General features: G+C 42.7%; 2 protein-coding genes across 3 annotated transcripts; one reads left to right on the top strand and one right to left on the bottom strand.

Annotated features, from left to right (window-relative positions):
• Positions 1-35,440: 35,440 nt before the first annotated feature.
• On the bottom strand, positions 35,441-83,931 carry TTI1 (TELO2 interacting protein 1). The gene is made up of 8 exons (XM_003253562.2): positions 83,867-83,931; positions 62,734-65,076; positions 57,402-57,602; positions 53,812-53,960; positions 50,321-50,461; positions 47,886-48,090; positions 47,495-47,582; positions 35,441-36,068 (listed from the first exon to the last, which is right to left on the bottom strand). Exons 2-8 carry the CDS (start codon positions 65,033-65,035, stop codon positions 35,885-35,887), a joined length of 3,270 nt encoding a protein of 1,089 aa, XP_003253610.2. The 5' UTR covers positions 65,036-65,076; positions 83,867-83,931; the 3' UTR covers positions 35,441-35,884.
• Positions 83,932-84,059: 128 nt separating this feature from the next.
• RPRD1B (regulation of nuclear pre-mRNA domain containing 1B) lies at positions 84,060-143,333 on the top strand. Of its 2 annotated transcripts, XM_003253564.3 has the most exons (7): positions 84,060-84,560; positions 90,852-90,981; positions 98,781-98,914; positions 107,944-108,056; positions 109,802-109,928; positions 116,491-116,666; positions 140,707-143,333. In XM_003253564.3, exons 1-7 carry the CDS (start codon positions 84,410-84,412, stop codon positions 140,854-140,856), a joined length of 981 nt encoding a protein of 326 aa, XP_003253612.1. In that variant the 5' UTR covers positions 84,060-84,409; the 3' UTR covers positions 140,857-143,333. The 2 variants fall into 2 exon arrangements, with proteins under 2 accessions (XP_003253612.1, XP_030681389.1); XM_030825529.1 differs by lacking the exons at positions 90,852-90,981; positions 98,781-98,914.
• The last annotated feature ends 846 nt before the right edge of the window (positions 143,334-144,179 follow it).

Raw genomic sequence — 144,179 nt, 5'->3', positions numbered from 1 at the left:
GGTTAGTCATAGAGTTACCAAATGACTGAGCAATTCCACTCCTAGGTATAAGCCCAGGAGGACTGAAAACACATGACCACATAAAAACCCGTGCCTGACTGTTTATAGCAGCATTATCCATAATAGCCAAGAAATGGAAACAAACCCCATGTCCATCAAATAATGGATGGCTAAATAAAATGTGATATATCAGCCTGGGTGCGGTAGCTTACGCCTGTAATCCCAGCACTTTAGGAGGCCGAGGCGGGTGGATCATGAGGTCAGGAGATTGAGACTATCCTGGCCAACATGGTGAAACCCTGTCTCTACTAAAAATACAAAAATTAGCCGGATGTGGTGTAATCCCAGCTACTCAGAAGGAGAAGAATCGCTGAGGCTGAGGCAGGAGAGGGAGGCTGAACCAGGGAGTTGGAGGTTGCGGTGAGTCAAGATTGCCCCACTGCACTCCAGCCTGGAGACAGAGAGAGACTCCGTCTCAAAAAGAAAAAAAAAAAAAGTGGTATATCCAGACAATGGAATATTATCTGGCAATAAAAAGGAGTGATGTTCTGACACTACATGCTACACTGTGTCTGAGCCTTGAAAACACTGTGCTAAGCAAAAGCAGCCAGACACAAAAGGCTACATATTGTGTGATTCCATTTATATGAAATGCCCAGAATAGGCAAATCCACAGAGACAGAAATCAGATTGGTAATTGCCTGGGACTAAGGGAGAGGAGAGTGGGAAGTGACTGCTAATGGGTATGAGTTTCTTTTGGGGGTGATGGAAATGTTCTAAAATTGATTGTGGTGATGGTTGCACAACTGTGTGAATATACAAAAAGCCATTGAATGCACACTCTAAATGGGTGAACTATGTGGGACGTGAATGATATCCAAATAAAGCTGTTAAATGAAACAAGATGCTCCTGACCACAGTGCCCACATCAGGCATGGGGAGACGCTTAGGAAATTCTGGCTTCCATTAATATTGCTGTGAGTTTTATGTGAAGCCAGAGCACAGTTTTCCTGTCCTCAAGGCATAGCTGGTGGGGGGTGGAGATGGGAGCAGGAGAGAAACGTGAGGCTGGGGGAGGGAATTTCTTTTTTTGTTTGTTTGTTTTTGAGATGGAGTCTTGCTGCGACACCCAGGCTGGAGTGGAATGGTGCGATCTTGGCTCACAGCAACCTCCACTTCCTGGGTTCAAGCGATTCTCCTGCCTCAGCCTCCTGAGTAGCTGGGATTACAGGCATGCACCACTACAACTGGCTAATTTTTGTATTTTTAGTAGAGACAGGGTTTCACTATATTGGCCAGGGTGATCTCGAACTCCTGACCTCAAGTAATCCACCCACCTTGGCTTCCCAAGTGCTGGGATTACAGGTGTGAGCCACCGCACCCGGCTTGGGGAGGGAATTTCTTAAAGGGAGTCCCCAGGCCCTATTCAGAAGGCTCAGAAAAACCTCAGTGCACCTCCAGAGTAGCTGTGGGCCGCTTTCCCCTTTGTGCCCAGCATAAGAATAGCATGGGGCAGGGGGTGCTTGTTTTAAGTTCAGATGTCCAGACCCCTTCTTGGCCTTCAGACTCCCACCTGCCAGCACCTATAGTCAACTAGTGACCCTCAAGATGACAATACATCTTGGTGATGGTTCCAAGTGGATTTTTTAATTGCTATAGAATATTCCATTTTATTAGGCTGTTCTTGCATTGCCATAAAGAAATACTCGAGACTGGATGATTTATAAAAGGAATAGAGGTTTAATTGGCTCACGGTTTTGCAGGGCTTATAAGCATAGCACCAACATCGTCTTGGTTTCTGGTGAGAGGCTCAGGAAGCTTCCAATCATGGCAGAAGGTGAAACAGAAGCAGGCACATCACGTGGCAAAAGCAGGAGCGAGAGAGCGAGTGGGGAGGTGCCACACATTTTTAAACACCCAGATTTCACAGGAACTCACCATTGCAAGGACAGCACCAAGCCATTCATAAGGGATCTGCCCCCATGACCCAAACACCTCCCACCTGGCCCCACCTCCCACACTGAGGACGATATTTCAACATGAGATTTGGAGGGGCCAAATATCCAAACTAATATCACCCATTATATAGATGAATGATGATCCATTTAGCCAGTCCCCAAATAATGAACATTCAGCTTGTTTCCAATCTTGCCCTATTATAAACAATGTTACAGTGAATTTCCTAGATGATAAATCTGTTCATACATATGCAAATATGTTTATAGGATAAATATCTAGAAGTTATATTGCTGGGTCAAAAAGTCCTGCATTTCATTTTTAACGTTTAAGTTTTTGGGGGGAAAGGGTCTTGCTCCGTCACCCAGGCTAGAGTGCAGTGGTGTAATCACAGCTCACTGCAACCTCAACCTCCTGGGCTCAAGCAGTCCTCCCACCTCAGCCTCCTGAGTAGCTGGGACCATAGGCATGTGTCACCATCCCCAGCTAATTTTTTGATTTTTTGTAGAGAAGGGGTCTTACTATGTTGCCCAGACTGGTCTTTGGCAGTTTGGCAATATCGACCAAGAATAATTGGACAATATTACTCTTGTTATGAGAATAACTTGTTATGAGCTTGAACCACTGCAGCCGGCCAACTTGTGCATTTTAAATCTTGGTCAATATTGCCAAATAACTCTGTATAGATGCAGGGCCAATTTACACTCCTACAAGATATATGTGAGAATGTGCACCTAATCCCTGACTCCCCCAGTCTCTTCAACCCCAGAATCAAACATGTTGGTGCAGTTCTCTATTGGTTAAAATGTAATTTTTTTTTTTTTTTTTTGAGATGGAGTTTCACTCTTGTTGCCCAGGCTGGAGTGCAATGGCACAATCTCGGCTCACCTCAACCTCCACCTCCCTGGTTCAAGCCATTCTCCTGCCTCAACCTCTGAAGTAGCTAGGACTACAGGCATGCGCCACCATACCTGGCTAATTTTGTATTTTTAGTAGAAATGAGGTTTCTCCCTGTTGGTTAGGCTGGTCTCGAACTCCCGCCCTCTGGTGATCCGCCCACCTCGGCCTCCCAAAGTGCTGGGATTACAGGCGTGAGCCACTGCACCGGGCCTAAAATGGAATCTTACAGTGGTTTCAATTTACATTTCTCCTATGAGTGAGATTGGCCATCTTTTCGCTTGTTTAAGAACCAAACCACATGTGCTCCATTTTCTGTGAACTGACACCTCACAGTCTTTTTTACTGGCTTGTTGATTGCCATCTTATTGATTTGTAGGAGTTCCTTCTGAGATGAATTGCAAACTTTTTTTTTTTTTGTCTTTTGGCTTTGTTTTTTGTATTTGTCAAGTAAATGTGTTTAATCGTTAAGTAGTTTGTACATATTAATCTTCCATTTTATCATTTCTGTGTTTCCTTTCATTTATATAAATGTAAATTTGATCCTTCAGGAATTGAAATTGCTTTAAGGTATGAGGGGGGACCCAATTTTATTGTTTTCTAGATTTTAAACTTTTTCTATCTCATCTTGGCATGATTTATCTTTTTCCCCAGTGATTTGAAATGCTACCATTATTATATTCCAAGCTCCCACATATATATGGACTACTTCTCAACTTTCTTTCCTACTCCTTTGATCTCATTCATAGGTCAGTACCACACTGTTTAAATTATTATAGTTTTATAACTTATTTTAATACATTTTAAGGCTGTTTTTGACTCCATTTTCTGTTTAATTTTTATTTCCACAGCTTGACTGGATTCATCTTTGCTTTTCCATGTGAACTGGAATAATCTTATCCACTTAAAAAAATTGTCATTTTAGTTGGGATCATGTTAAATTCATAAATTAACACAGGAAAAACTTACCTATTTATGATAATGTCTTTTTTTTTTTTTGAGATAGAGTCTCACCCTGTCACCTAGGCTGGAGTGCAGTGGCATGATCTTGGCTCACTGCAACTTCCATCTCCCAGATTCAAGCCATTTTCCTGCCTCAGCCTCCTGAGTAGCTGGGATTACAGGCACCTGCCACCACACCCAGCATTTCACCTGTTGGCCAGGTTGGTCTCAAACTCCTGAGCTCAAGGGATCTGCCTGCCTCAGCCTCCCAAAGTGCTGGGATTATAAGTGTTAGTCATCATGCCTGGCCTATAACAATGTCTTTCTATGTTGTCTCAACATTCTCCTCTTTGATACTCCCTCTTATTTTAAGACTTCTTGGCTGGGTGTGGTGGCTCATGCCTGTAATTCCAGCACTTTGGGAGGCCAAGGCAGGTGGATCACCTGAGGTCAGGAGTTCAAGACCAGCCTGGCCAACATAGTGAAAACCGGTCTATATAAAAATACAAAAATTAGCCGGGCATGATGGCAGGTACCTGTAATCCCAGCTACTCGGGAGGCTGAGGTGGAAGAATCTTTTGAATGTGGGAGGTGGAGGTTGCAGTGAGCCGAGATCATGCCATTGCATTCTGGGCGACACAGCGAGACCCCCTCTCAAAAAAAAAAAAAAAAAAAAAAAAAAAAAAAAAAAAAAGACTTCTTTTTTGTGCTTCTCCAAAGAGTATTTTAAAAATAAGATAAATTTTTGCATGACTAGAGGGCAGTAGATATGCATAGATATGTGATAGAGGTATGGATTGATAATAGATAGTATGTGTGGAATATAGAAAATGTTAATTTTAGAATCAAAATGGTGAGTATAAGAACGTTCTCTCTACCAAATTATTTCAACTTTAATGTATGTTTAAAATTATTTATAAGATGATGCAGAGGAGAGAGCATTTAGAAGTTTTCTTCCTATCGCCCTTTGTGATGCACCCCTTCATCAACTAAGATGCACCCAAAGGTTAAGGAAACAGTTACTTATGGGTTGAGGGTTAGGGGCTGGCTGGCCTGGCAAATTTTAAAATTCCTATGGCTAAACTCCCTAACTGATGGAGCTATCAGTTCTGATTTACAACCCAGACCACTGCAACTCTGACTGGACAGAGGATCTGCTTTACAATCACTTTTTTTTTTTTTTTTTTTTTTTTTTGAGACAGGATCTCGCTCTGTCACCCAGGCTGGAGTGCAGTGGCACAATCTCGGCTTACTGCAACTTCCACCTCCCGGGTTCAAGAGATTCTCCTGCCTCAGCCTCCCGAGTTAGCTGGGATTACAGGCCCGTGCCACCAAGCCTGGCTAATTTTTGTGTTTTTCGTAGAGATGGGGTTTTGCCATGTTGGCCAGACTGGTCTCAAACTCCTGAGCTCAAGTGATCGGCCTGTCTTGGCCTCCCAAAGTGCTGGGATTACAGGGGTAAGCCATAGCACCCAGCCTACAATCATTATCTTCTGATAAGCAACTGCAGACCTTAAGCCAGTTTCAGCAGTTTATAGAGGCTGCAGATACCATGTACCTGGTGGGGGAAGGAGGAATCAGGTGAAAAACCAGTACAAGCAATACAAATTCAATACAGTGGCTGGACACATAAGTTAAAATACAGAAACAGGCAGGGCGTGGTGGCTCACGCCTGTAATCCCAGCACTTTGGGAGGCCGAGGTGGGTGGATCACGAGGTCAGGAGATCGAGACCATCCTGGCCAACATGGTAAAACCCCATCTCTATTAAAAATACAAAAATTAGCTAAGCATGGTGGTGGGCGCCTGTAGTCCCAGCTACTTGGGAGGCTGAGGCAGGAGAATTGCTTGAACCCGGGAGGCGGAGGTAGCAGTGAGCGGAGATAGTGCCGCTGCACTACAGCCTGGTGACAGAGAAAGACTCTGTGTCAAAAACAAACAAACAAACAAACACAGAAACATACTGTCTTTGTGTCCTATACTTCATCTTTTGATAAAGAGAGCCACATTCCACTTCCTTTTCATGCTAAAACCCACCTTAGCCGGGTGCGATGGCTCACACCTGTAATCCCAGCACTTTGAGAGGCTAAGGTGGTCAGATCCCTTGAGGTCAGGAGTTCAAGACCAGCCTGGCCAACATGGTGAAACCCTGTCCTACTAAAAATACAAAAATTACCCAGCGTCGTGGCGGGCACCTGAAATCCCAGCTACTCGGGAGGCTGAGGCAGGAGAATTGCCTGAACCTGGAAGGCGGAGGTTGCAGTGAGCTAAGATCACACCACTACACTCCAGCCTGGGTGACAGAGTGAGACTCCATCTCAAACAACCCACCCTAAAGTGAACATGGGATGTATGTTATATGTATGCTTACCCATTATGCATGAACTCGGCTCCCCTCATAAATACGTACAGCTTTTCCCCTAAACCTGCTGAATATGTACGATACCAGCACCGTGAGTCGTAAAACCCAACCCGTACTTCTCCTCTTTGAAGAGAGGGCACCTTTGGCCTGTGCTAGAGACTTTCTCTTTCTGGTATGCAAACTGATATCACCAATAAAGCTTTCCTTTCTGTTTAGCCATCCTGGTGGTCTTGTGGGTGACACCTTGCATATTTTTGTTGAATTAATTCCTAAATACTTTTTGTTGTTACTATTATAATTAACTGTTTTCTTCTATTATGTCTTCTAACTCAGCAGTCCCCAACCTTTTTGGCACCAGTGACCGGTATTGTGGAAAATAATCTTTCCGTGGACCGGATGGTGGGGCACGGGGTGGGATATGGTTTGGGGATAAAACTCTTCCAGCTCAGATCATCAGGCATTCAGTTCTTATAAGGAGCACGAACCCAGATCTCTTACATGCGCAGTTCACAATAGGGTTCACGCTCCTATGAGAATCTAATGCCCCTGCTGATCTGACAGGAGGCGGACCTCAGGGGATAATACTCACTTGCCTGCTGCTCACCTCCTGCTGTATGGCCCGGTTCCTAACAGGTCACAACTGGTACCGGTCCGTGGTCTAACTAGTTGTTCTTTGTATAACTGTGAAGGCTATTGGCTTCTGTATTTTAGCTTATGTATCGGCCACTTTATTGACTCAGTATTGCTTGCACTGGTTTTCACTTGATTCCTCCCTCCCCCACCAGGTACCTGATATCTGCAAGCAAGATGATCTCCCTCATTTCTTTCCAAATCTATGCACTTTTTATTTCTTTCTTTGGACTAATTGAATTGGCCAGTATCTCCAAGACAATGTTAAATGATAGAACTGCTTTAGAACATCTTTGTCTTGCTTTTAACTTTAATGAGAATGCTTCTTTTGTTTGTAATGCTGACTTTGAATATACTTCTGGAGTCTCTTGTGAATGTTTTAGGAGACTCAAACTCGATTGATAAGGCACACAAACACTTCAGTATGAATGTTAATTTCAAGCTGGCACCATTTAAGCCAGGTTCTAGGAATACGTCTGTACTCGCCACCTCAACCCCACCCCACCACCACCTTCCAGATAAAAGGAAAACATTTTTGGAATGACACTCAGTACTTTGCCTTAGTCACCTTCAGGTGTAGCCCTGGAAGCCAACAGGTATAACATTTAGAGCAGGGGCTTTGGTGTCTAATAGACATGGGTTCGAATCTCAGCTCTGCCACCTTTGAGGTATATGGCATTTGATCCACTTCCTCCCATTTGAACCTCGGTTTCCTTGGAGAATTTGAGGGGACATTGAGCTCAGCATCTAGCACAGTGAGGCTGCTCTCATTTACCAGCATGGGGAGTGGGACGAGCAGGGCCTGGGGGATCTGCATTAATGGTAAGTTTCTTTTTTTAAGTTAATTAATTTATTTATTTTGAGATGGAGTCCCACTCTTGTTGCCCAGGCTGGAGTGCAATGTTGCAATCCCAGCTCACTGCAACCTCTGCTTCCCAGTTTCAAGCGATTCTCCTGCCTCAGCTCCCAAGTAGCTGGGATTACAGGTGCACAACACCATGCCTGGCTAATTATTGTATTTGTAGTAGAGATGGGGTTTCACCATGTTGGCCAGGCTGGTCTCAAATTCCTGACCTCATGTGATCCCCCCACCTCAGCCTCCCAAAGTGCTGGGATTACAGGCGTGAGCCACCATGCCTGGCCATTAATGATAAATTTCCTTCATGCTAAAATTTGTGAGGTATTGGAAATCACTTGTGCATAACAAGTGATTGGAAAAGACAGACTCCACACTGAGCACTGTGGTCATTTCTGAGAAGTGGGATAGAAGAGATACATACATCCTAGGAGGCTGATTATTTGTAAAGGGCAAGGATTACATCTGTAACTTGAAACATCTATAAATATTTAAAGCGAACCAATCGGGACACAAAAGTAAATAAAATGGGGGAAGTGAAAGAATGCCAAGGTTGGCAGGAATCCTAGTATGTGCACCATCTGGTGTCTGAGTCCCTTTGACAATGTCTCTCCCCCCAGGGATGAGATGCATTTTCCTTCTGAAAACAGCCCTTGCTGACCCAACCTAGAGCAGACCCTGGAGCTATGTCCTACTTTGCCTCCAGCCTCTCCCACCCTCTCTCCCCCTCTCCCCAGTCCTACTTCTTTTTTTTCCTTCTCCTCCTCTCCTCCTCCTTTTTTTTTTCTTCTTGATTTAGTCCCATTAGTTTAGGTTTTTTTCACTCTTTTCAGACCACTTGTCTCAGAAAAGACTGGCCTAGTCTCAGCGTGTGTATCTTGATTGGTCTAAGCCAGGGGCTCTTAACATGCAGTCCACAGACTACCTCAACCAAGGAGTCTGTGGATGGAATGCATGGGATTCACAAACTTGGATGGGGGAAAAGGAAAAGAAGCTACACCTTTATTTTCACTAACATTTAACTGAAATTTAGCATTTGCTTCTCTTATGAATGTAAGGAACAAATCATAGTTGCATTAGCAGTACTTGTGACTTTGTCACCAAAAGAGGTGAAATATTTTTTCATATCACAAAACATTTGTTGCAGGTATCTCACAATATTGTTTACACTTATTGCTGCTTCAAAATTATAGTTATTAGATCAGCTGCTAGATTTTATTTAACATGCTAATAAAGAAGCATATTTGTTCCTGTAACATACTTTTAAAAATATATTTGGAAAACTGTATTCAATATAATTGGCTTTCTTTGCAATTCTATCATTTTATTTATTTATTTTTCATTTTATTTTATGTAGTTAAAACAGTATTATGAGAAGGCATCTGTCCGTAGGCTTCACCAGACTGCCGAACGGGTCCACTAACAGAAGAGGTTGATAAGCCTTGGTCTAAGCCAATCCCACAATTTCATTTTTCTTGCTTTTTTCATCTTTCTTTCATTTTTCTAAGGACTGGCTTAGAAGTGTTACATGACCTGAGATACAATTGGAGGGCACATGTGCTGGAAGGAAAAGGGAGTCCCTCTTGGAAAAGGTTTCTTGTGATCTGAGGGGACATCTGCTGAAGGGAAGGGGGAGTCCCTCCTGGAAAAGGTTTCTTAACTTTTAAAAGGAGACACAAGGAAGACATGCTTTCCTCCTCTGCTTCTTGGTGTCTGACCATGTTAGGCTGGGGGTTTCCTCCACCACTAGGCACCCATGAGGAGAGCTGCTGACCTACTGAAGACGGCAGAAATGATTGATGGTAGAAGCCTGGGTCTTTGAGGACACAGTTGAGTTGGTGGCTTAGCCAGACACAGAACTACTCTACCTTCAGACTCCTGTTATCAATGGATACATCCCTTACAATGAAGGACAATTTGGGTCAGTTGTCTGTTACTTGCAGCCTAGAGCACCTTCTCTAATCCACCATGCTATTTTTGTTGCCCAGTGTTTTCCACTCTTGGTCCTAACTATCTTTGGGTTGACACAGAGAACAAAGCTGGCATCTTCTTTTATCTGATCCTTACTTGGATTGGTCAGATCTTTTTTTCTTGAGGTTGAACATCTTCAGGTCCTTCAACTAGACTCAAGAGGCATGGTTTTGAGACCTTTATCCACCCCTACTACGTGTGTCTATCCAGGTCAGTGGTTTTCAAACTTCAGCATGCATCAGAATCATGCTGTTTGTTAAAATTAGCTTGTTAAAATGCAAACTTCTGGGCCCCACTGCAGAGTTTCTAATTCAGTAGAACTGGAATGGTGTCCAATAATTTGCATTTCTAACAAATTCCCATATAATGCTGATGCTGCTGGTCTTGGGGACAACAGTTTGAAAACCACTGGTCGGCCGGGCACGGTGGCTCATGCCCGTAATCCCAGCACTTTGGGAGGCCGAGGCGGGCAGATCACAAGGTCAGCAGATCAAGACCATCCTGGCTAACACGGTGAAACCTCGTCTCTACTAAAAAATACAAAAAATTAGCCGGGTGTCATGGCGGGCGTCTGTAGTCCCAGCTACTCAGGAGGCTGAGGCAGGAGAATGGCGTGAACCTGGGAGGCGGAGCTTGCAGTGAACCGAGATCACGCCACTGCACTCCATCCTGGGCAACAGAGCGAGACTCCGTCTAAAAAAAAAAAAAAGAAAACCACTGGTCTAGGTCCCTAGGCCCCTATGAAAACATAGTTCCTCAAGATAAAACCACTAATCAAGTTCAGCAGAGCAGAGCTATCACCTCCTTCAATAGCGATAGCATGCTCCTATTATTGCAGCCCAAGTTACAAGCTACTTTCTTATACTGCTGAAATCTATGTCAACCAAAACTCTGAAACCTATTTCATACATGTGGCTTCTAAACCCTCTATCTGTTCTTTAAATACGGGGCTATCACTTGTCAGTGCTTATGGTGTGCTAAGTGTTTTATGCGTTATATCATTTGATTCTCACAATAACCTTTGACACAGGCAATGATCCCTTTCTGGAGAGACTGGTAACTATAAAAATAAAGAAAAAAGACTTACCAAAGTCATCCAGCTGGTAAATATGTGACAGGACCAGGATTTGAGTCTGGGTTATAGAACTCTACAATTGAGAACATTCCTCCTGCTTAACAGCATCTATTAATCAGCTGCCCTGCGGGGCTCAAGACAAATTTACCTAATTGTGCCTCATCCAGCTCCTTTCTCTTTCTTGTTCACAAGGTCATTGCTTGTGATTTTTGTCAAATGCCCCAGGTTTCTTGAGCCTCCATTATCTCCTTCATCTGCAAGTCATCCCTTTCGCTGCCCCCCACCCCTGCTCCCAAACAGAAGAAGGTGAGGCTTGCTGAGTTGCCTTTGGAGCCACATGAATTTGGTATCTGAAAGTGTTAACTGTGGGCACATTTTAATAAAGGCCAATTTCTAGGCTACATCTATATAAATGTTCCAATTTAATATGCAAATGTACCATAAGTGATTTAGGGTGTGCTGGGCCTTTACTGTTCTAGTTGCAGTTACATTGATTTAGCCCATAGCTCTATGGTTAATAATTTAGTAAGCAACCTTATTTTTAAATCTCCCTTTGTCCTCATACCTCATCCTTTTCCACATTAAGAGACTTAGGCTTGCATTAAAATTCAGTTTAATGAACAATCAATCCTTGAAGAAGTGGTAGCTACACAAGAACTCCATCCAAATGCTAGGGAATGCTGTAAGTTTCTGGTTTTTTTACCTTCTTTGTGGAATTCTTGCTTTTATCATAAATATAATGACCCACTTTATCCCTCCTAGTGCTTTTTGCATTATGTTCTAGTTTGCCTGACATTAATATTGTTAGTCTAGTTTTCTTTGGTTAGTATTTTCCTGGGATATCTTTTTCTATTTTCAGTATTTCTCTATGATTATCTTAAGTATATCTCTTACAGACTGCTTATAGCTGGATTTTGATTTTTAAAAATCTCACGGATAGTTTCTGTCTTTAAGAGGTAAGTTTAATCCATTTACATTTATTGTGATTACTGATTTGTTTGAACTTATTTCTAACATCTTTCTGTGTGTGTGTGTATGTTTTCTATTACAATGATATTTTGGGGGGTGGAGGGTGGAGGGCATATGTGGCTACTTTAATTTTTTTCTTCCTTCTTTACTTTTGATGGATAGAGCTCCTTATTACCCCATCCCTTTTCCTCCCTACTGATTTGAATGCTATATATCAGGGGCCTCCATCCCCCGGTACTGGTCCACGGCTTGTTAGGAAATGAGCCAGACAGCAGGAAGTGAGTGGCAGGCAAGGGAGCATCACTGCCTGAGCTCTGCCTCCTGTCAGATCAGCAGTGGCATTAGATTCTCATAGGAGCACAAACCCTATTGTAAACTGTGCATGCAAGGGATCTACGTTGTGTGTTCCTTATTAGAATCTAATGATAAATGTAATGCACTTGAGTCATCCCAAAACCATCCCCCCCACACACACACCCACCCCACCAGTCCACAGAAAAATTGTCTTCCATGAATCCAGTCCCTGGTGCCAAAAAAACTGGGGACTGCTGTTATTATATCACATTTCTTTTAGTGGTTTTGTTTTAATTTTTAACATAGTTACTTGGCTATACATTTTCCCAACAGTGTAAAATTATTCAGTATCTCTATTTTCCTCCTGACAAGACAATCCCTTGAACATAACGCCACTACCAATTGAAGGCCCCTCACTCTGTCTTCCTTGTTATTTATTTATTTGAGACAGAGTTTTGTTCATGTTGCCCAGGTTGGAGTGCAATGGCACAATCTTGGCTCACTGCAACCTCTGCCTCCCAGGTTCAAGCAATTCTCCTGCCTCAGCCTCCCAAGTAGCTGGGATTATAGGCATGTGCCACCACGCCCAGCTAATTTTTTGTATTTATTAGAGATGGGGTTTCACCATGTTGGTCAGGCTGGTCTTGAACTCTTGACCTCAGGTAATCCACCCACCTTGGCATCCCAAAGTGCTGGGATTACAGGTATGAGCCACCATGCCCAGCCATCTTCCTTGTTATTGTCTAGAATTCTGGTTCCACTGTTTATCGCAAAATTGAATATGTATGTAATCAGAAATTAGATTTACCAATATTTGAACACTTTCTGTACTTAATGTTTTCCTTCTTTCACTTTTCCTTCTGACAAAGTATATGCTTTAGCAATCCTTTCATGATGGTATGGGTAACTTGATTTAAGAAAGTTTGAAAATGTCTGTAATTTTTCTTCTTCAGTGTTCATTTAGCTTTGTATTGAAGTAGGTTGATAGTATTTTTCCCTCTGCATGTTCATGATATTACTTCTCTGTGTATGCCATCCCTTGTTGCTAATGAAAAATCTGTTCAGTTCAACTGGCATTCCTTTGTAGGCAATTGGTCTTTAATTTCTTGTAACTCTTGAGATTTATCTCTTTATCTTTGATTTCATCATTGCAATGTTAGCACATGGTATGTGTTTTCCATCTTAGGACTTTCTTTTTTATTTGAAATAGTCTCAGCCATTATCTCATACATATTACATCTCCATTTCATTCTTTATTCTATCTTTCTGGTATTTCTGTTATGTATATAATGAAACATTTTAATATGTTCACTGTGTCTTAGCTGCACTTTCATGTTTTTCATTTCTTTTTCTCTATGTTGCTTCGGGTGAATTTCTCAGAAATATGTTTTAATTCACTAATTGTCCCTTTAACTGTGTCTTATCCCATTTGAATTTACTTCAATGATAATCTTTTTTTTATTTTTAGGATTTCTTTTTCTTTTTTTTTTCTTTTCTTTTTTTTTTTCTGAGACAGAGTCTCACTCTTGTTGCCCAGGCTAGAGTGCAGTGGCACGATCTTGGCTCACTACAACCTCCGCCTCCCGGGTTCAAGTGATTCTCCTGCCTCAGCCTCCCAATTAGCTGGGACTACAGGCACCTGCCACCACACCTGGCTAATATTTTGTATTTTTATTAGAGATGGGGTTTCACTGTGTTAGCCAGGATGGTCTCGATCTCCTGACCTCATGATCTGCCCTCCTCAGCCTCCCAAAGTGCTGGGATTACAAGCATGAGCCACCGCGCCCAGCCATAGGATTTCTTTTTGTTTTTTGAGATGAAGTCTTGCTCTGTTGCCCAGGCTGGGAGTGCAGTGGCATGATCTCGGTGTGATCTGAGCCACTGTACCCAGCCCATTTTTAGGATTTCAAATTGTTTCTTTTTCACTGTTTCAAAAACAGTTAATTTTGCTGGGTGTGGTGGCTCACGTCTGTAATCCCAGCACTTTGGGAGGCCAAGGCAGGTGGATCACCTGAGCTCAGGAGTTCGAGATTAGCCTGGCCAACATGGCAATACCCCATCTGTACTAAAAATACAAAAATTAGCGGGGCATGGTGGCAGATGCCTGTAATCCCAGCACTTTGGGAGGCTGAGGTGGGTGGATCACCTGAGGTCAGGAGTTCGAGACCAGCCTGCTCAACATGGTGAAACCCTGTCTCTACTAAACATACAAAAAATTAGCTGGGCATGGTGGCAGGCACCTGTAATCCCAGCCACTCGGAAGCCCAAGGCAGGAGAATCGCTTGAACCCGGGAGGCGGAGTTTACAGTAAGCTGAGATCACGCCGCTGCCCTTGAGCCTGGGTGACAAGAGTGAAACTCTGTCTCAAAAAAAAAAAAAAAAAGAGAGAAAAGAAAAAGAAAAAAATAAATGTCCATGAATTAATGGGGGAAAATAATATTTGCTCATACACTGTAATAACAGATAATTTTTATGTTTTAAATAAATAAAACTCACACTCCTAAACAAGACAATCTTCTCTGGAACAGAAAAGGAAGAGAAACATGAAGATAAATAGAGATTGAAACCTCAAGGCCTACAGGCTGTGGATCTGGAAACAGGCAGAAGTGACAGGAATTCAAGTCCTACATAGTAAATAGGGAGCAAAAGAGTTCTTTAGAGCTGGGAGTCTAGCATCAAATTCACAGCTTGAAACCATATCTTAGGTAACAGGAGAGTGCAGACCCAGGTCTGGCAGTTGGGACCTGAGCCAAGCCACCCTGGCTCATTAACTGTATCTGTGATATCTTCAATATCACAAAGACGGGAAATTCCGAGCTGCCAGTAGGAAGCCTGGTTTGGGACTGGGGTCCTGAGGGTCTTGGTTTAGACAAGTGCAGAGAAAGAAAAAGGACAGAAATAGTCCTCTTCAAAATAAGCCTACAAACCAAAATTCTAAAGCATGGGAAGAAAACTGACACTAAGAAAGCCAACAAATTCAACTCTGAACAGATGGATTCATTAGTGATAAGTGATTTCATAAATTCAGTTCCAGATTGCTCCAGATAAATAATCTGGAACTGACTTTAAAATACATTTAAGATCCTAGCAAAGGTAAACGAAGGAATGACTTGTAAAAAGAGAAAAGTTATGAAACAAAAACAGACAAAATTAACTGGTTTTTTTTGGTGGTTTTTTTTTTTTTTTTTGAGACTGAGTCTCGCTCTGGGAAAGATACTATCAACCTACTTCAATACAAAGCTAAATGAACACTGAAGAAGAAAAATTACAGACATTTTCAAACTTTCATAAATCAAGTTACCCATACCATCACGAAAGGATTACTAAAGCATATACTTTGCCAGAAGGAAAAGTGAAAGAAGGAAAACATTAAGTACAGAAAGTGTTCAAATATTGGTAAATCTAATTTCTGATTAGATGCATATTCAATTTTGTGATAAATAGTGGAACCAGAATTCTAGACAAACAAGGAAGTGCCCAGCAGGACACTTATTTTCTTTAACATCAGTTTTGTTAAAGTATAATTTACATGCAACATAATCAACAATTTAAGTGTATTATTCAATGAGTTTTGGTTAATACATACAATCATGTAACCACCACTAAAATCAGAAAAATAATATTTTCATCACCCAAAAACTTCCCTTGTGCCCTTTGCAGCTAATAATCCCCTTCTCCAGCCCCAGGTAACCATCGATCTGCTTTCTATACATTAGTTTGCCTTTCCTAGAATTTCATATAAATGAAATCATATAGTATGTATTCTTTTGTGTCTGGCTTCTTTTTCTAAATGTAGTGATTTTTATTTTTTATATTTTTTTATTTCAATAGGTTATTGGGGAACAGGTGGTGTTTGGTTACATGAATAAGTTATTTAGTGGTGATTTCTGAGATTGTGGTGCCCCCATCACCCGAGCAGTGTACACTGTACTGAATGTGTAGTGTTTTATCCCTCGCCACCCCCAATCCTTTCTCTGGAGTCTCCAAAGTCCAGTGTATCATTCTTACACCTTTGTAGCCTCATAGCTTAACTCTCACATATAAGTGAGAACCTATGACGTTTGGTTTTCCATTCCTGAGTTGCTTCACTTAGAATAATACTCTCCAATTCCATCCAGGTTGCTGTGAATGCCATTATTTCATTCCTTTTTATGGTATTCCATGGTATATCTATATACCACATTTTCTTTATCCACTCATTGATTGATGGGCATTTGGGCTGGTTCCATGTTTTTGCAATTGCAAATTATGTTGCTATAAGCGTGTGTGTGTATCTTTTTTGCATGATAACTTCTTTTCCTCTGGGTAGATACTTAAGTAGTGGGATTGCTGGATCAAATGGTAGATCTATTTTTAGTTCTTTAAGGAATCTCCACACTGTTTTCCATAGTGGTTGTCCTAGTTTACATTCCCACCAACAGTGCAAATGTTCCCTTTTTACCACATCCATGCCAACATCTATTTTACTTTATTTTATTATGGCCATTCTTGCAGGAGTGAGGTGGTATCGCATTGTGGTTTCAGTCTGCATTTCCCTGATCATTAGTGATGTTGAGCATTTTTCCATATGCTTGTTGGCCATTTGTATATCTTCTTTTGAGAACTGTCTATTCATGTCCTTAGCCCACCTTTTCATGGGATTGGTTGTTTTTTTCTTGCTGATTTGTTTGAGTTCTTTGTACATTCGGGATATTAGTCCTTCATCAGATGTATAGATTGTGAAGATTTTCTCCCACTCTGTGGGTTGTCTGTGAACTCTGCTGATTATTTCTTTTGAAGATGGTATAGTATAGTTTGAAGAGGGGTAATGTGATGCCTCCAGATTTGTTCTTTTTGCTTAGTCTTGCTTTGACTATGCGGGCTCTTTTTTGGTTCCATATGAATTTTAGGATTGTTTTTTCTAGTTCTGTGAAGAATGATGGTAGTATTTTGATGGGAATTGCATTAAATTTGTAGATTGCTTTTGGAAGTATGGTCATTTTCACAATATTGATTCTATCCATCCATGAGCATGCAGTGTGTTTCCATTGTTTGTGTTCTCTGTGATTTCTTTCAGCAATATTTTGTAGTTTTCTTTGTAGAGGTCTTTCACGCCCTTGGTTAGGTATTAATATATTCCTAAGTATTTTATTTTATTTTATTTTGCAGCTATTGTGAAAGGGGTTGAGTTCTTGATTTGATTCTCAGCTTGGTCGCTGTTGGTGTATTGCAGAGCTACTGATTTATGTACATTAATTTTGTATCCTGAAACTGATGAATTCATTTACCAGTTCTAGGAGCTTTTTGGATGAGTCTTTAGGGCTCTCTAGGTGTACAAATCATATCACCAGCAAACAGTGACAGTTTGATTTTCTCTTTACCACTTTGGATGCCTTTGATTTCTTTCTCTTGTCTAATTTCTCTGGCTAGGACTTTCAGTACTGTGTTGAATAAAAGTGGTGAAAATGGGCATCCTTGTCTTGTTCCAGTTCTCAGGGGAAATGCTTTCAACTTTTCCCCATTCAGTATAATGTTGGCTATAGGTTGGTTGTAGATGACTTGTATTATCTTATGTCCCTTCTATGCCAATTTTGCTGAGGGTTTTAATTATAAAGCGATGCTGGATTTTGTCAAATGCTTTTTCTGTGTCTATTGAGATGATCATGTGATTTTTGTTTTTCTGTTTATGTGGTTTATCACATTTATTGACTTATGTATGTTAAACCATCCCTGTATTCCTGGTAAGAAGCCCACTTGATAATGGTGGATTATCTCTTTGATATGCTGTTGGATTCAGTTTGCTAGTATTTCGTTGAGGTTTTTTGCATCTATGTTCATCAGGGTTATTGGTCTGTAGTTTTCTTTTCTTGTTTTGTCCTTCCCTAGTTTTGGTATCAGGGTGATACTGGCTTCATAGAATGATTTACGGAGGATTCCCTCTTTCTCTATCTTTTGGAATAGTGTCAATACAATTGGTACCAATTCTTGAGTGTCTGATAGAATTCACTATGAATACATTTGGTCCTGAACTTCTTTTGTTGGCAATTTTTAAATTACCATTTCAATCTCCCTGGTTGTTATTGATCTGTTTAGAGATTCTTTATCTTCCTGATTTAATCAGGAAGGATTGTATATTTCCAAGAATTTGTCCATCTCCTCTAGGTTTTCTTCTTTTCTTTTTTTTTTTTTGGAGATGGAGTTTAGCTCTTGTTGCCCAGGCTGGGGTGCAATGGCACAGTCTCAGCTCACTGCAACCTCCGCCTCCCAGGTTCAAGCGATTCTTCTGCCTCAGTCTCCCAAGTAGCTGGGATTACAGGCCCCCACCACTACGCCTGGCTAATTTTTGTATTTTTAGTAGAGGCAGGGTTTCACCATGTTGGCCAGGCTGGTCTCGAACACATCAGGCGATCTGTCCATTTCAGCCTCCCAAATCTTGGCCTCGGCTGGGATTACAGGCATGAGCCACTGCGCCTGGCCTCCTCTAGGTTTTTTTTTTTTTTTGAGATGGAGTCTAGCTCTGTCGCCCAGGCTGGAGTGCAGTGGTGCAATCTCAGCTCACTGCAAGCTCCGCCTCCTGGGTTCACGCCATTTTCCTGCCTCAGCCTCCTGAGTAGCTGGGACTGCAGGTGCCTGCCACTACACCTGGCTAATTTTTTTTTGTATTTTTAGTAGAGACGGGGTTTCACCATTTTAGCCAGGATGGTCTCGATCTCCTGACCTCATGATCCACCTGCCTCGGCCTCCCAAAATGCTGGGATTACAGGCGTGAGCCACCGCGCCTGGCTCCTCTAGGTTTTCTAGTTTATGTGCGTAAAGATGTTTATAGTAGCTTTGAATAATCTTTTGTATTTCTGTAGTATCAGTTGTAATATCTTCCATTTCATTTCTAATTAAGTTTATTTGGATCTTCTCTCTTCTTTTCTTGGTTAGTCTCACTAATGGGCTATCAATTTTATTTATCATTTCAAAGAACCAGCTTTTTGTTTCATTTATCTTTTGTGTTTTTTTGTTTGTTTGAATTTCATTTAGTTCTGCTCTGATCTTCGTTATTTCTTTTCTTCTGCTGAGTTTGGGTTTGGATTGTTCTTGTTTCTCCTTAGATTATCTAGGAGACTTTATAATCTAAGTTGTGACCTTAGATTATCTATGTGTGCTTTTTCAGACTTCTTGATGTCAGCATTTAATGCTATGAACTTTCCTTTTAGCACTGCTTTTGCCGTATCCCAGAGGTTTTGATAGGTTGTGTCACTATTATCCTTTAGGTCAAAGAATTTTTTAAATTTCCATCTTGATTTCATTGTTGACCCAGTGATTATTCAGGAGCAGGTTATTTAATTTCCATGTATTTGCATGGTTTTGACGGTTCCTTTTGGAGTTGACTTCCAATTTTATTCCACTGTGGTCTGAAAGAGCACTTGATATAACTTCGATTTTCTTGGATACAAAATTGTTTTGTGGTCTATCATATGATCTATCTTGGAGAATGTTCCATATGCTGAAGAATAGAATGTATATTCTGTAGTTGTTGGGTAGAATGTTCTGTAAATATCAATATCTGTTAAGTCCATTTGTTGTAGTGTATAGTTTAAGTCCATTGTTTCTTTGTCGGCTTTCTGTCTTGATGGCCTGTCTAGTGCTGTCAGTGGAATATTAAAGCCCCCACTATTATTGTATTGCCATCTATCTCATTTCTTAGGTCCAGTAGTAATTGTTTTATAAATTTGGGAGTTCCAGTGCTAGGTACATATGTATTTAGAACTGTGATATTTTCCTGTTGGACTAGTCCTTTTATCTATGTAATGTCTCTCTTTGTCTTTTTAAACTGCTGTTGCTTTACAGTTTGTTTTGTCTGATATAAGAATAGCTACTCCTGCTTGTTTTTGGCGTCCATTTGCATGGAATATCTTTTTCCATCCCTTTACCTTAAGTTTATGTGAGACCTAATGTGTCAGATGAGTGTCTTGAAGACAGCAGAAACTTGGTTGGTGAATTCTTACTCATTATGCCATTCTGTATCTTGGAAGTGGAGCATTTAGGCCATTTACATTCAATGTTAGTATTGAGATGTGAGGTACTATTCTATTCATCCTGTTATTTGTTGTCTAAATACCTTTTTCTTCATTGTGTTATTGTTATATAGGTCCTGTGAGATTTATGCTTTAAGGAGGTTCTATTTTGGTGTATTTTGAGGATTTGTTTCAAGATTTAGAGTTCCTTTAACAGTTCTTGTAGGCTGGGTTGGTAGTGGTGAATTCTCTCAGCATTCGTTTGTCTGAAAAAGACTGTATCTTTCCTTCATTTATGAAGTTTAGCCTTGCTGGATACAAAATTCTTGGCTGATAATTGTTTTGTTTAAGCCGGCTAAAAATAGGACCCAAATCCCTTTTAGCTTGTAGGGTTTCTGCTGAGAAATCTGCTGTTAATCTGACAGGTTTTCCTTTATAGGTTACCTGATGCTTTTGTCTCACAGCTCTTAAGATCCTTTTCTTCATCTTGACTTTAGATAACCCAATGACTATGTGCCTAGATGATGATCCTTTTGCGATAAATTTCCCAGGTGTTCTTCGAGCTTCTTGTATTTGGATGTCTAGATCTCCAGCAAGGCCGGGGAAGTTTTCCTCAATTATTCCCTAAAATATGTTTTCCAAACCTTAAGATTTCTCTTCTTCCTCGGGAACACTAATTATTCTTATGTTTGGACGTTTAACATAGTCCCGAACTTCTTGGAGGCTTTATTTTTTAAAATTCTTTTTCTTTGCTTTCGACAGATTGGGTTAATTTGAAAGCCTGGTCTTTGAGCTCTGTAGTTTTTTCTTCTGATTGTTCAATTCTATTGCTAAGACTTTCCAGTGCATTTTGCATTTCTCTAGGTGTGTCTTTGATTTCGAGAAGTTGTGATTGTTTTTTATTTATGCTATTTCACTGAAGAATTTTTCTTTCATTTCCTGTATCATGTTTTTTATTTCTTTAAGTTGAACTTCACATTTCTCTGGTGTCTCCTTGATTAGCTCAATAATTGACCTGAATTTTTTGAGGGGAAGTCGGAGATTTCATCTTGGTTTGGATCCATTGCTGGTGAGCTGGTATAATCTTTTGGGGGTGTGAAAGAAACTTGTTTTGTCACATTACCAGAATTGTTTTTCTGGTTCCTTCTCATTTGGGTAGACTATGTCAGAGGGATGATCAGGGATTCAGGGGCTGCTGTTCAGACTCTTTGGCCCCACGGGGTGCTCCCTTGATGTGGTGCTCTTCCCCTTCCCCTAGGGATGGGGCTTCCTGAGAGCCAAACTGTAGTGATTGCTTTTGCTCTTTTGGGTCTAGCCACCCAGTGGAGCTACTGGGCTCTAGGGTGGTATTGGGAAGCATCTGCAGAGTCCTGTAACGTGATCCATCTTCAGGTGTTGCAGCTGTGGATACCAGCACCTGCTCCTGTGGAGCTAGCAGGGGAGTGAAGTGGGCTCTGTGAGGGTCCTTGGTTGTGTTTTTGTTTAGAGTGCTGGTTTTGAGTTGGTTGGCCTCCAGCCAGGAGGTGGTGCTTTCAAGAGTGCATCAGCTGTGGTCCTATAGGGAGGAAGCAAACCTGCCTTGGAGACAACTGGTTAAGCATTCAGGATTCTCAGGCAGTGGGCAGGGCCACAGAGCTCCCAAGAGACTATGACTTTTGTCTTCAGTTACCAGGGCAGGTACAGAAAGACCACCAGGAGGGGGCAGGGATAGGCATGTCTGAGTTCAGCTTCTCCTTGGGCAGGGCTTACTGCAGCTGCTGTGGGGGATAGGGGACTGTTTCCCAGTCCAGTGGAGTTATATTCCCAGGGGGATTATGGCTGCCTCTGCTGAGTCATACAGGTCACCAGGGAAATGGGGGAAAGCCGGCAGTCATGGGCTTCACCCACTCCTATGCAGCCTGCAGTCCTAAAGGCTGGTCTCACTCCTACCATGCCCCTCCAACAGCACTGAGTCTATTTCCAGGCAGCTGGTGACCAGGGCTGAGAACCTGCCCCAGACCACGAGCCTCCCTGTTGAGAAAGCAAGTGGACTCACAGGTTTTTGGCATCTCAGGGAGCCTGCAGCAGTGATCCAGTTCCTTTAAAGGGTCTGTGGATTCTCTCGGCTTTCCTGGTATGTTCCTGTGGTAGTTCTTGGAGCAAAAGTTCACGATGTGAGTCTCCACTGGCTGCTCTGTCCATCCGAGTGGGAGCTGCAAGCCAGTCTGGCCTCCTATCTGCCATCTTAATCTCATCAAATGTAGTGATTTTTAGATTAATCCATATTACTGTGTATATCCATAGTTCATTCCTTTTTGGGTAGTATTCTGTTTTATGGTTATGTCACAATTTTTTAATCCATTCTTCTATTGATAAACATTTGAATTGTTTCCAGTTTGGGCTGTTATGTATAAATCTGCTATGAACATTCATATACAAGTCTTTGGGTGGACACATTTTCATTTGTCCTGGGCAAACACCTAAGAGTGAGGTTGCTTTAACTTTATAAGAAACTCCCAAACTGTTTTTCTAAGCAGCCATACCATTTTGCATTCCCATCCGCAATGTATGAGTTCCAGTTGGGGAGCAGAGGTTATTTCTAAAGCATGAACCCAATGCCGTCTTGACTGGAGGTGATGGCAGAAACACTTTAGAATAAAATGCTAGGAATGGTAATGAAGGCTCCAGGAGAGCACAGACTCCAAGTGTCCTGTTTCCTGCTGCATCCCCAATGCCTAGCACAGGCCTTGGCTCCTGGCACCCGCTCAATAAATGAATCAGTGAATAAAAGATTTGCCTCTGACAGACATTAACAGCTTATAAGGGTTGAGTCAAAGTTTGGATCTATTGCATCTTATTTAATCAAAGGAAGTTTTAGGAGCCCTGATTTCTCCTTCCCCAAGTTGCACAAGACACTTAATTTTCAACTAGTTGGCATTTCTACCTGGTTACTACAATATCTGCTGACTCTAGCCTGGCTTCCCTTCACAGCCCGAGATGGCCACTCTGCCTCCCATCACTGAGTATGCACTTCAGCCAGCAGAAAGGAGGGCATGGGAAGAGAATACACCCTCTCTTTAGAGACTTGGCTGAAGTTGCAGATCATTTCTGCTTATCTGTTGTGGGCCAGAACTTGGTCACATGGCCACATCCAGCTGCAGGGAGAACTGAAAAATATGGCCTTTATTTGGATCAGCTCTATGCCTAAATACCAGGACCCTGTTGCTAAGAAGAAGGGAGGACAGACAATGGATCACTTCTGTTGAATGCATGATAATAATGGCAGGCCCTAACCTGAGCCTGGCTTTGTCCAGAACTGCTGTAGGGACTTTGAGGTCAATATGCCATATTATTCAGAAAACATGTTTATTTCTCAACTCCAGGGAGAATCCTTTCAATTCATACACAAAAGAAAGCAAGGCTGGTGAGTACGGAAGGTGTCTCACTCAGCACTTCTTGTCCCTGCCCCTGGCCACACAGGCCAGCCACTTGGATTCCTCCTCAAGGTGGTCTGCTCCAGCTACAAGGGGCAGGGAGCATTTGAAGGATGGTGCATTAAAAGAAGGGGTGGCTAATGATGGGATGGGGACATGGACATATACCACTGGCCTCTCTGGGAACCAAATGGCTCCCTCTGAGTGACCTACCTTAAGAAGCTCTGGTGTGCTAAGCAAACCCCAGCTGGGCCACCATGGTCTACAGATAGACTCAGTAAGGGAAGCAAGTGAGAGAGAGGAGGGGATCCAGGCAAGGATAACTAGGATGTGGAAGGGGCTTGAAATGTATCTGTGTTTTGTTTCCAGGATATCTTATCATGAGTTCTTCCAGAAGCAGGTACTGAGACAAAGATTTGAGGGCAGGTAATTCATTTGGACCTAATCCCAGGAAACACCAGCAGGGGCATGGGGAAGTGAGACAGGGAAAGAGTGCAGGGTCAAGGAAGTTATACCACTGTGCCCAAGTGGGCCTCAGTCCTACTAGGGAACTGTGGGAGCCAGTGTAGAACACACACCTTGAAGTTACCCCTCCCAAGGGGTTGGGTTTAAGAGTTTAAGAAAGAGGAAAGAAAGATGAAATGCGGCTCAACATTAAATCGGCCAGAAGCCCCTTTCAGGTTTATTTCTCTAAGATAAACCTGTCTTTGACTGTTGAGCCTCATTTCCTGTTTCTTTCCTCTTTCTTTAACTCTTACATTGTGAAGCTGTGATTTTTACACATCAGTTATTGGCTGAGGGTTGCTCCCAAGACCTGCTTAATTCACCAGGACTTCTGGCCTACCAAGGGTGGAGACAGAAGGCCTTCCTTACCTGCAGAAAATCCTTAGTCAAAGAAATCAAACGCAGGGCAGCTGGAAGTTGGCTGGAGCACATTGAGGTGGTAAGCCCTGAGGGATTTGGAGTGGGCACTGGGTACTTACTGTCTGCTACAAAGGATGAAGCCAACATCAATTACACATGCTCTCATTCTGTGACACACACACATGCCCCTTGCACACCTCTTACACTGGCTTCATTTTTCCTGACTCACACTGCTCCCTCTCAACACAGGACCTTTGCATATGCCATTCTGGATGTCTGAGCCACTCTTCTACTCTTTCTGTTCCCTCTTCCATGAGTTAAGTTCCACTTATTCTTCAGCTCTTGGCTCAAATGCCCCTTCCTCTTGCTCCCTCCCACCCCAGGGCAAGATCAGGTCCTCCTGTTGCACATTGTCCCAGCTCCCTGGCCTGTAGGTGTGTCATTATAGGTCTTCAAGTTTAGGTGATTAATGCTGTCTCCTCCATCAGACTGTGAGGAAGGGATCCTCCCTGTCTTGTTTACAGTGACACACAGTAGGGACTCAAAAAATGTATGTTGAATGAATGAATGAATCAATGCCAGTCTGATTGATTAAGGCCCCCTGTAGCTAGAGAGGGAATTTACCAGCTAAAGATCCCAGGAAGAGGAGGTGGCTAATTAGCAATTCATTAGGATCCATTTTCACATCTATAGTCAATGCTAATCACTTGTTTGTTTAAAACAGGAAGTTCTGCACTCATTAAATCCATTACTAAATGAAAATGTTTCTCATGGAAGTCTGGCCTCCTACACTGCAGTGTAAACTTAAGGACTGCACCCCCTCTTTTGTGTAGACTTTCCAGAAATCAGCAAAGCAGGTGCTCACAAGCTGGAAATACCCTGGGTTAGGACCCTAGTGTTTGCTGCCAGTGGGACCTTAGGAACCTGGCCCTTCAGCTCTGGCTGGGAATGGCCTGGCAAGGGTGAGTTCTGCCCATCATTCCTCATCCACCCTATTCCATCCTGCAGAAAAGCCCCAGAGAACAACTTCCCTATGGCAATGCTACCCACCCATTACTCATGCACCTATTGGGTGCCTGCCAGAGGTACAGCCCAGGCCCACCTCTTGGGTATTGAACAGACTGGCCTCCTTTCCTGAAGTTTCACCTTTTTCTTTATCTTCATTGCCCACTGCTCCCACCTTACATCAACACGAGCAACACCTTAAATGTGTTGTTTGAGCCTTTGTACCTGCTGTTCCCTCTGTCCAGAGGGGGCCTTGCCTTTGTGTACTTGATGGGCAAATGCTGCAATGCCAGCTTGGTGGTGTCTCCTCCATGAAGCCTCCCAATTGTCTTTTGGTTCAACCTCTGTGCTGCCATTTATACTTTTGAATATCATCATCTTCATGGTGGTGACCAACTCTGATAGAGCACTTCCCAGGGGCCAGCCAGTCCCTGAGTCTATCACTCTACCACTCTGGTGTCCCATGCTCCCAGGGAGGTACTGTTTTTATTTTCATTTTGTCAAGGCTAAGAGTCCTGAAGAGACTTTCCCAAGGCCACATGGCAGGCCTTCTTGTCTCCAGAGCCCATGAGCTTAACTGCCGCTCCCTACCTCCTCCCAATGCAGACTTTTATTGCTGTCTTCTCACACTAACTTGCCTTGTTTAGCTCTCCTGTAAGCCTAGCTCCTAAGAGGCAGCATACATGTCTTTTTATCTCTGGGGCTGGCACATAGCAAGCCTCGAAAAATACTTGTTGAAGTTTCCAACCAGCAGATTTCAGATCCTGTTCCATAAACCCTGTTGTAACTGATCATGCAACTGATCAGTAGCCTCCTGTTAGAATCCTGTCTTTGCTCTTAATGTCTTTGGAGCAGTCACTGGATATGTCAGTCATCACGACCATGAGATGAAGCGGCAAGTCATGACCCTGTCGTGTGTCTGTCAGGTGCTGAAGATGCAGAAAGGAATATGACTCCTACATGAGAAAAAGGCTGCAAGCCCCAGGCAGAGCTGTGGCGAGGACTGCGGCAGAGGGCAGCATTGCAATGCCCTGATTTCAGCATGGGTAGTCAGGAAAACCTCCGAGGCCTGACCTGCCTCTCTTGGGGTCCTGAGGGGGCTCAGATGAGCTAGGGCATGGGGGGGAGATCATCTTCCTGCATGCCCACAGGGATACAACCCATCCCCTGAGAGGCATCCTCTCCAAGATTCCTTAGCTTTTTTTTTTGCTTATTATTATTATTATTTTTTAGACGGAGTCTCACTCTGTCACCCAGGCTGGAGTGCAATGGTGCAATCTCAAGCAATTCTCTGCCTTACTCCTGAGTAGCTGGGATTACAGGTACCCGCCACCATGCCCAGCTAATTTTTTTTTTTTTGTATGTTTAGTAGAGATGGGGGTTTCACCATCTTGGCCAGGCTGGTCTTGAACTCCTCACCTCGTGATCCACCCGCCTTGGCCTCCCAAAGTGCTGGGATTACAGGCGTGAGCCACCGCGCCCAGCTGCTTATTTGGATTAAGCATTGCTTCCCCTTCTCCCAGCCCTGGTTCCCCTCGAGAAGCGCAAAGCACAAGCGAGGGGCCCGAGATGATGTTAGGCCCCTAATACCAAATGTGAGTTTGCCGTAGGATTATAGACACATAAACGCCTTCTATTTTGATAACTTTTTTGTGTGTGAGTGGATAAGCTATACATGAATAGGGTTTAAAAAAATGTCAAGGGTATATGGGGTACTTGTGAGAAGACTTCTCATCACTGATCCTGTGACCCTTCCTAGAAGCTGAATGCTGCCACTTGGGTGTCCTCTAAGAGAGAATCCACACATCAAGTATCCCCCTTCCCCATATGTAGCAGCATTGTTCTGCTTTTTTCTTTTTTTCTTTTGAGACAGAGTCTCTCTCTGTTGCCTACGCTGGAGTGCGATGGCGCTATCTTGGCTCACTGCAACCTCCGCCTCCTGGGTTCTAGCAATTCTCCTGCCTCAGCCTCCCAAGTAGCTGGGATTACAGGCGCCTGCCACCATGCTCAGATAATTTTTGTATTTTTAGTACAGATGGGGTTTCGCCATGTTGGTCAGGCTGATCTCAAACTCCTGACCTCAGGTGATCCACCCACCTCGGCCTCCCAAAGTGCTGGGATTACAGGTATGAGCCACAGAGCCCGGCCGCTGCTTGTCTTTCTCTTTAATAATGTATCTTGAAGCTATACAGGGAACTACCTCATTATTTTGAAAGGCTACGTGGTATACTACCCATGTTTATGAGGCATTTATTTAGCCAGTACTCTCTTGATGGACTTTTAGGTTGTTTCCAATCTTTCATTAATGCAAACAATGCATCAACAAACACTTTATTCGTCATCTTTGATCATGGCAAGTAAATTCCTAAAAGCAGGATTGCTGAGTCAAAGGGTATGTGCATTTAAAACTCTGATAGCTATTGCTGTTTTATTTTTTATTCTTTTAAAGGCAGACTACCACAGGTAGCACCTCATTTGAATATGTCCGGAGCCTTGGAAGCTTGACTACCCTATGTTCCGCTACAAATGGACCTTGAGAGCTTGTTTGGAGGTTCTAGCAGGGGGGCTCAGCTACTTATATACCCTTGACTGAAGACCAGTCTTCCTCTATTGGGGATGGTCATCCTCTTCGACAGAGTGTGCAGCTTCAGGAGGGACACACATGGAGCAGAGAGGGAGGAAGAGGACACCTGCCTAGCCAGCCAGATCAGCCGAATCAACCCTGGCAATCAATGGGGTGATGGATGTTGCAGCCAGATCGCCCTCACATCCTGTTTTATTCTTTTAAAATGTTGCATAGTATTTTGTTGCATAAATGTACCAGAGATCATTTAACTAGTCCATCCCTCCCTCCCTCCTCTGTTCTTTGTAATTTTATTTTCTTCCTCTCTTTTTTTTTTTTTTTTTTTGAGACGGAATTTCACTCTTGTTGCCCAGGCGGGAGTGCAATGGCGTGATCTTGGCTCACCACAACGTCCACCTCCCGGGTTCAAGCGATTCTCCTGCCTCAGGCTCCCAAGTAGCTGGGATTACAGGCATGTGCCACCATGCCCAGCTAATTTTGTGTTTTTAGTAGAGACAGGGTTTCTCCATGTTAGTCAGGCTAGTCTCGAACTCCCGACCTCAGGTGAACCGCCTGCCTCGGCCTCCCAAAGTGCTGGGATTACAGGTGTGAGCCACTGCGCCTGGCCTCTTTCTAATTTTCTATTTACTTTGAGGAATAGTTAACAGTAACATTTCATGACATTGGAGTGCAGTGGCACAATCATAGCTCACCGCAGCCTCAATCTGCTGTGCTCCAGTAATCCTCCTGCCTCAGCCTCCCAACATGTCGCGATTACGGGCGTGACCCACCATGCCTGGCCTCATGACATTTGAGGTATCACTCTTCAGTATAGCTCAGTAGAATTTGTGTTGTGGGGGGCATTTCAGTCTCTTCTGGATGAAGAGCTCAGCACTATGATTAGGTTATTTCCTATCTTTTGCTTCCATTCTTTAGATATTAAGGAAGAGTATCAAGCATAAAGCCTGGCACACACTAGGCATTCAGTATTTGTGACTTTTTAAAAATTCGGAACAATATCACGGTGAACTGCCTAGGCGTGTACATCTTTGTGCACATGTGTGAGTACGAAATACTTAAGAGGCAGAATTACTGATCAAAAGGTGTGTGCATTCAAATTTGGTCGATACTGCCCAACTGACCTCCAAAGACCTTAGGCCAATGTACATGCCTGTCTCCCCATACACTTGCCAACATTATATTATCAAATTATAGATGTTGAGGAGGTGGAACGATGCTTGGGGATTGATTGGTTCAAACCCTTTACCTAGTAGATGGGGAGGCTGAGGCACAGGCAGGGGAAGAGAGTGCCCAAGGTCACCTGTGAGCTGTGGCACAGTTTGATTCCCTCCAGGGAACTGGGGCAGGGTTTGGGGTGAAACACTTGGGTGCAGCTGGTGGGGTCCATGGGACAACGAGAAGGTGGGCTAACAAGAGGTGGGGTGCGCCGAGGCCTATCCCTCCCCCACACCTACGCCCGGGTAACGCAACACGTTTTATTTCATGAAGGAACTTCTGACTCTTCTCCACTACTTCTTCTCCCCACCTCCCCCCACCAATCTTTTCCCTTGGAAACAGCCTCAGAGATTCTGAAAGGTGCTTTCCTTACTTCTGAGCCCGCCTGTGTGGGAGGAAGCTGAGGACGTGAGGGTACTGATTGAGAGAGCAGGTTGAGACCCAGGAGCTGTTGTGCAAAAAGAATGGCAAATTATATAAAGAGGGGAAACGGAAGCGGGTAGTGGAGGCAGCCATTCATCAGTGTTTTTTAACCCTTTCCTGCTGCAAAAGCAGGCAGCCCCAGATGCCGGGATACGGCCGCAGTGAGAGAGACATTTTCATACATGGTTAGTGCTGAAAGCTTTGAAGCGAGGAGGGCACTGCTCCCTCCTCGTCCTTTGCAGACTGGCTTTGTACTCTGGGTAAAACTGTCAGAAAAGGTAGAACAGCTCCTAATCTAGGAGATGATTCCTGTGGGAAATCAGGCTGCTTTTCAAGCATAATTTGAAAAGCCGCTGCCTCCAAACTTCAGTTGTGGAGTGGGGGAGACGGGGGTGGGGGGCGCAGAGAGGAGAATGCCATTTATAAAGCAATCAACACTTCCACAGAGTCCACCATCACTCAGAATTATTTTCTGAAATTTGGCCTCTATTCCTTACTCTGGAGGAAAGGCAATACGGGCACCTGGCTTCCAATCAAGCCCGACGCAGAGGACTGGGTAAGCCACACAAAAGGAGAGGGACCCTGCATTGCTCATCACAGCTGGAGCTGCAGAAAATCATTTCTAGGGCTCTTCAACTCTCCAGAACAAGCTGGAGGAAGCCTCATCAGAGGTTCCATTCATCTGACTTCTTACTTTTAAACTTTAAAGCACATATTTATGTGCCTCAAGTTGCCCATGAACCACGGCATGTCAAACAGTTTGGGGTTGATGGAAGAGGTACATTTTCTCGTCCTGGGACTTTCAGAAATACAATTTCATTGCCAGTCTCTCTCCCTTCCAATTTCTCCTGTATGCTGCCACGAGATGAATATTCCTAACATCCTGCTTTCGATACATTATTCACCTGTTCAAGGACCTTCCAAGGCCACTTCTTGATCCCTTAAGGCTGGGATGCTCAGATTGGCATTCAAGGCCTTCCATAAATGTGGCCTCAGCACCCACAATCTCCTCACATTCACTCTCCCAGACTGCCACACCACACGTGTCACAGGCCACAAATACAGGGTGATGAGTGCCTGTCATATATCCCCTCCCCGATCCCGGCATCTCTCTTCCTGGTAACCAAACACAGTGCTTTCTTTTAGGGAAACCACTCCACCTCAACTCTTTCTCCATATGGTGTGGGTGTCTCCAGACTTGTCCCTGAGATTGCTGCAGTTCAGGGGTTGGCAAACTAAGGTCCGAGGGCAAAGCAAAAACAAAAAACCACCAATGAACAAAAAAACAAAGGCCCCTGGCTTATTTTTTGTGAGGCCCTTGAGCTAATAACTTTTCCGTTTTTTTTTTTTGGCCAGGCGTAGTGGCTCACGTCTGTAATCCCAGCACTATGGGAGGCCGAGGCAGGTGGATCACGAGGTCAGGAGATCAAGACCATCCTGGCTAACACGGTGAAACCCCATCTCTATTGAAAATACAAAAAAATTAGCCGGGCGTGGTGGCAAGTGCCTGTAGTCCCAGCTACTCGGGAGGCTGAGGCAGGAGAATGGCATGAACCCGGGAGGCGGAGCTTGCAGTGAGCTGAGATCGCACTACTGCACTCTAGCCTGGGCGACACAGCAAGATTCTGTTTCAAAAAAACAAACAAACAAAAAAAGATTTTTTCTGTTTTTTAAAAGATTGTGGCCCGGCACGGTGGTTCACACCTGTAATCCCAGCACTCTGGGAGGCTGAGGCGGGCTGATTGATTGAGTCCAGGAGTTTGAGACCAGCCTGGTTCGCAATACAGCAAAACCCTATCTTTACTAAAAATACAAAAAATTAGCCAGGCACGGGGGTGTGCACCTGTAATCCCAGATTACTTGGGAGGCTGAGGTGGGAGAATCATCTGAGCCAGAGGGGTTGAGGCTGCAGGGAGCTGAGATCATACCACTGCACTCCAGCCTGGGCTACCAGAGTAAGACCCTGTTTCAACAACAACAACAAAAGATTGTTAAGAAAAAAAAAGTCAAAGAAGATGCCACAGAGACCTTTATGTATGGCCTGTAAACCCTAATAGATTCACTCTGGCCCTTTACAGAGAAAGTTGCTGACACCCATTGTAGATGGACCAAGTTTGGTTTGGGGCTGAGCAAAGCACTGGCTGAGCCAATGAGAGCAAATCCTAGGATTTAGGCTGAGGTGGGAGGATCTCTTGAGCTCAGGAGTTCCAGGTCAGCCTGGGCAACAGTGCAAGACCCCATCTCTAAAAATCCAACCCAATCCTAGGCCTTTGGCTGGAGCTGTTAGGAGGTGCACATTCACTTGGGTGTGTGACGCTGAAGGAACAGGAGCCTGGAGTCAGAGTGAAGTCACCACTGGGGAAAGCAGCATCAGAAGACAGGCTGGGGGAGCTGTGCCTGCAGAGCCTCTTCGTTCTGTGTGCCAAGATATTTTTTTTTGCTCGAGCCAATTTTGAATTGGGTCTCCTGTCATTCCCAACCAAGTTATGATGTGTACAGATACTGGCAGGTATGCCCGCAGCTCTTTGGGCATGTTATTTTTCCTGTCTGGAATGCCCATTATTCTGTCTGCTGAAATCTACTTGTTCACTAGGACGTCACCTCCTCCTAGAAGCCTTCTTTGATTCTCTCCCCCTACTGCGGTTCTATTTTAGTTTCTGGGTGGTACATGCTGAGACCTAACCATCTACTTCCTCAGCTGTAACCATCAAGAGGAGTGTGTATTGCAGCCATAACAAAGCCACGGGCAGCGGGGGAAAGATGTTGCTGGAGCCCCAGGCACAGTGCCAGATGCTTTAGAAACACTACCTCATTCATCCCCTCTGACGCAGCTGCCTGAGGCAGAGGCAACAGCTCTATTTCAGAGATGGGAAAATGCAGCTCGGAAGTAAAATGACTTGCCCAAGGTCACACGGTTACAGAGAGGCAGAGTCAGAAATGAAGCCCAGCTCTGAGGAACTCCAAATCATCCATGCTCCTTCCACAATACAGTGCCTTCTCAAGACCACAGCCACCCCCCTCCAGCCATCTCCAAGGATCCCCTGGGTCCAGGTCTACACTTTCCTGCATCCTCCAGGAGCCTTCTACTGCCTGCAGATCATGGCTCAAACATCTCAAGCTGAAATTCAAGGCCTTGCAGTATCTACTTATCCATTCTGTACCAACCCCTAACCCCGGTCCAAACAATACTTGAAGTGCTGGTGCGCCCTGAATGAAATAAGAAACCCCTATTACTCCACAAGTTTTAACAGGGGGAACGGAGTATTTTGCAAAGCTTATGTTAACAAGGACTAGACTGAGTCAGCTGGACAGGTTCAAAATTAAAGTTGCCTGAATATAATCATAACTGGAGACACACTCTAATGAGATCTTTTTTTTTTTTTTTTAAATCAAGTGCAACAATCTGCCTGCAAGAATCTGAAAGCAACTCAAGATAGCTTAACTCTTTGAGGAAGAAGTGGGTTTTCGGAGAGCCATGGTGTATCCTCTTATGCTGATTATCTCCTGGAGAGCTTTCGCAGAGTCCAGATTTTTATCAGGATTTGTGTGCACATCTTCCTGGCCTCTCAGGACAGCATCGCGGCTTGCCACACCCATATGCTCTGCGAAGGCAGGCTACTTTAATCTCACCGGGAGAGCTAAGTAGTGCTCGGCAAGTCACGCCACCTCCCTGACCTGTTTTCTCATTTGTCAGAATCTGGAGACTGAATTAGCCTATCACTTTCGGTCCCCAGTGGAATTAGGAACAATGCTGTGAATGCTTTTACCATCTCCGTAATTAGAGGCATTTCCCTCCCTTTTTCCAAAGGAAATCATCCCAGAATTTTAAAGCTCAAAGAGAGTTAAGTGATTATCTTGCTCTTTGAGGGGGTTCTTAACTTGCGGTCCCTGCAGGGTCACAGGTGAAGCCTCTGGAATTGTACATGGAATCTTGTGAGGTCAGTGAAGCATCTTCAGCAAATGCGATAGTGCCCACTGCAGTCTTGGAGGATGCAGTGCCCTCCTGGGGGTACCAAGGGAGGAGCGGGAGCAAGCTTCCAATCCCAACAGATAAAGAGCTCCCCCTCTGGCCCAATCCCTCCACTTTACAGGCTGCAGAACTGAAAAAAGCCCCAAGAGAAGGGTTCCCTGAGGGCTCAGGAGCCAGACCAGAGCCAGGCTGCTGCCACCGAGACTGGAGCTGGACATAACTCTGCCCTTGCAGGGCACAGTGGAGAAGGAAGTGAGTGGGGCCTCTCCAGAGCTGGCTGGGGACCCTCACACCAATATGTCCCCATGCCAGGCACCCTCTGGGCTTAAGAGTTTGGGGATCATCTATGTCACCGGAATTGTGATCTAGCCAGTGCCTCACCATGCACCTGTGAGGAAGCATTCATCATCCCTGGGATCCTTCAGCATACGTGGGAGCCCTGGGGTGGGATGTGCACCTCAGTTTACATAATCTGTGTGTTTTAAATTTCTCAGCTAGAAAAAAATCAAGTATTTATCTTGCCTTTTCTTTCTTTTTTTTTTTTTCTTTTTGAGACGAAGTCTTGCTCTGTCGTCCAGGCTGGAGTGCAATGGCGCGATCTCTGATCACCGCAACCTCCGCCTTCCCGGGTTCATGCCATTCTCCTGCCTCAGCCTCCCAAGTAGCCGGGATTACAGGCAGGTGCCATCTTGCCTTTTCTATACAAACTGTACCAGTAGGTTACCAGATGGTTGATGAAGGGAAGGTTCCCCTTACACAAGGACTCTGGCTAACAGCAAGCCAGCATGGCAGAATTAGAACAGCATTACTCTGCAATCCCTAATGAGTGTGTGGATTCCAGTGAGATCACCATGGTTGCTAATAACACAGTAAGATCAGACTTACATACCTCCTGATGGAAGTACATAACACCACCTATGGAGGAGAAATGCCAAAAACAAAGCTAAAAGACTCAACCCTGATCACGACTCTTACTCTGCCTCCAGCCAGGAAACACAGGTGAGAGGAGGGGCCCATGAAATGACCTCCATAGGGATGCAATCAATAAATCCAGATGGTGAGAAATGCTGTAGGAGAAATGACCGTGTTTCTCCACCAAAAAACTTACAAGGAAAATGAGAGAGAGGTGGAGGGGGAATCTACACATTAAAAGAGATTTATTTTTTATTTTAGAGACGGAGTTTCGCTCTTGTTGTCCAGGCTGGAGTGCAATGGCGGGATCCTGGCTCACCACAACCTCTGCCTCCTGGGTTCAAGTGATTCTCCTGCCTCAGCCTCCTGAGTAGCTGGGATTACAGGCATACACCACCACGCCTGTTTAATTTTATATTTTTAGTAGAGAAGGGGTTTCTCCACATTGGTCAGGCTGGTCTCGAACTCCTGACCTCAGGTGATCTGCCCACCTCGGCCTCCCAAAGTGCTGGGATTACAGGCGTGAGCCACCGCACCCGGCCTAAAAGAGATTTATTAGGGAATATACTGATACCAGCAATGTACATCACTTATTTGGATCCTGATCCAAACACACTGGGGAAATTTAGACACTGACAATATCTGACAATATTAAAGGGTCATTGTTAATTTGGTTAGGTGTGATAATGGTATTGTGGTTGTACATTCAAAAAAAGTTTCAATGTAACATCTGGGATTTGCTTCAAAAAAATCCGGGGCATGGAGAGGGAGGTACATGGGCAGGGCACATAGGAAGCAAGCCTGGCCACATGCTGACTGCCAGGGAAGCCGGGTTCATGGGGACATGGGAATTTACACTATTACCCATAGTAAAAAGTTAAAAAAAAATTAACCTCCTGCTTAAAAAGTATCCAAAACATTGTTACGAGTGGTTGCCTTTGGAGAGAGAAACCAGACGGCTGGGAAATGGGGAGGGGGAGATTTACTCTTCACTGTTTTCTGTTTTGTACTGCTTGGATTTGGATTTTATACCATGGTTCTATATTAACCATTCAAGAATATAAACTCATTTTAAAAAAAACCATCCAGTTTAAATAAAAAAACTTCAAAGTGAGCTCTTGATCATACTTTTCATCCAAGAACTGTCTTTATTTCTGTTTGTTTCCCAAAGATCAGGCTAGGTAAAACAAATTAATTCCATCTCATTATTTGAAGAGAGGGAGGTGTATGCAGATGGAGGGGAACTGACCTCTTGTGTGTGTGTGTGTGTGTGACCTGTGAGGGAGCTGGGGCTATAGAGATGGTAGGCTAAGGAGTTAAACCCTTAGAGCCACCAGACAATGTCACTTGAAAACACAAGGTATGAAATATAAATAACAGTCAGCTACTTTCCTTCAATCCATTTCTAAGCAGTTGTGTGATCGATCAATTTATAAATCGATTGGCTGACTAATTCACCTTCTCTGCTGCCGCTGCCACCGCCTATGGCCGGGGTGGGGTCAGCCCAACTTCTGGCTGGCAGTAGGGGAGGGATTGGTGGCCTCTGTGGTGGGGGAGCAGGGTCACTGCAGCTCCTTGAGCAGCTGGAGCACGTTGGTCGTGTAGGGGTTCTGCTGCCCACTGGCCCCGTGCAGCTGCACGGGGTGGAGGCTGGGGTGGGGAGGTGTGAGCTGCACAGGGCAGTAAAGCTCGTTCAGGAGGAACCAGGTGGAGTCTGGGTCCACCTTCATCAAGTGGAGGAAGACGCTGTGGAGAGATGGAAAGGAGTGAGTAGAGGGTACAGGGAGGGAAGGTGGGGAATGCTACAGCCCCAACCAGGAGGCTGTTTACCGGGCTATTTGAGAAGAAACTGATAACAATATCAAGTCACTTCAAATAGTAGAAAAAACCCACTTGAGTTCCTAAGACAGGACTGGTAGGATGGTCCCAAAGCCCGACAGAAATACAGGTTAACAGTTTCATATCCACTGACATACAGAAACCAGTAATTAGTCTGAGCAGAACAATATCGACAGCGAACAAGCTCTTGGCAAAGAAAGAGGTTGAGTTCCAGAGTAGAAAGCTCAGGAGTTTTCACAAAGAAGAAAAATGACAGAGTGTACCCTTTCTTAAAGGCTTTGCTCAGCTCACAGGCCCAGCCCAGGGTTGGGGGCAGGCCCAGGGCGGGGCTCCCTGTCCTGCTCGGGGGCCCTGAGCAAGCCTTAATATTATGGTTCTCCAGCACGGTGCTGAACTCAGCAGTTGAACCCTTCCTGGCTGAGAGCCATGGATACTTGGTGGTATGAACAGACACTTAAGGCTCCCGTGTGAGGAGCCCGTTTCCCCACGGGGATCAGATCCACAGAATATGCCACCTTTGGCAGGCTGTCAAAGGGTTCCTTTATTCTCCTGGGGCAGGACTGGCTGCTTGAACCCAGAAGGTGAAGGTTGTAGTGAGCCGAGATCGCGCCATTGCACTCCAGCCTGGGCAACAGGGTTTTACCATGTTGGCCAGGCTGGTCTTGAACTCCTGACCTCAGGTGATCAACCCTCCTCGGCCTCCCAAAGTATAGGATTACAGGCGTGAGCACCGGGCCCGGCCTACTGAATTTTTTCCTGGCCTGTTCTGTGCCCAAACAATTTAGTTTTCTTTGCTTAGGATAATCTTGTGTTTATAACCTCCACAGCGGTTGTTGGAGAAGTGATTAGAATATTCTAATTCATCGTTTCCACTTCACCGCAGAAAGGAGATGAGGCCTGCGTGGGAGACAATTTTTGTTTAAAAATAAAAATATCTTTGATAATTAGAGTGGCAAGGGAAATTATGAAAAAATGCACCAAAAGCGGGGAGCAGATTTCTATTTACACGTGACACAGTTGACAGTTTTCCCTGGTGCCAAAGACTGTTAGAATGCAAATGGTTTCATTTGATTTTTTTTTTTCCCCTTTCAAGAGCTGGAACAATTTCTCAAGCTACAGCATGGTGCTCTCCCAGCTTCAAGAAATATTTTTATCTGGGCAACACCCAGCAAAGCGGTGCCACAGCCCAGTTCAATCATAGCTGCGCTCTGACTTACACAGCATGAAAATGCTGCAATGTTCATTTTCTGAGCTCTTTTTAACATGCTAAATATGAATGTTGTACTCATTGGCAGGAAAGGAAAAGAAAATAAGCCACTCTTTTTGCCCTGCAAGATATCCACATAAAATATTAACAGAAAAGCAAAGGAAAAACATGTGCAAAGTTCACCTTCTTTTATTAGGCAAGAGCCAAACTCTTGGAAGGGCTGTTTTGGGTCTCATTTCTTTGCTCTTAAAGGGGCAGATGCCCCAGAACAGCAGGAATGCATGTTCCTTCTCCCACTTCTGTGGCTTGGAGCAAGTTATTTTGCCTCATGAACCTGTTTCCTCTTTCTCCAAAGATGATCACACCTGGCCCACTCTCCTCACAGCTTTGTTCTGAGGCTCTGAGGAGAGGAGGTGCAGGACAACACTTTGAAGTATATGATGAAAACAGTATTCCTTCTTTTCTTCCAGAAAGAGAGAGAGAGAGACAGACAGTCTGAGGCATAATTATCACTACCAATCTTAGCAGCACTGCCATGCCATGGATAATTTTCAGATACCCTGAAAAGGGCAAAACATTTGTCTTTTGTTTCACTCATAATTTTCTCCATACTGACTTGGTGGGGGTGTCCCAGTTCTCAGCCAATGGTGTTCTAATTTCGCCCATTATTTTCAGGACGAAACAAATGCAATATACTTGGTCCTCTGCATGCCTGAGGTGGGGAGCAAATGCCGTGCCATGCAACCAGATGGCTGGCAGGCGTAGCTGTGCTCTCACTCCCTGAGAGGCACACGGCCTGCTGAACTCTAAACGCGACAAGTTCCGAATGGCACCCTTGTTGGCTTTAAGCCCCTGGGAGCTGAGCCTGAGGCCCAGGAGGTCTGATCTGAGTGCTTAGCGCCAGGCTTTGTTCCAAACTCTGGTGTCACTTTGTCCTGGGGCCAGTTCCTGCCCAGCCTTAGCTGGGAAGAGGGACCCCCAGAGAGTGAACAGCTGAAAGCCAAAGTTGTTGAAAACTCCTTTTGCATAAGCCAATGCCAGAAGACAAAGACAGGACCTCTGCTTTGAAGTGACTGGGGTAACTGCCTGGAAAATGTTCCCAATACATCTTGCGATGCACAGGGATGGCTGTTGAACACGCCAAATGGCCAGTTCCATCTTTTTTCAAACCCAAAGAGAAACACTTTTTAAAAAATATATGTACACCATTTAACTCCTGAACAAAAATTTCTTTCTCCTCCCCCCAGGCCCAAATCAGTGGCTCCAGAGAGCACAGTTATCAAGAGATTATCTGGTCCCCAGAGTATTGGGAGGCACTCAGCTGTGCCACATGCCTCCGAGTGTCCTGAGGCGAGTGATTATCTCTCAATAACCTGTAGGGCCGTGTAGCTTAAATGATAACTTGACTTTAAAAAATTTAGAACTCGCTGTTAGACAGTTTCTAAGCAACCTGTTTCCATGGCAAAGAAGCCTGGTGTTTATACTGATTTTTCACTTAAAATGCGGTTTTATTGAATTTCACTCCATGCAGGCAGCCATTTGCCTGCACTTCAGCCCTATCTACAACTGACGGCTATCAGTAAGTACCTAATAAACTCCAGATGCCAAACCAGAAGCGGCTCCTTCCTTCGTGATCAATATGGGGGTGCTTCTAGTGAGCAAGCTGGGGGTGAGGAGGTGGGAATGAGGAGGGAGGAAACATGCTCCCGGAATCTGGTCAGCTGGGTTTAAGTCTTATCTCTTCGTGGTTCATCAAACATTTACTAGAGCCTGGTCCAGCCCAGGCACTAATTGAGGTGCTTGAGGCACAAAGAGAGAGGGACAAAAAGGGCTCTGCCCTCAGGGCTCCCTGTCTGCTGGGGTAGACTAAGGGATCACAGAGGCCCATGGCACACCGTGGCAAGGGCCATCCTAGACGTGATGTGCAGGTGGCACCAGGCATGGCTTCCTGAGGAGAGGCACGGCAAGTTGCTTCTCTGTAAAGAGCAAGTGGACCAGACCAGTTCTAAGATCCCTGGTAGCTCCAACAGACCACGAGTTTTCAATCATGGGCACTGGATCATTACCCACCCTCAGCCTCCCAATATGGCAAAACCAAAAAGAACCCCCTCTGCTCTGCTGCAGGAGCGAATATTACAGAGTATGTTCTCACCATCTCTGTCTAGACAACATCTGCTCAAAGGGAGATCTAGAAAACCGCCAGCCAATGAAGGCCCAGTAAAGCTAAATAAACTGTAACTGAAATGCGGGGCTTCCAGCTCTCCTGGGTGACAGGCTATTCTTCCTCTGTCAATTACTTGCTTGAGGGATCTGCTGTTCTCCGTCTCTTTCTGGATTTATAAAATGCTCTCATGAGCCATCAGGGTAAATGCCAGTGGTAAAGAACATGTGGCTTTGTGATCTGTTTGTTTGCTTACTTATTTGGAGCTTCTAAAGAAGTTACTCAGAAATGTCTCCTTAGGAATACGATACAGGCTCTCTCTATGTGGGCATGGTTAAATGCAGTGGGAAAGTAAGCTCACTTGTGGGAAAGCAGGCATACCCACTAAGTTATTTTGGTGTTCCCGTTGTTCCCTCTCTGGCAGCACAGCCTCCACACTCTCCTCCACTCTGTCCATCTCTTCTCCCACCACTCTGTGCATGCTGATGCTGCAAAGGAGGCTGTGTGTTTCCTTTTAAACAAATGGATGCTCAGGGTGTCGATGCGTCCTAGCCAGCAAGCAGTGGGGTTATGTTTCTATACTTGGTAATTTACTCTAATGGGTCTTGGTTCATTGGCTAACCAGTATTTCAAGCCTGTCCTTTCTTGCTATTCAATTTAGCTATCTTCCCCTGCACGGAGGTCATTTTTTGTTTCTAAATGTTGGAAATGGAGGATTATGACTTGAAGCAACGATTTACTCTCCAGATAAATACTACCAATTACCTTTGCAGCTATACATGCTCGTTAGACTTAACTATGTTTACCTGTTCAAAACCATTCATCTATCGATCTAACGCCAACATGCATACTCACACAGAGACCCATATCAAAAATATTTAAATGCAACAAGAGCAGGACTTAAAACCATAAACACCAGTAGAAGCAAATGCTGCTGACCATACCCCTGAAGTGCCACAGGATAAAGTATCATAAATGCAGAGAAATAATTCCACTGCTTTGTGCATATTTAAAAGGATATGGCGCTGAGAGGTCCAATCTGTTATAGACAATTCAAAAATAAGCCAGAATCTAGGAGGGTTTAAATCCCACTGGGGCGAGATTTAAAAGCAGCCCTTTCCATCTGGCCAGTTCTCCTGCCTCCAGGAACCCTGCAAGCCTAGATCCCACGACAGTGTGTTGGGCACAGATTTCAAAGTGGCATTCTGTGCGGAGCACTATGAGGGCTGACTCGGACCTTTCCCCCAGCTGGCTGCACTCTCGGGCCACATTGTTTCCTGCCCCTCCCTGGAAGGTATGTACCCTTGAAGATAAAGACATCTTCATAGCAGCCTAGGTAGGCTTGCCCACCTCCTGCCTGAACTGTTTTCCTGTAACCTGTGCTTTGGCACTAAGCCAGCAGCCTCCACTCACGGATGCCTTCAGAAACAGCTCTAGGAAATGTACTTCTGTATTTACTGCAAGGACATTGAGGATATTAGTCACAACAGTACCCAGTGTTCTTTTAAGATGACCCACAGAGAAATTTTCCTCAAGCCTCAGTAATAAGGAAAGCCATGCTTCTTTCTGAAAAGCTTTCTTTCCTTTTCTTTTTAAAAACTCTTATTCAGGTACTTCCTGTACCATTTTCCTCTTTGCTGTCTGTCAGGAAGCACAGAGCCAGTCTGAAAGCTCCTCTCTAGCAAGGGTGCAGGGCTCTAACTGTATTGCCTATATCAACCTCAACTTGGTCTCATCTTGTTTTTGCTGTTATTTTTCCGTTTAAAAAATTTCTTCACTTCCTTCCTTTTTCCTTTGTTACAAACAATTTATAAGATGCTCCAAGTCATTTTTGGAATAAGAAGAAATTTAAATAATGATTAACAACTACTATTTAGTGACTTGTACTCTGTGGCAGTATTTTTTGCTACCTGACTTTGTCGTCATTGTAGTAGGTGAAATAAGCAAAGTAACATATATGCTTTTTTCGGTCTTACAGATGAGAAAAAAGAGACTTTGAGAAGTGAATTAATTTGCCCAAGTTATCTTGCTATTGAACAACAATGTGAGGTCTTGATAGTTATCTTTGAAAATCTTCAACTCTCAACACAGCACTTGGCTCATCATAAGAGACCCAATAAAAATCTTTTAAAATACATATATACAATAAGACAAATAGAGATCATCTCCTTGGCTACTTTACTCAGTACTGAGACAACATTTACTTCCACGCCTCTGAGGTGTTCAAGAGGGATGACAGAGCCTGCAGAGTGAGGAAATGACTACCCTGTGGTTGACCACAGCCTCTGACGACCAAAACCCACTTTGTGCAGGCGGTGCTGCGACCAGGCTCGATCTGTCATCGAGAGCGTTCTGCTCCCAACCTGGCACGGCATGCACTGCGCACACACACCCAACGCTTGGCTTTCCTACCGGGTAGTAAGATGGTTGACCCTGGCAGGTTATCAGTGACATGACAACACCAAGGAAGTAGGGACAGAATTGGCAGCATTGAATTTAAGTAGATTTAAGTAGCCCAGAGGTCCCTGCCTTCAGTTCTGAAACCCAGCAACCCACTTGGTTTGTAATCTGCCTGCCAGATGTCTCTTATCTTTGACACCATGAAATCAGGCCTATATATGCACAGTGAATAGCTTCAGATCTGCGTGTATTTTTAGAACAATGGGACTCAAAAAGAAAAGCAGCAATGCCTGTCAAAAGATGGATAATAGGAAAGCTAACTACTTGGGTTTGGATTTGTCAACTATTAATCAAGTGTCAAAAGAAAAAAATATTAGGTGTGTCCTCATTTCCATGCTGGGTGCAATCCAAGGGGGAACAGCTTTGCAGTCCAAGCTCAGCCAAACTGCCCACACCATTTAAGGGGATGAGCTACTAATTTCAAGCTCAGCTGTACTAATGGATCACCTCTGTGGCTCCTCATCCGTTCAAATACAATAGGCTCATGTGTGGGTAAAGAGAGGAGTTGGGGCTCTGACAGGGATGAAATGAATGAGCCTGTGCCAGTCGGTGTTCGTCCAGGGTTTGAAGGCACCAGCTGGTTCTTTGATGGGATGGGATCCTACTGCTAGAAAGAGAGCAGGGAAGTCAGTCAGTAAATGAACCTTCAAACCTGGTCCTGACTTCTGCAAACGGTGGTGGCACAATTAACATGAAAAAGATCCTTTCGAGGTGAAATCCCCAGTTCAGATTTTAGTAAAGATGAAGCAGGCTTACAACTAGAAATTCTGTGGCCAGTGTCTGTGTGTATGTGTAACATACACATCATGTATAACATATTTGGGAAATTTACATACAATGTACCCCACATAGGTGTGTACACAGATGTAAATATACCTTCAGAACACAAGCAGAGGGTAGAGGCCCCTATCTTGTTCCCTCTAATTCCAGTCCCTAGAACAGTACCTGGAGACTCCTTGAACATACTAATGTGATTCATCCACAAGGACTCTATGAGAATGGGGTTTTCATCACCCCCAGTTTACAGAGGAAGAAAATGAAATGAAGCTAAATCATTTGCTCAAGGTCACATGGCCAGTAAGATCTGAACCTCGGTTTGTCCAAAGCAAGACTGCTGCTTTTTCTCTCACACACAATGGCAAGGCAGAGGGAGCTGGAATGGCAACCTCCCCAGCGCCCCATCAGGGGTTACAGCAATAACAGCATCCAGGACTTGTGTGGCCAGAAGGTACACCAGCTGGTCACCACCTGCTGGCACCCTGCATCCCTATCTGGGCTCTGGGGTTAGCAGGTGGGGGTAGGACTGGGGGTGGAGGCCAAGCATCCTAAAAGCTTTTTCTATCATGAGACTTGTTGGGCACTGACTTCATCTTTTTCTTTTTCTTTTTCTTTTTTTTTTTTTTTTTGAAACAGGGTCTCACTCTGTTGCCCAGGCTGGAGTGCAGTGGTGTGATCGCGGCTCACTATGGCCTTAACCTTCCAAGGCTCAGGTGATCCTCCTGCCTCAGCTTCCCAAGTAGCTGGGACAACAGGTGCACACCACCATGCTTGGCTAATTTTTATATGTTCAGTAGAGACAGGGTTTCGCCATGTTGCCCAGGCTGGCCTGGAGCTCCTGAGCCCAAGTGATTCTCCCACCTCAGCTTCCCAAAGCGCTGGGATTACAAGCGTGAGCCACAGCACACGGCCTGACTTCATCTTTTCAAAAATAGGTATTGTCTAGTTTTGTTTCCTTTTAGCCCAGGGTAAAAGGCTCATTGGATGATATAAAACCTCAATGCAAAAGCCAGGGAGTCTCAGAGTCTGCTAAGAGATTGGCCCAAGGAGTATGGTTTTAATGGAGTTCAACTAGGCTAAGTACATGTATGGACTTGAAGGACAAACAGAAATTTGGGGTGTATGCTCTTTTTTCAAATTCCTTTCATGTACAGTAGGGAAAAGCTACATGGACAGAAAGACACAGAACTGTGAAGGCCCAGGGCATGCCAGGAGACATCTTGGAGACTGAGAATTTCAATCAGCAAAGTTTGCCATTGCAGTCGGCTGAGATGGGTGTGATCTGACCTGTTGTCTGTAATCCAATGCCTACCCTCAGGGACACTGTCTTATTTTTAGCTCCTGGTATGTTAAGCCCTCCTCCCACACCACAAATATGATTTGCACATTTGTTATCCATTGAAGTTACTTAACTAGAGGGACTTTGGGGGAGCTGGCTTTTTTTTTTTTTCATTGCCAGTTAACAGTGACACCTGGTGGTAACACACAGCAAGGTCACACCCTGCCCCCACCTTCCCCTGCCCCTCCCCCATGCCTCCACCAGTTGGAAGATTTATGCCCCCTCCATACAAGGCACATTTGCTAGATAAAAGCATTAAACTGGAATGGCATCTCCGTTCTTAGCATTTACAACCTTGGTTATATCAACCACCCCCTGATCAATTTCCATTTCTAGAGTTTACAGCCTGGATGTAAAAGGCTGCCACAAAGGCTATATTTAATATGACAAATTAAAAAAGCAAACACTGGTTTGGTCATTCTTTGGAGCCAGGAAAAGCAAATGGGAGCAAGGAAAAACCCAAGCATGATGCACATAAAGATGAACTCTCATGGGGCTGCTAAGTTCGCCTCCACCCCAACTCGATGAAGGCGCCCCTTGGAGGTCCTAAGCCCGCCTGCCAGAGGGGCCCACAGACATGGCTGCTCTACAGGGTTGGTGCACATCCCTCTCCTTCCAGAAGGCAGGAGGCCTCGGAGCAGCCTCCTGCCCTGAGAGGTTCCCTCACCAGCCCTCTGGCAGACAGGAGAGCCACTTCCAAAGCAAGCTGGTCACCTGCCTAGGATTGGAAACTAAGTATCTCTGGCTTTTCTGAATACTAAGCCAAGGTTCCCATTTGGGCCCTTGCAAAGAACATAGCTTTCTCTTCTCCCATGAGGGTAAGCGTGCGTAAGTGTGTCACTCCGACTGCAGTATGGAGAATATCTAGAGGGGCAGGAGTGGAAGTGGGACCGGTGGTGAGGTCTGTCATTCTGGTGGGAGATGATGGCGGCCTGGCCTGGCCTAGTGGCTTGGAGGTGTCGTTCTGAGAGAAGTCGTTTTGAGAGCAATTTTCCAAGTGAGGTAGGCGGGCTTTACTTTTGGTCATGGATGTAGGGTGTGAAGGAAAGAGAAGAATTAAGAACAAACAACGGGATGCACGGCAGAGCCATGTGCTGAGATGGAGACTCCACCTCATGCAGGGGACTTGGTTCCTCAGTACTAGTAGGTATGACTTTTCTTTTTAGACGGAGTCTCACTCTGTCACCTAGGCTGGAGTGCAGTGGTGTGGTCTTGGCTCACTGCAACATCCGCCTCCCAGGTTCAGGTGATGCTCCTGCCTCAGCTTCCCGAGTAGCTGGAATTACAGGTTCCTGCCACCATGCCTAGCTAACTTTTTGTATTTTTAGTAGGGACAGGGTTTCACCATGTTGGCCAGGCTGGTCTTGAACTCCTGACCTTGTGATCTGCCTGCCTCAGACTCCCAAAGCTCTGGGATAACAGGCATGAGCCATCCACCGCACCCAGCCGCCAGGTATGACTTTTCAATACTAAGTGGCCCACCCACCCACCCCTCTCTCCATGTGGTAATGAGGCTCACAGAGAGACCAGGTTTCCTATTGTTTCAGGCTTCTTCTCCCACTTAGAGAGCTTATTAATTTCAGAATCAAGATGCCAAATCAGCTCTTGATCAAGGACAAGACTGATTTTTTTCCCCAACTTCAAGATAAGTTTGCAAGTGACATGTGTGAAGCAATCCACCTAGCTCTTCCTCCCCCTCCCTGCCCGTCAGGAGGGAGGCCATCTGACTCAACCGCTGAACGGAATGTGCTGGAGCAAACAAAGGGAGCTGCGGTCAAGTGGTGGGGCTGCGTATTCCTCCACCTGAGGCTCCCTGAACACCAGCTCAAGATTCAGCAAGGTCCAATTCCGGGTTTAATTGCTTTCAGCAGCAAAAAAGAGAATTAGAAATGAAAAGATAATGAATTGAGAACATTAGCTTATTTGATGGTTCTAAACTTGAAGGATGGGATGGGGTGGATGTAGGAAAAGTAGAATGGAATGGGGAATGTGAAAATCAGACCTTTAACTCTTGGTTGTAATAGGCATCTAAAAGGATTTACTTCAAGATAAACTCATTATGTTCTTGAGTTGCACTTTAAATCACAGCACAATGAGCTCCAGGGGCACCGCCCAGGGAGGACTATTTTCGTCCTAAATTGATTCTGTATGGAATAAAAATGCCTGGGGACAGAAGCTGGTTAGGATGCGCCCCTGTGCTCATGAAACTATGACTGATTCTGGGACTAAGGGATGTGACGGGAAAGGGACAGGAAGAAAAAAGGAAACGGGAAATCAAGAGCAAAAAACAGCGAAGGACAATAAATCAATTCAAGAAGATATTACCATCACTCCCAGGGAGTGAAAGGTTTCTAAGGAGCAAGCTGGCTCTCCTCACTGCACAGTCAGAGCAGCCTTTCCGCCCCTCAGGGAATGAGTTGACTCCTAACTCCTACCCCACTGAAGAGGATCAGAGATGTGCCTCTAGAAGCTAGGAAGAAGCAGGGATTCTGCTGCAGGCGTGAAGCTGGTGAGGCTGAAGGAGCTGCAGGGCTCAGAGAGGCACAGAGTGCCAGGCCCAGCTTTCGCCCCAGCAGCAGACCTATCCTGGGATGGCAGTTCCAGGATGCAGGCTGCTCCCACCTGGAAGGAAAGCTTGGAGAAGAGGGGCAGAGTAGATTTTGGGTCTCATGTCTGGGGAATGCTGTTGTGCTCAGAGTTTCAGCTCTTAGTTCTAAAGTAACCAGCAACAGCTTCTTCTCCTAGAGGTGATACAGCTTTTCTCAAATAAGCATGGTCAAACTCTTAGAAATTGGAATCATCTAGTTTCAGAATCAGAAAAGGCCCTTTAAACCATTAGTCTGGCAGCTCTTAATGTTCTTTGGGTCACAGATTCCTATTAGAACCTATGAATGGTTCCTATTAGAAAAAGGCACATGTGCACCTGCCTACACACAAACAATTCTGCATGGCACTTGTGAGGGTTCACGGCACCGAAACCCATCTAAGACCTGCCGTGGAGTCGACGTATGCCGTATCAGGAACCCAGCACTTTCACTTTGCTGTTGAAGAAGCCAAAGCATGAAGAAGTGCCAGGCACCTGGTCTCCAGGCCTAGAAGCCGATTCCCCTCCAACCAGGAGGGTGCTGAGTCCTCTCTAGCACACCGTCTTTCTGCTTCTTGACCCTCTGGAATTGTTGCTGACTTTGCAGCAGAGGAAAAGGTTACTGGCAAAGAGAAACAGATCTAGTAAAAATACCATCTCTAGTGCTGGCACAGTTAAAGAAATCATCTTAACCCGGCAGGGAGAGAGAGAAAAGAGCAGAGATGCCTCAACTCTGCTTGCCATTAGCAAATCATCTGTAATTTAGAACAAACGTAAAGGGATGCGGGTGATCAGGCAGACGTACCTCCTGGCAGCCTCTTGTAATTTCACGGGCTGTTTGGCGCTGAGGTAAATCAAGCAGGCATCAGCCACTTTATTCAGGTCACCCTCACCTGCAGAAAATAAAAACAAAACAAGCATCAGCCCTCACACTTCATTTGGGACAAGCAGTGACCAACTGTGTCTGGAGAAACTGCAACAGCTAGGCAAGATGCCCTGGGCTCTCTACTCCATCCCGCCAAAGAACACATCAAGATAAATGGACAAATGAGGCCAAAATAAGACGGAAGGAGGTACACAGAGGGGAGGGGAGGGGGGCACAACTAAGCAGACGGCATGATGGCAGGGGTGGGGCATGATGGCAGGGGTGAGACAGATGCTGTGTGTGTGTTCAGGTGGAACTGCCTGGTACCCACCTAGGTCCAGTCTCTCACAGAGGGGGCCCAGGCCCTGTAAGACAGCCAGTTGCAACTTGAAGGCCAGCGTGTGCGAGTAAACTGGTCCAGCCCTGGCACTGATGGGGGCCTGGGTGACTAGGGAGCCAGCCAGCTTTGGCAGGACATCTTTGCAGAACCGGCTGCGTAGAAAGTCACCACACTTGCTTCCCAGGGTACGTAAAACCTGCAGAAACAGCCCCCAACCTGGTGAGTGAACATCGCCAAGGCAGCAAGAGAGCTAAAGAATGCTTGGTAATTCGATTTCATCTAGGTCTCTGCTTGGAAAAAAAAAAAAAAAACAACTAGAATTACTGCTGTTAATTCCTTGCCCATGGTTTGTGATTCTGACAGTTATGAATTTGAAGGTCTCTGCTCCCAAGGCATGGCTGCTTCTACCCATAAATACAGATTACATGGGGAATAATTCAAAGGAATATTGGGTTGGATGAATAATATGATTAATATCTTGATTTCCCTCCCATTTTTGTTTAAAAAAAGAGAAGAGCTTAAAGCAGTTCACATAGATCATTTCTTGAATCTTCCTAACATCCCTTGAGAAAATACGTATGCTTTTAACTCTAGCTAGCTAAGCAAACACAAACACCATGGCCCAGCTGCTGCCACTTGCAGGCATCAGGAGGTTAGTGACTGGGCCAAGGTCCCTGGGCTGAACCAAGGTCCCTGAAGTTGCAGCCGACTTGGTGTTCCTTCTGTTCAGCTGTACAATCTCTTATGCACATCACCCTCATTTTATCTTTCAGAACAGATAGTTTCTTTGCATGTCTTGTTTTAAACTTTCTCTAGCAGAACATATTGAAACGTTTTGCTCCGCTGCACAAGACTGAGTATACAGGATAATAGGAATTTCTTTAAAAACTGGTAAGCAAGGCATAACCAGCACAGTGTTTGCTGATTTTGCAGAGAACAAGGCTCTCATTTGAGGTCCCTCAGCTGAATGGCACACCTTCTATAGACCTCAGTGTCATTATCGTGTCTGCACGTGGGGAAAGCAGCCTCAGTTATTGCGTACACATCTTTATTTTTTTTCATTTTTCTATGCTTGCTGGTATTTCAGACAACCTATTAATTCTCACCAAACCCCACCCCACGGTACATCTGGATAAGATTTAGCAATACCACCTCCCTCTCCCTTAATCTCTTTTTTTCTTTTTTTGAGATGGAGTCTCACTGTCGCCCAGGCTGGAGCACAGTGGCACGATCTTGGCTCACTGCAACCTCTGAAGCCCAAGTTCAAGCAATTCTCCTGCCTCAGCCTTCTGAGTAGCTGGGATTACAGGCGCCTGCCACTGCGCCCAGCTAATTTTTGTATTTTTAGTAGAGACAGGGTTTCACCATCTTGGCCAGGCTGCTTTTGAACTCCTGACCTTGTGATCCACCTGCCTCCGCCTCCCAAAGTGCTGGGATTACAGGCGTGAGCCACCACGACCAGCCTAATCTCCCTCTTTCTTTGGCACACATACATACACACGCACATGTATCATTTTGTGCATTTTGTTTTGGGAAAAAAAATTAACAATTTTTAATATTTTAATTTGGTCTAGTATATGCTGAAGAATTTACAGAAGATCAAACTACTTTGGCCAACTGTATCTGGTGCATTACCAGCTTCATTTTGTGTCTCTACACATCTTTTCCCTCTGCCTCATCTTGCGCACCTTCTTCTAATTTATGGCAGCTTGCTGTGGTATGTATCTCTGCAGGTTGCCTTAAGGGCTTTTTAGAACAATAAAGGATATAAATAAGCTAAAATATCCATGCTAATGTAATCCAAACTAAGCCAGGGAGAATAATACCTTACATATATATAGGACTGTTAGCTTTTCAAAGCATTTCACCAAACAGTCCCATTTCATCCCTGACAACACTATGAGAAAGGTGGGCTAGGTGTTCCTAAGCCCAACACGAAAATGGGTGGTCCTGGGTTTTGGCAGCATCACTCAGCTGGGCAGAGGATGCCCACTGCTAGGACCTCAGCCCCTTCACCTTGACTCCTGTGCAGTGCAAAGAATATGGTGTGAACTCACTGCTCTGGGTTCGTATCACTTACTAGCTGTTCGATTGTGAGAAAATTCCTTAACTTCTCTGAGCTTCTTTCTTCCTCTGCCAAAAGTAAAGACAATATACCTACCTTGCAAAGTGGTTGTAAGGAGACGAACTCCTGTGTGGAGGAGTGCTGAGCTTCCTGCCTGGCCTTTTCATCTACTAGTTCATTTGCTTCAAATTCAAAAGGAGACTGTTACTTTCTTCTTTGTGCTTTTCTTATGTTTCTATACTTTCTTCACAGTATGTGACATTGCAATTGGGTGAAGAGAACCAATCCAAAAGGCCCCGGTGAGCTCTGTGCCTACTAACTCTACCCTCACAACAGACCATGGGGGATGCTGGTGCAGTACCTTGAAGGCTCTAAGCACTGCCAGGGGGGCGTCCCGTGTGAGTCGGTGCACGAGCGAGGGCCAGGCCCGATGAGCCAAGGGAAGCAGCTGGTTTTTGTGGGACTGAAGAACAACCACACACAGATCCAGCACATCCAAGACCTGAAAGAGACAAGATTTCAGCAGATGGTATAGGCTTGAAAACAGATACCTGGGATCAAGTCACCATTTCCAAAGAATAACGTTTAGAAACGTATTAATTGGATACTTGTTTTCTGAGTGCTGACTACACGCCAAGCACCAGCTAGGTACTGAGGGGACACACAGGGACAAAATACACGTTTCCTTGCCTTCGCGGGGGTTCATGGTCAGCTGGGGAAAGACCTTAATTAGATAACGCCTAAATGAAGAGATGATTAGCAATTGGGACAAGAAGGGAAGTCAAAGGTGAAATGCAAAGAAACGAGGGGAAGGATCTAAACCACAGACTGTTGGGAAGGCTTCGCTGGGGAAGGAGCTTCTAAAAGAAGACACAAAGGATGAGTAGGAGTTAGTTCTGTGAAGAGTCATGCAACTGGAAACCATGGTGAGGAAGACTCAGAGGTGGAACAGAGCTTTCATAAGAAGTGAAAGAAGGGCAGCGTGGAGCGTTACAGAGAAGAGGTAAAACGGGGCCCAACTACAAAGGGGTTTGTTAGGAATTTCTTTTATTTTGTACTAAGCGCAGTGGGGCGCCATCAAAGTATTTTAAGCAGGAAAGTGACATGATACAATTCATGTTTTAGAAAGGTCATTCTGGCTGCTGAGTGGAGAAGAGACTTGAAGGGTGACAGAGAAACAAAGAGGCCCTTTAGGATCCACATGAGGAGCAAAGTGATGTGGCCACGTGATGGCGGCAGAGGAGAGAAGTGAAAGGACTGGATATCTGTTTTGGAGATGACATAGCTTAAATTGCTGAAGGACTGGATACTGGGGAGGGGAAGTGAGGGTTTGAAAAGAGCTGCTTTGGTTCGGGGTAGCAGCTGAAGAGATGCAGATGCCACTGAATGAGATGGGGAGCACGCGGGAGGAGAAAGTTGAGCGGCTAGGGGAGACCGAGTTCTGTTACCACTACATGGAGAGGCCCAGCAGGCAGTTGAGGTACAGGCTAATCTCACCAGAAAGGGTTAGGCTACCCAACATGTAAACTGGTATTTTACCTTCCTTGTTTCCTGATCTCTTACATCTCAAACTCACTGAAAAGAGACTGCCTGCATCAGTGTCACAGGCAGCGGTCAGTACGACGGCCAGCGCAGGCTTCCCTCCCGCGTGGACGGCCAGCGCAGGCTTCCCTCCCGCGTGGACGGCCAGCGCAGGCTTCCCTCCCACGTGGACAGCCAGCGCAGGCTTTCCTCCCGCATGGACGGCCAACCTTCACAGGGTGAGGCACTCGTTAGCAAGACAGAGAGAAGCCGGCCAACACAAAGCAGTAAATCCTACTGGGTGCCTACTATGTGCTGGTCCACACTGAGACTGGAACAGAAGAGACCCTGCCGTTGAGGGGTGAATAATTAGGCAAGGGAGTAAGAGAAAGCTCAGCTGCACAGTGGGGAGCAGGGGATCAGGGGAGCAGAGTGGAAATGGCTTTGGTATCACTGACAGGCTTGGAATTTGAGCTCTGTCATTAATGGGACAAGTTACATTATATTTCATTGACTCAAAGATGCATATTTCCCCTCTGCCTGGAATGTTCTCCTTGCCCGTTTGCAGGGCTGCCTCCTTCTCAGCCTTGAGAAATGTTACCACCTCAGAGAGGCCTTCCCCGATGACGTAGGCTAAATCAGAAGGTAAGCTCTGTCTTAGTCAGCAGGGTTTTGCACCGAGTAGGTTCCCAACACGTATCTGCTGCATGGGTGAATTACTATTTTCTATCAAACAGAACCTGCTATTACCTTGACAGCCTTTCTCCAATATGTATGAGTCTGTGTATTGCCTCTCTCCCCACAAAAGACAGGGAGTTCTGTGAAGACGGGGATCGTGTCTGCATTATCCCCCTCTACACACCCTCTGCCTGACCTGCACTAGTCCTCAATAAGCATTTAGCACATGAATGAGTGTACGTGTATTATTTCAGGCTGTTTTATAATCAACAACCCTGTGAGGTAGGTACCATCATCTTCATTTTATTGATGAAGATGCTAAGGCTCAAAATGATGAATTAACTTACTCAAGGTCACATGGCTAATAAGAGGCAGAAACAGGATTTGGACTGATTCAGGTATGTAGGTCTGACTCCAACACTGATGTTCTTAATAACTATGGTATGTATACAGCTGCTACAAATCCTCTACAAAAAGGAAGGTCTTGAAGGATATACAGCAGTACGTTGAATGTCTCAGCTAGGCACCTACATTAAAGCCGTGCAGGTAAAAGGTAAGTGCTTGCTGAATGGAACAACAGATGAATGCTAAGAGCTGTCTTGGGAAGACTAAACAAACTCCACACAACACAGACCCTGAGATTTGAGATAATCTATGGATCAGGGTTTCCGAGCCCATCACCCCTGAGCAAGGCAATGTACACTCATTACTAACAGTGAGTCACTAAGGCAGTTGTGTTTCTCTCTCTCTCTTTTTTTTTTTGAGATAAAGTTTCACTCTTGTTGCTCAGGCTGGAGTGCAATGGTTTGATCTTGGCTCACCACAACCTCTGCCTCCTGGGTTCAAGCGATTCTCCTGCTTCAGCCTCCCAAGTAGCCGAGATAACAGGCATGCACCACCATGCCCGGCTAATTTTGTGTTTTTAGTAGAGATGGGGTTTCTCCATGTTGGTCAGGCTGGTCTCAAACTCCCAACTCAGGTGATCCACCCACCTCAGCTTCCGAAAGTGCTGGGATTACAGGTATGAGCCACCGCGCCTGGCCGACAGTTGTGTTTCTCACTCCTGCTTGGGGGTAGGGAGGAATGCTGTTTCCCTTTGGGTGTAAGGTCTTCTCCAGGGTGATTCTAAAAGCCCTGCCCCCACTTCTACCCCATCCCACTGCGTGCTGTTATTGCAGTCACTACTACATATTTTCAGCCCTTGCTGATGGGGGTGCTGCTTGGCAAACTGCCAGCAAGCCAGGATATATTAGGAAGTGTTCAGGTTTTCTCTAGAATGAAAACAGAGAGATAAGGGCTAGTGTCAGGCTTGGAAGAATGTTTTCATTAAAGTATTAAAACCTGCATCCTACGTAGCTGAGAAAATAATATCCTTTCCAAAGCACATGGCTTTCTTTTCCTTGGAAATTCAGTGAATCCCCAAAACTTGTGGTTTTTAATGCAGGAGACTCAGCTCCCTTTGGCATCTCAGCAGACACAGAAAGATGTAAAACTGTCACCCCACAGACAAATTCCTTTTGATGCCTTCTCTTGGCCACCAGACGTGGACCAGGAGATAAGGGGAGCTACATGCTCATCCGTGTAGCCACTGCCAACCAGGCCACACCTTAGTCCTACTACTCCGGGAATGCAGAGAAGCAGCTGCGCACTGACCTTCAGGCGGATTTGCAGATTTTTATCTGACAACAAGTGGATGCAGCGTTCCATCACGTCCATGGCTATTTGGATCTGCAACGGCAGTGGTGGCTCCACATCTGGACGGGTGTCATTCTCGTCCACTTTGGGAAGGACTGACTGTTCCTCTGGAAAAAGAGCACAACTGGGGGCAGTGTTGTATGAGTGATAAAACAGAGATACCTAAATTTCTGCTCTTTATAAATTACTCAGTCTTAGGTATTTGGTTACGGCAGCACAAATGGACTGAGACACCACCATTCAAGGGGGAATAGGTACAGAAGCCATGGTATAGCCATATAATGGCATTTTATGAGGTCCCTATTTTTTTTAGGGAAAGGGCCTTGCTCTGTTCAAGCTGGAGTACAGTGGTGTGAACACGGCTCACTGCAATCTCAAACTTATGGGGTCAAGTGATCTTCCCACCTCAGCCTCCTGAGTGGCTAGGACTACAGGTGCATGTCACCATGCCCAGCTAATTTTTAAATTTTTTTTGTAGAAATGGGGGTCTCACTATGTTGCCCAGGCTGGTCTGCAATTCCTGGGCTCAAGCAATCCCCCTGCCATGGCCTCTCAAAGTGCTGGGATTACAGGTATGAGCCACCACACCAGGCTTAGCATGGGTTTTAATGACAAGAGAAATGCTTATAAAATAATATTGTCTTAAAAAGACAAAAAGCACAACACAAAATTGCATATGCAACATGAACACTACTACATACGTTTTTGCATGGGAGGAAGTACAGCAAAATATTAAAAGTGACACGGTAATGAGATAACAGATGACTTCAATTTTTTCCCTATGCCTTTGGTCTTTTCTAAATTTCCATTAATGAATATTTAAGATAAAAACAAGATATTTGGAAGGTTGAGGCAGGCGGATCACCTGAGGTCAGCAGTTCGAGACCAGCCCAACCAACATGGCAAAACCCCATCTCTACTAAATTACAAAAATTAGCCAGGCATAGTGGCGGGCGCCTGTAATCTCAGCTACTTGGGAGGGTGAGGCAGGAGAATCGCTTGAACCCAGGAGGCAGAGGTTGCAATGAGCTGAGATCATGCCATTGCACTCCAGCCTGGGCAACAACAGCAAAACTCTGTCTCCAAAAAAAAAAATAAATAAAAATAAAAAAATAAATATATAAAAAAATAAAAGAGATAGCAGGGTTCTTGCGTGGAGGAGCCTTGAAGCTGGGAAGTTCCATGGCTGGCCTCTGCTCTGTCCTTCACTTTTTTGTCTCCTCTTGGTTCATCCTTTGATTAAAAGGGGTGCATGTCTGTCTTCTCCACCAGCCTGTAAGAACTTCTGATGGCCAGAATCAAACCTTACTTATCTTTGTAGGTGAGGTAACAAGGGCAGCTTGGTGTAGTTCACAGGGCATGGAGTTTGGTTAGAGGAGGTTGGACCAGGTCTTGCCTCTAAAACCTATTAGCAACTTCTTTCATCCTACATTACCTCATCTGGAAGAAAAGGGATACAGCATGTATACCTCACATGCTATTGAGAGCATTAAATGTGATGTTACCAGCCATTATCATTCTCACTGTCTAGAGTGCTGCACTGCATGAGATAGATGTAAGTTTGTAAACAGAAACATCACCACAAGATTTGAGAATTGCATGAAAATCCCTACCCTGAAAAATTTTCCTGATCTACTTACAGCCCCCCGCCTCATCCCAATCCTGATCACCAGCTGTGCTCATTTCCACTGAGCAGAGCACTGCTCCCTTAACTTTTTCCCATTTCAGTTCCCTCTGCTGGAAAGACAGACTCTTACAGTGGAGGCTGCACCTGTCTCTAACAGATGCTGAAAAGATAAATGAAAATGCATTTGTAGAATGCTTGGATTTCTTGGAGAAAGGGACCTCAGATATACGAGGTGCTTTTATGTGCTTAAAACAAAAAACTCATGTCAAGCCAGCACTGACGCAAACATTCCTTAGAATGCCAAGTGTGTGGTGTGTACTTGATGAATGATAAGCATAAAGATGATAGGCCTGTGCTTTTTTCCCCAGAGGGGAATTTGTTGTTTGAAATTCACCTATTGCAGAATCTTATTTGAGGGATGTGGATTTTCCTGTTATTGGAAGGAGGGTTTGACTCTTTCAGTCTGCTCTAAGTGAACATCAACTAACACCAGAAGATCCTAATCATGAAGGAACAGATTCACTGACAGTGCTCACATTTTAAACAAGAATGGCAAATCTGGATTACAAGGGATCAGAATGCCTCCCCTGCTTCAGCATTTCCAGGTTTGGGTGAAGGTTGCAGTTCACAAAAAGGATTGGATTGGCTCAAGAAACAAATCTGAGAAGAAAAAGCCTGATAGATTTCTGATAGAAAACTCTGTCCTAGGGGAGAGCAATGACTCAACTCTGCATAAATCATTATTTGGGCCCTGTGATGCTTTTCTGCTATTTAGAAGGAATTTGTTGTAGTGAGTGGCATCAAGCTACTATTTCCTGTTATACTGCTGGAAGTACTGGCTTCAGTTCACCAGAATCTCACACTGGAGATCGCCAAAAGGAGGAAAAAAAAACAAAAAAAGGAAAAGAAAAGAAAAAGAAAAAGAACTGTTTTATTCCAACCTAACAAACTAATTTGGGACTCGGTTCGATTTAGGATGGTTCTGAGACCACCAAGCTCATTATGACTTGGCATTTTATATTTGCAGAGGAGATTCTAATAATTTATTAATCCTTCCGTGACCTGAAGCTCCAGATTGAGCTTGTGAATAAAACAACAGGCCAGAGCTTCAACTAGCCCGAACTCCCTTTTTCTTTATCATATAAATTGGTAAGAAAAAGACTGCAATCTCCTCCCACCAACAAACAAATGGACAAAGCATATGAATAGACAATGGGAATAAGGAAAAAACCTGTTAGGAAAGAAGCTTATAGAAAGACATTCAACCTCACTGGTAATCAAAGCAATGCAAGGTAGATAACAAGAACCATTTTTCACCTATTAATTTAGGAAGAAAACTGGAAATAGCCAATGTTGGTAAGGCTGTGGTGAAACCAGTATTCATCCTGCACTGCCAAAGGAAAAGTATAAATTGACACAACCTTTTTGAAAGGCAATTTGGCAAGCATTAAATTATGTTCATATCCTTGACCCAGAAATCCTACTTCTGGGAATTTAAAGAAATATGTAAAAAAAAAAAAAAAAAAAAAAAAAAAAAAGAAAAGGTCACATGCACAGAATCATCCACTGCAGCACTGTTTATTAGAGTTATTATTAAGCCAGAAGCAACCTAAATGTCCTACAGGGGAATGGACACTTAGTAACAGTTATTAAAACATTAATGATCAAAATTCAACAGCAATAAGCAGAGTTGCTTATAACTAAACACAAAAAGGGTACACATCTGCAACCACGTAAAAACCGTTTTGTAACAGAAAAGAATGGAAAAAGATTACACAAAACAGGAGAATAGCTATGTTAGCCTGGTAAGGTTGTTAAGTGACTTTTCTTATTTCTACCCTTTCTGTAATGATGTTTCACCATTTTTACAATAATCTGTTTCAGAAAGAAAAAACCAGCTAAGCCAAAATAAACAAGTTACCTTCTTCATTATCAAAATCCGAGACATTTCCATCTGCCACATCCTTCTCTTTGAGGTAGTTCAGCAAAAACTGTTCAATGTCTTCAGCTGTGGTGGTGCTCTTCTCAAGAGTTGCTGGTCTTTGGTTCAAATGACTTCCCTCTTCTCCTAAACTTTGCTCTTGGAGGTGCCCGAGATTACCTGTGTCTGGGAACCACTGGGCTGTAAATAAAGTGTTAGAATGATCACCTTGGCTATTAACAACAGGCATGAGTACTTTATACATAGAATAAGCTCTCTGCCCTGGCCTGCACAGCCCCCACATGATTCAGTCCCTGCCTGGCTCCCTGGCCTCCCAGTTGCCCATTAACTCATCCTTTTCCAGTTCCCCCAATGCAGCAAGCATTTTCCTGTTTCAGAACTCTTGCATATGCCGTTCTCTCTGCCTGGAATACCTCCCATCTACTTCATATCTGGTTAACTCCAAGTCACTTTTCACATCTCAGAACACATAGAACTTGCCCAAAAAGACCCTCCCTTGACTCCCCTGTTTAACTTAGGTCACTTACATGATGTCTTATATAGCACTCTGCTCTTTCTCTTCATATCAGCTTATCACAATATGTGATTATATATTTGCGTATCTATTTATTTGTGTGTACTATTCAGTGTCTGAGCCCCCATCAGACTCTATGTTCCATTGGTCACCACTGGAAATCCAATAATGCCCAGTGTGGGTTCTAGCATCTCTATTCCTTCAACCAACTCAGCTCTAACTGCAATCATTTTTGTATGTCAGGGTTCCACAAAGGCTCTTAGGAGAGCAATTTGATACTCTTTCAAAAATTTAAACATAAACCCTTTAAACCAGCATTTTTTTCCAGGATTTCATCCTATTGATATGATGAGGCATGTCCAAAATGACCTACAAAGATATTGGGTGCTCAAAGTATATGCAAAAGAAAAAATACGCAAGATTGGCAAACACATCCAAGTGACACAATTCTGAGTACAGAATATACCACTCATTAGCAGAATACAGGCTTTACAGAGTCTTGAGGATGGATGGTCTCACATTGTATTTCTCACATAAAATGCTTCAGAAAGCCGGCCATTTTCTCTCCAAAGTCTTCCCTATTCGGTGATGCTCAAATACCTCTGGTAAGTCACCACAGAATAAACTTCAAACATCACCGGGTCCCGTGGTTTTCAAACTGGGCCTTGAGGAGCCTTAGGGCTTCACAGAAATGTCTCATGGATCACAACAGAGACGGTGGGCTACAGGCATGGGTTCCAGGGTCTCTATTCCTTCAAACAACTCAGCTCTAATTTCAATTATTTTTGTATATCAGGGTTCCCCAAAGGCTTCATTTCAAAAAAGGCTCTTAATACTTAAAGAATAAAACAACAACAACAACAACAAATCCCACAGCCTGAAAATCAGTGCTCTGGTCCAGTGCCCTTCTTTTGCAGACAGCTGGGAAAAAAACTCTGATAACCTTTAGCACCTGCTAATCTCCTTTTCATCAAAGAGCATCTGCACAGAGCAAGAGCAGCAGCAGATGGGAGATGACGGGGCCGGGCAACTTGGAGTATCAGAGAGCAAATGTGTGAGGTGTGAGCTGGAGGTTCCTACACCCAGGGATCCATTATGACATTCTTCAAACTGCATCCCCAGTTGTCTATCAGGTACTTAGTGCACTCTAAGGGATTGGTTCCCAAATAGTTAAAACCTGGACCCAGCATTTACACTGCTAAGACTAGATATGCTGCAAAGATTATTTCTAGATTCAAGGCTGGTGCCAGACATTAAAATGTCTTTGCTCACAAATGGCTTTTAAACATGAAAAGAAGCTCAATCTCACGTTTAATGCAAATTAAAACTATAATAAGGTGCTATTTTTCTCCTATTGGATTAGCAAAGATCAAAAGCTTGGTAATATACAGTGTGGGTGAGGGTGTGGCAAAATTGGCACTCTCGTACATTGCTGATGGAGTTTAAATTGGTACAACCTCTTAGAGAGCAATTTGATACTCTCTCAAAAATTTAAACGTAATACCCTTTAAACCAGCACTTTTTTTTCAGAAATTCATCCTATTAATATACTGAGACATGTCCAAAATGACCTACAAAGATACTCAATGCAGCATTTTTTTTTGTGGTGGCCAAAGACTGGAAATGACCAAAACGTCTACCAAGAAAGGACTGGTTAAATACACTATGGTGCAGACACATGATGGAATACTATGCAGCCATGAACAGAATGCAGCAGCACATTCTCCAAGTTGTGAAGTATGTGACATAAATACTTATTTTCAAAGCTACCCTATTTTTTTCTTGTTATGAATAATCAGCTAACCAGCCGTTGGGATTAAGCAGTAGTTAACTGATGCTTCTTGCCCTTACTGTGGCACCTAATGCTTTTTTAGTCACTGCATGTGACACACTATGTTAATGATAACTCAATTTCCTAAAGCTCTTACTGGGTTCTTCTAAGGCCTTTCAAAAGTTCTCTGAGAACACATTTCCACACCCATCTTAAAAGAGTGGACATCAGTCAGATAATTCGACGACAAACAGAAATGCCCACAAAAGGTGCTACTCTGATTTATGAGTGACTATACCAACTCCACCTGAGTACTACTTCCTGTTCGAAAAGCGAGTATATTCTGGGTTATTTCAAAACTTTCAGAAAAGCTAGCTCTAAGTTTGTTTCTGTTCCAAGGAAGCCCCAGAGTCAGTCTTAACCATCCAATTTTCCTTTCTGCAAGGGAGACCCTCTCCCTCCACCTCATTTTTTTTTTTAAAAGCGCTACAAAGCTACACAGGAGTCTTGACATTCCTCCTACAGAGATGACCGAAGACATCAGCAATCTAAGACAATTCAATTTTGAAGGCCCAAATTCAGATACCTCTTGAGAGATGTATTTCACAGGGCTTTTCCTAACCTACTTTTTAAAAATTTCAAACTGAAACATAGCATAGGTCGTTAAAGCAGTACAGGTGGGATATATTTGGCCCATGGAAGCCAGTCTTAGTCTGCATAAGCAACCAGTCAGTCCTATGAGGGGCTCCACGAGGGCAGGCCTAACTGGGTCTTATTCATGGCTGACTCCCCAGTGACTAGCCCACTACACAGGCTTCTAAGTGGCTGCAAAATAAAATCCAAACTCCTTCTCTTGCTCCATAAGGTCCTACCAGGATTTGTCCTTGCCCTTCTTTCTAACTTCATCTTGCAACACTCTCTACAAAGGCCTCTTTTCCATTCTCCAAAGACCCTTGCCCCTTCTTCCTTCTGGGCCTTCCCACCTGAATTTTTATTTTTATTTTTATTTTTGAGACAGAGTCTTCCTCTGTCACCCAGGCTGGAGTGCAGTGGTGCAATCATGGCTCACTGCAGCCCTGACCTCCCTGGGCTTAGGTGATGTTTCTGCTTCTGCCTCCCAAGTAGCTGGAATTACAGGCATGTACCGCCACTCCCAACTAATTTTTTTCCATTTTTAGTAGAGACGAGGGCATACTAGGTTGCCCAGGCTGGTCTTGAACTCCTGGGCTCAAGCAATCCGCCCACCTCAGCCTCCCAAAGTGTTGAGATTACGGGCGTGAGCCACGGCACCCGGCCTGAATGTTCTTAAAAATAAAAAATAAAAAAAATGTGATAGCCCCCTATGTGTTGATGGGCCTTTCTCATCCTTCAGGTTTTGGCTTTAGTGTTGCTTCCTCAGAGAGGCCCTCCCTGACCACTGAACTTATAGGAGCCTGTGCCTGTTACATCGAGGTGTTTATTTCCTTCACGGTGTTTATCAGAATCTGCAATGAGCTTGTCTAATGATTTGTTTACTTGTTTATCATCTCTCTTGCAGTGGCAGGGAAGTTCCATGAGTTTATTCATCTTGTTCTCTGCTCTATCTTCATTACTTAGCACAGTGTCTGACATATGGCAGGCACTCTTGAATGAATGAATGAAAAAAGGAATATTTATGCTCAACGTGAATGTTCATGCATGAATAAACAAACACTGGAAATGGCATTAGCTACAGGGCAGTGCACTGTCCCTGCCCGCCCCAGTTACCTTCCATGAGAATGTTTCTTACAAGGTCTTGGCTTTTTCAACTGACAAAATAAGGCCAGTGACCATCCCACCTGCCTCAGAGGCTATTAGCAGTACTGAGATAAATACTGGAAATATGCTCTTTAAATAAAAGGGACCCAGCTATACAGCTTATTATTTTCTCATTGAAAGACTGATTATCCAGTTGAAGGATTCCTTTTCTTATAATTGAAGTCCAAAATTTTGCCATTCCTTTTTTTGTTTGTTTGTTTTTGAGACAGAGTCTTGCTCTGTCGCCCAGGCTGGAGCACAGTGGCGTGATCTTGGCTTACTGCAAGCTCCGCCTCCCAGGTTCAAGCCATTCTTCTGCCTCAGCTTCCCAAGTAGCTGGGACTACAGGCGCCTGCCACCACGTCCGGCTAATTTTTTTTTTTTTTATTTTTTAGTAGAGACGGGGTTTCACCATGTTAGCCAGGATTGTCTCAATCTCCTGACCTCGTGATCCGCCTGCCTTGGCCTCCCAAAGTGCTGGGATTACAGGCATGAGCCACCGCGCCCAGCCAATTTTGCCATTCTAATAGTGGCTAACATCTTTGGCAAGCACCCAGTAGGATCAAAGGGAAGAAGAGAAACTCAAACCAACTCACACAATTAAAAGGTTAAAAAGAAGTTTCTAGACCTGCTCTGTCCAGTATGGTAGTCACTAGCTACATGTGGCTATTAAAATTAAGTGAAATATAGAACTCAGTTCCTCAGGCGCACGAACCACATATGTATAGTAGTAACTGTACTGGATAGAACGAATAAAGATTATTTCTATCATCACAGAAACTTCTCTTAGTACTGTTCTAGACTATATGTGACTGAATAATTCATGTTATATCTGTTCTTCATTAGCATAGATACCACTAACACTATGCACCATCAGAAGCAGTCTGGTATATTGGAAAGAACAAAACTGTCAAAAATCCTGATTTTATCATTTATTAATTGTGTGACCCTGGCTAAGTAGGATGTCACTGACCCTTAGTTTTTCTTATTTATAAAGTAGAAATAATATTTAGATTTATTCTGCAGGGTTTATATCCTGGCATAGAGCAGGAGCTCAATAAATGGTAGAGATTACTGAAAGTATAAAAGATAAACAGTGAAACCCCACCATAACCTATGGGACTGGAGAGAAAATGATTAAAATGTCCTCCATAGCATCACCACAAACAATGCAAAAAACGAGGCTTAGCAAACTAGGAGATTGAGTCCTGTCCCCCACACATCAGCATTAAAAAGGGCTCTCAATGTACCTAATGCTGCCATCAGAGCATGCAGAACACTGACAAAGGAAGCAGCTCTCTTATCGTAAAATTGGTCCAGGGTGGCCAAGACATCTTGAACCACATCTGCCACCAAAGGAAGCAGGTTAGCATCTGAGTTTCGCAGCATGACTTCCAGGACCTTTGGGGTATGAGGGTGCAGAGCAAGATGACGCAGATTTAAAGAGATCCCATTCACTAAGTAGTCTGAATTTTGATTGATCAGGTGCTGCAGGGAGTCGTAGCCACAAGCATGGCAAATGTCCATCATGGTGCTGGTAGCCACCTGACTAATGAGTAGGGTTTGGTCTCCAGCCTTCTCCAGTACTGGATAAAGGGCTGACATCAAGAGCAAACAGAAGTCTTTTCCTAGTGCATATGCAAACTGGCCAATTCCTTCCAACTGAATGCATATTTGCCAGATGTTACTGTTCATGGAGCAAATAGTGGGACTTGGCTTTGAGAAGGCTAGAAAAGATGTAACTTGGCAGGTGTGTTCACCAGATGTGATGGCCTGGAGGCCTGGGTGCTCCATCATCAGCTCCTCTCCCATTTCCTCAGTTTCAAGACAGGTAACCAAATACCAATTTTCTTGACTTGTGTATTCTTCAAGTATAGATGTCACAATCTCTCTCAGTTCCTCTGGGTTTGTTTTAATATGTTTTTCGTGAAGGTCCTCGACTTCCAGCCCAGCCGCCCCTGTAACCAGTTCATTAAGGATCATGGCAGCTTGCTTCCGGTAAACCACAGATTGATGGTAAAGTTCCATAAAGTGATCCGCAAGCAAATAAAGATTCCCATAATAACCAAGTAGCTGACAAACCTGCCTCAAGAGCATGAAGATTCTCTCATCAGTGAAGAAGCGGAAATATCTCCTCTGGATGTGGTTCCAAGGCTGTGCGGCTGAGGTCTTTGGAGAAGCATTCAGATCATCAGAGTTCCAATGCCGTTCCTCAACAATCTTGATGTCAGCCACGTCTAGCTCTAGAACTTGGATGAGTGCTTTGGAAAGGCGCTGGAGATGGGCCACAGAGTTGAGGACAAAGTTTATTTTTGGGCCCAAGAGTTTCAGATAACCAAGTAACAAGGAAAGAGTAGAGAATTTGCCCTGGTCATCTTGGGAGTTCATTAGGCGAGGAAGAGATGTGGCAAGGGAATGCAGGCTTTCTGACAAGATGTCAGTGAGGGCTTTGTTGCCCACCACTACTTTTTGATCTGCAAAATGTCTCAGAACTTTACTGCACTGGGCTTGGACTTCAGGACTCTCATCATTTACTAGTCCCACTAAGGCCTTCAGAAGGGGACCAGCACATTCGACCAATGATTGACTGCACTTCAGAAGAAGGTCCTCCACAAGTTCTACCAGTTCCAGCCTCACCTTCCAGTGTGGGTGAACAGAAACACACTCAATTATCTTTTTAATAAGGATAGTCAACTTGTCGCCAGTGTTTTTTACCCAATCTGCTTCCCTGTAAACCATCAGCTCCGCTACTCTGTGCTCAACTGCAGGTTTTGCTTGGACCTTTGAGATTCTTTTGAGCTGTTCATCAGCCATAATGAAGCTCACTGTCTTGTAAAAGATCTTTAGGGAAGATACGACAATGCTGTGACCTTGTTTAAAGTCTCCCGTGATAACCCTGGTCAGTGCAGTTGAGATTCCAGGTAAAAAAGAGGCAAACAAATCCCCCAGCTGCTTTTGTTCAAGTTCATCCAACGACCTTGGATGATCCTGACAATCACACTGCAAGAGTAGAACCTGTAAACATTTTAAGGCGGCAATTTTAATTTGCTTTGATTTCTCCTGTTCTGCAAGGCCTAACAGTAAAGATACAGCAAATCCTAAACGTGGCAGAATGGAGGGCTCATAAAAAGTCAGAATGATGTCCCCATAAGCTGAGTGCATTAATGTGCTAAGTCCCTGGATCACAGCCAATTTCAACTCCTCGGACACAGCCGCAGTTTTCTGGGAGCTGGGTGAATACAGACAAGCAGAGAGTTCTGAAAAGAGTTCCTGGAGAAGCTCTTGTTCTTTCACACATGTTGAAGAAAGGACAAATGTGAGGCATTCCACCACACTCTGGATCAAACGCTCTCTTTTGGGACCTGGGGTCTTCAGGGTAAATCGCAGAGGGAAGAGGATGTACTGCTGAAGTTCCTGAAGGGCACTGTCACTCACAGCTTGTAGTCGTGTCTGCAGATGCTCCACATTCTCCACTGTCTGGGTCTTTGTGAGCTGAACACAGACTGGACGTAAGACACCAAAGGCCTCCTCAGGAGTATCAAACACTGCCATTGTGCAGCAGCCTTCCCCTCACTGAGGAAACATCCTGCAGGCTGGAGGAAGGAAACTGTTCAGTAAAAATGTTAAGTTCAAAGCAAGTATGAAATGAACTTGCATTCATTCATTCAACAGACATTTACCGGGGGTCTATGTGCCAGCCACTGCACAAGGCACTAGGGGTGCAATGAAACTGAGCCCCCTGTCTAGTGAGGGAAGTGTATGTACAGTTACAATAAAGTCTCTTCAGGATTAGGACAGGCCTAAGCTTACAGTCCTGAGTGTGGAAGTCATAGGCCTAAGGAAGCCAGGATGGGTCTCACAAGAAAATTATGCTCGAGGCAAGACTTGAGGGAGGAAGGAATAGGAATCTGTGGACTATTTTCAGGAGTTTGGATTTAAACCTTCAGGTTTCATCTTTTTAAAACTGAGGCATACGTATGGTAAAATGCACTATCTTAATGTACAGCTCAGTGAATTTTTGTGTATGTATAGAACAATGTAACCACTTCCGGAAGTAAGATACAGAATAATTCCAACAACCTAGAAGGCTCCTCATGTCCTTTTGCAATTGTTTCCTATTTCCCCTGCCTGGAGGTAACCACTCTTATGACTTCTATCACTACAGACATGTTTTGCCTGTTCCTGTCACTAAGAGGTTTAAAGCAAGGGGTGATATGGTCAACTTTATGCACTGAAAAGATTCCCCAGGAGCCTGTAATATGGGAGAAGGATCAGAACTGGGTGAGACTGACAGCAACATAAAGCGAAAGGGGGTACCCAGAGAGATAGGAAAACTGGGAGCACACACTATCACAGAACACACGGGAGAAGACAGAGTCCAGCAGGATGGAAAGATGGACAGCAGGCAGGCAAGCAGGCAAGCAGGCAAAGGAGAAAGGATTATAGGAAAGCAAAGAGCAACTTAATATCTGAGAGTCTGTCTTTTTTTTTGTGAAGAGAAATTCAAAGTCATGGGCTGACAGTGAACAAGGAGAAGGATAAACAGAGGGCTTGAGGAGACAAATAAAAGTCTCAAATACTCCCTTTGGGGAAGCAGAGCATGCTGGGAAGACTTATAAAAGTGTGGCCCAAGGGTACTGAGGACTGAGCTGAGTTGGAGACTATAAATGTGTATAACTGTAAAATATCGGCATTGGATGGAGGCTTAGAGATCATCTAGTCTGGTGGTCTTGTGGTCTTTCTTTTTTCTCTGCTTGCTGGGGGCTTTTGAAGAGATGATAAGAAAGTGCTTGTGCTGCTTCTCTCTACCCCCAATTCCATGAACACTCCCAAACTCGGTGGCTATAGATTGGCAGGCAAGTCATGCCAGCGGGTGTGAGCAAGGCCTGCTCAGTCCAGAGAGAGAGCTAGTGCCAAATTTCCCCTTGGAGGGACTCTGATACGCTGGAGAGTCTAGTCTAGTGACCTCCCTGGAACCCTACGAGGAAGGGCACTTTTCGTCTCTGTGAAGCTTCGTTGGTGTGTATCTCATGCTCTCTGCGCCCCCAAGAAGCCAGAGAAGGGAAGAAGCTTGACTCTTCCCTATCTCAGGCTAGAAAAATGCCACACGTGGCAGCCACAAAGCTTGGCTGGGGACTAATGACATCCCATGTGCACTGGCTCATACACTGATGAACCAGAGGCTGCTTTGCCACCTCCCTGCCTGAGATACTGGTAGTTGGATCAAGAAGTAGGAAAGGAAGAGAACTGCTTAATGGGATCCAGCAGTCAGGGGTAGAAAAAGCATTTGAGCACTCCTTGAGGTGGTGAATCTTAGATTAACAGAACCAGAAAAAGAGGCAGATAAGAATTTTAATAATAATAATAAAAAGACCAAGTTCAATTATGACACCAAAGATGTCTCTTAGAATTAAAAGCATAATTTTCCACACACAAAAAAAGCTCCAGTGATGAAATTTGTAAAAAGATAGTTAATTGCCGAAACCCAATTAGTGGCCTAGAAGATCAAGTAGACCTATCTTACCCAAAGCAGGGATGCAGAGATGCAAACTGTGAGACTCGGAGGACAGATCTGAAGAACCACCATGTAAGGGGAAATTTGAAAGGAGAAACATTTCCCTTAGCTGCAGAAAGATTTATCTGGAGACCGAAAAGCCTGAAGGATACACACCTGACCACATTCTGGTAAAACTCCTTCACTCTACATATGAAGAGAAAATCACATATGCTTTGAGGAGGAAATGACAAATAACAAATAAAAGAAAAAGAAACTGGCTTTGAACACCTCATTGGCAACAATGGATGCTAGAAGACAGTGGAATAGCACCTACTTACTGCAAATAAAGGATTGTGGCCTCCAAATGCCACTGGGGATGTTCTTCTGTCAAGATGGAAGAACAACATGCAAGAGAGGGTATCACCCACATATCCCATCAGAAGAAGATACTTACACCGCTAAGGAATTTTTTTCTTCTGGTATGGAGAATTTTCTTCATATACAATGTTTAAATGGAAGTCTGGTATACAAAATGGACAAAATCAGAGGGTGTCTTGTAAAATCTAGGGTGAAGGCAATGGCCTAGGGCTCTTTCTCTTATTTCACTGTAGGAGTTTCAAGAAGATAACTTGGGGTCCGCCCCCCGACAGGGTGGTGGTTCCTAAACTACATTCTCAGATTATATAACAAAAACCATAATAGAGCTAATGAAATGGGAATACACAGTATGTCTAACATTGACCTCATTGCTTTCTGCCATATTCCCTTGGTGATTTGTAGTCAAGCTAGAAACCCTAGGATCTCTGTTTTCTTTCACCCCCTCTTAATCCCAACATTCCCTATATTTCATCAATTCCACCCCTTTGACACCTTTCAAATCTGTTGATGATGACAACCAGTGTGTTTCATATTGGGTCAACTCTCAGTTTCCTTTCTGGCCCTTTGGCTTGATTCTTGCCCTCCTCGAATTCACATTTCACAATGACACTTAAGTAATCTTTCTAAAAGAAAAATCTGATCGCAATTCTCTAGGCTTAATTCTTAAACTGCTCTCCATCCTGCATGAAGGGCAGATACTTCTAGGTAGCAGCTATACCTAAGCATTACCATGGCATACAGGGCTCTTCACCATCAGGCTTCTGCCTGTCTTGCCAACCTCATTTTTCATTGCTCTACCACTTTGATCTCTAACCTGCAATCATGTAAAATTTATAAAACTTGCAATTTTCTAAACAGGTGGTGCTAGTTCACATTTGTCTCCTTTTTCCTACCCCTGTACACACCTCCATGACAGTATTTGGCATGCTGCATTATTTGTGTATATGTCTGTCTTACCTACTTTAGACTAGAGGCTCTGAGAGGGCAGGGCAATCCTATACTTAGAAGCTAGAAGAGCATCTGGCACATGGCAAGCCCTCAAAAACATCTGTACAGATTCTGCTTCCAAGTAGGATATGGTATGGTTTGGCAGGCTAATACTCCTGCCAATGACTAGAAAAAGCCAAATAAATTACAAAAATCATTTCTTAAAGCATCCAATACTTGTGGAAGCAACAAGGACTAGATGGACTAACAGACGGAGAATGTTCAGAGGGAATCAACAATCAATAGCTTATGTGTGTGTATGTGTGTGTGCACCTTTGGTGTGTGCGCATGAGCCTTTGGTGTGTGCGCATGAGCCTTTGGTGTATTTGTTGATCCTGGACATGGGTTTGGGATTAGGGTGTGGTTATCACTGGGGAAAGAGAAACCACAATGGTTTTAATGGTCACCTGGGGCTGGAGAGACAAAACTGCAGTCTTGAGGGACCTCAAAATACCCAACTTCTGGAAGAAGGCTGCTGCTGGAGACAACCCAGTAGAGATTTTGGTATTCTTCAAAGCTGGGGTAACAAAACTGGAGATTTGATGGACTTGAAATACTTACTTGGTTGGGGTCTTCCTCAAGACATTTAGTCAATTTTGAAATGATGTGAAGTAGTGGTAGGCTAAATAACTAAGCTGAAAATCTTAGGGGCAGAAGTGAACCTCCTAAAGCCTTTCATGTCTAAGGAGACAAACAGCCTATTAGGCTTTCAACTGAAAGCCCTGGAGGACCATACTCTAATAAGGATGAACCAAAGCAAGTTTGGGGCTTACCAGGATTGCAACCCAGCAGTGACCCAGCTCAATCCCTGAAATACGTCAGATTAGACTGAAGTATTTAGTTAACAGAAGAAAGGGGCAAGCCTTGATGGCGGAAGATATATGCAGCCACTATGATTCTTTTATATAATGTTTGGTATATAATAAGTTTTTTAAGCATGTGTGGAGGTAAATGCACACAGCTAGTAATCAAGAGAAAAAACAGACATTAGAAGCAGACCTATGGATGGCCCAATTACTGAAGTTTAGTAGTCAAGAACTTTGAAATAACCAAGATTAATAAAGTCAAGAAACAGAGGAAAAGACCAAAATAAATGAAAGGATAAATAATTCTACCACAGAATTGGCTGAAATCTATAAAAAAAAAATCAAATGGATACTTTACAACTGAGAACTACAGTATCTATAATTAAGAATTTAATATAAGATATTAACAGTAAATTGGACTTAGCAGGAGACAAGATTAATGATTTGGAAGACAGGTCAACAAAAAATATTCAAACTCAATTAGAAAAATGAATGGTAAACACAGATAAGAACATAAAAGACATGTGGAATAAAGACATGAATAAATGAGTCTTAGAAGACAGCATAGAGCAGAAGCAATACTAAAATGTTCAAAACAAATGAAAGAGATCAACCCACAGATTTAAGAAACTCAGCAACCCAATTATTTGGCCAATACAAAGAAAAGAACACAAGACATCATAGTCAAACTGCTGAAAAACAAAGAAAAAGAGGAAAACCTTAAAAAGCAGTGAAGCAATAAAAATGACAGCTGACTTCTCAAAAGAATGACAAAATCCAGGAGTCAAGAGAATGCTATCTAAAGAAAATAACTCCCAACTTTTTTTTTTTTTTTTTTAATCTATGGCCTAGGGAATCAACTTTGAATTTTATAGCCTATAAAAACAACATCTTTCAATAAAAAGGTAAGGCTGGGCATGGGTGGCTCACGCCTATAATCCCAGCACTTTGAGAGGCTGCGGTGGGTGGATCACTTGAGCCCAGGAGTTCGAAACCAACCTAACCAACATGGCGAAACTCGATTGCTACAGAAAATACAAAAATTACCTAGGTGTGGTGGTGTGCACTTATAGTCCCAGCTGCTAGGGAGGCTCAGTTGGAAGGATCGATTGAGCCTGGGAGGTTGAGGCTGCAGTGAGCTGTGATTGTGCCACTGCACTCTAGCCTCAGTGACAGAGTGAGCCCGTCTAAAAAAAAAAAAAAAACAAGGGTGAAATTAAGATATTTATGACAAACAAAACCTGAGGGAATTCATTGCTATCAGGGCAACACTAAAAGAAAAAACAATGTAAGAAAATAAACCTAGACAGAAGCATGGAACTATAAGAGGGAATGAAGAAAATGAAATAGATAAATATAAAAAAATTAACTGTACAAAACAATAACTATTATGTCTTCTGTAGTTTGTGTATATATAAAACTAAAATGCAAGACAAGAATAATTCACAAAAGGTAGGGAGGGGGAAGGAGTTAAGTGTCTAAGAGTCTAGTAGTACAACGAAGTGATAAAATAATCTGTATTAGACCATAACATGTCAAGATGTTAAATGCATGTTGAAATCTGTAGAGTAAGCTCTAAAATAATTGTAAAAGAATACCTACCTAACAAGATTACAGGGCAGTAAAAAATGGGATACTATTTTTGATTAATCAAAAAAAGGGCAAAAATGCAAAAAAAAAGAAATAAAACTAGTGAGCCAAATTGAAAACAAAAAGTAAGATAGCAGACAGAAGTCTGAAGTACACTAAAACAGCGATTACATTTGTGCAGAGTTTCTCAACAGCAGCACTATTGACATTTTGGGTGGGATAATTACTTGTTGGTGGAGGGCTGTCTTGTGCATTGTGCATTGCAGGGCATTTAGCAGCATCCTTGGCCTCTGCATCTTGGCCATCCATCTGCTGCTAGTAGCACTAACCCAGGTGTAACAAACAAAAATGTCTCCAGACATTGCTAGATGTCCTGTCAAGGACAAAAATTGTCCCTGGATTTGGTACCATTGGTAGAGTCAGCATAATCTTAATCAAAATCCCAGTAGGATTTCTGCAGAAATATGATGAGTCTAAAACTGATAGAGAAATGCAAAGGACCTAAAATAGAAAAGACAATCTTCAAAAAGAAGAATGCAGTTAGAGAACTTACACTAACTGATTTCAAGGTTTACTATAAAGACATGATAATTAAAGGACAGTGTATACTTGGCATAAAGAAAGATGAACTGAACAGAGTTCAGAAATAGATCACACATAGAATAGAGAGTCCAGCTATAGACCTACACATCTGACAAATGTGACAGTAAAATGAAGGGGTGAAAAGAATGGCCTTTTCAATTAAAGGTGCTATGTCACTTGGCTACTCATATGAAAAAAAATATATATATGTATTTTGATTACATCACATCATATTTAAATGTGAAATGTAAAACAATATAAAGCTTTCCAAAGGAAACAGACAAGAACATCTTTTTGATCCTGGAGTAGGCAAAGATTTCTTAAATAGGACACAAAAAGAAAAAAACTGATAAATTGGACTACCTTAAAATTTAAGAACTTCTCTTCATCAAAAGACACTATTAAAGAGTGAAAAGGCAATTCATAAAGTGACAGAAGATACTTGCTATATATCTGACAAAACACTCATATCTATAATATACAAAAGATTTTTAAAAAATCATTTAAAAAAGAAAAGACAACCTAATAGAAACACGAAAAAGGACTTGAATAGACATATCACAAAAAAGGATAGCCAAATAGCCAATAAACATATGACAAGACTTTAAATATCATTAGTCAGGAAAATGCAATTTAAAACCACAATAAAGTATCACTACACATTCATGAGAAGAGCTAAATTGAAAAAAGGGAAAATACTAGGTGCTGGCAAGGCTATAAAGCAACTAAAACTCTCATTCAATGCTGGTGGGAGTATAAATCAGTGCAGGTAGTACGGAAAACTTGTTGGCAGTATCCATTATTTCAAAGGTGAATATATATATGCTCTATGATCTAGCAATTCCATTCTTTGATATATACCCAATAGAAATGTATATATAAGCTTATCAAAAGATGTATTCTGGAATTCACTATACACAATCACCCTAAAATGAAAACTACCCCAATGCCTATCTGTAGTAGAATGGATAAATAAACTGTAGTACACTCTCTCTATGAAATGACTATACAGATGAAGATTTACCACAATCAGAGATCTTCAAAAGACTGGGTTATAGGCTCAGAAATATATAAACCAGCTTTCTCTAAGGAAGACAGCATAACACATTGCTACTTTGGCATAACACATTGCTACTTTGACATGACTATAAAAGGCAATCATATAGTTTTATGGGATGGCCATGAAATCACAGTTGTGTGACAATATGTCAATTACAGAAAGAATTGTTTAGAGATTTAGAACCTTAGGAATCCTAGATTCTATTCCTATAAAATGCAACGCTGATTACTTAGAGTGGTGCTGCACCAAAGTTTGATATTTATAACCAACAGCAACACTGCTACCCATGCTTACTACTCATCTCCTTTCCTTGCCTTTAAAATTTTCCTCCTTAGCACTTCACACCAGCTGTCAAACCAGATTATCTACCTGTTTGTTTACTGTTTCTCTCCCTTCACTAGAATACTAGAATCAGTGATTTTTGACTGGTTTCTTAATTGCTTTCAGCACAGAGTAGGTATTCAATAAATGCTCGTTGAATTAGTGGTCATAATGCAAGATCTGGTTCTGTCATTTGTAGAGCGCTGATATCAGCTATTCTGAACTGTATTCTAGACAAAACCTGCCATGCTCTTCTTCTCTTGGGGTGAGTTTTTCCTGCATGTAGTTGATCTCGTCTACACTGGGAGGGTCCTGCTAGATTCATTCTCATGGGGTAATCATAGTTATAGATTTGGCTGTACTCCAGCCCACTTTTAGGCTATTTCCAGAACTGGGACAGAGGGAACATGTATATATTCTCTCTATACATGCTTTCCCTTCTGAAGAACAAGTCGTAAGATGAAATAGGTACTTGTTCAATAATCCATCTGGTTGCAGTGTTCAGAGTACACCAGCGGACTGATCTGGGTTCTAGCCCTGGCTCTTACAGTACCTGGCTGTGTGATTTCCATGAATTTTAGCTTCTTCAATATAAAATAAACTTATGGATAAGACAATCTCCAAAATTTCCACCTTTGAATAACTAGCCTATGGAAAGAACAACTGGGTTTAGAGCCCAGAGATAGGAGTTCAGATGTAAGAATCACCAATACAAGTTCTCGAATAGGAGGAAAACATTTTTCTTTTGTTGTTGAAAAAACCCCCATCAGGCAATGTGCTAGGTATTTAATGTATTTCTCATCCACAAGCTGAGCAGCACAAGGCTCAGAGAGGTTCAGTGATGTCCACACAGCAAGCAGGTGTCAGACTTGGGATTCATCTCAAGCCTGCCTGACCCCAAAGGCTGTATGTACTCTTCCCACTATACCAGAGGTTCCCAACCTGGCTGTTTATCAGAATCAAGGAGGAACAATTTAAGTACAGATTCCTGGGCTCCACACCAGATCTACGGAATCAGAATCAATGTGGTGGGGGAGCAGGTATGCCTGGGAATCTACAATTTTAAAACTTTGCAAGGTCAGTCCCATGGCCAGTGAGGTGTGGGAACCTTGCACTGTATATATTCTCTATGTGCTTTCCCTTCTGAAGAACAAGTCGTATGATGAAATAGGTTCTTGTTCAATAATCCATCTGGTTGCAGTGTTCAGAGTACACTGGAGGACTACTATCTTGGGTTAAAATGATGAGTTTACTTCTCTCCCCAGCTGAACGGTATAGTGTTACAGCTTTACTTGTGGTTTCCCCAGCACCGGCTGGTGTCTGCCAAGCAGTTCCCACTCACTATTTGTTTAATAAATAAGTAAATGAAGCTGGATAAACATTAACCCTTTAGCATATTCTGAAGTTTTGCTGATTACTACTCATCTTTCCCTCTATCTAGAAATGTTTCCTTAGCATATACTATTTGCCATACAGTGTGCTAAATTCTTGACAAGCGAAGAGAGATACAACGTTAACCAGAGAGGCTAACACTGTAAGGGAAGTGTACTGCAGAACAGGAAGAACATGCGGAGGAGGGGAATCAAGGAGACTTCCCATACATATTTCCGGAGATTACTCTAGGCTCACATAATGCTTAGTTTACAGCTGTCCCTTATAGAAAATATGTGAAGCTGTGCCTTGTATTACACTAATACTATGTGCCTGTTCCCTCTACTAGACAGGGCCTTTTTTGCTAGGCAGTACATTTCTAAAAAAGGGATTCTTAACTTAGAAGAGGGTGTACATAGAATATATATACAAACGACCTCCTGCCCTCCGCCCATTTATGACCTGGCACTGGAAACTGGGTAAGTTCTTCAGGTAACTAATGTATGTTTGCATATTCCACTTATTTATAAATATTAATATAAACAAAAATTCTGCTCACACACACACATGAATATAAATAGAAAACTTAAGCTTCTGGGGAGATGGAGTAGGCATACATTTCCCTATTCTTTTTGTTAAGTATAACTAAAACCCCTGGACATTATATATAAAGCAAATACAAAAAGAATGCAGACTGGTTAGGGACCCCAGGACCTGGGGAGTGACACAGTGCTAAGTTCCCTGGGTTTTCTTTTTGCCTCATAGACCCAAGCCCTGGAGCTGAAGAAGCTGGCAACCTGGAAGCACCAATGGGCACAGACACAAAAACCCCAACAAAAACCTGCTCTCTCTAGCCAGAGGAGTAGGGGAATGGGCACCCTCGCAAGACAAAAAACTTTTGGACAACAAACACTCTACTCCAGCCAAACACTACAGAAAATAAGGCGGCCTCCACCCACGGTGGCAAAGGCTGATTGGAGAGCCTAGACTCCCACTCTCATAAGTCTGTAATGAGGCACCCTCAACACACCTGTAAGGATGGTGTGAAAGAAGACAAAGTAGGGGCAGGCATTCCATCTCCACCAGCCCCAGTGTCAGTGGAGACCACACAGGGAGCCTAAACTTCCACTCCTACTTGGCAGTAATGAGGTAGCATCACAGGAGACCTTGTCAGGACTTTCACCACTGCCCAGTAGTAATGATGCCACCTCCACTGCAATGTCAGTGGAGCCCAAGTGGGCAGTTGGGACTGCCACACCCACCCAGCAGTACACCTCCACTCAGCAGTAGTGGGGAGACCTTTTTCTTGGGTGTCAATAGAGGCTGAGTGAGGAACTTGGACTTCTACCTCTACCTGGCAGTGATGATGTATGGACCCCCTTCTCCTACCAGGAATGGTGTCAGAGATTGTTTAGTCTAAACATTAGACTAAACAGCCTAAACAGACAAAACAGCGTCAACAGATGTCTCAGAACATTATACAGAAATGTACAAATCTCAATATAAAAATCACTCATACCAGGAACCAGGAAGAACTCAGACTGAATGAAAAAAGACAATCAGTAGGCTGTGGTGGCTCACACCTGTAACCCGAGCACTTTGGAAGGCTGTGGCTGGTAGATCACCTGAGGTCAGGAGTTCAAGACCAGCCTGGCCAACATGGTGAAACCCTATCTCTACTAAAAATACAGAAATTAGTCAGGTATGGTGGTGCGCGCCTGTAATCCCAGCTACTTGGGAGGCTGAGGCAGGAGAATCACTTGAACCCGGAAGGTGGAGGTTGCAGTGAGCAGACATTGTGGCATGGCACTCCAGCCTGGGCAACAAGAGCGACACTCCATCTCAAAAAAAAAAAGAAAAAGGACAATCAACACATGTCAACACCAAGATGACAAAGAGACAAAGATGTTAGAATTATCTAATAAAGACATTAAAGCAGCACGATTAAAATGTATTGATAAGCAATTATGAATATACTTCAAACAAATGAAAGAATAGAAAGCCTCGACAAAGAAATAGAACATATAAAGAAACAAGTGAAAATTTTAGAACTGAAAATTTCAGTAACAAAGAAAAACCTCAGTGGATGGGCTCAACAGCAGAATGGAGGGAAGAAAAAAATCTGTGAGCTGGAAGATGGAACAATAGAAATTACCCAATCTGAACAATAGAGAAAAAACTACTGAAAAATATATAAACACAGCTTCAGGGAACCTGTGGGACCAAGAGGGCAGGCTGAAAAAGTACTCAGAAGAAATAGTGGCTGAAAACGCCACGAAGTTGGCAAAGACATAAATCTATATATCAAGAAGCTGAGTGAACCCCAAAGAAATTTATCCCAAGACTCTTCATAATTTAATTTCTGAAAACTAACAACAAAAAATATTGAAAGCATCCAGAGAAAAGTTATACCTTGTCTACAGAGAAAAAACAATTTTTTTTTTTTGAGACAGAGTATCATTCTGTCACCCAGGCTGGAGTGCAATGGCGCCAAATCCATTCACAGCAACCTCCGCCTGCCAGGTTCAAATGATTCTCCTGCCTCAGCCTCTCAAGTACTTGGGATTACAGGTGGGCACCAGCACTCCCGGCTAATTTTTGTATTTTTAGTAGAGGTAGGGTTTCACCATGTTGGCCAGGCTGGTCTCAAACTCCTGGCCTCAAGTGATCCACCCACCTTAGCCTCCCAAAATGCTGGGATTACAGTGTGAGCCACCATGCCCAGAGGGGAGAAAACAATTCTAATGACAATCTCATCAGAAACCATGTAGGCCAGAAAGAAGTTACACAATAATTTTCAGGTGCTGAAACAAACAAACAGTCAACACAGAACCATATACCCTGCAAAAAATGTGCATCAGAAATGAAGTGGAAATCAAGACTTCTGAGAAGAAGGAAAACAAAGAGAATTTGTCACCAGCCGACTTACTGTAAAAGAATGGCTAAAGAAAGTTCCCTAAACAGAAAGAAAATGATAAGAAATCCTGGAACATTAAGGGGGAAGAAAGAACATGGCATAAAAAATATGTGTAAATGCAACGGGCTTTCCTTATCCTCTTGAGTTTTCAAAATATGTTTGACAGCTGAAGCAAAAATTGTAATGCCGTCTGACATGGTTCTAAATGTATGCAGAGAAAACGTTAAGACATTATATGATAAATGGAGAGAGTAAAGAGACATAAAAGGAAATAAAGTTTCTATACTTTGCTAGGTAAAGGTAAGTTATGTACACACAATGTAATACCTAGAGGGACCACTAAAAGGGCTACATACAAAGAGATACACTCAAAAACATCACAGATAAATCACATGGAATTCTAAAAAACATTCAAGTAACCCACAGGAAGGCTAGAAAAAGAAAGCAGATAAATGAAAAAGAGAATAAACAGAAAGAAACAAAATATAGTCATCCCTCGGTATTCACCAGAGACTGGTTCCAAGACTCCCATGGATACCAAAATCAGAGGATGTTGAAGTCCCTTATAGAAAATAGTGTAGTATTTGCATATAACCCATGCATATCCTCCCATATATTTTAAATCAACTCTAGATTATTACAAAACCTAACACAATGTAAATGTTATGTAAACGGTTGTTACATTATATTGTTTTTAAATCTGTATTATTTTTATTGTTGTATTGTTATCTTTTTTACTTTTTATTTTTTTCAAATACAGTTGACCCTTGAATAGTGTGGGGGTTAGGAGTGCCAACCCCCTCGAACAGTCAAAAATCTCTACAAATTTTGACTCCCCAAAAACTTAACTATTGACAGCCTACTGTTGACTGGGAAGTCTTACTGATAACATAAACAGTTGTTTAACATAAATTTTTTATGCTGTATGTATTATATGCTCTGTTCTTACAATAAAACAAGCTACAGAAAAGAAAAATATTATTAAGAAAATCACAGGCCGGGCCTGGTGGTTCACGCCTGCATCCCAGCACTTTGGGAGGCTGAGGTGGGCAGATCACCTGAAGTCAGGAGTTCAAGACCAGCCTGGCCAACATGGTGAAACCCCGTCTCTACAAATATACAAAATTTAGCCAGGCATAATGGCAGGTGCCTGTAATCCCAGCTACTCAGGAGGCTGAGGTGGGAGAATCACTTGAACCCAGGAGGCGGAGGTTGCAGTGAGCCAAGATAGCACCACTGTACTCTAGCCTGGGTGACAGAGCAAGGCTCCATCTCAAAAAAAGAAAGAAAGAAAGAAAGAAAGAAAGAAAGAAAGAAAGAAAGAAAGAAGAGAAGAAGAGAGAGAGAGAGAGAGAGAGAAAGAGAGAAAGAAAGAAAGAAAGAAAGAAAGAAAGAAAGAAAGAAAGAAAGAAAAAAAAAGAAAATCACAATTACTATTCATTAAGTGGAAGTAGATCATTACACAGGTCTGTCTTCATCTTTGCCTTCACCTTGAGTAGGCTGAGGAGGAGGTGGGTTGGCAGAAGGGAAAGAAAATCTGCATATAAATAGATGGCCACAGTTCAAATCTGTGTTGTTCAAGGGTCTACTGTATTTTCAATCCACAGTTGACTGAATCTACAGAGGCAGAACCCATGAATACAGAGGGTCAACTATAATTGTATTAAGTATAAAAGGTCTGAATACATCAATTAAAAGACTGAGATTGTCAGAGTGGATTTAAAAACATGATCTAACTACATGCTGACTATAAGAAACTCACTATGCAGAATTATAGAGGCTGATTGAAAATCAAAGGATGGAAAAAGATATTATCATGCAAACATTAATCAAAGGAAAGTAAGAGTAGCTATATTAGCACCAGATAAAGTAGACTTCAGAGCAAAAGAAGAAAAAAATTACCAGAGACAGAGTACAATGAATAACAGGTATATCTACTAAGAACATATTGCAATCTTAAAATGTATATGCTGCAAAATGTGTGAAACAAAAATGGATAAAACTAAAAGGAGAAACAAATTCACAAGAATAGATGGTGGTGACTTCAATATTCCTCTCTCAACAATGGATAGAATAACCAGACCAAAAATCAGCAAGGATATAGAAAAACCACCACCATCAACCAACAGGATCTATGACATTTATAGAACACTCCATCCTACAATAGCAGACTACACATTCTTTTGTTGTTGTTATTTGTTTTTTTAGATAGGATCTCACTCTATTGCTCAGGCTGCAGTGCAGTGGCTTGATGATGGCTCACTGCAGCCTCAATTTCCTGAGCTCAAGCAATCCTCCCACCTCAGTGTTCTGAATGGCTGGGACTCCAGGTGCATGCCACTATGCCCAGCTAATTTTTGTATTTTTTAAAGACCGAGTTTCGCCATGTTGCCCAGGCTGTTCTTGAACTCCTAGGCTCAAGTGATCCTCCTGCCTTGACCTCCCAAAGTGTTAAGATTACAGGCATGAGCTACGGTGCCTGGCCCACATTCTTTTCAAGTGCTCATAGAACATAAGAGAGATGATTATCCTGCCATAAAACAAACCTCAACAAATTTAAAAGAACTGAAATCACACAGAGTGACATTCCCCAGCCACAATGAAATCAAGCTTGAAATCACTCACAGAGAGTTAACAGGAAAATCTCCAAATACTTGGAAACTAAACAACACGTTTCTAAATAATCCACGGAACAGAGAGGAAACCTTAAGGGAAATTAGAAAAAAAAATAGGGAAATGAATGAAAATGAAAATATAACACACCAAAATCTGTGGATACAGCTATAGCCATGCTGAGATGTAAATTAATAGTACTAAGTCATATATTAGAAAAGGGGGGAAGTCTCAAATAAAAAAGGCAAACTCCTACCACAAGAACCTAGACAAAGTAGAGCAAAATAAAGCAAGCAGAATAAGGAAATAATAAAGAGCAGAAACTGACAAAACTGAAAACAGAAAACAGAGAAAGTCAATGAAATAAATAACTGGTCCTTTGAAAAGGTCAATACAATTGACAAACTTCTAGCAAGATTGACAAGCGAGTGAGTGAGCGAGAGAGAGAAAGAGAGAAGAGAGAGAAGAGACACTGATATTGGAAATTACCAATATCAGTAATGAAACGGGATAGTACTACAGACCCTGCAGACATATGGGAATGCTATGATTTGAATATCTGTCCCTTCCAAAACTCATGTTGAAATTTAATTCCCAATGTATTGAGAAGTGGAGTCTTTGTAAGCCCTCATAAATGCCCTCATAAATGGATTAACGGGTTATCATGGGAACTGGTGGCTTTATAAGAGCAAGACAGACCTGAGCTAGCACACTAGGCCCCCTGGCCCTGTGATATCCTGCACTGCCTTGGGACTCTGCAGAGTCCCCACCAGCAAGAAAGTTTTTTACCCGATGTGACCCCATGACCTTGGATTTCTCAGCCTCCATAACTGTAAGAAATACATCCTTCTTCTTTATAAATTACCCAGTTTCAGGTATTCTGTTATAAGCAACAGAAAACAAAGACAGGGAATACCACAAATAGCTTTACCCATATAAATTTGACAACTTTGATGAAGTGGTTAATTCCTCAAAAAACACAACCACAATATGAAAGAGATTATTTTAACAGCTTTATAACTTTTAAAGAAACTGAATTTGTCACTTAAAAACTCCAGAAAAAAAAGGAAGAAGGGAAGGAAGGGAGGGAGGGAGGAAGGAGGAGGGAGGGAGGGAGGAAGGAGGAGGGAGGGAGGGAGAGAAGCAGGGAGTGAAGGAGGGAATCTCCAAACCAAGATGGTTTCATTGGAGAATTACACCAAACATTTAATGAAGAATTAACACCAATTCTGCACATACTCTTCTAGAAAAAGAAACACTTTCCAATCCATTTTATGAAGCCAGTATTATCCTGATACCAAACCAAAGGCAATACAAAAATTTAAAAAATCTGTAGACTAATTTCTCTCATGAGTATCGATGCAAAAATCCTAAAGAAAATATTAGAAAATTCAGCAGTATGTAAAACACACACACACACACACCCCATGATAAAGTGGGGTATATTTCAGAGACGCAAGGCTGGCTCAATATTTGAAAATCAATTAGAGCTGTTAATATTAACAAGCTAATAACAAGCTTAAGAAGAAAAATCACATAATCATATCATCCTCATCTTTCAGACCTCTACATGTTGAAGTATCCTAGGACTCAGTTTTTTTTTACACCTTATTCCCTGTTATGACTCTCACATTTTTATCTCTAGCCCAGATCACTCTTCCTTGAATTCCAGACCCATAAACCCAACTGCCCCTTAGACATCTATACTCAGATAGGCATTTCCAAACGGACATGTCCAAATACAAATGCTTGCTCTTACTCCCCAAACCCACTCTTTTCTGTAATTCAGTAAATGGAAGCTCTATTCTTTGTTGCTTAGGCCAAAATCCTTGGAGCTATCTGAACTCTCATATGTCTTTCACACCCCATATCCAATCTATCAGCGGATCCTGTTACCTCTTCCTCTAAAATATCCCCAGAACTGTCCCTTTCTTACCACTTCCACGGATACAACCCTAGTTTGAGTTATCCTTTCACCTGGGTTACTACAACAGCTGCCAAACTGGTCCTTCCTGCTTCTACCTTTGCACTCTTACTGTCTTATTTTCTACCTAACAGCCACAATGCTCCTTCTTTGTGCAAAACTGCCCAACGGACTTCATTTCATTCAGAGTAACATCTAAAGTCTATACTATTGCCTACAAGTCCCCATGTGATGCAGTCCCTTTGTACTTTTCTGAGCTAATTTCCAGCCACCCTTCTGGTTCATATCACTCCAGCTTTATTGTCCTCTCTGTTGTTCCTCCAAAATGCCAACAATGGTATAAACCTGGTTTTCCCTCTTCCTGGAACAATGGCATATGGCTTGTCTCTCAAATGTCATCTTATGAATGAGGCCTTCTCTGAGAAGCATAAGTAAAAGACTACCCATCTACACATACACATTCCTTATCCTCCTTATCTCCTTGATTTTTATTGAAGTTACTTACCACTTTCTGACTTATTCTAAACTTGCATGTTTGTTTTTCTATCTTTCTCAGTAGAAAATAAGTTCCCGACGACATGGATTTTGTCTGTTAGCTTAGAAGAGTGCTTTGGACATAGGTGCTGAAAAATTATTTCCTGAATGAATGAATAAACCATTGGTTCAGGAGTCAAGAATTTGGGATCAGACATAAGATAACCCTGATTTGACTCCTGGCTCTGCTATTTCCTAACTATGTCCAAGTACATAGGGTACTTAACCATGCTTTACATTTTCTCGTCTATCAAATAGTGATTGTAATAATTTCAACCCCCTAAGACTGATGTAGCAATTAAATTTAAAAAGTATGTAATGTGCTTAATAGACAGTGACTTGGTATAAAAGTGCTCAGCATATGACAGTGTTATTAATATGGAAAGATGATCTAGATTTCGACACAAAAGCCCTCAGTTATGACTAGATATTCACTGTATGATTTTAGGTTATTCACCTCTTTTACACTAACTCACTTGATAAATCAGGAACTGGGGCCAAAAAGATGGCTAAGTTGCAGCCTCTTCCCTCAAATCTTAGTAATGTGATCTTGGGTAGGTCACTTAACCTCTCTGAGCCTGTTTCCTACGCTGTCAAAAGGGGGATAATATAATACCTCACAGCTTTGTTGTGAGGATTAAATGAGTTACCGTGTGGAAATTGTGTCTAGCACATAGTAACCTCTCACTGTATTAGCTATGATTATCATTCTAGTCTGGAGGAGGGGTAAAAGCATGTAAGCAAAGAACTGCAATACAGTGCAATAAGAGCAAAAGGAGGCAACTAGAAGAACGTCTCCTAAACTAGAGTCTGCCCACAACTAGGAAGTTATACCACGATCAGGAAATTTTAAAACCCTCTTATGTCTATAACTTAACTCCCTACCATCACCCCCGTGGCAATAAGAAAAACAAAATTTCTCTGCTGCTTTGATAACTGGGATTTAAAACTTAAAAAAAAAATAGGGTCAAGGTTTAGAGTCTCAGATAGTGTTTTGTTTCACAGAAGAGTCTCGCTCCGTCGCCCAGGCTGGAGTGCAGTGGCACGATCATAGCTCACCGTAACCTCTAACTCCTGGGCTCAAGGGATCCTCTCGCGTAGCTGGAACTGCAAGTGAGCGTCACCATGCCTGGCTAATTTTCGCTGTTACCCAGGCTGGTCTTGAACTCCAGTCCTCAAGCTATCCTCTCGCCTCGTTCTCCCAAAGGATTAGGGATTACAAGCAAGAGCCGTTGCGCCAGGCCTCAAATAGTGTGTCTTAACATGAAGTCAACAGACACATTGGGAAGGCTAAGTTAGTTCCCTCCACCTTTTCCCTAAAGTTAACACCTCACTTAAGTTCGAAAAAGTCAAGTGGACCCGCAGAAGGCAAAAGCAGCATGTAATAATACCCTGAGTGAGAACCCACTTAAGGGCTGAGAGCCCAAATGTGTGTTTCATGACTGCGCTGTTACAGACGAAAAGGTCAAAATAGGACATTAAAAGGTGCTCCGGGAGGCTGAGTAGGAGCTCACCAGGTGAGAAAGAGGATGTCACTTTCGGAGAGAGAACGAGCGCCAGGGCGTGGAGGCGTGAAAAGGGCACGTGGGTGGCTTGGAAGAACCAAAACTAAGTGTTTTGGGGGACAGCCAGAGAGCCGAACACATATGGAGGAAAGGTGCGGCCTGGGGCCCGCCATATTAGAAAGGAAATCCCCCTCCCATACCCAGATCGTGAACTCTCAGCCTCAATGTCCCCTCAGGATACCCCTCTACGGGGTCCCAGCTGCTGGGCTCCCTCTGGTTCCCGCCACTCTTCCCTTACCTCTTCTTCCAGCCTTTCTCTCACTCTCCCGCCTCCTCTGCCTCGCCGGAAGTGACACGCTAAGTAGCGCGCCGTATCGCGCCAGAAAGGTTCCGAGGGAGCGGGAAAAAGGGTTCCGACGAGATCCACTGCGCCGGCGTGCGAGCTCGCGCGGTCAAAGCGCTTTCCGGGGGCCCGGGGAACTACGCTCCTTCCCTCGCTCTGTCTCCTTCGAAGTGCTCTGCCGAGGTTCAGAGCGGCCGCCGCCTCCAAAGGGACGGTTTTCTAGAGCTCCGACGCTTCTCGGTGCCCTTCTGCTCCGGCCCTTGCCCTTTGACCCCGCTCTCGCGGCAGGGTGAGAGGTCGGGTGGCCATCTTGTGGCGGCGGTGCGGGCGGCTGTTACTGCGGAGACCCATCCCCTCCCCCTCCTTGCACCCCTGGCAGTCTGTCAGTCGGTAAAAAGTCCCGCAGCCTGTCAGGTGAGCCCCGGGCCTCGTGCCGTCGCTCTTCCTGCCGCACTGGGCGGCCCAGGCCGCTCCCTGTCGGGCCTCACTGCCGCCACCATGTCCTCCTTCTCTGAGTCGGCGCTGGAGAAGAAGCTCTCGGAGCTGAGCAACTCTCAGCAGAGCGTGCAGACTCTGTCCCTTTGGCTCATCCACCACCGCAAGCACGCGGGACCCATCGTCTCCGTGTGGCACCGCGAGCTCCGCAAAGGTAAACACCAACTCCCCACCCCCTGGACGGTCCCCGGATTGTCCTCTCGCCCACCTACAGCCTAGGCCCCTCTAAGCCTCTTCATTGAGCCTTGCTCCAGGCCTGGTCGAGAGCTTCTGAGATGGGAGACAAAGTTAGCCCCATTTCTCGAAGAAGGAAACTGAGGCCCGGGAAGGTTTAAGGTACTTGCCTGAGGGTCCACGGACTGGGACTCAGGTGTCCAGACTTCTAGTTCATCAAGCCATTTTCCCTTCAGTTTCCCTCTGACATTTGTGGCTGTTACTATCTCGGCTGCATTCACTGCCGTACTGGCCCTAGCACGTCGGGCCCAGTGCTGGGTATTGGGAGTAAAAGCCAGTGGGCTCCGGAGTCAGACTCTGCAGATCGAGTCCTGGCTCAGCTAGCTGTTTGCCAGCTGAATAATACTGGGAGAGTTTCTTCATCTCCCTGTGTCTCCGTTTTCTCATCTGTAAGAGGGAGGCAAGGATAGCTACCCCTTACAAAGCCTTTACTTCATACCAGTCACTATACTAAGACCTTTGTATATATCCTCGCACTCAGTCCTTAGAACAGCCCTGTGAAGTAGGTAGTCTCTCCCATCTTAGGTTAAGGGGCCACCCCACCCAGACCTTACCTCTCCTCTCCTCTCTCATGCAGTTGTCATTGATTTCAGGCCCTGCTCAAGTTCTGACAGACATTCATTGAACTCATTCTGTTATGTGCCAGGCACTGGCTTGGACACTTGTAGCATGTTGCCTCTGCCAACTGCCTAGAATTTAAGCCTGACTTTGCTGCCTTACTGACCCCAGCAACTTAACCTGTCTGTCCCTTAATTCCTTATCTACAGAATGGATAACTGATATTTACTATGTCTTTATTACATGCGAAGTGCAGTACTGATACCTTTACATACATTGTCATTAAAAAAAATTCTCGGAGCCCTATGAAGTAGGAACTTTGCAGAAGAGGAAAAACTGAGACTCATCTTATGGTGAGGAGTAAACAGGATAATCCAAATGAACATTTAGCATGGGCATTTGGCATTCAGCAGATTATAGTGAGATGAGACTTTTGATTACTCACTGTGAGGCATGGTCTTTACCTTCAAGTTGCTTACAGTCTGGTGGGGAAAGATGGGCACCTACACTTCCTGATGAGTTTCATAATGGAAGACCGAAGAAATGAAGCTCAGAGCTGCTCTAGACACCCTATATGTGGTAGGCCTTTATAGCGAAGTGGCTTTACAAGTGTTCTCTACTATCTGTGAGTTGGGGACACCACAGATGTCCTGCTCTACAGATGAGGAAACTGAAGTGGCTAAGTGGTATTTTCAAGGCTTTTGAACTGATGAGGCTCAGACTACAACAGGCTGGCAAACACCAAAATCCATGGTTTTTTTCAGGAGACCCAGTTCTAGCCCTTTAGCAGGGACCCCCCAAATATCACGTACTGTACTGAAATAGGGATCCCCTCAGCCCTTCGGGCAGTTCCGGGAAGAGGTAGAGCCTGGAGTTTATGAGGCCTTCTTCATGTACCCCACTGTGCCATTCAGAAATTATTTGTAGAGTGTGCTGAAATGTGAATTGCCACTGAATTCTATTGCTTGGGACCTCAAGAGGCAGTTAAAGTCCATCTCAAGTGTCATTTTTTTTTTTTTTTTTTTTTGAGATGGGGTCTTGCTCTGTCGCCCAGGCTGGAGTGCAGTGGCACGATCTCAGCTCACTGCAAGCTCCACCTCCCGGGTTCATGCCATTCTCCCGCCTCAGCCTCCTGAGTAGCTGGAACTACAGGGGCTCGCCACCACACCTGGCTTTTGTATTTTTAGTAGGGACGGGGTTTCACCGTGTTAGCCAAGATGGTCTCGATCTCCTGACCTCGTGATGCCCCCGCCTCGGCCTCCCAAAGTGCTGGTGTTACAGGTGTGAGCCACCACTCCTGGCCAAGTGTCACATCTTTTGTGATGCTTTCTTGATTCCTTGCCTCACCCTAGTTGAGTTACTGAAAAAAAGCAAATTAGAGAGTACATTTGTTTATGAAGCTCTGTTATCCCTAATCTTACGTGGTAGAGCCTTATGTTGCAAGTAGGCCAGCATTATTATCCTCATTTTGTAGATGAGATGATAAAGGTATAGAGAGATTAAGTGCCTTGTCCACAGACATACAGCTAGGACATGAGCCCAGGGCTGCCTGATGCCAAAATGTGTTCTTTTTCAAGTACTCAGTGCCTCAATGCATTTAATAAGTGAAGGTGGTCACCTGACTCCAACCAAACTGTGGTGCTTTCGTTTATTAGAATTAATGAGTGCCTCCCACCCCATCATACCAGTTTAGCATTTAATTTGTTCCTACTAGCTGTTCATTTGAACTGGTTACATCTTTGTCATTAGATTATGTTTTGAGAGAGGAACTAGACCTTATTTGCAACACCACAGGATATAGCATGGTGCCTGTTATATAGTTTAAAAATAGGAATTAAATCATGGTCTCTGATAGAATTTTCATGGTTGAGTAAAGGATCTAAACCGTGCTATCCAATACAACTTTCTATGATAACAGCATAAAGGATATAAACAGCGCTATCCAATACAATTTTTTGTGATAATAGCAATGTTTTCTATCTGTGCTATCCAACAGGTAGCCACTTGGTATATGTGGCTATGGAGCACTTAAAATGTGTGACTAAGGAACTAAAGTTTTAAGTAGATAGAATTGAAAATTTAGTTTCCAATTTTTACCAGCTACAATTCAGGTGTTCCAACAGCCACACGTGGCTAGTGGCTAACTTACTGGACAGTGCAGAGTTAAAAAAAAAGATGCTCTTCCAAGCATCAAGACCTAGCTTCCAAATATCCAGGCTTCTTTCATGAACTGAAAATGCCCCCACACTAAAGGAAAAGGATTCTGTGCCCTAATGTTCAGATTGATTAGCCCTGTAGGTTCTATCTAGGGTGAAGTCATTTTCCCTAGCTGAGATGCTCACCGACTGTCTCTGAGTTGCCTTCAAAATATATGAGATTTACAAAAATTAACTTTTTTTCTTGCTTAAATACTTCTATTCCTGATGTGTTATCTTTCCATTTTCTAGGAATAATTCTTAATTTATCCCATTTGAGCTGTGTTCTAAGTAGAACATCTCCCCTTCTTTATGGAATAGTTTTGGTGTACAGTGCTCCTAAATGAGTATGTTTAATGGTGTTTTGTATCTTGGCCTGAATGTAGGTAATGGGCTTTTATCCCAGAATTACTTTAAGACTTTCTGTAGATGCCAAAACCAGCCAAACAAGTAAAAAGTTTTGATTAACCAGTTGTTTAAATTTTACCCAACAACTAGTTTGACCAGTTTGGAATGGGCATGGGTAGTGGGTGAAAGGACCTATTTCTGTCGTATAGGAAGGACATCTGAACAAGTGAGTTGTCCCCCAAGATTGGAATGGAGGGGTGTGCGTGTTGTGTGTATTGTGACTGTATGTGCTCAAGAGCACTAGGGGTTTGTCATACCACCTCGACACACACGGTGCTTATGTTGACTGTTAAGGATGTTGAATATGGAGGGATACAGTTTATCCTAAATAAATCCCCATTGTTAAGTTCTGGGGTGATGAAAATTAATTGGCATTGTAAACAGTGAAAACCTTGGGTCTCAAGCCTCTTAGATACCTTGTTTGTCTACCGAAAAGTATATGAGATCTTGAATGTCCACACTGACATTTTACAATATGGATTCTAGGGTTTTTTTGTAACATGAAGTGTATGGAATTTTAAAGCTCCACTTAATGAAATTTGCTTTGTTGAAGTTCTGTTTTGCTTTCAAATCTGCTCACTTGCATGGGATTATAGGTGTGGTAGTTTCACTTACATCAGCTTTGCAGAGCAAGGTTTGCTTTAACAAAAAAGCGCCTTTTGCCATAATCATACCTTTGTAGCAACAGTAGGTATTGTAACTACTGACACTTTTGTTCTGCTTTTGAATAATAATTAGAACAGTTGAAGAAAGCTCCAGGTTCCTAGTATTCTTATCAGCTGGCCATCTAAACTAGGTTATTACCAGAAGGTTAAGACAATTCAGGGTATCCATATTTAATTTTATGAGCATTGAAGACATCAGTTTCATCAGTTTAAACTGTAATGTGCTATTAAAATCATGTTTTTAACTTGGGTTATTCTCCTGTAGCTACATTTTTTTTATTTTTTTTTATTTTGAGCCGGAGTCTCTTACTCTGTCACCCAGGTGGGAGTGCAGTGGCGCTATCTCAGCTCACTGCAACCTCCGCCTCCCAGGTTCAAGTGATTCGCCCGCCTCAGCCTCCCAAGTAGCTGGGTTTACAGGCGCCCGGCACCACGCCCAGCTGGTTTTTGTATTTTTTTTTTTTTTTTTGAGACGGAGTCTCACTCTTGCCCAGACTGGAGTGCAGTGGCGTGATTTTGGCTCACTGCAAGCCCAGCCTCCCAGGTTCACCCCATTCTCCTGCCTCAGCCTCCCGAGTAGCTGGGACTACAGGCGCCCACCACCACGCCTGGCTAATTTTTTGTATTTTTAGTAGAGATAAGGTTTCACCATGTTAGCCAGGATGGTCTCGATCTCGTGACCTCAGGTGATCCACCTGCCTTGGCCTCCCAAAATGCTGGGATTACAGGCGTGAGCCACTGTGCCTGGCCTCCTGTAGCTACATTTTAAAATGTCACATCTTATGCCTGCTATGTCAGACATATCAATGCTTTGTACATTTCAAAAGAAACAACTGGTTTCAGAGAGAAATAGAGTTACTCAGTTGTGTTAAGGTTGATAAAGAGCTTGTGTTTTTCAGGTACTTTAGCATTGGAGAAAACTTTGTGTTTTGAAACATCTAATTATGTTCTTATTTATGTCTTTTAAAAGAAAATTGGGACCAAAAATCGTAGTGATGTAACTTTATAGTCGAGAAATTATGTGCATAGAAGCCAGGAAATTCAGTAGTGTTCCCCAAAGCAACTGTAACTCAGACATATTGCACGAGGTTTTTATGGTTTAATATATGATTACCATATAGAGTAATAGGGAATAACCACATTTCATATAAATAAGAGAGAATTACGGTTTTTGTGAAAGCCCTAATTTTGCATATCTAGATTTCACACGTGCGTAAATTTTCAATAAGAATGTAGTGTTAATGTATACTTGTATTTGAGCTAATATCTATTGGTGCACCTAGAGATTCTTCTGTATTACTGATTATGGTTATTGGAGTATCAGAGAAATTCTCAGTTTAGGAGCAAAATTACAAGAAACCTTTTTTTTTTTGAGATGGAGTTTTGCTCTTGTTGCCCAGGCTGGAGTGCAACGGCATGATCTAGGCTCACCATAACCTCTACCTCCCGGATTCAAGCAATTCTCCTGCCTTAGCCTCCTGAGTAACTGGGATTACAGGCATGCGCCACCACGCCAGGCAAATTTTGTATTTTTAATAGAGACGGGGTTTCTCCATGTTGGTCAGGCTGGTCTTGAACTCCCAACCTTAGGTGATCCATCCATCTCGGCCTCCAAAAGTGCTGGGATGACAGGCATGAGCCACCACGCCCGGCGAAACTATTTTAAAATTGAAACCTAACTCAGTCTTTTTTTTCTTTTTTTTTTTTTTTGAGACAGAGTCTTGCTCTGTTGCCCAAGCTGGAGTGCAGTAGTGCAGTCTCGGTTCACTGCAGCCTCCGCCTCCTGGGTTCAAGCGATTCTCCTGCCTCAGCCTCCTGAGTAGCTGGGACTACAGGTGCCCACCACCACACCCGGCTAATTTTTGTATCTTTAGTAGAGGTACGATTTCACCATGTTGGCCAGGCTGGTCTCAAACTCCTGACCTCAAATGATCCACCCACCTCGTCCTCCCAAAGTGCTGAGATTACAGGCATGAGCCACTGTGTCCGGCCAACTCAATCTTTCATTCTGGAATATTTGATAATTAAAAGTGAGTTAGAAGTTGCTCATTTTTGCAGTAGAATAAATAAAAGCCTCAGTTTCAACATTAATATTGACTGCTTATCCTTTAGGAATTCTCTTTGGATTATCTTAATTTTTACTATCAATTAATTACCCTGGTTTAAAGAACACAGCAGTGAAGATGGCCCATTCTTTTTCTTTTTCTTTTCCAAAATGGTATTCCCAAACCTATTCCTTAGGTGGTCTTTTTAAACATACATACTTGACCCCCCAGGTAGATAATACTTGTCTTAATGTTTTTTTAGGAGCAGCCCAGGGCAAAAGAATTGTGAATTGAGAACTTCTTTGGTGTAAGTTAAATTCTTTTCTTTTCTTTTTTTCAGCCAAATCAAATAGAAAGCTTACTTTTCTGTATTTAGCGAATGATGTCATCCAAAACAGTAAAAGGAAAGGACCTGAATTCACTAGAGAATTTGAATCTGTCCTTGTGGATGCTTTTTCTCATGTTGCCAGGTATGTTGTCTGTTTTTTGGATTTGTTTTTAAATTCATTGCCTTTTCCACCTTTTTGTTCTTTCCTTTTCTGTGATAGCATTTGTAAATTGACAACTTCCTACTTTACAGAGAGTTGTGGAGGCCAAATTGTGGTTTTATGTTTTGTTGAGCCCTCAAGAACTGTCGAGACATGTAAACATTCTGATACATTTAAGAGATTCAGCCTAGCATTATCTTTTCTTCTAGATATATTCATTTTCATTTTTTGAATTTATTTCTTGGTTATGGTACTTTCTTTGGTTTGGTTGAGTTGTCTCATTAGCTTATGATCAAAAAACAAAGCTAACTAGTAAGGGAACCTTTTAGTAACATAACTTAATAGCAAGAAATTAATTGCCAAATGCCTTCCTTTTTATTTTCTTCTGGATTTCTAGAGATCTAGTTTACTAAAAATAGTAGGCATTACTGTAACTGCAATAATAGTAATTATTAGTGTGGAAAGTAGGTGTTTGCTCTGGCTATATTGTATTAACCCTGGTGCTATTGTGTTTTGTGGCAAAGAGGAGTGGCACATATGCAACTAATACCATAGAAAGCATACATTGGATTAAAAGTTTTATAAATTACTTTACTTTATGTAAAAACAAAAGCTTTCTGTAGGCTCAAATTAGGTGCCCAGGAAAAGCAAAGAAAAACTATCGTTCATTAAAATACTATGTTTATAAGTAAATACATAAACAGATATTTGCAAAAGGAATTGGGAAACATGAATGGGAGACTAGTAGGTTAAACATAAATTGTTATTAGGTCTAAAATATAGTGAAAGGCCTTAAATGAGAAATGAAGTCCTGCTTTCTTTGCAGGATTTGAAAAGTTTGAAGGAATAAAATTAGAAATCCAAGAGAAAGAAATGACACCTAGCTTTCTAGAGATGAAAAAGATGGTTTTTGTTGGTCAGCTACATAACTGGCTCACCTTTTGATCAACATGGACACAAGTAGCAAAATGTGTTATTAACTTGAAAAAAATACTGAATCTTCATAACAGAGTAAGCTTAGAACAGACTACTAGAGGAGCTATCTGAAATAGATTTTCTTGCTTTGATGAGATTTAGTTCACAGTTCTTAGAAATTGATGGTAGGTCTGCCTCAGACACTGTGACCTTGGATATGTTACTTAACTTTTTGAGCACAAATTTCCTAACTGGCTAAAAGGGGAGGATACCACTCCCCCTCATAAGAGTTATTGTGAGGGTAAAGACAGACAATATGTTTAAAAGTATGTAGTACAATGCCTGTTCCACATTCTTTGCTCATTCATTGGATCATTTGTGTTTTCCTGTATTCCAGGCACCTAGTATAGTGTCTGGCACACAGCTGCTGAGTTATGTAGCTTGAAGGAATACCATTTACATAGCCTCCATGTAAATGGTGTCCCAGGAGCTGGGCAACATTATGGTCTGCCCTGACACAGAGTAGGCATTCAGTAAATATTTGTTAAATGAGTTAATTAATGTTAACTCATTATGGAAGAGATTTGGTCTAGGGAGTTGGCTGGAATGATTTCTTGCAGGGATAGTAAACATAACAATGTTATTTAAAAATTTCAGCCTGGGCAGCATAGTGAGACCCTGTGTCTACAAAAAACTTAAAAAAAATTAGCCAGGCATGGTGGTGTGCACCTGTAGTCCTAGCTACTTGGGAGGCTGAGGCAGGGCGATTGCTTGAGCCCAGGAGTTCAAAGCTGTAGTGAGCTATAATCATACCACTGCAGTCCAGGTTTGGCAACAGAGCATGACCCTGTCTCTAAATTACAAACAGACAAACAATCTGTAATCTTTAGCTGTCCTGAAACCAAAAAGTAAATAGAAAGGGGTGGAAAAGGGGGTGGGCAATACCCGGGTTAAATATTCCTTTTTACTTGGGAACACCTTAAAAACTAGCCAGGTTTTAGGTGTCTTGGCAGATTCAGTGGCAGTGTGGGGAAGATAAACCTGGTCCTTCTCAATAAAATAGCCCGAATTCCTTTCTGTTTGCATTCTTCTGGTTCTTTTAAGATTCTGCTTGGGTATTATATTCAGGATACCCATGTTTCCATTCTCCTTTCTTATACCCCATTATTAGGACAGAAAGTCCAACAGTTCTGCTTCAACCGTGATGCAGTTCGTCCACAGTAGGAGTAGCCTAATTAACATATACTTTCTGTGTGCTTTTTCTATGGCCAGTTGATGAACAAAGATAGTTGACCCATTACGGTTGACTAAATTGATGAGGGATATTTTTATGATAAAAGACACCTCCACACCCAAAACAAACAAACAGTAAAAAAAACTCTCAAGTCAGAGAAAGCTGCCAAGTTCATAGGATAGATTTGATTTGAATAGCAATTTAATTAACCAGACTGCAAACTTGCTTTTCATACAAGTGCCTTGTTTTCTTCCCAGTGAGGAGACAGCTGTCCATGTCATTTTTCATTCAACATGTATTGGAGTGCCTTCTATGTGCCAAGTATAGATCAAGACACTGGGGGAGCAGCAGTGAACAAGGCAGGCAAAGACAATTAAATGTGCAAGATACTTTCAGAGCAGGATGATACGGACATAGTAAAATGGAGTGATGTTCTAGAGTAGGATCTCGCAGGCAGGGTGGTTCAGGAAGGCCTCTAAGGAAATGACATTTGAGGTAATTGTACGAAGCAGGAGCAGCTATTAAGAAAAACTTAAGGCAGAGATAATCTTGGCCTGCTAAGAGAAACAGAATGAAGGCTAGTGTGGTTAGAATGTAGTGCACAAAGGGAAAAGTGACATCCAGATGAGGTCCGAGAGGTGGACATGCACCAGTCACGTACACCCTGTAAGACTTGGGAGTTAGGATTTTTTTCTGATGGGATGTCATTGAAGAGTTTTAACCAGGGGAATGATATATTCCAACATACTACATTTTTAAAAGATCCCTCTTTAAAAATGGCTTAGTGTAGAGGAATGGATTGTAAAGGCCAAGGGAGGGGCGGGGACATGAGTTTGGAGGATATTGCTGTGGTGCAGGCTAGAGGTGACATTGCCTAGGACCCAGAAGCAATGGGAAGATGCTAATAGCTTCCATTTATTGAATGCTTCCTTCATGGGAGGATCCCCACCTCTCCAGTGTAAAACTGATAGGATTTATAGGCGTTGAATGGGAGCTGGTAGTAAGTGAAAAGAGAAATCAAAGACGATTTCTAGGTTTTTGACGTAAGTGAATGACTGATGGTGCCCTTTACTGAAGTGAAGATTGGGGAAAAGATTTGGTGGAGGAAATCACGGGTTTTGTTTTGGCCAGGCTGAGTGTGAGATGGCTAGTGAATATTCCAAGGAGTGATGCCAAATAGGCAGGTGGATAAAATAGTCTGAAGCTCAGTAGAGACTTGATTTCTGGAGACATAAGTTTGAGAGTTACCCACATGATATTTATTTATTGTTGTGGGCCCCAAGACCACTCCCAGGTTTGGTGATTACCTAGAAGGACCCACAGGACTCATCATGTAGTCATAGTCATGGCAGTGATTCATTACAGCTAGAGGATCCAAAGCAGCAGCAGCAGCAGAGGGTGATGTGCATGCCGTGCCTGCAGCAGACTGGAGCACTCTAGGTGTAAGCTTCTGAGTCCTCTCTCAGTACGATTACACAAACACACTTAATTCCTCCAGCACTGAGTTGTGATGTGTATGACATGTAACCTACCAGGAAAGCTCATTAAAGACACCGTGCCCAGAGTTTTTATTGGATTGGTCCTGTAGACACCCTCTGCCAAAATTCTAAGCTCCCAGAAATAAATCAGGTGTTCTTTTTTTTTTTTTTTTTTTTTTTTTTTTGAGACGGAGTCTCGCTCTGTCGCCCGGGCTAGAGTGCAGTGGTGTGGTCTTGGCTCACTGCAAGCTCCGCCTCTTGGGTTCACGCCATTCTCCTGCCTCAGCCTCCCAAGTAGCTGGGACTACAGGCGCCCACCATGACGCCTGGCTAATTTTTTGTATTTTTTAGTAGAGACGGATTTTCTCCATGTTAGCCAGGATGGTCTTGATCTCCTGACCTTGTGATCTGCCCACCTTGGCCTCCCAAAGTGCCGGGATTACAGGCGTCAGCCACCGCGCCAGGCTCAGGTGTTCATCAAGAACTGTATTGCTTGCACAAACAATTTAGGCCCAGTAAACCACCCTTACCAGTTAGGAAATGGTAGGGACACTCTGAAATCCCAAGTTCCCAGATGCCAGCCACGCACTTCCCTAAGGGTAGCAGTCTGGCCTTCTATGTTAACTCTTTTCTGAACCAGCTTTACATGAGGTACTGTTGGAAGTGTAGGGAATACTTAGAATTCCTGCCCTTAGTTGGCCTACCATAGGCCTGCTGTGCATGGGGTAAGACAGAGTTGTACAAATTACTGTGGTTGTACCAAAAAAGTGCCATAGAACTGTAGAGGAAGAAAAGGCCCCCAAGGCTGGCTTTGCAGGGACTCAGGTGTCCACCTGACACGTCAAGCAGCAATTCTGTTTGTGTGTATCATACACATTTTTCACTCTTAAAGGTCAGTTTTGCTCTCTATATTGAAAAATAAAGTGATTGAATTTGTAGTTAATCAGAATTAAAATACTAAGTGTTCAACGTAATATTAAGTTGTGTATGTAATTATTTGCCATCTTCCACTTTATTCATAGATTGTTGGCAAAGATTGTTCAGTCTTTTTTTCCACTTAAAGATTTCTCAGTTTAGATTGGAGTTAGTACAACCTGAAAATATTGCTCTTTCTGTTATAAAATGGCTTTATTACATTGGTTGGTTGTATCTAATTCCAGATGCCAAAGTGACTTCCATTTCACTGGAGCTACCTCCTTCAAAACCTAATCAGTAGAAAGATTTCTTGAATATTTTATGTATAACTTTGAAACTTATCCAGCAAAACCTTGATTTACCACAATGCTCAAGGAAATATCTGTCCTGGTTAGTTACATTCACTAATTAAACTAGAACCCCCCTTTTGGCCTTTAGTAGTAAAAGCCTTTTGAAAATGTTTTGTGGTTATAACAGGTTTGAGCATCGTTTTCCACTGTGCCTGAAACTGTACACAAAACCAGTCTTAGCCTGAATGGAGTCCCAAGTATCTCCAGGAATGGTGGGTGGTGGGTGTGTGTTGTGATACCCACCTACTTTTTAACTAAATCCTTGATAAGAATTTATTCTCATGAGACTGGTTTCTCTTTTAAGCGAACAGAGAATCTGCAGCAAACAGATTTTATGCTAAAAGTACCAGCTAGTTCGTTAACTAAGTTCTGATTAGTTGCAATTTGGTTTTATTAATTATAGTGACTTTATTTTTCTAAGCTATACATTTGATCACATCAGGGACCTCCCATTGCCTGCAGGCCACATGCTTTAATATGACATTCAGGGCTCGCTGTAATTGAATTCCACCCTCTCCTTCCAGATTCTTCTGCAGTTTCCGCACATTCCCCCATATACTTCAGCTACCTGAATTACTCCTTTCCCTTTGCCTTGTTCAATTTTGGCTGTTCCATTTGAAGGAGAAGAGATAGCATGAACAAAGGCATATGCACATGAGAGAACAAATTCTGAGTAGCAAATACATACAGGTGGGTGTTGCTGGAACCCAAAGTTCCAGGTGGGGTAGGGAAAGGAGACTAAACAGGTCTGAGAGGTTGCTGAGTCGAGCCCTAGAGGTCAGGACCCAGGCCGCCTTATTCTTTGTATTCTGTAAACCTTTATTGATCAAGCTGAGGAGTGCTTAGTTGATTTCTGACATGACCTTGATACAGTAAGATGATTGTTGAAAGTTAAGTAACTGTATAACTTACTGAAACCCATATACATTTTTTTGGAAAAGATTACAATTTGACAGATATTTATTGTGCTTGTTCAAGGGCATATAGCAATGGGAGAAAATGACAAATCTCCACCCCTGTGGAAGTTACATTCAAATGGAAAGCGTGTAAACAAAAAGTAAACTATTGAATATACAGCATACCAGAAAAGTTGTATGGAGAAAAATTGAGTAGGGGCAGGGAGTGTCATTTTCAACGTGGAGAGTAGGGAATGACACACTGAAGGTGGTATGACTAAACATACACCTGAAGGAGGAGAGGGATTGAGCTATGTGGCCACATGGGGAATGTGGTTCTAGGCAAAGCAAACTTTTCAAGTGCTAAGGCTCTGAGGCAGTGCTAGGGTAGCTGTTGAGGCAGGAGGTTGGAGGATGGGCGTGGGGAAGAGTGGGTAGGGGATGAAGCCAGGGAAATAACAGCTGGGTTGGGAAAGGCCTTGGAGTCTTTATAAGGACTTTTATTCTGAGGGATACTGGGAAGAAATGTTGGCAATTTTGAACAAATGAGTGACGTGGTCTGCCTTAGTACAGCAGCTAAAATTGTGTTTTGAAAACTCGAGAGTAGGTTGTAGGAGGACAAGGGTGGAAGCGGGGAGACCAGTAATGAGGCTACTGTAGTAATCCAGGCGAGAGGTGATAGTGCCTTGGGCCAGATTGATAGCAGAGGAAAAGATGAGAAATAACTCATTTATGGATATATTTTGAAGGTGGAGTAAAAGTGTTTTATCACAAATATCAAGTAATTGGGTCATATTTTTAAGCTTTATAAACTTAGCAGTAGAAATGTTTTTCCTTTTTTTTCCCGAACCCTCACTTCTGACTTTAAAAAGTTTAATTTTTATGTACCCTGATTGAGTCCTTTAGTCAGTGAAATTTACCACTAATAATTCATAAGTAAGACATTCTGACCAGGCTAGGCTGAAACCTCAGTTCGCCTTGAGTTTATGAAAGCGTTGTCACGGTTGGGTGTGAATAGAGTTCCCATCTCAGTTGAATTTGGCATGGTTTCTTCTTGAAGTTCCTACCAAAAGCCATTTAACTTAGATACTAAGATGTCGAGGTATCGCTTCTTGTTTAAAGTCATTCAGTATAAGATCGTTGCCATTTAAACCCCCTCACAAAACAGAAGAATTCATGGTAACAGTGGGTGGTGACTGAATTCACTTTGCTTTCAGAAAGTCTAACCCAATCTTCTGCTTGCTGTCTGACATTTTATTGTAGGCAATTGGTTCTCAGTGAGTGCTAGTATAGTCCTTTATATCCTGTTTCAGGAGTTAACATGTCAGGAGAAAACATTTTCTAACTTCTAATTCATATCCTTTGATATAAATTATGAAGGACTGCATTATTAAGTGTGTTCTAAGATTATCAGATACCTTTGTGTGAACCTGGACTATGGACTTAGCCCAGAATTAAAATAATTATGAAGTGGTTAGAACTGGAATGAGTCTTGACATATACATATATGTGATTGTGTTTATACATGTTAGAGGTGTTGGTGTGTTAGAATTGATGAGTTGCAGTGAATTTATTTCCTGTTTTAAACGTCTGGTTTTTTAAAATCATTTTTCTATCTAAGAGTTCTGATCCACTTTTAATTTCCAGCAGAATGTCTGGCAGTACATTTTAATTAACGTCTTCTTAAAAAGCAAGCTATCACAATTGATAAGATGGAGTTTTGATAATTTTCTGTCTGTAAAAATTGGCCATTGACTTTTGGTCGTATTTGATTTCGATTATGGCATGATCCCTCCCACTACACGAAGAATGTAGTTTGTGGTCAAGTTTTGGGTATCCAGGTATTACAATATGTACCTTATTCTTTTGCTTTTAAATGTGTAAATCATTTAGTCAGTTGTTGATTTCTTTTTTTTTTTTTTTAAGTAGGTCTGTCCTAATTAAAAACAAAAGATCTTAAGCTTATATATATCTTTTCATCTTTTCTGGGCAGAGAGGCAGATGAAGGCTGTAAAAAACCTTTAGAAAGATTGCTGAACATCTGGCAAGAACGAAGTGTGTATGGCGGCGAGTTCATACAGCAGCTGAAGCTGTCTATGGAGGACTCCAAGAGCCCTCCCCCCAAAGGTAGAAACATCACCACATGTTTACAGCTCTTGGTCTTTGCCTACTTTCGAATCAAATATGAAAAGCTGCAGTGGGGTTTGCTGTGAACAACCTCCAGCGATTTTATGATTCTTCAGAGAGAGAGATGATCATGAATGATGGTGAGAATTTATGTAGTGCTCACAGCGTGTAAGCCTGGTTCTAGTATTCATGCTATTCATCCTCTCACATCTGACTTTTGCTCTCTGTTTTCCCTGGCTTGCTTCTGTCTTTCAGAGACTTTCCTTGCACAAGGAAAGGAACAACAAAGTTGTTCAGTGTTGTGGTGAACTAGGAAGTAGCCTGGACTAAGATTTTGTCCTTGCTCTGCCATTAACTACAATAGGACCTTGGATAAGTTTCTTAACTTTTTAAGAACTTGGTTTAATTAAATGTAGATGTGCTTTTGAAACATATCCTTAGGATTGTCAGCATGGTGTCTGTCTAAAGTTAATTGTTTGTTTGTTTTGGAGACAAGAGTCTCGCCGTGTCATCCAGGCTGGAGTGCAGTGGCGTGATCTCAGCTCACTGCAACCTCCGCCTCCTGGGTTCAAGCCATTCTCCTGCCCCAGCCTCCCGAGTAGCTGAGATTCAGGCACCTGCCACAACACCCGGCTAATTTTTGTATTTTTAGAAAAGACAGGGTTTCACCATGTTTGCCAGGCTGGTCTCGAACTCCTGACCTCAAGTGATCTGCCTGCCTCGGCCTCCCAAAGTGCTGGATTACAGGTGTGAGTCACTGCGCCCACCTTAAAATTGATTTTGATCTTTACTGAACCCAGGATATCTTTAGGAAGTGCATCTGTGTGTGAATTTTGCAAAGCCCTTAATAAGAGCTTATATTATTTTTTCTTTTTTCTTTCTTTTTTTTTTTTTTTTGACACAGAGTCTTTCTCTGTTACCCGGACTGGAGTGCAGTGGTATGATCTCGGCTCACTGCAACCTCCGCCTTCCGGGTTCAAGCAGTTCATTGTCTTAGCCTCCTGAGTAGCTGGGATTACAGGCACCTGCCACCATGCCTGGCTGATTTTTGTATTTTTGGTAGAGACAGGGTTTCACCATCTTGGCCAGGCTGGTCTTGAACTCCTGACCTCGTGATCCACCTGCCTCAGCCTCCCAAAGTGCTGGGATTATAGGCGTGAGCCACCGCACCTGGCCTATTTTTTTCTTTACAGAGTAAGATCAAATGTTGTTTAGTTACTTGGCTTCTGGTTAGTTGTGGTTTAATTCTAGTTGGCATGACATGTTTCTTAGCTACAGATCTGACCTGCCTGCATACATACTTGTTTCCTGGAGGATCAAGTCCAAGTACTGATAGTATTGAAGACCCTTTCTATCTGAACTAGCCTGTTTTTCCAGATTCTTCTCCTGCCACTTCCTCATTTACACTGTATTCTGTGGCCAAACTGAATTGCCAACAGTTTCCCCTCTGGATGCTCTGTTGGCACTGCTTCCTTTCCATCTACTGTTACCTCTACTTGATGTCCTTCTACCGCTTTCACTGTGTGATAAACTCATTTTCCAAGAATGCAACTCTCATTCTGACATCTTCCCTGGCTTGTCTGGGCCCATGTGGTCATTCCCTCCTTGTTCTCTGGTACTTTGTACATGCATCTGCTATAGAACCTAGTCATGATTAGCATGTGTGACAGTATCCTTCACTGAGCAACCCTTTTGTGTACCCTTCATGATCCTTTCCAGGTCTGGAATTATTTGCATTTTACAGTGGGTAACTTTCCTGTGAAACCAAAGGTTAGAGGCTTTCTGTGAATGACATAAGTGCTTTCAGACTGCAGGTCATTGTTGTTTTACTTGGTGTTGCTAGAAGATAATTTTAGGATCACTCAGGTGATTGGTAGCTTCTGAAAAGCAAGATGTTTCCTGCATTGGATTCTGGTGTTTGTATTGTGTCCTTTGGAGGTCTTCAGTACAGCTTTGGGGAATTACTCAGCATTCTTTACTCTGCCTGAGAGTTCATTGGTAAACAGTGCTGGTTTTTAAAAACACCTTTGGGCAAGTAGGAGAGCCTTGAAAGGATGTTTGAAGCTAATGTTGAATTTCAATTTAATGTACAATTTTGGACACATACTTTGAAAAACAGCTATGCTAGATGCTATAGGAAAGAGGGAGAAAAGAGTGAGGAATAGGTTTGCACTCTGGGAATGTGTGGAATTTGTGGCAGTGATAGTATTGGAAATAGCTTCATTGGGTTTCTGATTTTTTTTTTGAGAGTCTAGACAGACATTAACAATAACAGAGGCAGTTTCCTCTAGGTAGAGGATAATGCTGATCTAAAGATAATTTCTCTTTCTCTATTCTATAAAGATGAAAACACACATCAAAAGATTTCAACGTGTGTTAGTCCCAGCTGACTCACTCTGTCTTCACTCTCTTCTCTGGATCTGAGTTATCAGAATATTTTACCACAGTCCTTTCAAATGTTGATGAGTTCTCCAGAAGTTTATTTCCAAATTTGAGTAGTCCTTTTATATTCCAGCTTTGATTCATGGGTAATTCTTTGTCTTCAGGCAACTTCATGGAGTTTACCTCTGAAATAAAAATTTTTCTATGGAAATTTGACAGTTCTTACAACATTAGAGAATGCATGAGTTTAGAAATTCTGTTTTAGAACTGGGTATTAAGTTTATAAACCTGTCTCTCGAGGTGTTCTAAAGGTGTCTCTCAAAACATCACACTGTACCCTATAAATATATACGATTATTATTTGTCAGTTAAAAACAAAATTTAAAAAGTAAGAAAAGGAGAAAAGTTCTCTACTCTTGAGAATACTCAAGGTGTTGCTTGACTGAATGGAACTTTTTTTATTTGAGCCACATGTGACTCATGTTGTATATGGTTGTAGGAGGATTTAGAGAGAGAGGGTAGATACAAAGGGACTAGCATTTATTGAGCATCCGTTATGTACCAGCCTCTGCTGGCTGCTTTTCATGTTAATTTGTTTTAGATCCTTACAACTACTCTGTGAATTTGGTATTATTTTCATACTTTAGATAAGGATACTGGCTCAAAAGGTATAGTAATTTTGTTCAGAGAAAGATAATTGATAAGTGGCGAATTCCCAGGTCTATATGACTTTAAAGCTGATATTCTTCACACTGTGGTATTTCCTGAAAGCACATGGTTTCAATAAACTTGAATTTTGGTAGGAATTTGTGAGTAGGTTACCCAGCTTTCCTGGATCTTAATATAGTTTAGCTATTCAGGCTTCCACAGTATTCTAGCTGTCATTTCTTTTTTTTTTTTTTTTTTTTTTTTGAGATGGAGTCTTGCTCTGTCGCCCAGGCTGGAGTGCAATGGTGCGACCTTGGCTCACCGCAACCTCCGCCTCCCAGGTTCAAGTGATTCTCCTGCCTCAGTCTTCCAAGTAGCTGGGATTACAGGCATGTGCCACCACACCTGGCTAATTTTGTATTTTTAGTAGAGATAGGGTTTCTCCATGTTGGTCAGGCTGGTCCCAAACTCCCAACCTCAGGTGATCCGCCCACTTCGGCCTCCCAAAGTGGCGGGATTACAGGTGTGAGCCACCACGCCCAGCCCCTAGCTGTCATTTCTAAAGCTCTGTGACCTTGGCCATAGCATTTGATCCCTCTGAAGCTCAGATCCTCACTGTACAGTATGGCTATTAATGGTAATACCTTCTAGGGTTGTGATGAGGATTACTTGAGATAATGCAGGTAAGATATTATCAGTGGGGCGATGATATGAGTTTTGTTTGCCCCTGCCAGTTCTAGTATCTAATATGCTGAGTTTCTGTATATGATCTGGTAGCAAAAGTAAGAAGAGGTTTTTAATATTTTCAGTCACCCAGTTCTTGTGTGAGGCTGGAGAACATGGTAGCTAAGAGTATGAGTTCTAGGTGCAACTTCCCTGGGTTTATGCCTGGATTTGGCTACTCAGTTCAGTGAGATGGTAAGGGTAGACAGCTTGTAGAACTGTGCCTCAAATGTTAGACTTTTATCTGTTACAGGTTCTTTTCTTTCCACAAGTAAAGTTTAATGTGCCGTATTAAAATGTCCTTTATTATGCAGGGGTGGAGCAAAGAATGAGGGAGCTGTTGCAAACAATATTTCCTGATCCTTTTCTCATTATAAAAATAATATAAAATCTATAGGTGTGTTTGTTGTTGTTAATTAGTCAATTGAAGCAGTGGGAGTAGAGAAGGAACAAAAAAACCTGTAACTGATGGCGATCAATTAGTTGTAAACACCGCTGCACTTGGACCAAACACAGGGTTTTTTTTTTTTTTTTTTAATCATAGAAAATTTCAAGTGGATCCTCTAGAAGATCCAGCTTTACGGTAGATGGCTGCTTATTATAATGTGATTTGGGAGCCTGTAGGCCAGCTTTTTGCCTTAAGATTAGTTTCACAGTGTGCCATAGTGTCTGAAATTCTCCCACAATCAGGTTGTAAGAGGCATACCATAAACCCTTAGGTAACGAGGATTACTTAAGGTTAGCTGAGTACAAGGCCCGCTGGAGACAGAGGGACAAGTTGGAGGATAGAATAGAAGGTGCCCAGTATGAGGACAGAAGGACTTTGGCTACCCCCACAGTTTGTCCTGCCTGTAAACAGAGTGGTTGAGTGATTGAAAAAGGAGTGTAAATATATACTGTGGTAGAAGCTGAATTGATAGTGGAAGGCCTACCTTAAGTTCAGATGTAGAAATGGAACTGACAAATATTCTAGTTTTTAAAGTAATTTTAATTTTTTAAAAAATGTATAGCTTTTGAAAAGGAAACCTGGAAATCCTAAGTTATTTTTAATGGCTGTCTGACTAGACTGACAATACTGGACACCGTAACTGCTGACTTCGTAGCAGTGATAGTCATTTCTGGCCCAGCACTAGCATTTTCCAAGCTCTGTGACTCCTCCCTTCAAGCAGTTTCAAACTCCGACCTGTCAGCCCTTTTCTAGGTACTGTAGGGATGTAGAGGAATAAGACACAAAGTGCTCCTGTTGGAGAAGAACGCTTGCCAGTGGCCAGAATAGCAAGGCCAGGTGCTTTAAGAGAGGCCCGAGTGCCGTGGGAGTTGGAGGCCATTGTCATCATTAGGCTTTGAACTTAGGAGGAATCTGTAGAATCATTAGAAGCCCCTTAAAGTTTATGTATAGGGACATGATGGAGTGAGCATTCCGCTTTAGGAAGATTAATTTAATAATAGAATACAGTCTTCCATATTTACAGGTTCCACATCTGCGAATGCAACCAGCTGCATATTGAATATATTTTGGGTAAAAATAATACATACTTTAAAAACAAAACAGTGTGACAATTATTTACATATCATGTACATTGTATTAGGTACTATAATCTAGACATAAAGTATACGGCAGGATGTGTGCGTAAGTTATATGTAAATACTATGCCATTTTGTAATGGGATCTTGAGTATCCATAGATGTTGATATCCATGGCGGTCCTGGAACCAATCCCCCATGGATACTGAGGGACAACTGTGTAGTCTAACTTGGGAAAGGAGCAACTAGAGGCGGGGAGACAGTGGTCTTAACCAGCTGTGACAAAGGGCAGATTGCTGATAAGAGGCTGTGTAGGTGAAGGAGCAGAGGGAGGGAGTATGTAAGGCATCCTTCTGAGGTATGGAATCTGCTAGAAACTGGGACCTTGGGATAGATTCTAATGGTTTCTAAGGCCTTGTACCTGGAAGACAGGTCAGTGAAAGTGTTCATAATGGAAATAGGTAGCTCAGGGAATGAGGAGCCCTGTGGGGGAAATGATTAGTAATTCATGTCCAGAAATCTTACGTTTGTAGCACCAGTAGGTCCTCCAAATGGAAATAGGAGGAAACTGGAAAAGTAGGGTAATGGTTAACACCTATTGTGTCCTCTGCCATCAGGATGGCAAAGGACATACGTTGTCCTAAAATGATTTCTTATTTTAAGTCTTGTAATGCTGTTTGTGAGCAGCAGTGTGTAGTGGTAAAGATAATCCCAGATAAGGAGGCTTTGATCTGTAGCACCCACATTTACACTAACAAACCCTCTGACTTTGGGCAAACTGCAACCTGTGGACCTAGATATTTTCATGAAAATTTGAGTTGGGGGAAACAAAGGTATAGGTCTATCTAAGTCCTCCCAGTGCCAAAATTCAGGAATTCTAAGTGTCTTGAGGTAGTGTTTGATGTTTATATATAATAATTTCTGTGTGAGAGTTTGAAAACAGAAGGATTTCAAGTTTTATAATTTTTTTCTACCTTCTTTAGCGTATCTAGTAGTTACTTACCGAGTACTCTTCTAGATGCTTGAAAGCAAACAGAACAGTATAAAAAATTTTGAAGTTTGTACTTACCTGCTAATGGCCACTCCTTCCACATGACTGCCTTGATGCCACAGTGGCTAAGTGTCTGCATGGGTCATAGCACACATTAATTAGGCAGCTACTATGTACAAAGTACTGTTAGGTGTTTCTTACGTAAATTTTATCCTAATAGATTTTTCGTATTAAAAATATAGCAATCTTTGCTTTGCATAGTGATGCAGGACTATAACCGTGACCGTGCAAGCTGAACCCATGCAAAGCAATCTTTATAATCAGTGGGGAAGATTATGATTGTTCTGTGGCTTTAAAAATTTTTTTTGTCAAAGAATTAAAAACTCACTGTTGATTCCAAGTGTGTAGGGAAACAAAAGAGATAGTAAACTAATAGTTATTTAATATGCTGTAACAACAAATTAGAAACGTTGAGAATTAAAGTGTGTTTTCTTTGTAACAAACTTATCAAGAGTAGTTTGAACAAGGGTTGCCTTCTTCTGGTATAATTTATATACATATACAGAGCAAACATCTTTTCTATGGCTTTGCAAATTGTCATACTGTATTTTGTTTGGATCAGCTTCCAACATTTTATCTTTTATGCTTTCAGTATTGTAAAATACCTCTCAGTTTCTTTAGCATGCAGTTGTTGTTTTTTTTGTTAGTGTCTCTTCCTCTAGGACGTTGTCATTCTTTTCATCACTCCCACTTTCTTCTTTGCTAAGTTGGCCTCTACAAGTTCCTCTGGCCATGGGTCTAGGCTCCCTCTGATGCTGGCAGTGGCAGCATCCTGCAGCGTGCTCTTCCTTCTGTAACTTCATTGATGTGCCATTGGGATTTCAGTTCCAGCATTAGCTTTTGTTTCAGTTTCTTTGTTCCACATTCGTCTTTATGATCAATACCCTCTTATCATTCATTTTTATAAAATGTGGGTGTTATCACTGGGTGATAAGGAGACAGCACAGCGAAGCACTTTGCTGTCTTTGTGTGACCTGCATAACAGGTGTGCGGTGACCAATCACTGATAGACTTGAAGAATGATGTGATTGGTCACTGATCATAATTTGGGGGCTGAAGTTAGCAGCAAAATTTGTACTTTATGCAACTACTCAAGAGTTAATATGCCATGGTAACTGAAGTTCAAACTTGTTTTATTGAGGGAGTGGTGTCATTTAACGAAGCCATGATAACAAATCTGTGTATAATAGAATGCATGCACAAAGTGAGGACGGCCTGTATTGCAGATGCTGCTGTCTCCTCTTTTTGTAATAGACAAAAACATTAAGAAAAAATGAAACTTGGCCAGGCGTGGTGGCTCACACCTGTAATCCCAGGACTTTGGGAGGCCGAGGTGGGTGGGTCACTGGAGGCCAGGAGTTCGAGACCAGCCTGGCCAACATGGTGAATGAAACCCTGACTCTACTAAAAATACAAAAATTAGCCAGGCATGGGGGCAAGTGCCTGTAATCCCAGCTACTCGGGAGGCTGAGGTGGGAGACTTGCTGGAACCCAGGAGGCGGAAGTTGCAATGAGCTGAGAACGTGTCACTGCACTCCAGCCTGGGCAAGAGAGCAAAAACTCCATCTAAAAGAAATAAAATAAAAATAAAACTCATGATATTGACCTGGCTTTCACTTCAAACATAAGTTTGGTCAGTTAGTACATGGTGTATATAATGTAGAGAACAGGAGAAAGTTCCGGAAGAAAGTGTGTAAGCAAAAAATGTGTATGTATCTGAAGCAGGTGCCTGGTGTCCCCCCTTTTTTTTTCTAAATGAGAGGGTACCTGTGTGGTGCTAAGTAATTCGAGTGCAGTGGAAAGAGGACAGGTTTTGGAGTCATACCGTAAGTGTGTCATTTAACCTCCCTGGCCTTTGTTTTCTCACCTGTCAGATGGAGATGCTGTATCTTAAAATTGTTGGAAAGATTAAAAGGAAACTATTGCAATGCCAGGCACAGGCTGTGTCCAATATTTCTTTACTTTCTAAACTAGAATTTATCATTTAGATTTATTTCCCACAGTTGTTTGGCATTTATTTCGTATTGTCTAATTTGATGCAAAAAGAATGATTTTGGAATTAACACATCTGTCATAACAATGTAAAAACATAACGGTGCAGATAGATCATAAAGAATGTAACCTGTCAGCCTCAAAAGTGGTTAAATTTAAAATGGTAACTTAAGTAATTTTTCTCAGTAGTATCAATCACATGTCTCAGTAATGGTTATTTTAATTTTAAGGTAAAATTAGATTTATTTTATTTTTAGGGGAATAGTGTAAAGAATATTTGTGTTTGACACAATTTTATTGATAAAATTTTCTCTCCTATTTCTGAAATGATCACTGGAAAGCATAACGTATCTCATTTTATACACAATATGTTCTCTGTAAACCCTAGCACACGTTGGTTTGCTTCATTGTATTGTCCCATGAGTTTCTTACTCAAGTGTGATAGTTGGGTAAGTTTCGCTTTAGATGCCTGTTTTCCGTAGTATTTTACCAGAGAATCAGTCTGAGATGACGGACAAAGACCTGTTTGACTCTTTTCAGTAATGTAGGGAACTACAGTCAATTTAAAATAACTAGCATAAAGGTTACTATTAAGCCATTCTGAAAATGTGTGCCCCTTCTGCCCTGTTTTTACATGTGGCCCATTGTGCATAGCATGTGACTTATCACTACAGGATATGTGACTCAAATTTATCACTTTTTCCTCTAGCAACAGAAGAGAAGAAATCTCTGAAACGAACTTTTCAGCAAATTCAAGAGGAGGAGGATGACGACTACCCTGGCAGCTACTCTCCTCAGGATCCTTCTGCAGGACCCCTCTTGGTAGGTCTTGACCCCCAGAGAGTAGGAAGAGTGGCTTAAAGTGACCTCTAGTTGAAGACTATGGCCACAAGGTGGCGCCAGTGACCACTGGTATGGAATCATCAGAGGGCACCTCTCGGGCCCCGTGCATCATCCTGCCCAAAGGAGCTTGCCGGATGGCAGGCGTCACTATGTCTTTGCGTGCCATAACTCTGGGATGGGCTTATGTTTTATAAAGTACTTGGACTTGGTTTTTTCAATCCTAGAAATTAAGAATATTCTTTAAAAATAGATTTTGGAGAAAGGGATAGATAATATTACAAAGACATTCAAAAGTCTTCTACCATGGCCTGTCTCCAGTAGCATGGTAGTTTTATAAAGTAAATAACTCATTAATATCTAAAAACAGTCTGTGTGTCAATAGCAAATTTGCTACACTATAGCCTATTAAATATTAAAACAGGGAGTTAGTCTTTACCCATGTGTTTGTGTTATTTGGCTATACAGGTTAGCTTACAAAATCTAAATGAAAGAATTTGGGCACAAGGTGACAGTTTAAGTAACTTGACCAGTGTCTTAATTTAAATCCAGATGTGTCTGACTTCAGAGCCCATGCTCTTTTCAAGGGGGGGCGGGGCCTTCATCTTATTTTGCCTAAAACAGCTTTATTACACATGGTCATGCTTAAAGCCTATGTAAATAGGAAGCATGTCTAGTTTGCGTTATGTTACGGTGTTGAGTTAGACTAGGGATTAAATGACAGCAGTGTTAGGTCATATATCTTTGGATTTAAACACTTTAAAGATGACAGCCTAGATTATTACCTTTCAGGGTAATCTAACTACCATCTACAGAGCTAGCTACTCCTTGGTGATTATGGAGTGGCCTGTTAGCATTGTTTTCTGACAATTTAAGAAACTCCTTTTTGATATATAGAGAAAATGCATCCCTGATTTACTTTTCTTGTTTTTTCCGCCTTGGTTTATAATAAGTTTGATACATTTAATTTTGGGAGTGACATTCATTTTGTCAAGAAAACTCAAGAAAGAATTGAAGTAGGTTGATCAGTCAACGTACAATTTTTTCGTTCTTCTTCTTAAGACAGGATCTTGCTCTGTTACCCAGGCTGGCGTGCAGTAGCATGATCATAGTTCACAGCAGACTCAACCTCCGGGGCTCAAGTGATACTCCTACCTCAGCCTCCCAAGTAGCTGGGACTGTAGACACATGCCACCATGCTTGGCTAATTATTTTATTTTTATTTTTTTGTAGAGACAGGGTCTCGCTATATTGTTCAGGCTGGTCTCGAACTCCTGGGCTCAAGTGATCCTCCTGCCTTGGCTTCCCAAAGTGCTAGGATTATAGGTGCGAGCCACCACACCTGGCCACAACACACAATTGTTAACATCTGATATTTATACCTTTATTCTATACTGGAAATGATACATCATTTGAAATTAAGCAACATGAACCAAACTCCAATGTTTTGAATTGCCAAAAACATGTTCTTTTAGAATTAAAAAAATATATATATATTCAGAATTTCATTCATGTTCTTCCATGGACTTAGATAAACTAATTTTGTAGATTTTCTTAGAGTCTGTGACATTGACTTATATGTAAGCTCTGGGGCTAAGAACAGTTTTTTTTAAGAAATGGCAGGAATGACTGTTTTTAGAATTTGTTTTCTCCTCATTTAACTCCAACTAATTTTCTTTAAACCCCATGTCTTAATGGATAGTGTTGTTTGTGTTTTCATTTTACAGACTGAGGAACTAATCAAAGCTTTGCAGGATCTGGAAAATGCCGCATCAGGGGATGCTACTGTCCGACAGAAAATTGCTTCTCTGCCCCAGGAAGTGCAAGATGTTTCTCTATTGGAAAAAATAACAGGTGAGAAGGTAGAGTTTGGGTGAAAGGTGAGGAAAGAGGGACATAACTAATACAGCTAACCCTAGGCCATACTTACGTCTGCAGATATAGACTACTTTTCATGTTGTATTGGTTGCTCTACCATCTTGGGATTTGCAAATGTAGCTCACATGGTGAACAAAGAAACTTTTGAAATAGTCAAAGCTTGAATAGTGATTCTAGGAATTATTGCAGAAATGCTGGTGTGCCACAACCTGTGGCACTCTAAATAAGGTCTGTTAAAAACATAGTACAAATTGTGTGCCTGTGGGGTGGGTGGGGTAGATTAGGTATTCTGTCTGTTAGACGCATAACCCTCTTACTAAAAGAAAAAAAATTATGATTCAGGGCTGTGTGATTTGTACCCTGCTCTCTGACAAGCCTTGTAGATGATAGTGCCTTCAATGCCAGGAATTTCAGGTGTGTGTTAGACATGTCATTTTGCCCTAATCGTGACCTCCCTAGTTAAACAGGGAGGGGCAGTTGACATGATTCCTGCTTTCCGCATGGGAAATTGAAAGGAAGGAATGCAACATGAACTAATATTGACAGTAGACTTTGCACCGGTACTTCTGTTCTTTGTGATAGTCTTTGGAGATGACTGAATGTGTGTCTCCATATTGCATAGGAGGACATTGAGGCTTTCAGAAGATAGGTGTCTTGTCCAAGGTCACACAAGTAGTGGATCTTGGGATTCTAATCTAGGCTACAAAGACTATGTTCTTCCCCTTAAAAAAGCTCAGGCCTTTCATTCCACTGTCTTCCAAAGGCCACCATTTTCCCACTCCAGTCCCTTGACTTGGCTGCTTCTCTAACTTCTTCCATATCTATCTGAAGGAAATCAAGGTCACTGATGAAATGTTTCCCTCAACAAATATTTGAGGCCCACCTATATCCCCTCAAGTGAAGTGTCAAGAAGAAAAATAAAGCAGGGTGGTGGGAGCGGAGAATGATTGCAGGCGGTATTAATGGTATTTTAAAGGTGTTCGGGGAAAGCCTTTCTGGTGAGATGACCTTGAGCAGAGACCCGAAAAATTAGGAAGCAAGCCATGAGGATATCCAAGGGAAGGAAGTGCCACCAGGCAGAGGAAGCAGCACAGGGAAAGACCTCAGGCAGTGGGTGTACTGGGTTGAAGAACACAGCTTGGAGGCCTTCTGAGTCATGCAAGAAGCATCTCAGCCCCTAACTCTGCTTTCCCACCCCAGGAATTCACCCCACTGGGACCTGCAGTCTCGTGATTCCTCCCCCACCTCTTCCTAGCCCTCGAGTCCTCATTTTCTTCTTTACTCAGATTGGAGTCTCTCTTTTCACTTCCTCACACACACCTTCAACCTATTTTCTTCTCTTTCTCCCTTCAGTGTAGTCTCCTGGCAAAATCCCTAAACAGGTTAAATCACGTTTTAAAAATACTTACTACTAAAAGGACCACTTCATTTATTCTTACTGTCAAAATCATAATCTGCAAAAATTGCAAGCAAGTTAATGTAAAGCTAGCCATGTATGTAATTTCGTTTCTCTGTTTCACTGACCTAAAGGTCTCATGTAGCTTCCTTTTAAAATACTTGTTTTATTTTGATTTTTAGTTGTGGTAAAATACATATGAAATAAACTACATATAAAATGGTAAGCTACATAAACGTAAAGGTGTGCAGTTTAGTTGTGCTAAGTATTCTCACGTTGTTATACAACCAGTTTCCAGAATTCTTTTCGTCTTGCCAAACTGAAACTCTATACCCATTAAACAATAACTCATCATTTTTCACTTCCCATATCACCTGGCAACCACCATTCTTAAATTTAGCTTTTTGTCTGTTCCTTTCCCGAACCTGTGCAGCGGAATGTGGCTGGGAAAAACTAACACGTCTGAGTTGACTTTTCCTCCTGTTTCTCTGCATGGACATGCTGTTTTCTAAACCCGCCTCTCTGTGTATTAAAATCTGCTCCTTCTCATCTAGCCAAGGCCATTGCTCCAACAATGCTCCCCTTTTCTCCTACATTTTCCATTTTTTTACTCTTTACTGGATCATTCTCAATAGCATAAAAACATGAATTTTTCCCCCACTTGGGAAGATTTTTTTCTTGACCCCATATCTTCCTCTAGCTACTGCCTCATTTCTCTGTTCTATTTGGCCAAACCACCTGAATGGATTGCCTGTGCTGTCTCTCCACTTCCCGTCCTCCCAGTTGCTGATGACTTCCTTGTTGCTGAACTCAGTGGTGGATTCTTTGCCTCCATCTTAACTTCACCCCAGTAGTATTTGGCCTGGTAGATTATTTCTTCGTCCTGAAAATACTTTCTTCACTTGGTGTAGTAGTTGGAATAATGCCTCCTGACCCCCCACCCCCCAAATGCCCATGTTTTAATCCACAGAACCTGTGTATATGTAATCTTATATGGCCAAAGGACTTGGCAGATGTGATTAAATATCTTGAGATGAGGAGATTACCCTGGATTATTTAAGAGGACCCAGTGTAATCACAGGGTCCTTGTAAGAGGAAGGTGGGAGAGGGGGAATGAGAAGGAGGTATTACCGTGGAAGCAGAGGTTGAAGCGATGTGCTTTGAAAATGGAGGAAGCAACTGTGATAAGGCATAAGATAATTAATTGGTGATATTCTAAGCCACTAAATTTGTGGTAATTTGCTACAGTAGCAGTGGGAACTAGGACCCTGCATTATTCTAGCTTTCCTCCTCTCTTTCTGTGTCCTTTCAGCCTCCTTGCTGGTTTCTTCGCTCTTCCTTGACCTCTTCATATTAGCCCCCTTCTTTAGCTGGTTTCACTGGCAGCCATTCTCACCCAATTTCATGACTATAAATAAGAGTTTTTCTGCGGATGATTTCCTAATTTACATCTCTAGTGTTGACCCTTCCACCTTGAACTTGAGACCCATATATCCAACCTCCTACTCAGTTTTATTAGTTGGATATCTTGATAGGCATTTCAAGCTTAGTCTGCCCCAAACTGAACTTCTGACCTTTCCTCTAAAACTTGTTTCACTCATGGTCTTCTCCATCTCGGTAAATGGCCCTCATCATTCCTGTTGATTGGGACCAAAACCAGCATCTGATATCCTGTCACCGCCTCTACCACTGCCACCTGGTACAGGTCTCTACCATGTTCACTTGATATATTGCAGTAGCCTTCCAGCTGGTCTTGCTGCTTCGTTTGTTCCTCTTGCTCAGCCATCATTCTATTCTCAACATAGTAACCAGAGTGATCCTCTTCAGTAGAAGTCAGATCATGTCTCTCGCTCCACATAACACCCCCACGACTTCCCCCATCACCAAAGTAAAAGCCAGAGCCCCCCCCCCCTTTTTTTTTTTGAGATATAGTCTCATTCTATCACCCAGGCTGGAGTCAGTGGCATGATCATAGCTCACTGTAACCTCAAACTCCTGGGCTCAAGCAATCCTCCCATCCTGGCCTCCCAAAACACTGGGATTACAGATGTGAGCCCCCTGCCCAGCTTTAAAGCAGAGTCTTTCACTGGCCTCTGTTACCACATAGACTTTTACTATTTTCCCCTCACTCACTGCTCAAGTCACATGGGCTCCTTGCCAGTCACTCTTTCCTCCTAGCGCCTTTGTACTTGCTGTCCCCTCCGCCTGAAATGTTCCTCCCAGATAGTTACATAGCTGGTTCTTATTTTCTTAGGACTTTGTTTACGTATCACCTTAGCGAAGCTCACCCTGACCACCTTTTTGAAAATGTTGATCCTCCTCCCCTTCCAGTGCCCCACTCTTTCTCCTCTGCCTTGTTTTTCTCTGTAGTTCTCTTCAGCTGATAAGTAGGCATAATATTGTATATTGATTCTCTTCCTACCTGATAATATAAACTTGAGGGCAGAGAGTTTTTGTCCTTTTTATTCTCTGCTGTTTCTAAGAGCCTAGTTATAAGAACTCAAATTTGTTAAACTAATTGGAAGGTTTTGAGCAGAGGATTGGTGGCCATAAAGCCCGACTGGGGTGGTGGGCTCAGGAGGAGAGCAGGTGGCTACACTTCTCTGAAAAGAGTTTAGCTGCAAGGGGGAGCAGGGAAGCAGGTCAGTAGTGGGAGAGTGGTATGTAGGTGGAATACATGGCAGCAGGTTTGTGTGCTAGTGGTGTTCTTCAGGAAGGAGAGAGAGAATTTGCTGAGGTAGAGAAGACATGGGACGGCTGCAGAAGTTTAGTCTTTGAGGAAACAAGAGGGAATGGGATGCACATGCCGCGTGGAGGACTGGCCGAAAGAGGCACTTGCCACTCCTCTGATGGGTGAAGGAGAGCAGGGAGCGTGAGGACAGCGTGGGTAGGTCCCCCGAAGCGAGCATCTGGCTTCTGCATTTTCACTGCCTATTTTGTATAACTCACTAAACTATTATAAGTTACTTTTCTGGGTTGTAATTATGTGTGTAAATGAATTATTTCCTTTGTAAAAGTTCTTGAGGCTGCAAATTGATTTTCTTTTTAATCTTAAAAATTAGTATTTGCCATTTTTTGCCACAGGCACCTGAATTAACCATTTTTTAAAAACGATCAGTCAAGCAATAACAAAACTAAAACCAACCTAACCACCCCAGAAGCTTGCTTATGGACTGAGCCACTGAGCAGGAAGGAGAAGTTTGGCGGTCCTTTATCCTCTGTGACTGAGGTGATCTCTTTCCTTTGTGTTCCATTCTGCTCACTTCTTCCCTTTCACCAAGGACATTCTTTTGTTTCCCATCCCTGAGGAGGGTACAGGTGCCTCATCTTTGGCATTACACCCGATCTGGAATCCTTCAGCAGTTCCTCTTGCAATATTCACATTAAGAAGGCATCAAAAAGCCAGATGGCTGTTTGCCAGAGATACTGTGTTGGGAATTCTTAAATCCTAGTTCCCCAGGAAAATGCGAGCTCTCACCTCTGACAGCCTGTATCCATAGGGAGTGTCACGGAACTGTCCCATGGTACTGCTGGAGTCTCTGGTGCCCTTTGTTTCAAAGCACCAATCTATTCTTTCGATTCATTCAGGCCTTTTAAAAATGAGGTATACATATTTAAAATTCTAATCTCACCACTACCCACACATAATTAATTATATCAGTTCTTTGTAAATACAGATCCTGCTTTTGTTTCTTCTCATTTCTCAATTATGAGCCTTTGTTCATCACTTCTTCCCAAAAATACCCTTTCTTAATGTTTTTCCACCCCCAAAGCATGAGTTACAACCCATTAATTGGATATGAAATCAGTCTGGTAGCTAATGACAAACAGTTTTTGAAAAATGGAATAAAGCCATCCTGGCTAACACAGTGAAACCTTGTCTCTACTAAAAATACAAAAAAATTAGACGGGCATGGTGGTGGGGGCCTGTAGTCCCAGCTACTTGGGAGGCTGAGGCAGGAGAATGGCATGAACCTGGGAGGCGGAGCTTGCAGTGAGCCAAGATCATGCCACTGCACTCCAGCCTGGGTGACAGAGCAAGACACCATCTCAAAAAAAAAAAGGGGGGGATAAAATAGAAGATAGAGCACACATAGTAAGAATGGGTATTTTATGAAACGCTGCTTTCATTTTTCTGTGTGTTTACGTAAGTGTATTTCTGCTGTGGGTCATGTTCAGAAACGTTTAAAAACCTCTTTCTTATCAGACTTTATATTTTGTCGAATGTAGGAAGAAGTTCATCCCCAGGTCCAAGGCTTACATAGTTTAAGAGATAGAGTACTATAGATCATTTTAGAGATCTGTCTTCAAGTCCCAGCATCTCAGCTCACTGCATATAGAAACCTGTCATGTAGTTTTTTTTTTTGGCGGGGAGGGGGTCTTAGTTCCCACACCCAAGAAATAAGTGCATGCCAATTTTTACTCCAGTGGAAAGTAAAAAGACTACTTAATGAAATACAGTTGTCCCTCCATATCCATGGGGGTTTGGTTCCAAGACCTTCTGAGGATACCAAAATCCAAGGTTGCTCAATGCCCTTAAATAAAATGGTGTCGGATTTGTCTATAACCAATGAACATCTTCCCATATACTTTAAATACTCTCTAGATTACTTATCATAGCTAATGCAATGTAAATGCTATGTAAATAGTTGTTATTCTGTATTTTTAAAATTGTGGGTTTTTAATTGTTATTTTTATTGGTTTGTGGGGTTTTTTGGTCTGAGTATTTCCCATTCATGGTTGGTTGAATCCACAGATACAGAACCCACAGATATAGGGGCCAACTGTAATATAAATGAAAGCACTTCAAATTCTCAGAGACAAGGAACGATTTTTTCACAGATGATCTTCAATATCTCTTTCTGCTTGTTCTGTCTGGAGAGCTTTTGCAGGAACAGGCATTTAGAAATGCCAGATTCCCCCCATATACAACTTCCTCACTTCAGGTAATTGAGTAGTGTCCTGTCTTGTTGACAGACAGGACTTGGGTTTCTTGCTCAATCATCTCATTGTTTGTCCACAGGTTCTGGCTTATTCTCAGCCTCTTGGGAGAGAAACCATTAACCTCCCTCAGAAATGTTTGTAATCATAACCTATGTGATTTGTATATTTCCTCTATTTTTTGGTCTCATTTGTACTTAGACAAAGAGGCAGCTGAACGTCTTTCAAAAACAGTAGATGAAGCATGTCTGTTACTAGCAGAATATAACGGGCGCCTGGCAGCAGAACTGGAGGACCGTCGCCAGCTGGCTCGGATGTTGGTGGAGTATACCCAGAATCAGAAAGATGTTTTGTCGGAGAAGGAGAAAAAGCTAGAGGTGAGTGCATCGAAAGGCAGACCCAGACTGCCCATGTTTCCCTTCCTGTAGCCCATATTAGGAGGTATTTATTATGCTCTAATTAACAACATTTTTATCGTTTAAAAATTCATGATGTGAATTCTGAACATCCGTCAGATACTGTAATTCTTTGAGCCCAGTTAAAAATTGAAGTCATGTTCTTATATGTCCAGGACAGAACAAACTGGATTGTAGGAGACAAACAGTGAACTCTTAGTCACAGCCTTAGGATCTTAATATTGTTTTTGTTTGAACTCATGTTGTAAAAAAAATTATGAATTGAGGTACAAAAAGAATAGCAAATCAGTGAAAACCAAAGAGTATGTTTGGTAGTATTCGGGAAGTGCTGAAAAATGTTTCTTTCAAGGCTCACTCTGTCGCCCAGGCTGGAGTGCAGTGGTGCAGTCTTGGCTCACTGCAAGCCCCGCCTCCCAGGTTCACGCCATTCTCCTGCCTCAGCCTCCTGAGTAGCTGGAACTACAGGCGTCCACCACCACGGCTAATTTTTTGTATTTTTAGTAGAGACGGGGTTTCACCATGTTAGCCAGGGTAGTCTTGATCTCCTGACCTCATGATCCACCCACCTCAGCCTCCCAAAGTGCTGGGATTACAGGCGTGAGCCACCGCGCCCAGCCGTTTGGAGGTTTATTTCTGACTTCATCCATGCTGCGGCCAAGAAGTTGTCTGCCTCCAAGATCTATCTGTAATTAGCTCTTAAATTTCACAGTAGTATTTATATAGCACAGTTCTCAAACTATGGAAGAAGACCTCATTTCTACCCTGGGTTGAGGACATTAGTCCGAGTGACCTTGGGGAGGGAGTTCAGAAACATTTCCTCACCATACACTTGTTTGGCTTCGTAATTAAGTACATGGTGGTTTACCCTCAGTACTTGGTCCCATGGGATAACAGAGCCAGCAGTGTGGATGTTTGGGAACTTTTGCTGCCCCAGGCTGCTGCACTTCCTTTTCAGGAATGTCTGCTCTTCCTTTTTTAAGAGATAGGGAAAAGAGTTGCAGCTAGTGGTTTTGTGAAGGAGGACACTTCTGAGTTAGAGAGCCAGTCATGTTGTATTTCAAGAAATACTTCTTAAATCCCACTCAGAGTAGACAAGGGACAGGGAGAGCCATGTCACCTCCGTGCTCAGGAAACGTGCTCTGGCACAGAAGGAGGGAACATTGAGCTAGCTCTGAGGCTGAGATCATTGTATTTGCCTTTCAGCACTGTCATCTGACTTGAGGGGAAATGAGTGGCAGGCACTTTTTACCATATCCTTACCTGCAGTGATTCTGGGAACTGTGTTGCCTAGTGGTAGCAGGAACTTCACATTCGTAGCCTGCTTGAATGTGGAAGATGGGAAAGGACTGTAAAAATCCTACGGCTTAGATTTAGACATCGGCACTGACCAGAGATCCTAAAGGGAGTTTTACAGGCAGTACCAGATGGTCATTTATCTGAAATGCTCATCTTTCACTGAGGAAACATTTTCAGCACTGTGCCCCGGGACTAATAAGAGAGTGTAATTAATGATTCTGGTTGTAAGTCACCATGCCATCTGTTGAACTGCCCCTTGGTGACACATTAAGGGCTTTCTCTGATCTGTCAGACATTGATTATCATGAGCAGCTGTTGTTGGGTAGAACGTGGCAAGCAACCATAGAGGACAGAGTCTTTGAGGAGATCGGGTTGGTAGAGCTGGTTAACTCTTTGTTCTGTTTTCCCTTCCCACAGTTGCACTCTGCTCTGTGTATTCTTGGGGAATCATTCTGGTTTTTGTAGAACCTAGTGGTTTGCTGGACGCCACAAGAGGGCATTAAGGCGGAGAAACAGATTAGAGCTTTGGATGCGTTCTGTAACTTTCCAGTCTGCATTGCTCTGCCCGGTTCATTCAGTGGAATGGGGCTGGCATTCCATTGCTGAAGAAGTGGAACAGAAAGGCCCCACCACTAGAACCAAAGTACAGAGTCTGAACTGAAGGTTCTTACCTCAAACCATGTCTCCGAGGCACATGAGCAGAACCATTTATTGTAAAAAAATAGAGCCGATTTGCTGCATTAAAGAAAGCAAATGACTAGATACAATATAAGGTTTTTTTCTGAGATGGAGTCTCGCTCTGTCACTCAGGTTGGAGTGCAGTGACTTGATCTCAGCTCACACTGCAGCCTCCACCTCCCAGGCTCAACCAATCCCCCATCTCAGCCTCCTGAGTAGCTGGGATTATAGGCATGTACTACCATGCCCGGCTAATTTTTTTTTATTTTTAGCAGAGACAGAGTTTCACCGTATTGGCCAGGCTGGTCTTGAACTCCTGACGTCAAGTGATCTGGCCGCTTCACAATATAAGATGAGAGATGGTTTTAGTTCTTTTCTTTATCCACGCTTGTTAAAAATGTAGGCAGTCTGCTGTCCTGAACCTAAGATTTTTCTCTCACATTCTGTAATAGATTGGTCCTGTCCCATCACATCCCTATGGTGGTGGCCCAACTTGATAAATGTGTGCCACTTGAAAGATGCGTGAATACTGTGAATTCCTTCAGATTGTCCAAAAGTCTTCTCTGCGTGATGGGGCAGTACATAAAGTTTACCCACTTTTTTAACATTCATTTTTGTAACACAGCCAGTCCGTTTTAAAACTTCCATATCAGAATGCTAATTAAATATTTTATTTTTTAATCCTTTCATTGCCTTCAGCGTATACGTACATGAAATTCTCAGAACTCTTTGGAGAAGTGGTTATTTGCTTGGGAGTCTATTTTCTTCCCAAAGCTCTAATATACTTAGGTTTTTTGTGCCTTCCTTTTTAACTTGGTATCTTGCTTTATGTAATAAGCATCTTTTTCTCTTTCACTTGGGAATTTTATATCGGTGGCTCCTGCATGTCAGGATAGGGCATGTGGTGACTCAGAGCCTAGGATGTAGGAGAGGGAATTACGGCTCAAAGTAGGAGATTGTGTTTCTTCCCTCAAGGAAATCATATTCTGGCATAAAAAACACAGGTGAACATAAAACCAAACCACTTGATCGTACATAGTGTAGATTAAGGAGGCATTTGGCAGTTCTGATTGTGGTTTAAGGTAAGTCCAAACTTCCTGTCAGGCAATAAAACCTTTTTGTAAAAGGAACTAGCAGTTGAAGAAGAGAAGCGTGTTTATAAATGGGGAGCAATTAGACTGGACCAGACAGGTATCTGAAGAAGACAAAGGCAGATGTGAGAAGGAGGTGCTGGAGTGGGAGATTAAGGTCTGTGCTCTTTAAGAAGCTGTGTATTCATTCAGGGAGTCAGCAAAGCCTGTGCCAGCCAGATGTACAAAGATGGGCACAATGCACTTCTCCCCTTATAGGGCTTATGCTCTAGTCAGGGGGAAATAGTAGCAAACAAGGGGTTAAGGTAGAATTCAAGAAAGGTTGTCAATAAGGAAAATATTCTCACTTGTGTCTACCTTGAAATAGCCCAAGAAAAAAATGAAGATGCTAATAATAATTTGATCAGATGCTTATTAAAAATGTGAGAATTATCAAATCATGGACAGTTTCTGAAACTGTAATGCCTTCAGCAGGTCTCCCAAAGTTTGCTAGACTGTATGCTCTTTGAGTGCTCTCACAGTGCCAGGAACATATTTGTTCCTCAATAAATATTTGTTCTGTGACTGAAATCCATCACTTGATGTAACCTTTTTCTGTAGAGAAAAGGGGTTTTTTTAAGGTTGCATTAAAAGTGGCTTAACAAATCTGATTTAATGATTGGTTGTAAATAATATGTTAGGACGGAAAGGTAACCATTTTTAGAAGTTTCTGTAGGTTTTCTCCTTTGTACTACTTTTCTTTTTTCCTTTAAGTAGAATTATGCTTTGTTCTGAGATAATCATCTTTTTTTGTTTGTTTTTGACTTTTGCTTCAGGGTGTCATGATTGACTTTGGCCTATGATGTTGGCCCTTAAACACCAGGCAAGGGTGGAAGGAATGCTGCTGAAAATCTGTGGTTAATGTTTTTGTCATGAACATGAGAAAACCTAGAAATGGAGAAGGCACGTGGAAGGAAGCACAAATGGCAGCCCAAAGAGGAGGTTAGAGAATGCGGAGGGTATAGAAGAAAGCCCATTCAGAAAGGCAAAGGCCAAAGATACCAGAAAAGCCTTCCAGCTTCACTTCCAGAGCAAAGAGAAGCTTTGTTTGTGGTTGACAGAGGTGACTGCATTACTCCCAGATGTCTGCTCAAAGCTCATAAGACATAGCGTGAGTGGGTTGGATAGGGTTCCTTGTCTTGTCAGCGTGAATAAAACATAATACAGACATGTTCTGTTAGCATGATCAGTGCATGTGGAAGAGTGTGTGTGTGAGAAAGAAACCTACTTGTACAAGTATTAAGGAAAGAAAAAAGGTCAAGAATCTGCAGTTTTACCTTCTTAACTGTGACTTTTTTTTTTTTTTTGAGACACTCTTGCTCTGTTGCCCAGGGCTAGAGTGCAGTAGAGCAATCTGAGCTCACTGCCTCCCGGGTTCAAGCGATTCTTGTGCCTCAGCCTCCCGAGTAGCTGGGACTACAGGCGCATGCCACCACACCCAGCTAATTTTTGTATTTTTAGTAGAGATGGGGTTTTGCCATGTTGGGCAGGCTGGTCTCGAACTCCTGGTCTCAGGTGATCCACCTGCCTTGGCCTCCCAAAGTGTTGGAATTACAGGCATGCGCCTCCATGCCTGGCCTTAACTGTGAATTTTATTCAGATCATGGTGTCTGACTGTCAGTGATCTAGAACTGAAAGGAGATAGTCCTGTGTTGACACACATGCCACATGGTGCACACAAAGATGATATGCCACACAGGGAAGAGCTCTTGAGAAATTTGTTCCAAGCTGCAGATTTATTGTTTTATTGAGGTGAAATTCATATAACATAAATTAACCATGCACTTCAAAGTGCACACATTTTGGTGGCATTTAGTACATTCACAGTATTGTATCAAGTTCCAAAACATAATTGTGTCTGGCTTCTTTCACTTAGCACGATGTTTTCAAGATTCATCCCATGTTGTAGCATATATCAGTACTTCATCTCTTTTATGGTAGAACACTAATCTGTTATGTGGATGTGACACAGTTTATAACCTGTCTATGGACATGTGAGTTGTTTCCACCTTTTGGCTCTTATGAATAGTGTTGCTATAAACAGTCATGTGGAAGTTTTTGTGTGGCCATATCTTTTAATTTCTCTTGGGTATTTATAAATCTAGGAGTGGAATTGCTGGGTCATATGGTAATTCTATGTTTAACATTTCAAGGAACCATCAGACCGTTTTCCACAGCAGCTACATCATTTTACATTCCCACTAGCAATGTGCATGGGTTCCAGTTTCTCCACATCCTCGTCAACATTTGTTACTGTCTTTTTATTTTAGACAACCTACATGTGCAGGTTTATCTCATTATGGTTTTGATTTGCATTTTGCTAATTACTAACGATACTGATCATCTTTCAGTATGCTTGTCGGCTGTTTATGTATCTTTGGAGAAATGTGTGTTCAATTCCTTTGCCCATTTTCAAATTGGGTTATTTGCTTTTTTTAAGTTGTAAAAGTTCTTTATATATTCTGGATAATATACCTTTATCACATATATGATTTGCAAATATTTTCTCCTATAAGTTGTCTTTTCACTTTCTAGATAATATCCTTTGATGTGCAAAAGTTTTTATTTTTATGAGTTCCAATTCATCTATTTTTTTTGTTGTTGCTCATGCTTTTGGGGTCACATGTAATAATCTGTTGCCAATCCCAGGTCATGACAATTTTTTTCTGTATTCTAGGAGTTTTATAATTTTATGTCTTAGATTTACATTCTTAATCTGTTTTGAGTTAGTTTTTGTATGTGGTGTGATGTAGGGGGGGACCAACTTCCTTCTTTTGCCTGTAGATATCTGTTTGTCCCAGCACCATTTGTTGAAGAGACTACTCTTTTCCTCCACGTGAATGCCCAGCACGCTTGTCAAAAATCAATTGGCCACGGATGTATTGGTTTATTTCTGGATTCTCAATTCTATTCCATTAATGTATATGTCTATCCTATGCTGATACCACACTATCTCCATCACTGTAGTTTTGTAGTAAGTTTTAAAATCAGTAAGTATGAGTCCTCAGAGTTATTTTTCAGTATTGTTTTGGCTATTTAGGATCGCTTGCAATTCCCTATGAATTTAACAATCACCTTTTCCATTTCTGCAAAAAAAGTAATTGAAGTTTTACTAGGGAATGCATTGAGTCTGCAGGTCACTTTGGGGAATATTGCCATTTTAGCAATTTTAAGTGTTTCAGCTCATGAACAGGGGATGTCTTCACATTTATTTAAGTCTTCAATTTCTGCTGCAGAATTTTAAAAAGCACTCTAGGAGAGTGTCATTTACTGATGCATTTGATATTATAAAGGCCCTGTCTAGGTTTTGGGACCACAGATGGAGGGCAGTGGTATCACCTTTCAATAGTGTTAACCCCCACCTCTAGAAGATACGAGTATTTTGTGTATGGACTCTGTAACAGAGTCACCAGGGCACAGTCACAACAGCAGCTTTACAAAGTAAAGTGACACATAGAGGCCTGGATATCTAAGTAAAGTGATTAGCAGAATTATTGAGCTGGACAGAACCTTAGAGATCATATGATCAGACTTCTGAATTGGTGAAGAAACCTAGAGAGAGAGAGAGTTAGCTGCAGACCAGAATAGAGTCCAAGGCAGACATCTGGTAACTTCATCAGATTTGTGCTTTTGTTTTGATTTCAGAATTTTGATTCTGCAACATCAACAGCAGAAGACATCTTACACAGAATAGTATCCAAAGTTTAATCATTTAAACAATTCCCAAGAATCTTGTTGTAGAGAAATGACATTTTATGTGGGGTCATAAAATAATTGCATGAAAGCATTCTAAGTGTGAAAGAACCTACTCTGCCACCAAGGTTCTAAGTATCTGCCTCGCTATACCCATGCTCATGCTCTTCCTCTGATAGGAGGGGAGAAATTGGCTCATCAACTTAAAGCTGCTGGTGTTTCTCCTCACTTGGCACCTCCCCCTTGGCTGTAATGACTACTCAGGAGTAGAGCCTCTGACTTCAGACAACACAGCTGGGAAGGGGGAAATGGTTCAGAATCCAGCATTGCCTTATGACTCTTCATATTTCTGTTTGATTGTGGTTATAACAACTTGAGAAATTCTTTGGCTACAGTGGGGGTGCTAAACCAAAATGATGGCAGATTGTTGTTTTTGGCAGCACCTCCCTGCAGGGTGCAGATGGTTAGAAGCTTTTGTTTCAATATTAGGCCAGGCAGTAGGGGGAGATAGAGAGCTCCTTTTTTGTCAACTTTGGAGTAAATTCGTCTTTCCTATGATGATCAAAGCCAGTATCTCAGTGTCCTATTATGGTAAGGACAGATGGGAGCCGGCGATCTAATCATCATTTTAGGTAAGAGCCCTTGGGTTTATGTGAGCACTTCAGGGTCACAGAGGAAGCCAGTGATCTTCTGACTCCTAACTACAGTGATCATCCACTGTGTTCTCCTGGGAGCTGAGAGGCCCTGCCTAGTGCTGGCCCCCTTTTCTCAGTCCTCTAAACTCACTGCCCTTCCATAGTATTCAGCTCTGTCCTCCCTAGGCTGTCAGCTCTGTCAGCACCTAGGTTGTTAGAATAGTTGTTGAAACAGGTCATTCTGCTGCCAAGTGACTACGGGGCCTTGCACTCAGTCCTTTCCCATGAAGCAGGCCGTAGTATGCTCACTGCTCTCCCTTGCCTTTCCATCCCCTACTTTGATGTGGGAGTTTTCTTTCTTTCTTCTTTTCTTTTTTTCCACCGGTTTCCCTCCAATATGTGAGGACTTTTATTGAGTTGATGCGTGGGCTTCTGTGAGTGATTCGGAGTTCCTTGGATTTCTTTTATTCATTTTAGTCTACTGACCCTGTTGCTCAGGCCCAGTTTACACCTGGAGCTTTTATCTCTTGGGTGTGTGTGTGTTTCTTCATTACAATGTGAAACCTATGATACTTATTTTTCACTGCAGGAAAATAATGCCACATTATAATGTACTTCACATACTTAGTGACTTAAGAACATGATTTGCCAACATTTGAGACTTTGAGACTTTACATTGAAAAAGTGACACGGTTTTAAGGCTTTCCCAGCAAGAATTCATGCCTTTAGCCATAGTACCATTTTCATATTTGTAGCCCAACTTCTGTAGGCAGTGTAACCCCTGCTTGATGGAACAGTGCCACTGAGTTTCACCTCGTGTATGTAACACTAATTTTTCATATTTATGAAATGCATATAATATGAAGTTAAAACAGCACCTGGGCCTCGTATTACTCCTGCCTGCCAGAACATTCACTCTGATTCAACTAGTACTCAGAGTTTTTGTTTTTGTTTTTTTTCTTTTTTTGATTGTAAAAGTAATACATCAGAGGAAACTTAGTAAATAAGTATAAAGAATAAAATTAGTCTCATTACCCAGAGATAAGTATTTTTAATTTTTGCATATTTCCTTTTCCTCTTAGTTTAAAATTAAACTGAATGATAACGTGCAGATAATTTTCTGTCATGCTTTTTTCTTAACATGATTATTTTTCCTTGTAAATAAAAACTTTATAAACATTGTAAATGATTGCTTGAATACCTGTCGTTGGATAGTCAATGATTATATGTATTGAGCACTTGTATGTTTCTGTCTCTGTCTCTTAGCTTTAGGCTAACTTTCAGTATTTGGATTATTTTCTTCCTGTAGATTTCTAGAAGTGGTTCTATGTATATGTGCAGATGTCTGCTTGTCTTTTAAGTACACTGAAGGTCATATACATTTCACAGTCTTTGCCACCAGAATGCGTTCCTGCCGTAGGAGTTCTTGTCTTTTCCAAAGCATCTTAACCAGTCTAGGACTTCATTGAGCTTATTTTGTATAAACCTCTATACAAGTTAAGGATTAGTCTTTTGTTTTATGAAGGAGTAAACACAGAATAGTTTAATTAGACTAATGGAGCTCTCTTCTGGCTTTTAAATGATCTTGTTTACATTTGAGACAGCTGTGTGAAAATAGCACATACTTCTACTGTAACATTGCCTTGAGTGAGCATAATTTTGAGAGCAAGGTTCAGATTGCAGAAATTTGAGCTGCCTGTTTGACCTAGTGGGTGCGTGTTATTTTGAGCAAGGTTCTATTTTAGTCTTTATGAATGTTCCTACTACTGTTAAGGTGGGCCTTCTACTCCCACTTAAAATTGGGATTTTGAAGAAAGTTAAAATTGGATTGTGGCATACTTTGCAATCTTGGAAGTTAATCTCTGACTTTGTTTTTCTGTCTCTAAAATGTTAGACTTGAAATAGATCAGAAAGAGTCATTTTCTGAGATGGGGGCAAAATATTCTGGTTATAATCAGGAGTCAAGTGAAACCTTTGCAGATGAAAGCCATGAGCCCCAAAAATACGGCATGCTTTATGTGAAGAGGATGGTACTAGCCAGCTGTCATGATGGCTGTGCAAGCCTCCTTATTTGTTTTTTTCCCTTATTGAGGTCCTTTATCTTTAAACATCTGTAGGAAGAAGTATGATCAGCTCTCTTTGCTTAATTCTGCCAGTAGCTACTTTGAGAATTTCAAGCACAATAACTTTGCAAACTTCAACTCAACAAAAATTTACCAGCAGCCTTTCTGAGAATTACTGGGGTTTGGACAGTAATTATGAATGGACACATCCCAGTTTTACTCATGGTGTTCTTTTCTCAATCCTTTCCTTTTGCTCACAGTGTGTCTGTTCTGTGGGGCATAGACTCAGTAGGAATTGTTCCCTTTAAGATACCATTTACCCCAATTATGGTGTAGTGATGATGATCTGCTTTGCATATTCAGGTTCTTTTTGGCTTTTTCCATTGAAGCCAGTGGTCCTCCCAGCCTTTTATCTTTGATGTGGCTTTTCATTGATAAAGTAACAATTTACCTTCCTGGGACAACAGATTCCAACCCCTTAACTAATCTGAAGTTGTTAGCTTCTGCCTTCCCTCGTCACATGGGACCTTTAGGGCCAATTTATTTTCTTGTCCACGTGAGAAGTCTCCAGTAAACTAGCTGAAGGTCCTCAGCATGTAGCATGCTTTGTCTCTCCAGTGTTTAAGAGAAATCATCACATTCACATGAGCATACCCTCTGCACCACCCTCCCTTATAACCACCACCATATCCACTTTCCTTGCTGCCTCTGCTTCTCAGCCTGTTGCAGCTTGGCATGCATGTCTACATTCCACCCAAGTGGCTGTCTTCAGAATTTTACCCCCTTCCCCCCACCCCTGCCCCCAGTGGTCTAATCTCAAAACCCAAAAGGTGCTTCTTAGTCTCTGCCTCTTGGCTCCCTTTCTGTTTTTGGCCCTGTCTGCAGCATTTAATATTACTGTATTACAATGTGTTTGCATTTCTGGTTTCTGTGTACCACCCTCTGCTGGTTCTTCTGCTTTTTCATCCTTCAGTAAGCTTTTATCCATGCCTGTATTGTAAATGTTGCTATTCCTTTAGCCTTTTCTCATTCTGGGCCTTTTTTTTTTTTTTTTTTTTTTTTTTTTTTTTTTTTTTTTTTTTGAGATGGAGTCTTGCTGTTGTCCAGGCTGTAGTGCAGTGGCGTGATCTGGACTCACTGCAACCTCCTGACTTCAAGCAATTCTCCTGCTTCAGCCTCCTGAGTAGCTGGGATTACAGGCGCCCACCACCACGCCCAGCTAATTTTTGTATTTTTAGTAGAAACAGGGTTTCACCATGTTGACCAGGCAAGTCTTGAACTCATGACCTCAGGAGATCCACCCGCCTCAGCCTCCCAAAGTGCTGGGATTACAGACATGAGCCACTGCTCCGGGCCTAGACCTTTTCCTTGAGTGCTTTATACTTAGGCTGGCTTCAGTTACCAACTGGATGTTGATGGCCTACCTCTAGATCTCTAGGTCAGACCCCTTCCTTGTACTTCAGACTCATGTATCTCATTTCCACAGACACCTCAAACAGTATGGCTGCGACAGACTGTCTCCTTCCTTCTCACCTCTCCTTTCCTTCTCTTTCCTTGGCTTGGAGAGTGGCAGTGCCATCCATCAAAATCAGACACTAGGCCTCATCCAGTGTTTCTCCTGATTTTTTCAGCCCCCAAATCTGTTGCTTTGGCCTCCTTGTCGCAGCCTCTCCTTCAGTTCCTCTGCTATGCCTCTGCCAGGTTGACCTCCCACCACCATCTTCCATAGCTGAGTAGGTGCCACGCCATTGTGGTTTTTGCTCCCTCCCAGTTTTTCGTGAATCTGCCTCCCTTCTCTGCGTCTTTGTCTCCACTTCCATCACCTAGTCTACTCTGTCATCATCTCTCCCCCCTGGATCCTTGCAGTAGCCTCATGACTGATCATCTGCATCTGCTCTTAGGCCCTATAATCCATTCTTCACATGGCAGCCCTATGATGTGTTCAGAATGCAGCTCTGAGCATGTCATTCCCCTGTTTAAACATTTAAGTAGCTTCTCATTTTTCCTAGTTCTTGGAATATGGGCCCAGTGGCCAGGTGTGGTGGCTCACGTCTGTAATCCCAGCACTTTGGGAGGCTGAGGCAGGTGGATCACTTGAGTCCAAGAGTTTGAGACCATCCCGAGCTACATGGCAAAACCCCGTCTCTATCAAAAATTTAAAAATTAGCTGGGCATGGTGGTTCATGCCCAGCTACTGGGGAGGCTGAGGCAGGAGGATCACTTGAGCCCAGGAGGCCAAGGCTGCAATAAGCCATGATCGTGCCACTGCACTTCAGCCTGGGTGACAGAGTGCAGGCTGTCCCAAAAAAAAAAAAAAAAAAAAAGACTGTGGGCCCAACTGCTGGCCTGGCCCCCTCCTGCACCCCATGACTTGGCCCCTGCTGACTTCCTCAGCCACATCTCTTGTTGTGTCCCATGACATTTTGTCTGCACTTGGCCTTCTTTGATCTCAGGCTTTACATATGCCGTTCCCACTCTCTGCCCAGGACTTACTTCCTCTTGTTTACTTTCCATCAGTTATCCTTACCTAGTTAATTCCTGTGTTCACCATTTGTATGTCATGTCAAACAGTATTTTCTCAGGACAGTCTTTCCTCAGACCTCACCCCAACCCCCCAGCCCCATATACTGTCTTAGCTCCCTAGCTTTTTCCTTCAGAGCACCACGTAGGTTGTCAGTCTGTTTGTGGATTATTACCAGACCATAAAGTTCTGTCTGTATTGTCACTCAGGCATGTCCAACGCACTCCTGATACTTGGCCCACTGTCCTGATCTCAGGGTGGCAAGTACTGGTGTCACTTGGTTCACCTCTAGACATGGTCGGTGTCTGCCTTTGATGGGGACTCTTTCCAGTCAGAGGATGTTGCTCAATGGACTTCTTCTCACTAAGCCTATAGCTTGATGGACTGACTGGACTGTGGTACCACCAAGTTTAAAAATTCTGTGATTTTTTTTGTTTTCCAGTATTACAGGTAGACCTTTAAGGAAAAAGAGGTGCCCTCGGTCAAAGATCCTTTCCTTTTCTCAAGGCAGCTTCTAGTAAATGTGCTAAATTTTAAAGATATAATCAAATGGTTTCTGGGAGAAAGGATTTTGTATCCCATTAATAATTCTTTTTCTTCAACTCTGCATGTCTTTTCTTGACATATTATAAATCAGGAAGATTAAGTATTGCTCATAAAATAATAGAATATGGGAGGGGTGAGTGTTCTTTCTCCATCAGATCTGTTGATTCAAATGGAACAGTTTAGCAAGCGCCTGTTCTCACCCAAGCTTCCCCCATGCCATAGGCGTTGTTTTCATTCCCATCTCATATATAGGAGCCCAGTGAGTTTGTCACATGTTACATCTTAGGCACATGGAAGTGTAGGATAGGAACTTGGATTTTCTTTTTTTTTTTTTTTTTCTTTCCAACTTTTATTTATTTTATTCAGGGGGTTCAGGTTTGTTAACATGGGTACATTGTGTGTCACAGGTATTTGGTGTACAGATAATTTTGTCATCCAGGTAATTGGCATTGTACCTGATAGGTAGTTTTTCAGTCCTCACCCTCCTCCCATCCTCCACCCTCAAGTAGTCCCGGGTGTCTTATTTTTCCCTTCTTTGTGTTCATGTGTACACAATGTTTAGCTCCCAGCTTATAAGTGAGAACATGCAGTATTTAGTTTGCTTCATCCATGTGGCTGCAGAGGATGTGATCTCATTCTTTTTTATGGCTGCATAGTATTCCATGGTATATATGTACTCATTTTCTTTATCCAGTCTGCTGTGGATGGGCATCTAGGTTGATTCCATGTCTTTGCTATTGTGAATAGTGCTGTGATGAACTTAGGCATGCATGTGTCTTTATGGTAGAATAATTTATATTTTCCTTTGGTTATATACCCAGTATTGGGATTGCTGGGTTGAATGGTTGTTCTGTTTTAAGTTCTTTGAGAAATCTCCAGACTGCTTTCCACAGTAGCTGAACTAATTTACGTTCTCACTAGCCCTTTATAAGTGTTCCTTTTTCCCCACAACCTCCCCAGCATCTGTTATTTCTTGACTCTTTAATAGCCATTCTGATTGGTATGAGATGGTATCTCATTGTGGTTTTGATTTGCATTTCTCTAATGACTAGTGATACTGAGCTTTTTAAATATGCTTGTTGGCTGCATGTATGTCTTCTTTTGAAAAGTGTCAGTTCATGTCCTTTACCTATTTTTAATGGGGTTTTTTGTTACTTGCTTATTGACTTAAGTTCCTCATAGATTGTGGATATTAGGCCTTTGATGGTGGCATAGTTTGCAAATATTTTCTCCCATTCTCTAAGTTGTCTTTTTGCTCTGTTGATAGTTTCTTTTTCTGTGTAGAAGCTCTTTAGTTTAATTAGATTCTACTTGTCAGTTTGTTTTTGTTGCAATTACTTTTGGAGTCTTTGCCAGGGCCAGTGTCCGACATGATATTTCCTAGGTTTTCTCCTAGGGTCTTTGTAGTTGGAGGTTTTACATTAAGTCTTTGATCCACTTTGAGTTGGTTTTTATATATGGTAAAAGGAATGGGTCCAGTTTTAATCTTCTGCATATGGATAGCCAGCTATCCCAGCACCATTTATTAAATAGGGAATACTTTCCCCATTGCTTGTTATCATCAGCTTTGTCAAAGATCAGATGCTTGTAGGTGTACAGCTTTATTTGTTTATTTATTTATTTATTTATTTATTTATTTATTTATTTATTTTTTGAGTCTTGAGTCTCTCTTTGTCTCCCAGGCTGGAGTGCAGTGGCACGATCTCGGCTCGCCGCAACCTCTGCCTCCCAGGTTTGAGCAGTTCTCCTGCCTCAGCCTCCCGGGTAGCTGGGATTACAGGCACACGTCACCACGCCTGGCTTATGTTGTATTTTTAGTTAGAGATGGGGTTTCACCATGTTGGCCAGCCTGGTCTCGAACTCCTGATCTCAGGTGCTCTGCCTGCCTCGGCCTCCCAAAGTGCTGGGATTATAGACATGAGCCACCGTGCCTGGCCGGTATACAGCTTTATTTCTGAGTTCTCTACCCTGTTCCATTGGTCTTTGTATCTATTTTTGTACCATTTCCATGCTGTTTTAGTTACTGTAGCCTTATAATATAGTTTGAAGTTGGGGAATGTGATGCCCTGGGCTTTGTTCTTTTTGCTTAGGATTGCTTTGGCTATTTGGGCTTTTTATTGGCTCAAAATCAATTTTAGAATATTGTTTTCTGTTTGTTTTGTTTTTGTTAGTAGATGCTGTGCATGCAAAAATAGTTTTTTTTCCTAATTCTGTGAAGAATGTCATTGGTAGTTTGATAGGAATAGCATTGAATCTGTACATTGCTTTGGGCAGTATGGCCATTTTAACAGTATTGATTTTTCCTATCCATGAGCATAGAATGTTTTTCCATTTGTTTATGTTGTCTCTGACTTCTTTGAGCAGTGTTTTGTAATTCTTGTTGTGGAGATTTTTCACCTCCCTGATTAGCTGTATTTTATTCTTTTTGTGGCTGTTGTGAATGAAATTGTGTTCTTGATTGGGCTGTCAGCTTGGACATTGTTGGTGTATAGAAATGCTACTGGGTTTTGTATATTGATTTTGTGTCCTGAAGTTCTGCTGAAGTTACCAGAACTAGGAGCCTTTGGGCAGATATTATGGGGTTTTCTAGCTATGGAATCATATAGCCTGCAACGAGAGTTAGTTTGACTTCCTCTCTTCCTATTTGGATGCCTTTTATTTCTTTCTCTTGCTTGATTGCTCTGGCTAGGACTTCCAGTACTGTGTTGAACGGGAGTGGCAAGAGTGGGCGTCTTGTCTTATTCTGGCTCTCAAGGGAAATGCTTCCAGCTTTTGCCTGTTGAGTATGATGTTTGCTGTGGGTTTGTCATAGATGGCTCTTATTATTTTGAGGTATGTTCCTTCGATGCCTAGTTTGTTGAGGGCTCTTAACGTGAAGGGATGTTGAATTGTATCGAAAGCCTTTTCTGTGTCTATTGAAATTTGAAATGATGATGCGGTTTTTGTTTTTAGTTCTGTTTATGTGATGGATCACATTTGTTGATTTGCATATGCTGAACCAACCTTGATTCGATGAATAAAGCCTACTTGATCATGGTGGATTAGCTTTTTGATGTGTTGCTGGACTTGGTTTGCTAGTATTTCATTTATTTTTACATCTGTGTTCATCAGGGATGTTGGCCTGAAGTTTTCTTTCTTCATTGTGTCTGCCAGGTTTTGGCATCAGAATGATGCTGGCTTCATAGAATGAGTTAGGGAGGACTCCCTCCTTGATTTTTTTTGGGGACTACTTCAGTAGTAGGATTGGTAGCAGCTCTTCATTATATGTCTGGTAGATTTTGGCTCTGAATCCGTCTGGTCCAGGGCTTTTTTTGGTTGGTAGGTTTTTGAATTACTCGTTCAATTTTGGAACTCGTTGTAGGTCTGTCCAGGGTTTCAATTCCTTCCTGGTTCAATCTCGGGAGATTCCATGTTTCTAGGAATTTATCCATGTCTTCTAGGTTTTCTAGTTTGTGTGCATAGAGGTTGAACTTGTATTTTCTTTTTTGTTTGTTTGTTTTTGTTTTGTTTTGTTCTTGTTTTTGTTTTTGAGACGGAGTCTTGCTCTGTCCCCCAGGCTGGAGTGCAGTGGTGCCATCTCGGCTCACTGCAAGCTCTGCCTCCCAGGTTCACGCCATTCTCCTGCCTCAGCCTCCCGAGCATCTGGGACTACAGGCGCCTGCCACCACACCTGGCGAATTTTTTCTAATTTTAGTAGAGACAGCGTTTCACCGTGTTAGCCAGGATGGTCTCAATCTCCTGACCTCATGATCCACCCGCCTTGGCCTCCCGAAGTGCTGGGATTACAGGCGTGAGCCACCATGCCCAGCCTGAACTTGTATTTTCTGACTTCTGCCACAGCCATCTGCCTCCAGTAGAAAAGATGTGATATACTCCCAGTCCTTTGGAGGTGCTAGGAAACAGAACCTTCTTGTTTGTTTGCTAATGGAAAGGAATTGAAGTTTTTTTTTATTATAGAGAGCTGTATTCCAGTGTAGTACAGTAACCTACAGACTGTCTTACCCCGGACAGATCTGCCAGCACTAAAAATTACAATAAACATGCTTAAAAGAATTGTATGTGATACAACCAAATACACAGACACAAAAAAAAATTTTTGTCTGTTTGTCTTTTTTCCTTTCTACCTTTTGTTTCTCAGCTGTCCTCCGGGAATGCTTGACTCTACCATTATTTGGCTTAAAATGAGAAACCTTTGTCTGTACCTTTGATGTTTGTCTGCACAAAAATCAATAACCTGACTTTCCATTAAAATAGTCCTTAAAGAAGCTAATTTGTGGGGTCTTTGTTACTTGTGCAAAGCATGCATTTTTGATAGTTTACTTTAAAAAAAAACTAAATAGTTTGTCTTATACTTTAGTATTTTGGTTTTACTGGTTTTATGTAGTGAGGGACCCCATTCCATAAATGTAAGGATTTTTGAAGGATCCAGGTTCATTTATTAATCCATATCTTTTTAAAGCATTTTATGAGCATCTGTTAAATTGAAAATATTTAGCTTTATGATTAAGGCTTGAAAATTGTCCAGTCCTAAAGTGTATTTTCCTTTTTTAGTTTTTTTTTTTTTTTTTTTTTTTTTAGTTAGTATAGACACTGACTTTTCATTCTCCCCTTGCTTCTGCATGTCCCTGTGAGATCGGGGGTTTTCTTGTGCCAGTAGAAGCTGCCTTATCACCTTTTGTGTGGAGGAGCCTCTGGGGAGAAAGCAGTGCCCTGAAAATGCTTTGTGGTACAATTTCAGGTTTAAGAAGCTTGCTCCCATTTGGCTTTTCCCATGGATGGCCGGACTACTCCAAGAACATTTCCTCCAGTTATAGGCATTTTGTCGTTTTTCCTTTTGGGAAATTCTTTGTATGTACCTTTATTATGGGTTTTGATAGTGGAGCTGAGAGGCCCCGAGTATTGGGATTGGAGCCACAATTTCTTCTCTTCTTTGTATCTTCCCCAGCATCTTTTTTTTTTTTTTATTATTTTTTTTTTTATTATACTTTAGGTTTTAGGGTACATGTGCACAATGTGCAGGTTTGTTACATATGTATCCATGTGCCATGTTGATTTCCTGCACCCATTAACTCGTCATTTAGCATTAGGTATATCTCCTAATTCCGTCCCTCCCCCCTCCCCCCACCCCACAACAGTCCCTGGAATGTGATGTTCCCCTTCCTGTGTCCATGAGTTCTCATTGTTCAATTCCCACCTATGAGTGAGAACATGCGGTGTTTGGATTTTTGTCCTTGCGATAGTTTACTGAGAATGATGTTTTCCAGTTTCATCCATGTCCCCACAAAGGACACGAACTCATCATTTTTTATGGCTGCATAGTATTCCATGGTGTATATGTGCCACATTTTCTTAATCCAGTCTATTGTTGTTGGACATTTGGGTTGGTTCCAACTCTTTGCTATTGTGAATAGTGCCGCAATAAACATACGTGTGCATGTGTTTTTATAGCAGCATGATTTATAGTCCTTTGGGTATATACCCAGTAATGGGATGGCTGGGTCAAATGGTATCCCCAGCATCTTACTCAGCAGCTCCCGCCATGCTGTGACACCCCAGAATGTATCATTTCGAAATGTCGCAGCTCTCACTAGGTCATATGGGAGCATGGAGCTGGCTGGGGGAGAGGTGCAGGTCAGTGATGGTTTTTTGTTCCCACGTTGGATCTTTGAAGAAAATTTAAAAACGGCACTCTTATTTTCAATCCAAATATTCATATATTGTATTTTCCAAAAACATAAATGAATGAGTGAGTGAAATTGTGGTTTAAGAGGCTGTGCTTCTCAAGTGTAGGTCCTGTGGCCTTAGTAGCAAGGGATAAGCCTCCTGGCAGGATGAGGGGGCTTGGCAGGTGTGTTAAATATTGGTGGGGTGTGGGTCAGCTTCCCCTTTGGGCTTGGCTCTCTCAACCTGCATACTATGAAGCAGTCCTTTGACTTAAATTCAGTGTGGCAGGTCACCTTTAAAACGGGCCTTCGTAAACTGCTTCGTGCACAGTAACCCTTTATGACTATTAATTGGGGATAGCCAAACAGTGGGTGATTTTGATATACCATATGTCCTGTAGCACAATTCCTGGAGATTTCCAGGAGTCCTCTACTTAGCAAGAAAGAAAATAGGTTTAATAATGTTTACATTTTGATCATTGTTTCTTACATGTGTTGCTAGAGGAAACGCTTATAGTTTTGTTCGTTTTGAAAATGAAATTCCTGTGGAAAGGTCATTGCAATGCCAGCCCCTGTCATTTCTAGCCCTCTTATCCCAGAGCTCATCTGCAGTGTGTCAGGTCTGGCTTACTTCTCTAACCAAAAAAGGCAAAGAATGTGTAAGCCCTGCTCTCTTCAGCAGATTGTCTGGGTGCTCCGTGATGGGTGGAGTTCACGGTGTCAGCTGGATCCACAGGAAGCAGGGAAATGTTATAGACACATTTTCTCCTGCAAGTTTAGAGAGTCTGTGAGGCAAGATTCCAAAGCTTTGCCAGGAGCATAAATCCTAGGCTTTATCTCAGAACTCCACACTGGGCCTTACCCTCTATGTTGTAAACATTTCTTGGCAGTCAAATAAACCCAGGCAGTTTCTCGAAGGTGCCTGCCACCTCCTCCACCTCCCCTTCTTGAGGATTCTGACACAGGTTTGCTGCAGCAAGTCAGATATGATTCTTCCCTATTTGGGGCCCCCCACGGCTCTTCTGGGCTAGGGCAGGGTTGCCACAGTAGGTACTTGGCACTGAATGGAAGGCCCACCTCAGCCCCCCACTTCTCAGTATAAATAATGCATGCGCTGGAGAGGAATGGCAACCAGAGTGCTTGGGCTTGCCATGTCTTCTCTTGCAAGATTTGTCGTGGAGGAAAGGCACCCTCTGAAGATGAGAGTGCTGGAGAGAGCCTTGTGCACTGTGGTTGAGAAGAGTGCACTGGTGGGGAGAGGAGACTGATGGGCAAGAACGCTGCAGCAGGCTTGTCCTGAAGCTGTAAATGGCACAGGACTGGAGCTCTTGAATTCCAGTTCTAGGTAGGGGAGCGTGGGTGTTGGATGAAAGGTTTAGTCCTATGTTACATACAGGACTAAAGTATAGTCCTGAATAAAGTATCTGAAACAAGAAGCATGTGACCACCTGGGCACATCATTTTTCTACCTGAGTGGTACTTGGTGTACTAAAGAGATTATGGGATGCACCACTCTTAGACGAGGTGGAAGAATCTGAGTGGGTCTCATCACGTTGGAGTTGGTTTTTATGGGATATGGAAAAGAGGCCTGGATTTCTTCTGAGAGCAGGAGTAGCTGAGGAACCTTGTGGCAACAGAGCTCGTGAGCTGCACTTGTGTGAGAAGGCAGGCTGGTAAGTTGAGACACGAGATTCTTGGATTTTCCTGAGACCTTTCTCCTTCATCTCTCCAGACCCAAAGAGAATAACCTGGAAAGTCAGTTAGTGAGGGTCTGCAAGACCCAACTGAGAGAGCTTAAGAACCGGAGAATTCGGAGGCAGGTGAAGGCTGGAGTTGTATTTGGGGGAGTTTTGTTTAGAGTCAGTCTTTTTTTTTTTTTTTTTTTTTTTTTTTTTTGAGATGGGTCTCACTCTCACCCAGGCTGGAGTGCAGTGGTGTGATCTTGGCTCACTGCAGTCTCTGCCTCCTGGGCTCAAGCAATCTTCCCACCTCAGCCTCCTGAGTAGCAGGAACTATAGGCATGTGCCACCACGCTTGGCTAATTTTGCATTTTTTGTAGAGATGGGGTTTTGCCATGTTCGGGCACAAGTGATCCACCTGCCTCAGCCTCCCAAAGTGTTGGGATTACAGGCGTGAACCACCTTGTCTAGCCTGGAGTCACTGTTAATTTCTTTTGTTGGTCCATGGCAAGGTTTACAGATGAGTTTGTTTAGAAAGCCTGAATCTGTTTTTAAAAGCAGGGATGGGGAGTGGGAAATCACAGTAGTTACTACTTGAGTCTATTTAGTGGACTATAAAAATTACTATAGCCTCAGTTTAACCTAATCAGAGCTTGCCATGAATTCGAGCCTGCTTGCTTCTCCTCAGGAAATTAATCTGGGTCGTTTGACTGTCCCAGTTAAGCAGGTACATGTTTTAACAGTTTTAAAGGCAATTGCTACCTGTATTTGGTTATTCAGAGTATATACTCAGTTATCCTTGCCGATACATTTAACCCTTTTAGCCTACAGATCTTTCCTTTTTACCAGCCTCAGTGTTTTGTGTTTTTTATTTTTTTGTGGAGACAGGGTCTCACTCTATTTCCCAGGCTGGTCTCGAACTCCTGGCCTCAAGCAGTCATTCTGCCTCAGCCTCTGAAAGCATTGGGATTAAAGGTGTGAGCCACCATGCCCAGGCCAGCCTTGATGTTTATTAATCCTTTTCAGTGACAGTCTCACTCTCCCTCTTTCTTTCTCTAGTGATTCCTTCCTCCGATGCCTGCTCTTACAATAGGCGTCCCTGCGAGAAGAGTTACCCAGTGGCATCAAGAGCTCTGGGCAGGATCCGTCCACTTTCAGAGTGGCTTGAAGAGTGGAACACATTTCTTTTTAGTTAAATGAGTTTCTTCGGTAATGTCCAGAATATAATATCAGCCTAAGCATGATGGAATCCCCCATACCCCACCCTATACCCCCTTCCAAACAGAAACAACCGTTTGGTTTTTTGGGTTTTTTGTTTTGTTTTTGTTTTTGTTTTTGACACGGAATCTCGCTCTGTTGCCCAGGCTGGAGTGCAGTGGCGCAATCTCAGCTCACCGCAACCTCTGCCCCTCCGGGTTCAAGCAGTTCTCCTGCCTCAGCCTCCTGAGTAGCTGGGATTAACAGGCACCCACCACCCTGCCCAGCTAACTTTTGTATTTTTTAGTAGAGATGGAGTTTCACCATGTTGGCCAGGCTGGTCTTGAACTCCTGACCTCAGGTGATCTGCCTGCCTCAGCCTCCCAAAGTGCTGGGATTACAGGCATGAGCCACCGCACCTGGCCACAACTGGGATTTTTAAGAAATTGCCTAGGAGAGAATTAGTTAAACTTAAGGTGGTGTCTAATTAGATCAAAGTGCCTTCCATTTTAACTTCAATGAACTTGCCAGGTTGGTCTGATGATAACCCAAGAGTAAGGAGTCTTGGATTCTGATCCCAGCTCAGCTTCTAGAGACTTGGTGGTTTTCAAACTGTTCTTGAGGGACTCCTTCAACTGAAGGGCTCCCTAGTTGCCAAGAGTGGTTGGTTCTGAGTCGAGGTGGCTTTGATTTGTCAGCTTTGGTCAGAGAATTAAGGCAGGGGGGCAGGAAGTCCCTGTTCTGTAGTTGTTTTGCTGTTTTACCCTTTTTATACCTTCCATTCAGAAGTTTATTAGATGAATCCATGTCCAGAAATAGAGAATTAGTCGACTTCATCCTTTATATTAATTTCCCTTGAAGTATAAACAGCCAATGAAGAAAAGTACTTGTGGGAGAAAGGGGGTTCAGATCCTCAAATTTGAAAATAGTTTTCAACTTCAGGAACCTGAAAGGTGACTGGTAACCAAAGTCTGAGTCTCAGGAGCTACTTCATGTGGTATGCTTTTACCTGATGTTATGTTTTAGATATGGCTCATTCATTCGGCACATGTGCTGGGTGCCTACTGTTTGCTGGACACTGCGGAGCCTGGTGGATGCTGGGGGAAGCAGATGGGTCTGGTCCTGGCCTCCAGGAGCTTACTAGTTAAGGGTGGGAGTCATTGCTAATCATTTACGTAAGTCATTGTTTAATTTTAGTTGTGGTAAGTTTACAAAGGAAAGAAACAGGCTGCTAGGAGAGCTTACTCTCCACCCTTTTCTCTTCCTTTGTGGACTGCCTGAGGAGCTCCCATTGAGGGTGGGAGACTGACTGCCTGCAGTAATGGGGAGAGGTTATGCCTGGTTCCCTCCTGTCACTCCTTGCTTGGAGTTTTGTCCTTACAACTTAGTAAGTATTCTTCATTTGACCTTTTTCCTGCCTCATTATTCTTCCCAGACATTCTTTAGCTTCTACTTTCTGCCTTTTCAGGTGTGCATCAGGGATCTGGTATCATGGAATTTAGAACTTGAAAAGAAGTGTTATGGTCCAGTTCCCTCACTTTCAGATATGGAAGAAGGGAACACATCCACGGTCACACAGCAGGTTAGAGGCAGAACCAGGACCAAGCCTAGGTCTCTGCATCTCAGCCCAGACCTTCTTGTTACATTCCTGCAGGAAGGGCTTTCTAAGTCAGCAGGGGCCCAGCCTCAGGGATCTACTTACCCTCGCAGAGACACCGAGAGGACAAAACCTAAGCCCCAAGGGGGCCAAGAGCCCCAGACTTCACATGGCCTAGGGTTGTTTTCTATATATCTTGGCAGATTTATCAAGAGTACCTTTTTCTGGGAGCTGAGGAAAGAAAAAAAATATGCCCCATTCCTATCATTAGGGGATTCATATTCTAGAGGAACATAGAAGTCTCACATGTATGGAGAGAGCATAGAGCAGCTTGCTGGGGGCTCAGGTACACACCCTGTGTGAGGGAGAGCTCTGAAGCAGGAGGAGATGGGGAGTCGTCTCCTGGATGCAGAGCAAGGATTTTCCTAGAGGGGTGGAGTCCAGATAGTCCAAGGAGCAGAGGAGTGGAGGCCAGGCTTTGCTAGGGCTGGGAGAAGAGAGAGACCCCCTCCAGGCTTGCGGGGAATCCTGAAAAAATGGTCCACACAGACAAAGAGGGTTAGGAGGTTGTGAGAAACACACCTTGGCAGGGGCTGATTTTGCAAGACCTTGAACTCTGCTCTGAAGGACCAGATCATGGAGCTAGTGGGGTGCCGTGCCTCACTTTCTCAAGGGAGTGGTTTCATGAAAGCTGGGTTTTCGGGAGAGAAGTCTGGTGGCATTTTAGGAGCCTTAGAGGTCAGGAGGCCTCACCAGGGACTTACTGCAGTGACTCAGTCATGGAATGAGGAGGCCCTGGTCACAGGGAGTAGCAGTGGGGTATTTTGAGCTTCTCTAGTGCTTGTTGGCAAAACATGATAAATTTGGGTTAATCTCCAAGCTTTAACATAGGAAGTGTAACTTGAGTGTTTTTTTTTCTTGCCATGTCTAGGTGGAGTCCACAAAGAAATTGTGACACTCAGTTGTCTGTATTTTATTTTATAAGGCATTTTGAAACTTCTGAGAACCAACAAAAAGAATGCAAATACCAAGTGTTACTTCTTTCTACTTCCAAATCTCAAGCCCTAAGTTGAATACCGTTTAATTCACTGTTGCCAATATGGCACTCTGCATTCCTTTTTTGATAGAAAGTTTTGCCTTTTGAGCATTTGAAGCCCTAGCTTTGCGATATAGCTGAACAGGGTGGGCAGGCTGGTGGGGACAAGGAAGAACACAAGGATGAGAGTAGCTGCCCGGCTCCAGCAGCACCCATGCCCTCGGCACGCACAGACTTAACGGTATTGTCTTCTCTTTGTCTCCTTAGGAATACAAACAGAAGCTCGCGCGAGTAACCCAGGTCCGCAAGGAACTGAAATCCCATATTCAGAGCTTGCCAGACCTCTCACTGCTGCCCAACGTCACAGGGGGCTTAGCCCCCCTGCCCTCTGCTGGGGACCTGTTTTCAACTGACTAGGATGGGTGTCATGTCCCAGATTTCTGTTTGTACCAGCAGAAAGAAGAGGGCAAGTCATGGTTGGAAATAACCTTCTAGCCCCTGGTTCTATCCCTTCTTCCGCCCAGTCCCCCAGCCTCAAGAAAGAACCTCAGACTCTGATTCTCTTCAGCCTCTCATCTTGAGTACAGTTCAGAACAGTGGCGACTGGAATCTGGTTTATGTTCTTATTTGCAAAGACTACAGACTTTTTCTCCCACTTTATATTTTCATGCCCACCTGTTGGTTTTCCATTCTTAGCTGTCTCCTTATACCTAAGAAGTTATGAAAATCATGTGTACTTCTGGAAGCTTTCAAAAGAATCTTGTCCCTCATGACAGCATTTTGTCATGAAAGCAGCTTCTCCTTTCTGAGCTGGGTTTGTTCAAGTTCGGTGTGGGCTTCCACTAAGGCACTTGCCCTGGAGATGCTGGCTTTCCCAGCTGCATCTGCCCCAAAAGGTTGGAGGCACAGCTGTCGTAACGTTGCCATAAAGAGTTTGCCAAATCTCTGATCCTCCCTTTCCATTACTTCTCCTAGTGACGCACGAAGATGAGGTGCATTTATTTTGTAAACAGATTGGAGAATCTAGCAATAAGATTCAAAGCTAATCTGGAGCATAAAGGCACAGTTCAGAGACAGAATAACAGGGATCACAAGCATGAATTAAAAGTAATTTATTTGCTTCAAGTTCCTAGATACAACCTTCCCATGCTGCACTTCTCCACTGTCGGAGCACATTCCGAATAACAGGATGCCTTGATCCCTGGTGGGTGCAAAGGCAAGTGTTAGGGGTGGCAGGCATTGGTGGGCTCCAAAAGATGAAGGCCCCACACACAGGTGTGCTGCATTTGGACTCTGTGTGGGTGTTTCTTGGACCCTTTCTTCTGGGAGTAGGGTACACACTAATGTTTAATTCGCTGTCTGGGTGCATGTCCACAGTACGGTGGCTAAACTCGAACATCACTGCAAATAGGATGCTGAGCAGGTCCGTCTGTCAGGTTATGCCACTGCACAGGTCCTTGTCCCCACACGATGGGGAATACTTGCATCAGATGTTACTGAATAGCTCGTCTCGGGCAGGGGAGGCGGGAAGTTGGGGATATTAATTGGGGGTTTTAATTCTATTATCATGTCAGCTGACATTATGACTATATAATGTAGTTAGAGGATTTTTATCTTGCTTATAGTAAAGGTTCAGCCTGCTGATTGTAAATCATTCTAATTTGGCAGGCTTATTTTTGACATTGGAAAGGGCAGAAAGCGATTTGCCCCAGTAGTGTAATAGGAGTTCTTGACCAGAGGCTGAAACCCAAACGATATATAAAAAGGAATTCAGTGGAGGGGGCTTTGTAATCTCCATTAATTTGTGTTGCTATTTCCAGGATCACCAAAAATTACATGTAATTTTACATGTTAAACACATTGAAACATAACCTGTGTTTATAAAGCATAACGGGCTTCCCTTCCAGAAGCTCTCCTGCTTGTCATGAAGTGAGAACAATGAAAAGTCGTAGCAGATACTCAGTTTAACTCTGTAGAACCTAGTAGTGTTTGAGCTGTTATTCAGATTTGAATTCAGACTGTGTTGTTTGCTTATTGACACTGCCTGTTGTTCTGTCACTGTTAATGAGTCTATAAGGTTTTTCTTCCAGAGGCCATAGGTGACATCACTAAAATTGCAAGATAAATTGTAATCTTTGCTGCTGCTGCACTCCCCAACCTCTCCCGCGCCCCCTGTGGTGTGCTGCTTTCTAGATGAGCGTGTTTCGGAGCAGGCCCGTCTTGGACACTCTATGCTTTCACCAAGGAAGTGAGATCTGACCAGCCACAATCCAGCCAAAAGAGGATCGTAGATATTTGCTCTGATCAACTAGATGAAAATAATAACAGAATGGATTTAGCCCACTGCTCTGTTTTATCCAACTGAGTCTCTGACCAGCAATTGGTGCATAATTATTACAGCAAAAGTAAGAAATGAAACTGTAGCGATTATGTAAATGAATGTGTTGGCCTCTTAATACCTGTTACTAGTGGACTTCCTGTGAGGAAGTTAGTTTTTTGTTTTGATGAAATGCTTTCGTTTTTTAAATCTTAATTCTGCTGTCCACATCCTCCCAAAGTGTGCTTACTTCATTTGTTTAATTTAAATGAACCTTCCACCTTGTATGTGTGAGGTGACTTGGTGGGTGGGGTGGGTGGTTTTTGTTTTTGTGTTTTTTCTTTCTTAGGGCATCTGTAGGCCTCAAAGGACCTTTCCTTTAGGTCATATTCCTCAGAAAGTCTTCAGTCTTCCCTTGTTTTTGTTTGTTTGTTTTTCTTAAAGAATATTTTCAAAGCTTAAATTTGTATATTAATTTAGGACTATTTAGAAGTATAGGCTGTCGTTGGTGGCAGCAGTATATTCTGAAATGTCTCATAGATATATATTTTTGAATAAAGATGGTGTTGTTGAACAACGTTGTGTGATTTTTTTTAAAAACTACCCTGTTACTGAAAACAGTGCCTTTGTAAGCAGTGGGTGATTAGTAATCACCAATAGAGATGTGCTGTCTGCACAGAATCTTGTCCCTTGGGAGTTTTTTTGTCTGTTAGAGGCACATAAATACTCAGCACTTACGTAGTATTTTCTGGTTCTTTCCAGGAGCTTAATTAGCTTTAATTAGGCAATCCACACAGTACCCATGAGAGGTGCCGCCATAGTTTTACCCTCATTGTACAGAAGTGGGAACTGATGGAGAGAGGTTAAATGACTCTTCCCCCATACTTCACAGCCAATCTCTGACAGATTAAAACTTGGAAGTTCTTTGATTTTAGCGCCTTTGTTCACACCAGTAGGCTTCTGAGAGCGATTTGATTTTGGCAGTACAGGGAAAGCCATGCTGAACAGTAAAAAGACGAAAAATGTGAGATAATTGCGAACCCAAGTGGTGTGTCTCTTAAATACAGTCATGGCTTTCCTTTGTCCTTTTCACTTGTACATGGAGTGAAAGCATATTGACTGTGTATTGCTGGTTAAAGCTCTCAAAATAACAAAAATGGTTTTGAATTAGGTCCTTTTGAAGCCAGTGATATGTTTGGAAGGATCATAAACCTGTCCACTGGGTAATGGCAGCATCTGCCAGAAGAAGTGGGGTTATCTGTCTTACGGTGCAAAAACCTTTGTAGTAAGTGTGGTTCATCAAGGCTGCAACCCAAGTAAGTCCAGTATTAGGAAAATTGAGACAGCATTACCCAAGTTCTGTTAAAATATGAAAGTTGGATATTACATGTGAATCTCAAGAGAAGATCTCCTTCTGTGTCCC

Source organism: Nomascus leucogenys, chromosome 13 (assembly GCF_006542625.1).
Source record: "Nomascus leucogenys isolate Asia chromosome 13, Asia_NLE_v1, whole genome shotgun sequence".
NCBI classification, from domain to species: domain Eukaryota; kingdom Metazoa; phylum Chordata; class Mammalia; order Primates; family Hylobatidae; genus Nomascus; species Nomascus leucogenys.
This window is presented reverse-complemented; position numbering and strand designations above follow the sequence as displayed.

Coding starts and splice junctions, on each gene's coding strand:
- TTI1 (XM_003253562.2), bottom strand. CDS start 65,035: ATGGCAGTGTTTGATACTCCTGAGGAGGCCTTTGGTGTCTTACGTCCA. Junction 50,462..53,811: donor ATCTGCAAATCCGCCTGAAG/GTCAGTGCGCAG, acceptor TGTCTCTTTCAG/GTCTTGGATGTGCTGGATCT. Junction 47,583..47,885: donor CTGTGAGAGACTGGACCTAG/GTGGGTACCAGG, acceptor TATTTTCTGCAG/GTGAGGGTGACCTGAATAAA.
- RPRD1B (XM_003253564.3), top strand. CDS start 84,410: ATGTCCTCCTTCTCTGAGTCGGCGCTGGAGAAGAAGCTCTCGGAGCTG. Junction 109,929..116,490: donor TCTATTGGAAAAAATAACAG/GTGAGAAGGTAG, acceptor ATTTGTACTTAG/ACAAAGAGGCAGCTGAACGT. Junction 116,667..140,706: donor AGAAGGAGAAAAAGCTAGAG/GTGAGTGCATCG, acceptor TTGTCTCCTTAG/GAATACAAACAGAAGCTCGC.